The sequence below is a fragment of the Notolepis coatsorum genome (assembly GCF_963971535.1).
Source record: "Notolepis coatsorum genome assembly, chromosome: 8".
NCBI classification, from domain to species: domain Eukaryota; kingdom Metazoa; phylum Chordata; class Actinopteri; order Aulopiformes; family Paralepididae; genus Notolepis; species Notolepis coatsorum.
In genome coordinates, this window is record NC_140172.1 from 63,695,424 (window position 1) to 63,823,952 (window position 128,529).

Below are 128,529 nucleotides of genomic sequence, written 5' to 3' on the forward strand. Positions count from 1 at the left end.
GACCAACAGAGGTCGCCATCACCCAGCACACGCTCTCAGCCCAGCACTGCCTCTCTACTCCAGCCCCGCCTGCTAGCGCCCACGCCGAGAGCGTTCAACGCCATCTTGCTATCCGGACGACGGTGGCGCGGCGAGGCCGCCATTTTGGTAGAGTACATTACGGCTTCGGTGCCCAGGATTCTATTGCACGTTACACAGTGTGGTGCTGCCTGCGGGCGAAGCTAACGTTGCTAACTACAGTTCCTAGGGGTACCCCATCAACAATATATGCCGGCATTAGCATAGGACTTTTGTTAGGTATTTGTGGGCCCACATTTTTGATTTCCTTTGAGTGTGATAACGTGTTTGGTTCTTTAATAATATTTTCCCATCTAATTAACCCTTTCCCTGTGGGGAGGTTACAGACCTGGGGCATCATAAGTAAAGCCCAGAGAGGTATTATTCTCACCATATAATTAAAGCCTGTTAGAGGTATTATACATGGTACTGACCCAGATGTGGGCGATGAGTCCAATGCATTTAAGTATATTATTCCTGGCACTAACACAGAGGTGTGTGTGTAGAATATAGTGAGACATAAGGTATTGAGTTACAAATTGGGTAATAGTAAGATTCCATTCTAGTCGACCCAGTGCTTTTAACTCTTTGTAACTGACCAGTATAATTAGTATTAAAGAATTAGATGGGAGTTCTGTGTGCGTGTCCATTCATGAGCCGTTTAACAACTCTTTTGGTGTGGGTAACGTTAATACAATTAACCCCTTCCTATTCCACCTTTCCCTTGTTATTGTAAGGTTTCTAGTGTCACTGAGGGAGGGTACTGTTTGCGGGGGGAACCAGGGTATTTATTTACAATTCAGTCACTAGGTGTGGGAGGGTTTGAAGGAGTAATTGGGGGAAGTGGGAGCGTGTTGGGGAGTACTGCGACCGCCCTGCTGCAGGGGAGGAAGACCAGAGTACCAGACCAGGTTGGTACCAGGTAGTTCTCCAACTACGGCTTGCAACCCAAAGTGGGGTCGTGGGTAGGTGGTTTACTTGGCATTGGCAAGTAAAAACAATTATAAAAACTCCCCCCCCCCCCTTCCTTACCTCGTCCCTCTCACTTGATACCATCCCCCCTCCCCATCTCCTAGTTATTTGATTATATCAATGTTTATTATTAACTTGTTGATAATCTGTATATGTCAACAACATTGGAAATGAGCGTGAGCTCAATTGTCCTTTCGAGAATAAATAAAGGTTTGAATTGAATTGATTATTGTCACATGGCTCGGCGTATTTAACCCAATATGCAGACAAGAGAAAGGCAGACAGGTCTCGTTAAAACCCAGCACGGGTATATTTAATAAGAAAAGAAGTAGTCAGGTATCCGGGCAGGAATCGAGTGACATGGGGGAGAATCTCGTACAGTCCAGGGAGCGTGTGTGGGGCAGGGTAGTCAGACGGGCAGGGGTCGATAATATAACGGGTACTCAGGTAATAAGAGGGAGTAGGCAGGGGCAAGGCAGTCCAACAGGCAAGGGGTCATACACAGGTTTCAGGTCCTCATACATTCCGGGAATAGGCAAGGAGAATAGTCAGGCAGGCGGAGGTCAGACCACGTTATCCAAGCACGAGATCAGGGTGAAGAGCCAGGTATCGAACTGCGGGGAAAGGAGGACAGCAAAGGGTTAGACACGGTCAGAGAACAACGGACTAGATTAATTCACGCAAGCACAATAAACACGACTGACTGGGAAAACACGAAGTTACGATCTGGCAGCATCATGACATCTAAGGTGGGGTTATATAGATGACGTAATCGGCCCACAGACGTCAATCAGCTGCTCCGCTGACAGCAGAACACCTGAACTCCATACCTGGTTAATGAGAGAGAGAGAGAGAGAGAGAGAGAGAGAGAGAGAGAGAGAGAGAGAGAGAGAGAGAGAGAGAGAGAGAGAGAGAGAGAGAGAGAGAGAGAGAGAGAGAAGAGAGTAGCCAGGCAGCGACTGTGACAATTATTTTATTAGTTAAGGCAGTACAGTGAGAGATCGTAGGTGTCACTCTCTCCACTGTTATCTCTCCACGTACAGTACAGACAGTTATGGAATTCTGGAGTAAATCACATGTCAGAACAAGTATCTTCTCAGATTGTGGGTCCCTGAGAGACAAGATCTTAACGAATGGGGGTTCCTGACCTGTTTCGTATTGATTTGGGGGTCCTTGACAGGACCACTGCTTTTTTTTTTTTTATATATCTTTCTTCCTCTCCTTTTTTCCCGAATTTTCTCCCATCCCACCCTTCCTGGTTGTTTCGTACTTTCCCCTACTGTTGGTCCGGGAGACCGGAGACTGTCGCATGCTTTCCTCCGACGCATGTGCAGCCTGGGGCAGGCCAACCTGGCCGCGCAGGTTCTCACCGGGGAGAGTGTAGCGTGTGGGAGGCCACACTATCTCTCCTCAGTTCCAACCCTCGCTGAGCAGGCGCCCCGACCGAACTGTAGGGGTCGCTGTCCACAACGCCCAGGACCCACCCTTCAGCTTTCCCACCCCCTGATACAGCCAATTGTATCAGTGTGAGAGGCCAGCCAAGCTGATAGCAACGCCGGGAGCTGGATTCGAACAGGCGAATCCTAGTGTCTCCCGGTGTTGGTGACGAACGTAATCTCCGTGCGCCACCTGCCCCCCCTAGGACCACTGCTTTAAAGGCCCACTTGCAGGTTAAACCCTACTCTTCAATTATGGGTAGTTTACATCATTGGTATCTAATTTCATTATTTATTTTTTTCCATTTGACGCCGGAAATTCCACTCAGAAAGGGTTAAAAATTGCCACGCACGAATGTATGGAGCCAATCAAAAAGCTTATCAGACACTATCAGTGCCGTAACGTCACTGCAGGTAACTTTCCCCTACTTCTGATCCACTACAATGGAGTTTGACGAGTGCAGAAAGCTATTTCCTTGATCCAAATGGACGCCTTACAAGACGAAAATGGGTTTAATCGTCGGAGAGACTTTGATGGACCAGCTACAACTGCATTTTTGGTTGAAACAAGGTAGTTATAAGGTTTTTAATGTCGTAAAAAAGAACTACATGTACCACTAGGCAGCCTGTTGTTCAGTACAGCAGCGCTATTGGTCTGTTAGGCTGTCGCCTGATCCCCGTCCGGGTCATAGTACCAAGCTGGCTATATGGCTCTGGCTAACGTTAACGTTACCCCGCTAACGTTAGCATTATGTCTACTGTTGTGAACCATTTTAAATCGGGGCATGTAAAAGAGTTTGGGGAACGAGTAAAATGTGCAGGTCCTCTTCTCAGACCTGTGGGGCAAAGCACTGCACGCATCATGCCGGCTAGCAAGCTACACGTCACGGCATGTTGATACGATAGTAGCCCCTCGGATAGCACTCGGTGCATCACAGTCACGAAAGGGGCTATCCCGATAGGGGATCATCCCTGTGTTCCCCGGGTCCTATGTTCCCCGGGTTCTATGTTCCCCGCTTTGATTGATTAATAGATTGAACATTTTATAAATGTTTATTATTTTATTAATTATTAATGTCCGCCTTGTTTCGAACGGTTAAGGTTAGAGTTTGGAATCAGGGCTGGTGGTCTAACATTTTCAATCAATCAAAGCGGGGAACATAGAACCCGGGGAACATAGGACCCGGGGAACATAGACATGCTCCCCACTATAGCTAACTAACGTTAACGTTACAAGCTCAAACACCTTATAACTACTACTACTGTCGTATCCATAAGTTCCCTGGCAGAATACTTAGTTTGTGAGGACAAAGGTATACAAAGAGGAGAGAACCATTTTAAATCGGGGCATGTTAGGAGTTTCGAGAATGCTGGCTAGCAAGCTAGCTAACTTAGCTACTAACGTTATATATACAATATGTACAACGACACAATGATTTACATGAGTATTTACAAATATGGTAACGTGGTTGTGGCTTTTACAAATAGTGGTTCGCTTTAGAGATAAATGGCTATGATCACGGAGCAATAGTGTTAGGTGAAACAGATACTAGATCCTCGGCTAGTAGTAACAAGAAGGCTCTGCTTCCTGCCACTACCTGCCTGTGATTCTCAGGCCCCCTGCTGCCCTGTACCTTGTGTGACGTCATCATTAAGATGACACGCGCACATTATGAACCATGGATTAAAATATGTGGTTGGGCGGACAAAATGTTTGATAAAAACGCTAAAACTGGGTCAATTTAGATTTTTTCCCCCCTGTCACTGTTGGCCTAGTCACATTGTTTATTGAACAAAAATACAACATGCAAGTGGGCCTTTAAGCAACTCATATGTAGTCTGTTGTCTCCACTTAAGTCATGCTTTTGTTTTGACCATAATTTAGACATTGAGGGCTCAACACTGCAAAGTCAAAGTTGAAAAGTTGAGTAAGGAGAGAGAGAGAGAGAGAGAGAGAGAGAGAGAGAGAGAGAGAGAGAGAGAGAGAGAGAGAGAGAGAGAGAGAGAGAGAGAAAGAAAGAAAGAAAGATAGAGAGAGAGAGGGAGAGAGAGAGAAGGGCTGATTATGTGAGGGCTGGCCCAGCACTGCATGCTTCTCAGCGTCAATTAGCATCACGCACCTGAGATGAATTCCAATCAGCTCGTCAGGAGGACTCATATACACTGTCTGCAGATCACTAGTTGTCGGGTCGTCTTTAGCCCCTTACGTGACTGCGATGTGCAAGCCAGGGGCTTTTGTAACCGCAGTCACTCTCAGCTATATAGCTACCAGGCTCGTTTGGACCACCAAGCACTGCTTCTGAGCTCGGGGTGGGTCAAAAATATATCAGATATGAATTTCAAAGGTACCCAGCGTACAATTAGGGTTTCACACAGCGACGCGCTGGGGTCTGAAAGCTCAGAGTTGCTAATAAACATTTTAAATCATTGTTATAAAACGAGTGGTACTCAGAGAGCTCGCCTGGTAGCATATAGCTGAGAGTGACTGCGGTTACAAAAGCCCCTGGCTTGCACATCGCAGTCACGTAAGGGGCAGTGGCGGCTCGTGGATTTTTCTCTTAGGGGGTCGATCATACCAAAAATGTACATGTACCAAGGCACAATGCCACACTGCACACAAACACGCGCGTGCGCACGCATCGCGAAACCACACACTACTGTGTGCGTCAGAGAGCGTCGGTGAAACCAAAAGCATACGGATATTTAAGTAGGTACAGTTACAGTACAACTATCACCATTGCCATCAGCGAGCTCTCTAAGCCAACCCGAGAAATGCGGCTACGGAAAAAGTACTGGCATCGCGTCGGCCATGATTAGATTCGATTTTTATATCTGTATATTGAGTATGTCAAAAATGTCATTATGAATTGAAAATGGGGGACCCTGATGTAAACAAGACGAAAGTCTTTCTCTGGTCTGCATCCCCTTAACAATTGTGTGTATTGAGCTGTACTGTACTGTACCCATTCTGCAATCTGTTAATTAAAGTTTAAATAAACGCATTCATTCAGATATCTGGCCTCGCGTGGATCTCACAGCTGTGCCCGCACAGTGCAATACTCCAATTCAGCCATTGGCAATTCAGCCATTGGGTGGGTGGCGCTGCTGAGCGGGGCCCCAGACCGCCGGGCCTGAGAGCACGGGGGCCTGAGAGCGCCGTGCTCTGCGGCTCTGCAGTTGCATGCTTCTCTTCGGTGCTGCTCCTGGTGAGTCTTTATTAAGACCACTCTCTCTGAACATTTATCCACGTTAGTCCTGGACCCTGTGCTTTTCGTCCGCCTTCGGGTGTTCCCCTAATTCCTTGAAGAGTTGTTGATTGCTACGGTACTGCGTACTGGACTCTGCCTTGGGCTATTGACATTCTACGTTCCTATTTTTCCCCTCAAGTGGAGTAGCATAATTCTGCAGAGCTCAACTATGCTAGCATAATTCTGTAGAGCTGCAGAGCCCAACTATGCTATTGCTCAAGTTACTGGATGCTGTTTCTTCTCCTCTTCTGTTTTGTCCTTAAAGGAACATTGTCGCACATTTATGTTGTACAAATAAATACGCCCTTTGTTTTTGGCTAACTCTGAATTACCTGTCTGTGTCGTGCTGTTGGGGTCGCATACAAGCCATAACAGATTAAAAGCATTGAGTTATTGACATTTGCCAGTGCATTTTGAGCAGGCGTGACAATGTTGAATAAAGCATCCTTTCTGTAGTCGAGCGGTGTCCGGGGCACAGTAAGGTTTTTAAATTGCTTTGATAAAATCATGTTGTTTGACACAAGAATATCTGCCTCATTCTTATTGCCTGGGAACCCAGCGTGCCACAATATCAAGGCCTTTGCATTTGCCTTAGGAACTGTTAATGACTCACTGAGGCCTTGATATCTTACATTTTTATCAATTCACTGAGATTCATACCATGGCCTGGGTGAATACTCGATTCTGATTGGCTGGAGGGGGTATTTATTAATTACAGATAACTGCGCAGCTTGAGCCTTATCGTAGTTAAGTATTACATCACGCGCAGGAGTGGTTTGTGAACAATAAACCATGCCTAGGGGTGGTCGTTAGGCCCGAGGTGCAGCCGAGGGTAGTTAGACCCCCCTAGGCATGGTTTATTGTTCACAAATCACGACTGCAAGTGGTGTAATGCTTTTATACAACTGCCCCATTCATCCAACCTTATTGCTATACAATAAACACACATTAATCGAAGATTTATTGAAAAAACCATCCGCCAGAAAAAGTTGTTCCCACAACAACAAAAAAGACAAGTTGCCTCCATGTGGAAGCAGCTCGGAAGTGCATCCAACCAACTAACACATCCAACTGTGTGTTATTGGAATGATTAAGAGAAGTTGCCTCCATGTGGAAGCAGCTCGGAAGTGCATCCAACCAACTAACACATCCAACTGTGTGTTATTGGAATGATTGAGAGAAGTTGCCTCCATGTGGAAGCAGCTCGGAAGTGCATCCAACGGATCCAACAAACTAACACATCCAACTGTGTGTTATTGGAATGATTGATTGAACATTTTATTACCAGATGCAGAATGGGTACAATACAGTACGGCTCAATACACACAATTGTTAAGGGGATGCAGACCTACTTTCTATATAACTTCATTCTTAGATGCTTCTATAGAAAGTAGGTAAAACAAATTAAAATGTTTTCTTTGCCCTATTTTTTATTAATTTTTTTAAACCTACTTTAGAGGGCCTAAACTTAACCAGTTGGAAACCAGGCGTACAGTAATAAAATTAGCAATCAACCAATGAATCAATTCAACAGGCCATGCTCACTTAAAACATCGCAACACCCAGCTCTCTCTCAGTCTGACTGTAGGAAAGCCCGTTAAAAGACTACTTTGTTCTGTAATAGCCCTTTAATATGTTGTTGTTGACAGGAAAGGGTAATTGATTTATGCCAGTGTAATCGTTCAGCGTGACGTGCTAATGTTGCACTCTAGTCTTCTGATAACGTTACTGGCCCTTTAAGAGTTTCCCTTTGAGGAACGTGTGCACAAGCTTTTCTCTGTGTTGCTGCCTGATGGTGCGGCTGTCGCAGCAGTAACATCTTTCCCTTTGAGGAACGTGTGCGTAAATGACCAACGTGAGTACGGTACCTATGTTTAATCCTGCCTAATTCACCCTTCAGCTTACTCTACCTTTATAGTGTGTCTCCGCTGTTCTATTCCTGTCGACGTTGTTCCCTCTGTTATTGAAACACCGCGCCGCTAGCTTAGCTACACGTTAGCCAACCTAGGTTCTGCCTGCTTGTGATGCTGCGTGGTAGCTTAGCCGCACGTGAGCTAGCTTAGGCTATATAACTCACTCACTACCTCTAGTGAATAGAATGTATCTTAAACACCTGGTTTACAGTCCGCCTACATATATATTGTCTACATGCACTGCATGAGTAATCCCCCTGCATAGGCTATGTAGGTTATCTATAATAACTCCGGTTAAGTGAATGTCTTGGTGGCTAATAGTTGCACCGTATTGCTAATGAATATTATTGCAGCTATAGACCACATGTTTATGACATTATGTTTATATGCGCCACTACTGTGTTTACTAATGTATACTGTATTGTATCCCTTTGTGTTTACTAATGTATACTGTATTGTATTCCCTTGTAGACACACACACACCTTTAGTTCCCAAATAAAAGACAATACCTGCAGCACGCCTCTGTGTGACTCTCTAATAGGAGTTACAACACCATAGTGTCCGCCAGCTCTATTAAACGCAACCCGTGGAGGCCCTAGCCCTCCGTTTCATGGTCCTTCGAAGCCGGATAGAGCTCCTCCAAGACGCTATGGCAGACCAGGACACCACAGAGACCACCGCTCACCCGCAGAGAGAGCGCCACCTACCAAGCCACCTACGTGACCTCGAAGTGGGACATGAACCTGAACTCAGTACTCGGATCAGTCAGTACTCGGATCAGTCAGTACTCGGATCAGTCAGTACTCGGATCAGCCAGTACTCGGATCAGTCAGTACTCGGATCAGTCAGTACTCGGATCAGTCAGTACTCAGATCATACCCGGCGAGTACCACAAGGGCCCCGTATGAAGGTAGTAGGTCCTAACGTCTGTCAATTCCTAGACCCACCATAAGGTCAGGTGTTGGCTCCCATCGTTCATCTGGGAGTGTACACCGACAACATGCTCTCTCACCAGCCCAGGAAGCTATCCTCCAGGAGTACATCCACTCCCTGGAGCTTGAGGAGCTACAGCGCCAGGTACAAGAAGACTACGACGCCAACCTGGAGTGTAAACGTTTACAACGCATAGAGCAGGAAGCACAAGATGCATGGGAACGCCTAGAGCAGGAAGCACAAGATGCACGGGAAGCTATCGTTAAACGCCTGGACAGGCAGAGGCGGCTTAAGAAGAAGGAGAAGGAACTTCAAGTAGCCAAACTGGTCACCTCACTTCAAGAGTCAAAGATGAGGGCTCTTGTACGTGCAGCAGCATCTGAGCCGACCTATCCACCACCTGGACAACAGCACCACGTAGTGGCACCTGTGCCTCTAGCCCTTCCTACCATACCACAGTACATGCATCCCCTGCCGGCTAATCCAGCCGCCATCACTCCAGTGATACACCATCCAGCACAGGCGACGCCTCGCCCTGCTGCTCCCCCTGTGTCGCCAACCCAGCTCCCAACATGCCTGGTTCACTTGAGCAACCTACAATCTCACACAGGGCCCCCTGTAGCTACTCACAGTACCCAGAGTCCTACCTATGGTGCGACCATCCCTAGTACTCAACTCAGTACCCAACCTAGTACTCAACTCAGTACCAAACCTAGTACTCAACTCAGTACCCAACCTAGTACTCAACCCAGTACTCAACTCAGTACTCAACTCAGTACTCAACCTAGTACTCAACTCAGTACCCAACCTAGTACTCAACTCAGTACCCAACCTAGTACTCAACCCAGTACTCAACTCAGTACTCAACTCAGTACCCAACCTAGTACTCAACTCAGTACCCAACCTAGTATTCAACTCAGTACCCAACCTAGTACTCAACTCAGTACCCAACCTAGTACTCAACCCAGTACTCAACTCAGTACTCAACTCAGTACCCAACCTAGTACTCAACTCAGTACCCAACCTAGTACTCAACTCAGTACCCAACCTAGTACTCAACTCAGTACCCAACCTAGTACTCAACTCAGTACCCAACTCAGTACTCAACCTAGTACTCAACCTAGTACTCAACCTAGTACTCAACCCAGTACTCAGCCTAGTACTCAGCCTAGTACTCAACCTAGTACTCAACCTAGTACTCAACCTAGTACTCAACCTAGTACTCAGCCTAGTACTCAACCTAGCACCCAGCCTAGTACTCAACCTAGTACTCAGCCTAGTACTCAATCTAGCACCCAACCTAGTACTCAACCCAGTACTCAACCCAGTACTCAGCCTAGAACTCAGCCTAGTACTCAACCTAGTACTCAACCTAGTACTCAACCTAGTACTCAACCTAGTACTCAACCCAGCACTCAGCCTAGTACTCAGCCCAGTACTCAACCTAGTACTCAACCTAGTACTCAACCTAGTACTCAACCTAGTACTCAACCTAGTACTCAGCCTAGTACTCAACCTAGCACCCAGCCTAGTACTCAACCTAGTACTCAGCCTAGCACCCAGCCTAGTACTCAACCTAGTACTCAACCTAGTACTCAACCTAGTACTCAACCTAGTACTCAGCCTAGTACTCAACCTAGTACTCAACCTAGCACCCAGCCCAGTACTCAACCCAGTACTCGACTAACTCAACCTAGGAACTCTCCCAGTCCTCCGCTCCCTGCCGTTGAAGACGATCTCGTCCAACCAACAGTCAGGTCCCTTCACGGTGCGGCTGATGCCCAGACCACTGGTCAGCCTTATGAAGCAGCCGACTTCCTCAACGCTGAGAAGGTCCTCCTTAAACGAACCCAGCTGGACTCATTCCCAGAGGAGATCAAGGCCCTCAATCAAGCCTGACCGACCTCTTCCCCCAGACAGTCGTTTGGGCTCTCTATCTCCAGAGTATGACAAGGCTACCTGTCTCCTCAGAGTAGGCGGTAGGCCGCACAGGGCCGAGAACTTGGAGATGGATGACATTCACCCAATCGTCTCGGATCCACATCACCCCCTGACAAAGCTGATCATTCAAGATTATGATCAAACTCTTCTCCACCCCGGGCCTGAGAGGGTATTCGCTGATCTTCAATCCCGATTCTGGGTTCTACGTGGAAGAGAAGCAATCCGCAAGCATCAGCACACCTGCCGAGAACGACATCTGCGGCGAGCAAAGCCCGACATGCCTAAAATGGCCGCCCTTCCGCCCTGTCGCCTGCGTCTCTACAAGCCCCCATTCTATTCCACCAGAGTAGACTGTTTTGGGCCATTTCACACCAAGATAGGGCTCCGGAGAGGCAGAAGTGGAGGAAGGACGGCAAGAAAGTCGCTCGGCCAGGTGGCCCTCATCGTTGACCCGCGGCTTCCTCGGGCACTCTGGCAGCCAGGGAAGGTCACTCAGACGTACCCTGGAACTGACGGGCGCATCCGCACCGCAGCTGTCCAGGTGAAGGACAGAATATACTTGCGCCCTGTGTCCCGGCCGGTGCAGCTCCCGAGTCTCCCGGATACAGAGGACCACTGAGACTTTCCTGTTTAGTTCAAAAGGTCTAAGTAGACTTTTGGGTGCGGCTGTGTAGGAAAGCCCGTTAAAAGACTACTTTGTTCTGTAATAGCCCTTTAATATGTTGTTGTTGACAGGAAAGGGTAATTGATTTATGCCAGTGTAATCGTTCAGCGTGACGTGCTAGTGTTGCACTCTAGTCTTCTGATAACGTTACTGGCCCTTTAAGAGTTTCCCTTTGAGGAACGTGTGCACAAGCTTTTCTCTGTGTTGCTGCCTGATGGTGCGGCTGTCGCAGCAGTAACATCTTTCCCTTTGAGGAACGTGTGCGTAAATGACCAACGTGAGTACGGTACCTATGTTTAATCCTGCCTAATTCACCCTTCAGTTTACTCTACCTTTATAGTGTGTCTCCGCTGTTCTATTCCTGTCGACGTTGTTCCCTCTGTTATTGAAACACTGCACCGCTAGCTTAGCTACACGTTAGCCAACCTAGGTTCTGCCTGCTTGTGATGCTGCGTGGTAGCTTAGCCGCACGTGAGCTAGCTTAGGCTATATAACTCATTCACTACCTCTAGTGAATAGAATGTATCTTAAACACCTGGTTTACAGTCCGCCTACATATATATTGTCTACATGCACTGCATGAGTAATCCCCCTGCATAGGCTATGTAGGTTATCTATAATAACTCCGGTTAAGTGAATGTCTTGGTGGCTAATAGTTGCACCGTATTGCTAATGAATATTATTGCAGCTATAGACCACATGTTTATGACATTATGTTTATATGCGCCACTTCTGTGTTTACTAATGTATACTGTATTGTATCCCTCTGTGTTTACTAATGTATACTGTATTGTATTCCCTTGTAGACAACCACACACACCTTTAGTTCCCAAATAAAAGACAATACCTGCAGCACGCCTCTGTGTGACTCTCTAATAGGAGTTACAACGCCATAGTGTCCGCCAGCTCTATTAAACGCAACCCATGGAGGCCCTAGCCCTCCGTTTCACTGACTCTCCTCCGCCGTTGCAGACAGGAGTGTGTGTGTGTGTGTGTGTGTGTGTGTATGTGAGTGTGTATGTGTGTGTGTGTGTGTGTGTGTGTGTGTGTGTGTGTGTGTGTGTGTGTGGGGGGGGGTGCCAGACAGTGTGAGAGTGAGCTCTGCAGTCAGGGGGAAGGAAGAAGACATTTAAAATAAAATTGCAAATAATCAATCAATCAATCCGCGATTTTTCTTTTGTTCTACAATGACTCATGACCAGTGATGCCACAGATTACTTGTAAAAGTAATCTGATTACTGATTACTGATTACTCCTTTAAAAAGTTATCTAAGTTACTTTACTGATTACTTGATTATCAGAGTAACTTAGTTACTTTGAAAGTAACTAGGTTACGAAGTCGTCGTCGTTCCCCCAACAGTTTTTTTTTAAACGCTTTATTGAAAGTGCATAAATTGTTTTTAACTTGTTTCTCTGCACATAACGTAAATTGTTAAACTAGTGCTTCAGCTTCTGTACCATCAAGTATGGTAAAGCAACAGTCTATGATGCTCACAGCATTAGAGCAGCCAGCCAGTGGTTTTACAAAACCAGTGTATCACATCTAACAAATGCAGGCTGAACTATTCAATTATATCAACTGTAACTATTAAATTGTTTTTATAAATGTCTCTCTATAAACATACAATCAGTCTCTCTTTAACATGTAAAAGTAGTGATTGAGGCTACGTTTAGACGAGCGTTTTGGGATGGAAGTCTGAACAGAAACCGCAATCACTTTTAATTTTGCGTTTAGACAAGCGTTTTGGGGTGGAATTCTAACGACGGAGGTGCTGTGAAGACCCGCCCTACTCTGCCTCTGATTCGCAGACTGTGGATGGGGAATGTGATTGGATCAAAGCAGAGTCACTCACAGACAGAGGCTCCAGTCACGCCGCAAGACACATTCTTGTGTAACCCTTTCACTGCCACACGGCGTCACTCCCAAATAAGAAAAACAGCTCAAAATGTATTTTTGACTGTCGAAAACGAAATAAAATACTGCATTCCGCCTGCATTATGAATTTATGATAAGATAGTAACGAAATAGTAACGCACAGCCACATGGACAAGTAACTGCAATCAGATTACTGGCTTTTAAAGATTAACGCATTAGATTACTATTTTCGGGGAAAAGTAATCAGATTACAATAACGCGTTACTTAGTAACGCGTTACTGGCATCACTGCTCATGACCCATCAATTACATCATCCAACATTGTTTAAAGGACTAAGACATTCGCCATGATAGAATCGCTTTATATTTAGTCGTTATGACGCTATCAACATATCCATTTGTTAACACTTTGATCGCCATGGGTTAAATTCATAATTTACCATCCCTCGCCAGCTCTATTTGTCTATGCAGAAGTTCCCCTTCTTTGCAGGGCTATAACTTTTTAAATTCTATTGCTACATTGCCATTATTATGGCCCATTCAATGTCCTATATGTATTGTTCAGGGTGTAGCAACGTTAAACTTTTTCATTCACATATTCATACTAAAATATGGTCTAAAGTATAAGTATGTTTTTATCGTTTTCTGCAGCTTTCTTCAGAACGTGATTTATAGCCCTAAATGCATTATATTGATGATGAAATACAGTTTGGTAGCGATCGGCGCGAGATGAAAAATTTCAACTGGACGTACTTCTAGAATGATCTACGTATGATCTGATGATGACCGGATGGGCGGGGGATCGTTTATAATTCCGTGGGCAACGTTAGATGATTCATCCAGAGTGGGTCATATGTTCATCATAGCAGTTTATATTGAACACGTTAGAATATAACGCTGAATCTTACCGTATGTTCCTCGCGCCACGATCAGCGTGGAGTAGACCGTTTTCGATTATGGGATGTAGAAATGCCCGATCCATTTCCAGGTTGTATAATAGTATATATAGACTGTTGATTGCAGGAGGAGTTAAGTGGCTTCTTTTGTCAGGAAGGGACGGATCCTGATGAATCTGCAGGTTCTGGTTGTTGCGGAGATGTGAGCAGAGAAGTTTAGCCGGCCATCAAGGACTACAGCAAGGTTCTTGGTGGTCAGGGATGAAGCCACAGCTACATTCTCCACTGTGATCGAAAGGTCGTCAGCAGGGAGGATTTGGCTGGGAGATGAAGTATACTGTTTTGCTTAGGTTCAGTTTGAGGTGGTTGGTCGTCATTCAGGCGAAAAATTATGGACAAGCAGGCCGAGATCTGCTCAGAGACTTGGATACATGTATGTAGAGGCCTCTATGATTTTGGTTACTACCAAACCTTGGTCTAATGTGATATTCAAAATAACATCAAACATGATAATGTAAGAAAACACATGATCTTTATAATCTCTTAGATTTGACAGCAGCACTACGATGCAGTGAATGAAATAGGAATGTAGAATCAGTGGTTAAACCAGCCATCCTCACAGCGTCTATTCGAAGCCCAAACAACTCCTGCTTCCGCGTTCGAGTTTTGCGCTCTGATTGGCCACTGACCTACGGTATTACGCCACCCTTATCTACGCCAGTTCTGCACGTCCAACTCTGCAGCCTGCTCGCTAGTCCTGCCTCTACTAACAGCCTGCATTATCCAATTCATATCAATCGAAATAACGTATTGTTTTCATCTCTCTATATTAACGGCTCGCTAGTTCTGCCTCTACTAACAGCCTGCATTATCCAATACATATCAATCGATATAACGTATCTCTCTATATTAACGGCTCGCTAGTTCTGCTTCTACTAACCGCCTGCATTATCCAATTCATATCAATCCTCTCTATATTAACGTGATTCCATCAACACAACATAAATGTTCAAAACACGACAAGACCGTTTGCATCACTTCCCATGGTTCTCTGCACTTATTCTACCGGTAGTGCGGTAGTTGTTGCCACGGTCGGTATTGGGTCTTTGGGTGAATACTTCATTGGTGGGGAAGAAGAACACTGATAGCGGGGTGTGGACCGTCCCGCGAGCCCCAGACCACCGTCCCGCGAGCCCCAGACCACCGCCCGTGAGCCCCAGACTCTGGGTCGCGAGCCCCAGACCACCGCCCGCGAGCCCCAGACTCTGGCTCGCGGGGCGGTGGTCTGGGGCTTGCGGGACGGTGGTCTTGGGCTGGCGGGACGGTGGTCTGCGGCTCGCGGGACGGTCCACACCCCGCTATCAGTGTTCTTCTTCCCCGCCAATGAAGTATTCACCCAAAGACCCAATACCGTGGCAACAACTACCGCACTACCGGTAGAATAAGTGCCGAGAACCGTGGGAAGTGATGCAAACTCTCTTGTCGTGTTTTGAACATTTATGTTGTGTTGATGGAATCACGTTAATATAGAGAGATGAAAACAATACGTGTTGGATAATGCAGGCTGTTAGTAGAGGCAGGACTAGCAAGCAGGCTGCAGAGTTGGGCGTGCAGAACTGGCGTAGATAAGGGGGGCGTAATACCGTAGGTCAGTGGCCAATCAGAGCGCAAAACTCGAACGCGGAAGCAGGAGTTGTTTGGGCTTCGAATAGACGCATCCTCACACACATCTTGACAATCTCAGAGAGCCCTGTAAAGATCCACTTAGTGGCAGGGTCTATTGCTACAAGGAATACAAATTAATTAAGAAAATCCTACGTGAAATCCAACATTGTAAACAAAAGGAATAGAGATGAATAAAAATGCTAAATGTCCTGACAATTCTATTTGTATCAATCATACCAAACCATTAAATAATCTACACAAGAAATTGGCCACTTTCTAATAGCAAAGACCAGTGATATGCAAGTCTCATGTTTCACGACAGAAATTAATCAAACAACTGCTTATTTTGCTAATGAGACAACAGTCCTAGTGTGGTGTGAATTGACCTGATAATCTGAAGTAAGAGGAACGTAAATTCTCGTTTCCTATAAAGCTGACGAGAGGCTTTCTGCTGCCAGACAGACTCTCTTAACTAAAGACTGGACCTCAAGGGATTGATGAGTTAATTATCTTTGACTGTCAGACCTTTGGCATATCCTGCTTCCATAGATGTTGTGATTCCCATTGTGATACCATGGAGAGGAGCAAAGCTGTTAGGTTGGGGTTTGATGTTATGTCATATTCACAAGTTCAACTGCAAATATACATATGAAATACTATATGTTATTACTTGACTACGTTCAGACTGCAGACTCAGATCAGAATTCTGATTTGGGCCACTTTCATATGTGGTCAGATTTTTTGCAATGCAACCTTAGTCTGAACAAACAGTCATGTGACTCTCATGCGACTTGTCACTCGAGCTTGACATTTGTCACAATTCTTATATCCATCTTTTTTATCGTTCATCTGCGTATGCGGGTTAGTTCAGGAGTGTGACCAGTTCACACTGGAATCTGATATTGGCCACATTTTAAAAATACAAACAAACAAACAAAATTATTCTGATCTCAGCAATAAATCTGAATTGAGCACTGAGGCTTGCAGTGTGAACATAGCCTAAAATGAACACTGCAGGTGAATGTAAATAGGCCTATATTGTATTTCTGCAATTATTTCCTTTGCGAAAGAGATTATGTTTTCACCCATTCATCTGTCTGTCTGTGAGCAAGACATCTCAAACGTTACAACCAGAATATCGTTACATAATATGGTGTCATGGATCCCAGGGAATTTTCTATTGGCAGCTACATCCATGTTAAAAACCCATATTAAAGAAGACAATAAAAGGAGAGAAATACAATATTCACAACAATCCATAGAACCAATCATAATCAAGGGCACACAACACAAAATTAGTTTATATGCGGACGACGTAATACTGTTCATGCAAAACCCCAACACCGCATTGCCTCCTCTTCTCAAGTTGATTGAGGACTTTGGAGATTTATCGGGATTTAGGATAAATTGGCCGAAGTCGGCCTTCCTCCCACTTAACGCCCCTGCAAAAAGAAATATAACCCTCCCAAAAGAGATACCGATGGTAAAACACTTTAGATGTTTGGGAGTTGAAATATTCCCTACCATAAGCCAAACGGTGAAGCACAATTACATAAAAATCCAAAACAAAATCAAATAGGACCTTGTCAGGTGGTCAAAACTTAAAAACTCAGTACAGGCACGGATATCAATAGTTAAGATGGACGTCCTACCTAGAATCAACTTCTTCAGCTCAATGCTACCGTTACCCCCTCCAAAGGGTTACTGGAAAGAATTACACTCCTCCACATACAAATGTATTTGGAATAACAAACCACCACGTATAAAAAGATCCACCGCACAGAGAAACAAAGCAGACGGAGGTATGGCATTTCCAGATTTCTACCACTACTTTAAGGCGTACACTTTAAGACCACTAACAACATGGTTTGATCCCCAAGCATTAGTATCCTGGAGAAATTTAGAAGAAAATATAGTAGCTCCACATGGGCTGAAGGGCATAGTATACACCAAATTATCAATTAAGCAATGCGAACGGAAATTTGGCCCCATAATCACTCATGCGATCCGGATATGGCGTGAAACACAAAAGAAATATTCTACCCCACATAAATGGCATAATCATACTCCCTTAATCAATAACAATGCACTCTTGATTGGAAAACAACCTATAAGATTCCCTAGATGGGAAAAGCAAGGCATACACTCATTAGGAGACGTTTTCAACAAACAGGGTTTTTGTAGTTTCAATGAAATACGAAAAAAATTTAATCTCACCAAGTCCACATATTATTTTTACGCACAGTTATTGGCATGTTTGAAGGCTCACGGTGTTCCATTAAGGATACCAATTGTACACCACAGATACCACAAATTTTTCTATGAAAGAGAGACATCGAGAGGTTTCGTTTCAGATTTTTATCATCAATTACTAACGGCCTTGTATGAAACCCTCCATCTAGACTCAGTCTGGAGGAGGGATATACCAGACCTGGAGACAGACTTTGACTGGCAAGAGGCCTGGGCAAATGTACGACTTGCATCAAGGAACCCGGACCACCAACAAATCAATCTTAACTATATTCACAGGACATACTTAACTCCTATAAGACTGAACAAAATGGGTCTTAAACAAGACTCCAAATGCTCCCTATGTACAAATGGGGACGAAGGGACATTTATGCACATGTACTGGGACTGCCCACCAGTTAAGATATTTTGGAAAGAAGTGACCCAGCATTTATCAAATCTCTTAACTCTGGATATACCTGTACACCCCTCTGTATTACTGCTGAATGATGTCTTTGAACATGCAGTACCTCCACAGCTAAAGAGATTGGTTTTATCCGGTATCACAGTGGCTAAAAAGCTGATAGCATCACGATGGTTTCAACCGGAAAAAATGTGCCGGAAGGTCTGGACTCTTACATATCTCGATGTGATTTATCAAGAAATATCTACAGCAAGAATTTTGGGTCTCAATGAATCCAAAATGACAATGTGGTTAGAAGTGGTGGAGAGAATAAAAGCTAGCATATAATGGTAGTGTCTGGTTAGGAACAAGTTATAATGGTTGGATTATCCAATGGGGGGTCCGGGAGGGGGGGGGGGGGGGGTACGAGCTGGAGCATATGTGTGTAGGTTTTTAGATAACAGGTATTAGGGGTATATCCTGTATAAGACATTTGACTAAATGGTAATTTCATTGGATATGCACTGTAATTAATGCTTGTATATCTTATTGTGTGTTGTCATGTTTGTTTATATGTTTGTTTAAAAAATCATAAAAAAAAAAAAAAAATTCACAACATCACAACGTGTTAAATGCAGCAGCTAACGATTAGCTTTAATTAGCTTGTTGTGTTGAATTTATGTATAGAACATGCTGAAGGACAAGACGTAAAACATAATTCTGGTCAGAATCAGACAGGAGGGTGTAGGTGACTGACAGGTAGACAGGAGGGTGTATTATAACAGGTGACTGACAGGTAGACAGGAGGGTGTATTATAACAGGTAGACAGAAGGGTGTATTATAACAGGTGACTGACAGGTAGACAGGAGGGTGTATTATAACAGGTGACTGACAGGTGGACAGGAGGGTGTATTATAACAGGTGACTGACAGGTAGACAGGAGGGTGTATTATAACAGGTGACTGACAGGTAGACAGGAGGGTGTATTATAACAGGTGACTGACAGGTGGACAGGAGGGTGTATTATAACTGGTGACTGACAGGTGGACAGGAGGGTGTATTATAACAGGTGACTGACAGGTGGACAGGAGGGTGTATTATAACAGGTGACTGACAGGTAGACAGGAGGGTGTATTATAACTGGTGACTGACAGGTGGACAGGAGGGTGTATTATAACTGGTGACTGACAGGTGGACAGGAGGGTGTATTATAACTGGTGACTGACAGGTGGACAGGAGGGTGTATTATAACTGGTGACTGACAGGTGGACAGGAGGGTGTATTATAACTGGTGACTGACAGGTGGACAGGAGGGTGTATTATAACAGGTGACTGACAGGTGGACAGGAGGGTGTATTATAACTGGTGACTGACAGGTGGACAGGAGGGTGTATTATAACAGGTGACTGACAGGTGGACAGGAGGGGGTAGGTGACTGACAGGTGGACAGGAGGGTGTATTATAACAGGTGACTGACAGGTAGACAGGAGGGTGTATTATAACAGGTAGACAGAAGGGTGTATTATAACAGGTGACTGACAGGTAGACAGGAGGGTGTATTATAACAGGTGACTGACAGGTAGACAGGAGGGTGTATTATAACAGGTGACTGACAGGTGGACAGGAGGGTGTATTATAACTGGTGACTGACAGGTGGACAGGAGGGTGTATTATAACAGGTGACTGACAGGTAGACAGGAGGGTGTATTATAACAGGTGACTGACAGGTGGACAGGAGGGTGTATTATAACAGGTGACTGACAGGTGGACAGGAGGGTGTATTATAACTGGTGACTGACAGGTGGACAGGAGGGTGTATTATAACAGGTGACTGACAGGTGGACAGGAGGGTGTATTATAACTGGTGACTGACAGGTGGACAGGAGGGGGTATTATAACAGGTGACTGACAGGTGGACAGGAGGGGGTATTATAACTGGTGACTGACAGGTGGACAGGAGGTGGTAGGTGACTGTAGGGTAGACAAGAGGTTGTATTCTAGCTGTAGGGTGGCTGGTATATCTACAGTGCCCACCATCCACTCAAATTGGATGCGCATCACAAAAATAAATGGAAAGGAGCTGTCAAGAGTGGTGTCCACAAAATTCCTGGGGGTCATCATCGATGAGTCACTCAACTTCAAATGCCACATAAAATATCTACAAACAAAACTGTCCAAATATGTTGGCTTATTCTGCAAAATACGTCATTTTCTTCCCTTGCCTGCCCTTCTCACTTTATACAAAACCCTGTTTGAACCCCTCATTAATTACTGTAATGTCATATGGTGCAACACATACCCCAGCCATCTCAAGAAACTAGAAAGATTACAAAAGAGGGTACTACGAGTGCTGTCATGGTCCGGGTATAGAGCGCCCTCAAAGCCTCTGTTCCATCGCTTTGGTCTCCTGAGGCTCGCTGAATTTAACATTCATCAAAACGCATCAATTATGTATCAAGTTGTCAACAACATGAATCACAGACTGTCTGAGCTTGTCCCAGTCTGCCAACCACTGCACATCCACAACACAAGAAATAATCATCTTATATCTGGCAAGAGGAGAAGGCTCAATTGTGCTAGCCTAAGCATAGCATGCAGGGGTCCACAGATCTGGAACAAGCTTGACGAAAATCTAAAAATGACTAATACCTTTAAAACCTTTAAAAAATCACTGAAAGAGGAACTGCTAAAATCATATCTCTAATTAAAATTATAACTTAGGAATACAATTGTCTGTATTATGTATCTCTGTTATATGGCAGTTAGTAGGTAGGTGTGTAAACCTACCCACGTTGTATTGTTTTGTTTTGTTTTGTTTTTTGTTATTGTTTTTGTTGTTTATATTCTGTTTGTATCTGTGTTCAGGCTCCCTCCAAAAGCTTTAAATAGCTTCTTGGGAGACCTGGCACATGCACACAATTTGCGACATTGTCATCACATGAGGATACTCACATGTAAATGTATCGTGTGTGTGTGTGAATAAATTCATTCATTCATTCATTAATTCATTCGTTCATTCATTCATCACTGCCTAAGTGCCTTTGAGCAAGGCACGGAACCTCCGAAGTGCTCCAGGGGCGCTGCACTGCGGATGACCTCTCTGACGACATGCACATGTGTGTCATGAAATGGTGTGTCAGATCATTAATCATCTTCAACTTTTCATTCTGATTGGATGGGAAGTGGGGATTATTTCCCCCATGCAGTGCCCTGGGTAATCACTTCTCTTGATTAAAGGGACTCATTTATAGGCATTTAAAAGGGAGGAATATCCCCATGAAGATCATTTGGAATAGCAAGCCTTATCAGAACCTCCAGGCTGAGCAGAGTGTTTTCTCATTAACACTATCGTTCTCGCAATGTTTGGATTTTCTGGGTGGATTATGTCATTATGATGCAATCTGCCCAATCTAGAACAGGAAAAGGGAAGGCAGTCTGAATTCCATGCTGCCTATCGGGTCTCTATTGACCTCCATGGTAAAGGGTGATAATTTATATGTTCTTTGGGCCCTTGGGGACTGGACAAAGTAACGTTATGGTGTGGGGATGGCTGGTTTGAGTAGCCACACCTGCCTGGGTCTCGTTAATCAGACATGGGAGCAGATGTGGCTGCACACCTGTTGCACATTGAGGTAATCAATGTGCACATGTTCAATTAGCCATCCTCACACACAGTATTGAGCAGTAATGTGTTACTGTAATTATATTACTTTCCCAGTAACGAGTAAAGTAAGGCTTTACAATTTACAAAATAGTAATTATATTACAGAAGAATACGACATCTCATTTGATTAAGCATCTGACACGGCAGCACAACAATGTGAGGCGCCTATACAGCCTGAAAATACAAATAATTATTACCCTTGTGTGTTGTGTCATCATCACATACCGCAATATACTGAGCACACATTAGGAACAAACACATAATTCGAATGTAACGTTAGCGCCCACCACATCAAGTACGTCTACACAACATATAAGAGTTGTAGGTCGGAAATGATGGAATAGATTTACCAACAAAAAAGGTGTTTAGCCTGCTCATACCTTAATAAAAGCGTGGGGCAACACAAATAACTTGGCTCTGCTAGTATCGTGCTTCCATTCAAACAGACAGCAACACACGTCGAAGTCAAGTCTCACTTGCGTGATACTTCCGTCTACATACTCTGTCAATACCTGGCCAGGGTACTCCTGGGTCCCAGTGCCCCCCACGTTACACTATATGTCATGCACATGTATTTTATATGTTAATAAAATTGCATTTATCTATAGTCCTAATTCGGTCACTGTTTGATGTCACAAAGAAGGGTGTATCCGAAAGCTGTCTACAACATGTTTAACAGGTGATGAAAAAGTAAACAAACAATTAACTGTATTAGACTTTGTTAATGATGAATAGGCTTTACTTCAGATTAGGGCACACAATAGCATCTGCAAATGATTTATAGATGTTTTATGAATGTCTTAACAAATCATTTGTTGAACATGAACAAATAAATGGAGGTACAGTATAGTTATTTTTTCATATCCATTTTTCAAAGCATCTACAAATGTGTTGCTACACATTAAACAACATTATTTAATGAGGAACAAATCAAGTACAAACAATGTTGATAATGAGTTATAAATAATGTAGAACTAATTTGTAAATGTTATACAAATATAGTTATAAATGATTATTTTTTTGGTCCACTTTTTCTCCTTGTTTTTAAATTTTTCTCCCATCCCAATTTCGCCTCGCCAATTCTCCCTTCAATTCTCCCCTCCCCTGTCTCGAATGTTGCTAGACTATGCCTCCCACTGGTCGGCTGCAGTGAGGACCAAGCCTTGCATCACGTGTCCCCTCCGGTACACGAGGAGGCAGCTGTCGCATCTTTTCACCTGAACAGCGCGATCTCTCAGTGGCGAGGAGTAACACGTGGGAGGCTCACACTGCCCCCAATACTTCCTGATTCTGCTGTACAGGCGCACCAACCGACCTGTAAGATCGCTGTCCACAACGTCCAATCCCCACCCACCCCTAACACAGCCAAGCCGGTAGCAACGCCGAGAGCTGGGCTCAATACCAGCATCTCCTGCGTTAGTGGCGAGTGCCTTGCCCACTGCGCCACTTAGCCGCCCCAAGTTATAAATGATTTAATAATAATTTACGAATGTATATAAATGATTTGTTCATGATTAGTTCATTATCTACAAATACCTTATAAAGGTCTTATAACTCAGTGTTATTATAAAGTGTTACCGGAAATACTAAAGGATTTCATGAATGACCACTTAATTTAAGGGTCCCGTATTTCACTGTCATTGATTGCCTATCCAAAAAGAGCCTCAGTTAATATCAGACCAGCATCACGTCATCCACTCTGATTTGTGATCACCATGCCTCTTTTTGGGGGGGGGGGGGGGGGGGGCAAGCAAAAACTTGGGGAGTAAACCACGGTTATATGTTATAGCCTCGCAAGCCAGAACAAATCTTGCATGATTTCACAACGAAATAATCTTAGGACAAATTGAGGTTGCCCTTGTTTTCATTTGTGTCAAGATTACAATCAACATGAATAATTAAACCACAGTTGCAGCTGGTGATGAAAAATTTACCATTTCCTGTGGGCTGGATTATTTTCCTGGGAATGTCCTGCCAGACACCAGTGTTTAGAGCAGCACATGTAAAAGCATTCGTGAACTGGGTATACTGTAGGTGGAATCACTATTGTGTCATATCAATTAGGGATAGAGTGGCAGAATAATAGACTTTACATTATTCATTTAATGCGAATCCTCATTTCATTCATATGTAAAAGTCATGAGTCATTCTTTTGTTCCAAAAATCTTTAATAGTGAGTTTAGATCAAATAACATTAGAGCATCAAATAAATGCAGAGTCATCCGTTTGAACCCAAAGAACACTAGTAATGTTCAGAGCCACTGGCCAAATGGAAGAACACTGTTAATGCTCAGAGCCACTGGCCAAATGGAAGAACACTGTTAATGCTCAGAGCCACTGGCCAAATGGAAGAATACTGGTAATGCTTAAAACCACTGGCCAAATGGAAGAACACTGGTAATGCTTAAAACCACTGGCCAAACGTCCGAACACTGGTAATACTCAGAGCCACTGGCCAAATGGAAGAACACTGGTAATACTCAGAGCCACTGGCCAAATGGAAGAACACTGGTAATGTTCAGAGCCACTGGCCAAACGGCAGAATATTTTGTGTGCGGCCTGGTGATTCTTTTAATTCCACTAGACACTTTGGTAGGCAGCCAGCTTGCCCTTTCTATAAAGTACTTCAGGAGCAAAGCAATTAAATTTGCTGGTGACATTCTGAATCCACTAGCCCCTGTGGCTGCCTGGTTGACTAAAATCTTAAGATTCATGTTTTGTACATAGTAGCAGTTATATGACATTGTTCAAAACCAGCTGGATAAGGAACAAGCATTGATCTGAATGCTTTATGTAGCTTTATGTAATTCCTTCATAAATGAGACTGGTTCAGGTGTATATTTACATACAACTATATGATGTTTCCTCTCTGAGGACCTCACTGTATTCATAAACAACAAACAAAAGCTGGTCTAATTTTATTCTGTACAAATAAGCCAAGCCAGTGGGTCATGAGTCAACTGGAGTAAATGGAGACATTTTTAACAATTCTCTTTTTATGATAAAGCAAAGTTATATTCTTACAATGTGTACGAAGGTACCATTCGTAAGATCTTCGATAGTTTGATGACCATGTAGACTCAACCACATACCAATTACATGGAATAAGCACATAATTTAACTTAGCCGGCCCGTCAAAGTGAGGGCCATTTAGACTATTTAAATTACATGCTTATTACATGTAATGTTTATGTGGGTCTTTCCTGTTGAGTCTACATAGTCCTCATCCCAAACGGTTGACTATCTTACAATTGGCACCTTTAAGCAAAAGTACACACATGAAACAAAAATAGACACGTAAAGCAAAAATATAACAAAGGTCAAATAGACTTCCATAGATTGTTACAGTACAACACTAAATACGGTATGCAAAACCAAACTATTAACTATCTCCACCAGGTGGTAGCTGGTGTGTCTGTCTGCGTGTCCACAGAGAATCTCGCAAACTACAAGGCAGATTTGGATGAAACGTCGCATAGAGGCTGACAGCAGGCCAGTGATCTGAATCCTCTAAAATCCTCAAGTGTTTTATTCTAATGGAATTCCATTATTGTCTATTGAAATATTATATTCAGTATTCAGTATGCCTCCGGTAAGCAGCTCTCTGGCCCGTTTACAACTTGGACATGCCATAGTGAACTTTTGTCATTGATATACCTATGCATTAAAAACATTTTTGAATTAATTAATCTCCATCATTGTCCATTGAAATAAGCCCCGTCCCCTTTCATATCTCATGAACTATTTATCGTAGAGACTTATGGGAGCTGTCAATGAACTCAGTACAGACTACTACTTTCATTGGTCTAGGTTAACTATGCCCCTATGTAATAATCATGCCCCTAAGTGTGTAATCATGTGATAGTGTGTAATAATGTAACAGTGTGTTAGTGTAATACTGTGTAATAGTGTGCTAGACTAATAGTGTGTAATAGTGTCATAATGTGCTAGTGTATTAGTGTGATAGTTATGTTTGCCCCGCCCCCTACACTTAAGCCCTGCCTAACGTGTAGGCTACTGTCTGTCAGCTGTCCTTGATAGGCTAATGACTTGTCAACACAGTCTGGCTTTTCTTCTTTCCCACAGACAGTGGATGATCTCTGTGTATGTTGTGCAAGTGTGTTTGGATAGCTGTAATTATAATGAATGTTGAATGAATGGTCTCTGCATTTGTTAAATATTGTAGACATGTTTGTTTTCTCTGCGAGAGAGAGAGAGAGAGAGAGAGAGAGAGAGAGAGAGAGAGAGAGAGAGAGAGAGAGAGAGAGAGAGAGAGAGAGAGAGAGAGAGAGAGAGAGAGAGAGAGAGAGAGAGAGAGGAAACATATGGCTGCTGCCTGGTGGAGATCTTTTCATATAAAACGTTTATCAATTTACATTTTTATAGCACACTTTTTAGTGCACAAACATCAGATGCATGTGCGCAAGCACGCGCACAAACACACGTACAAGCACACACAGGAGTTATATATTTTGCATATTCAAATAGAAATATTTTTGGATAAATTCTTCATTTTACCAGATCATTTTATTCCTGTAAAAGCTCAATCCATCCCAGGCACAGTAATATGGTAGTTCCTTTTGCAAGTATGTTACAGTAACAAGCCATTCTTAAGTCAGTAAGTACAGTAAAAAATACCCTTTCAACAAGTAATGTACCATGAGAAATATGTATAAAATTGTTTAATAATACTGCTTTTTAAGTTTTACCCAGATAGCTTTCCAGCTGTAAGTTCTAATGTCACTTGTCTTTCCTTCATGCAGGGAATCAAAATATATAGTGTAAGAAAAACCATACATTTTCTTATAGAAATCCAACTGTATAAACATTATATTAAGCTCTTCCTACTGTAGAAGAGAAAAGAGGGAAAATGAAATGAAATCTTTTCTTTTTGCTTGCTGCTTTTTTTGAAAATGATTGCTATAAAATGGCTCCGTGCGAGACTTCCTGTTTTGAGAAAGCAAAGGCAGAATACTTGCGGCTCTAAACCCCCTCTCAAAAGACAGATTCAACATTCCATGTTCCACCCTTATTCGACCCACATATCCTAAATACAAGCTTTACATTTCGGTGTATCCAGTCTCACACAGTCCCCCCCCCCCCCCCCCCCGTCCCAGGACAGGCTATACGCGTGTGGTGGAGTGGGAGTTGGGTAACAGGCCTGTGGAGCTGTAGCTAGCGGGCAGGGTGCTGTAGGGGTGCATGCTGGGAAGGTCCAAAAGGGAGTTGGGGATCATGGTGATGTTGTTGGGGGTCATCAGAGGGATGTCCTCGGGTGTGCGGCGCACAGAGATTGTGTAGTCCAGGCCGGGGGACAGGTGCAGGGGGTCGTGGAGGACATCGCACTGAGACAGACTCTGGTCAATGGTGGCGTGGCCGACGTTGTTGCCTTTAGCCTCGCACTGGGGACTGGAGCGCCGGGGCGCATCCTGCCGGCTGCGTTTGCCCTTGCGGTAGTAGAGGGCGGTGAAGGCCAGCACGTTGAGGAAGAGCAGGGACGCGCCCACGGCAATGGTGACGCTCAGCTCGGTGGAGTAATCCCTCGGGTTGGCCATTATTAGAGGACCCATCTCCTTCCCGTTGCTGCTGTGGGCGGTGGATATGGGGGTTCGCTTGGCGCCGGAAGTCTTGCCGTTGGACTGGGTGCTGTCCAGGGGCGTGACCTTGGTGGTGGTGAGGGTGAAGTGGCACACGTCGTGCATGCTGTAGATATGGGGCACCAGGTGCTTCCAGAAGGCCACCTTGGTGGCGCGGTAGTGGTCCCGGATACGAGGCTTCAGGCCAATGTGCAGGTACAGCTGATCGTAGGGGTTGTACTTGGACCAGGCCACCTCCTCAAAACGGTTGGCCTTGGTGTGGATGAACTTGGTGTCCTGGGGCACTGGCTTGTTGGGGTCCCTAAAGACATAATACATAATTATATTAGATGCAATTTTAGCATTCTAAATAGAAATGGATGGCCTGCTAACTGCTGTGCTAAACAGTGTCAGTTGCCTGCTGATTGGCATGTAATGGCACCATATCTCCTCAAGACCTCAGCATTTTCTTATTCATACAAGCTACTCAGCAACCCACAACCCACTCTGTGTTTTCCCCTACTGCTAGAGTCACCTTTCACAAAGGACTCATGTGAGGTCATCGTCGGTGGTCATCGTGTGATGTCATCGTGTGTGGTTATCATGTGAGGTCATCATAGGTGGTCATCGTGTGTGGTCATCGTGTGAGGTCATCGTGTGAGGTCATCATGTGAGGTAATCATGTGAGGTCATCGTGTGAGGTCATCATGCCAGGTAATTGTGTGTGGTCATCGTGTGAGGTATCACGTGAGGTATTCACATGAGGTCATCGCGTGAGGTAATCACGTGGAGTAATTGTGTGAGGTCATCGTGTGAGGTATTCACATGAGGTCATCGCGTGAGGTAATCATGTGGAGTAATTGTGTGAGGTCATCGTGTGAGGTCATTATGTGAGGTATCGTGTGAGGTCATCACGTGAGGTATTCACATGAGGTCATTGTGTGAGGTAATCACGTAGAGTAATTGTGTGAGGTCATCATATCAGTGTTCTAGGTGACTTTAACAAGGCTGTAGTGCAACCGAGCTGTTATTGGTGGACAGTCTCTACATTCAATTACAATGTCGCAGCATCAGTACTACTGATCAGTTCTGCATCAGATCATGGTGTGCATGAATATGCCAAAAACTCTTTCAATGGTCTTCTTTTTAAAAGGGAGTAGGAAGGTTGAGAGAGGGGACGGCAGGAAATACAGATTTAAACCATAGCAGCGTTACATTTGGTTCTAGAGGATGGTTATCTCTATACCATACCACTGCTTTTCTTAACTTTTTTTTGCTTTATTGTAAAATGTTGTGTTTTAATTTTTTTGCTCTGTTAAGCACTTTGAGCTGCATTCTATGTATGAAAGGTGCTATAAAAATAAAGTTAAATAAAAAAAGTATTATTATTATTACTCTTTCTGTCTTCATCTATATCTGTATCTATATTCCTATCTCTATAACTTCTGACAGAGCTCAATTGATAATTGAATGATATCATCGTTTAATGTAATTTGATGAAAGCGATGAGGTTGAACTGCGCTATTAAAGCAGCATCACGCTCCAGCGTGTTGTTCATACGGCAGCAGCACAGCGGTGATACGGTCACAAGCACAAGGCCTCTGGCTGCACTGATAGAAAGTATGACACACTCCCTGTCATGTGAAGTTACTTGTATCTACCGGGACTATTTTTAGAAGACTGTGAAGCAGAGCAGGTGCAGAAGTACAGTAAATGCCTCTCGCTGCTAGTCCACGCGTGGTGGGCTGGGGCAAGAACACAATGACTGTACAGAGGGCAAAACTAATTGTACATGAGGCGAAACAAACTGTTCAGAGGGCAAAACGAATTGTACAGAGGGCAAAACTAATTGTACAGAGGGCAAAACAAACGGTTCAGAGGGTAAAACTAATTGTACGGAGGGCAAAATAATATACATTTCTTACCCCATCTTTGACAGTGAATAACACCATGCTAACATTGACCAAAAGCAAAAAGATGATATTGAACTCATCCAGCACCTTCTTGAGATCAATTGTACTAAAAATCTAAGCAAATTACAGTTTTTCTCAATTGCTTTGGTGCATTTCTCTGATCAGAATTAAAGTTCTCATAACTGTTAGTGCATTTCTCAAAACAATTAGTACAAACTGCAAAACCTAGTTGATAACCTGCAGAAGCGTGTCACTTGCTCAAAATGGATAGTTCATTCCTCAAAAGCAAGTATCCATGTCAATGAAAGTGTCACTGTCATCAAAATGAAAAGTCCTGACACCATTGTTTATGAACAAGATAGTCAAATGGCTTTGTCATGTTTTCATTATGACAGATCACTCTATAAGTGTTTTCCAATGCAAAAAAGTCAGATATTGGTGACACTACCTGAAAATGCTCAAGACAGCACTATACACTATTTGCACAGCCATTTGAAATCTACAGTTACACATTACTGTACACACTGTACACATTGTAATATTCCCTCCTTGTTGGTCTGGGACATCAATGGTTGCTCTCTGTCCAATGGGATTTCTTCCACACGGTCTACCTTTTGCCAGATTGAAACCCGCCTCATCAACGTATAATGTGTGCAGTGGTTCCCTGGTACACGCTTTATCCCAGAAGAGAGAGAGAGATAAAAACTATAAACTTTTCCTGTGTAACATAATGCATTTTGGACAACATATTCTACAGTATGAACTGTCATGTAAGTGTACTGCATGGCACTACACAAAGTAACCAGTTTACAGCACTGAACATTAGAGTATGCATAGAACACATAAATGTTTTACTTGTGCATACTGGTGGCGGATCTCCTTCACTCTGTTCCAGTCAAATGGCTACTCATTTGTCAATTGTACTACAATTGTTTCATGCACATTTAATTTCCACTGAGCACTCTGTCAATTGTAGCGATTGAAACGGATTCAATATTCCCAAAGATATTGTCATCCTCTATAACAGCGCTTTGTATCTCTGTCAACCTTATGGCATTATTTGCAATCACCATTGCACAAATGGCTTCCTCTTGTTGCGGAGTAAAAAGGGGCCCTCTTCCACCTCTGCAAGGTTGTCTTGCGATCCTATGTGGTGCAGAGTAAAATTACAGTAATGTACAGCAAACATGAGATATACTGCTTTACAGTAACCCATATTACTGTAGTGTACAATAACAGTGCTTCCCACTTGTAAAATAATGCAGTACAGTACCATACTGTAAATATGGCAAATATTTACTGTAACACTACTGTACACTACAATACAGTAAATCCGTGCTGCAGTAAAGCTGTCTAAATGTAAAATGTAAAAAGTGACAAGTTCTTGTCCCACTGCAAGCTTCATGTATGACTCAATGGCAGTAGTGCAGTGCAGATTGTTTAGTGCTGAATTACTGTCCAGTATACACCTGCTCTCCCGACGAAATGTTTGAATACAGTAATTTAATTTACAGTGGTTCTCTCAACATTTGGCTGCACCCTTTGACCAGCCTCAGCCATTGTGAGGCCGTGATTGATAGATTTTGACAACTAGTTCAACATTTTTGTATGTAATGACTCAATCAATGAAATGAGGACTATTAGTTTTATAGGGAATGACTATTCAGCAGTCATAAGTATAGTTAATTTTGACTGGCATGACATAAGCAAATGATAATGTTATAAAACAGCAGATAATTGTATGAAAGCAATTGATGCATGTCCAAAAGCATTTGCAATTTGTTCGGAGGAATGAGAAACTGCTACTATGATGACAAATGACAAAATGTTGTGGAGGTTGAACTAACAGTTATGAGAACTGTAATTCTGATCAAAGAAATGCACCAAAGCAATTGAGAAAAACTGTAACAAAGGGCAGATCATTTACAGGGTTTTTTGTAGATACAGTGTTGAAGTCAGAGGTTCTATGTAGGATTGTTAGTAACTGTCTAACTGCATATATAACTGTTTCCACTAGAGGGCGCTCTAGCCACTCAAGAACACCACCAGGTGGCGAGTATAAATAGAGATGTCTCCTCCTACTCTACCTCTTTCCCCCCAGCCTCTCAGTGAGAGGAGAACTCTAGAACTGCTGCTCATACCATGTGAATGAATAAACCACACCAGTTAAAGACTAAAGATAGAAACCATGCCTCTTGACCACATTATTGTCGCCCTATAGCCGGATTCTGTCAACAGGTTATGGGCCCAGATAACGCCGGGGCGAAATAATAAGGGTAGCAAGCTTAGCTAAAGTATAGGCTAGGTTAGCGCCGGGAGCACCGCGTGGCTAGACGCTAGGCCAACAAGAGCTAAAGTTACGCCTACCATCAACGAAGAGGATGGAAACCAAGGGAAGGAGCAAATGGCCCTCATTCAATGGAAAAGCAGAGGACTACGAGCTCTGGGAAGAGCGCATGCTATGCTGCATGCACGGTGCAGGACTGAAGGAGACGATCCTGGCAGCCCCCACGGGAGACCTGACGGCGGAAGAGCAAGCCCTGGACGACCAGCGTAACGCAGCGCCACTGCTCGACGACACCAGCTTGGGGCTGATATTCCGCGACACTAAAGACAAAGGCAGACAAAGCCTGGAGGTGTTGAGAGAGCATTACATCGGGCGAGGAAGACCCCGAGTCGTGGCCCTCTACATAGCACTAACGGCCCTGAGGAAGGGGCACACCGAGACTGTCAACCAAATACGTCAACAGAGCGGAGCAGATCACAACGCCATTGAGGAGTGCAGGAGAAGCACCAAGCGATGGGCTAATGATGGCGATGATGATGAGGACTACCGGAGCTGTACAAACCGTTCACACTCCTGGTAACACACGGTTCAACGGACATGACGCTGGGACAGTTCAAGGCCAAGTTAAGAAACTTTGAGGCCTCAGAAGATACCCACCCAGCCGCCGCGGAGGCGGGAGAGAGGGTGCTAAAGGGAGACGCCAAGGGAGAGGACCAGGACCACGGCGGAACTGGCGTGTTGGCAATGCGGAGAGAAAGGCCAACGGAGAGGCGACTGCACAAAGACTGTCTGGTGTAGCTTCTGCAAATCCACGGGGCACACAGACAGAGCGTGCATGAAGAAACACGACCAGAGCGCACGATACGCGCATGGACAAGATGGCGGCCATGGACGAGACGGCGGCCATGGACGAGACGGCGGCCATGGACAAAATGGCGGCTACGGACAAGATGGTGGCTGTGGACAAGATGGCGGCTACGGACAAGATGACTGCTGTGGACAAGATGATGACAGCGGACACGATGGCAGCGACGGTTGACGTGAGACGGATCGAGACGACGCCCGGAGAATAACGGGACAAGAAGACTTTGCTTTCGGGGCGCGGACAGCGTGCATCGCCAGGCCGGCACAGCTGCAGCAGGCCCAGAGGAAGGGACTGATCGTGGACACAGGTGCGTCGTCCCATGTCATCAACGACAGGAGTCGGTTCAAGAACTTTGAAAACACTTTCCACCCGGAGAGGCACAGCATGAAGCGGGCAGACGGGAAGCGCATCTACGGGTTGGCGCAAAAGAGAGGAGAGGCACAGGTATGCCTCACGGACAGTGGGGGGCGCCGGCGTACAGTAACGTTAAAGAACGCTCTCTATGTACCATTGTTCCCACAAGGACTATTCTCTGTAATAGCTGCTACTGCAAGCGGTGCCAAGGTATTCTTCGATAAAGGTAAAAATGTTCTTGTAGAGCCTGACGGTACACCGTTTGACATAAAAATTTACCAGATAATGTATTATCTGCAAACAGAGTGTAATGACAACGACAAGTGTAATGATAATAATGATATGTGTAGCGTGACGGCCAGTCATGATATTCAGACATGGGATGAGATTATGGGTCATTGTAATTACGAGGATTTACTGAAACTGCAAGCAGTGACAGAAGGCATGCACATTGAAGGTGAAAAGCGTAGACCTGACAAAAATTGTGCAGTGTGCAAAACGGGGAAGTTTACGCAACCGAGAAACAGAAATCCCACAGAAAAAGTAAGGGTACCACTTGCATTAGTTGACACGGACCTAGCCGGCCCAGTAAGCAACGAGTCCATAGGAGGCTTTAGATATCTACAGTCTTTTACAGATGTGTGCACAGGGGCAGTGTTTGTTTACTTTCTCAAAGCAAAGAGTGACACACTCCAGGCCACGGAGAAATTCCTGGCAGACATAGCCCCTTATGGTAACGTAGGATGCTTGAAGTCCGACAACAAAACCGAGTTCACAAACAGAGAGTTCCAATCACTGTTGAGAAGGTACAAGATAAGACACGAGACATCACGGCCATATCCCCCACACCAGAACGGAGTGGCAGAGAGGGAATGGCGCACCCTTTTCGAAATGGCTAGGTGTAAGCTAGTAGATAGTAACTTACCTAAGAGCCTATGGCATCATTCGGTGCAAGAAACCGCTTACACCAGAAACAGGTGCTTTAATAAGCACTCGGGCACCACCCCGTATACAGCACTGACAGGAAAGAAGTGTAATCTAGCCAGAATGCACCGATTTGGATCAGTGTGCTATGCGTACCTGCAAGACAGGGGAAAGCCAGAGTCCAGATGTGTAAAAGGACTTTTTGTAGGGCACGACAAGGGAATGCCCCGCTTTCCTAGTTTATCATCCCGGTAAAAGGAGAGTGCAGAAACACATGCTAGTCAAGTTTGTCACAAAGACAACATGTGAGAGCGAGACACAGACAGAGGAGCCAGAGCTGGACTCCAGAGTAAGGTGTGTAGAAACAAAGACAACATGTGAGAGCGAGACACAGACAGAGGAGCCAGAGCTGGACTCCAGAGTAAGGTGTGTAGAAACAGAGACACATCAGCCCAGTGTACTTAGTACGGCCGTGCAGGCAGACAGTCAGCTACCCCCAGAGGGCGATGACGAGGAGCACCCGAGGGTGACGTCAAGTGCCCCAAGCAGTGGGAGGTATCCCTCAAGGGAACACAAACCCCCAAAGTATCTGACAGACTATGCCCGGAGAGGGAGTGACGAGGATGACAGTACACTTACCACCGTTGATTACTGCTACAGGGTAGTCAGTGGGGTACCCCCGACCTTTAAAGAGGTCACATTGTCCCCCGAATCAAGTAAATGGGAGAGAGTAAGGGATGAGGAGATGAGGTCCCTAGAGGACAACCACACCTTTGCTCCAGCCAAGTTACCAGAGGGCAGACAGACAGTGGGAGGGAAATGGGCAGTAGGAGTTAGATCATTTTGTGTACTGTACTGTGTAGGGACTGTCCTGCTCCACTAGGGGCAGGCTTTTCTCATTCACTAGGCTGGGGGCGGGGCTGGCTTTTCTAATTCACAGGAGCGATCTTTTCTACTCTACGTTGGCTTTGAGAGTTGTGAATGAATGAATGAATGAAAACTTTATTTAACAGATTGCAGAATGGGTACAATACAGTACGGCTCAATACATACAATTGTTAAGGGGATGCAGACCTGAGAAAGACGTTTGTCTTGTTTCCATCAGGGTCCCCCATTTTCAATTCATATAGACATTTATGACATACACAACATACATGACATTTATGGCATAGGGACATATAGGTATTTAGTACTGATACATTTGTAAATTGTGACATAACCGGTATTCAAATATACAGTACTGTTACCCCTAGATCCTGACAGAGTATATACATATGATGGGGATGGGACTGTACATTAGGAGGGGGTGGGTGGGTGGGAGAGAAATATACATACGGCGGGGAGGGAATATATACATGTTTGATTGATTGAATTGATTGAAAACTTTATTAACAGATTGCAGAATGGGTACAGTACAGTACATAGATGTAGCAGTAGGCCTACTGTCTATCTGTATGTCATGTATGGGGACCCTGATGTAAACAAGACGAAAGTCTTTCTCTGGTCTGCATCCCCTTAACAATTGTGTGTATTGAGCTGTACTGTATTGTACCCATTCTGCAATCTGTTAATAAAGTTTTCAATCAATCAATCAAAACAGCTCAATACATACAATTGTTAAGGGGATGCAGACCAGAGAAAGACGTTTGTCTTGTTTACATCAGGGTCCCCCATTTTCAATTCATCATACTGTGCAGGACAGTGATGCAACAGTAGCAGGACAGTGGATCACAGTGATGTACTGTAGCAGGACAGTGATGTAGCAGGAGTCAGGACATTGGATCACAGTCATGTACTGTAGCAGGACAGTGATGTAGCAGGAGTCAGGACATTGGATCACAGTGATGTACTGTAGCAGGACAGTGATGTAGCAGGAGTCAGGACATTGGATCACAGTGATGTGATCATTTTGTGTAGTGTACTGTGTAGGGACTGTCCTGCTCCACTAGGGGCAGGCTTTTCTCATTCACTAGGCTGGGGGCGGGGCTTGCTTTTCAATTCACACAGGAGCGATCTTTTCTACCACATTGTACAACAGAACTGCCGAGTCCCGAGGCTGGTAAGTGCTAGTTAAAATGTACAGTAGTGCACAAACTCTACGTTGGCTTTGAGAGTTGTATTATACTGATATAAAAGTTATGCTGCAGTGTAGGTTGTATGTAGGAGGGGGGCGGGGGGCTGCGTCGCCCACAGTATTTGGTTAACGTTACTGTGGGAAGTTATGCTGTAGGTTGTGTGCGGGGGGGGGAGGGGGGGTACGTCGTCCACGGTCTATTTAACGTTATGTACAGTAGTTGTGTTTGATTGATTGAAAACTTTATTAACAGATTGCAGAATGGGTACAGTACAGTACATAGATGTAGCAGTACTGTCTATCTGTATGTCATGTATGTCTGTCCTGATGAATTGAAAATGGGGGACCCTGATGTAAACAAGACGAAAGTCTTTCTCTGGTCTGCATGATGCATCCCATTAACAATTGTGTGTATTGAGCTGTACTATATTGTACCCATTCTGCAATCTGTTAATAAAGTTTTCAACCAATCAATCAAAACAGCTCAATACATACAATACAAGAGAAAGACGTTTGTCTTGTTTACATCAGGGTCCCCCATTTTCAATTCATCATAAACAGGGGTGTAAAAAGTACCCAGAAATTATACTTTACTACTACTATTATACTAAGTACACTGTACAACTGTACAAGCAAAACTGTACATTGGAATATTGACGAAACCATACTTGGTCATTTACTGTACATTGGAGGGGGTTGGGTTAGGACATTTACAGGGTCCAGTTTCGAATTGCAGTCTCCCGTAGTTGCTCTTTGAGAGTGGTTTTGAAAGTGGGTAGTGATTCACATTCCTTTACAGCAGGGATCAGCAACCTTTTTGATACAAAGTGCCATTTTAAAATGTTCTTGTTAACCAGTGTGCCATATCAATGTTAAGGTTAATTATGACACCACATCACAATGTAAATCTCCAACAGATCTGTAATTCTATTCCATCCATATAGGCAACGTGCATAGCAATAGTTTTAATAACCATTTTCCTCTCATAAATATATAAGAGAATGCTGCCGTCTTTATGAGATGCTTGCTTGCCATACCTGGACACATTCAGCCTTGTCTGCCTCATCCTTTAAAGTTCTCATGTTTGGTCTCAAAATGGCGTTTAACACTCAATGTTCGGCAAACAACAACAGACTGACCCTTCTCATTGGCTCTGACCATGAAATATCCCTGGTATATCAGTCAACCTACACTACCATAAATAACAGGCTGTGCAACTGCCAATGGCTGTGAAAGAGGTAACTGCATGGGGAGGTAACTCAACATTTCCAAAAAGGTTCCTCTTACACATTTGCTAGTGTGCCATGTTGGTTTAGATAATGTGTACCAATGGTGGCACTCGTGCCTAAGGTTGCTGACCCCTGCTTTACAGCTTTGGGTAGGGCGTTCCACATCGATGTGGCATAATTGCGAACCGTGTTTAGTCCCTTGTTTGAGCCGAATCTGGGTTTAACATGATTTGTGGAGCTCCCTCTGGTGTTGTGATCGTGGTATTCACTGACCTTTGGGAAGTATTTTGACATGTACATGGGTACCTTAGTCGTATAGTGTATCTTGTTGACCAGGCCCATTGCAAGTTGCTGTACTCTGTCGTCTACTCTAAGCCATCCTAGGTTGTCAAAGTGGGCAGGGGTGAGGTGGGTTCTAGGAGTAAGGTCAAGCAGTAGTCTGACCAGTTTGTTTTGAGATCTGCCAGGTTATGACATTTATGCTTCTACCTAAAACTAGGTTATGTGAGTAGCTGGGATTGGTTCAGGTTCTGATATTGCTGTACAGGCCAAGATTTCACTGATCGCTTTAGTACTTAGACACATAGCACTATGTTGTATCCTCTCACCAGGCTCCAATGCAATGGGGCACATTTTCACATGATGTTGCTGTCAATGACGCATTATACAAAATGGTCATCAGTAGTGGCCACAGAAATAAACCCATATTCCATAATGGGACTTGAGTATACTGAATATTTGACCATACCAAATACCAAATATATTGCCAAAAGGAAAGGCCAATTTAAATTAGTATTAGCAACAGTAACAGTGTATTGCACTACTATTACTACTACTGTTAACTGTTAACTGTTACCCGTTATTGCACAAATGTATTGTTACCTGCTACCTGTTATTGCACAATTTTATTGCACAATTTTTTTTGTATTGGATTCTATTATATGTTGTACCAATTGCACATCGTTGCGGGCAAGACCACCCGCATTTCATTGTATATCCGTATGCCGTGACAAATAAAACTCTTGACTTGACTTGACTTGATCTCATATAAAAGGCCTTCTAGTAGGCCAGTTGACTAACTCACATAATTAGCATCATATAGCCACAATACTAACTAACAATGCTTTACTTTTTCTCTTTCCTTGGCATGTCTCCCAGGGGGCCCGGAATCACTACTTACTGGTCTGTTTAGTCCTATCTCATTCCTCATCTCTCCTGCTCCATCCCTCATCTGCTGACTGTGGTCATCCTGTCCTGGGTGTGTTTGGTCTCCTGCTCCACTCTTCTTCAGGCTCTGTGATCCTGCACCTTTTTAGGGTGGAGGATATCGGCAGCCATTGGACGTGGTTGGCTGCCTGAATTTAGCTTAAGTCTATTGCTCTTTTTGCCCAACAAAGTAACTGCAATTTTTTTGAGGACCAGCACCATGAAAGGACAAGACAATCTGAATGTGTGCACATAACCTCACCATGCTCACTGAGAACACCTGCACAATGAGGATTACAGTTGATCACAAATGATGTGCTTGTTTATGTGTTGTGCTTGTAGTAGTAGTGTTAGCTTGTGTGCTATTTGATTGTTATTATTTACACTGTTTCTAAACAACTCCTAACTGATCAGAAAAAGTTACTGGAATATGTTGTTTCTTTACACATATGTTGGATTATGTAATTGGTTTGTCTTTTTTATTGGTTTGTCATGACAAACCAATTACATAATCCAACATATGTGTAAAGAAACAACATATTCCAGTTAACGGTATATTTTTTTAATGATTCGTTACGGCGAAATCAATACTTCCATTTGTATAAATTGCATTAAGCGGACCTTAGTATTGCTGCCTGGCTGAGGGGCTTGTTGCGGCTCATGTGCATGCGCACGCTCGGCCAATCAGAGCAACGCGGAAGGGCTTGTTGCTTACCGAAAGTATTCACGCGGTTGGGGCTCCTTTTGCACAAATTACTGCATCAATACAGCTAAATATATACTTTTCCACGATATTCTAATTTATTGAGCTGCACCTGTACATCACTGTGCTCAGGAGGCAAAACGATGTCTAACATGCCTGCCATGTATCACAAACAGTACTGTATTTGCAAATCTGGTATGTCATAAATGTATAGATGTAGCAGTACTGTCTATCTGTATGTCATGTATCAAGTTTCAAGTTCAAGTTTCTTTAATAGTTGTCATACAGAAGTACAGAATACTTTTATACAAAATGCTTCTTTCTGTTACGCTCCAGAGACTGCTAGACTGCTATATGTCGGTAGCTTCTCCGATATATATATATATATTTTGTAATTGTGTTTAGTTTAAGGCACAATTAGGCGCCGGTGTGTAGAATATTAGAATTCATTTTGTCTAGAATAGTGTCTTATTTATGTTTGAACACTAGAGGGCTCACCGCCTCCATTATAGCCAGCTGGAAGTCATGAGATTACTTGAATGTAATTCAAGCATATATACCTTTAGGAGTTGAACATGAAGTAGTATTTTAACTTTGGGTGGAATAAAGTTTTAGAAACATTTGGGATGAATACACCTTTAAAGCTATTTGTGGGAATACACATACAAAAATAAAAACGAAAGAATGGAAAAACATGCAGAACTGATCGCTAATGCTGTCACGTCCCTGATGAAGATGAACAGGAGCACTTGGATTGGCAAGGTATTGTATTGGAGCGGACCCACGACAGGATGAAGGATGACAGGATGGGTCAAGCGCAGATGACATTTCAATGGCAACCCCCCCAAAGGAATGCGTGTGTGCTGCCCATCTCACATGTGTTACAAATAAAGACTTCATAGTCCCATTTCATTCATTTATTCATTCAAACTATTTGGGGTTATAAGCTTTAAAAGGATTTGGGGAAGACACCATAACACAATTAAGTATTAGAACCTTTAAAACCATTTGGGTGGAATACACCTTTAACTGTCCTGCTACTGTTGCATCACTGTGATGTACTGTCCTGCTAACCATTTGGGTGGAATACACCTTTAACTGTCCTGCGACTGTACACCTACTGTACTGATACTGTACACATACTGTACTGCTACTGTACTGCTACTGTACACACCTGCACATTGTGATGGGGCTGTCCTGCTAACCATTTGGGTGGAATACACCTTTAACTGTCCTGCGACTGTACACCTACTGTACTGCTACTGTACACCTACTGTACTGCTACTGTACACCTACTGATACTGTACACATACTGTACTGCTACTGTACACCTACTGTACTGCTACTGTACACACCTCCTGCACATTGTGATGGGGCTGTCCTGCTAACCATTTGGGTGGAATACACCTTTAACTGTCCTGCGACTGTACACCTACTGTACTGCTACTGTACACCTACTGCACTGCTACTGTACTGCTACTGTACACCTACTGATACTGTACACATACTGTACTGCTACTGTACACCTACTGTACTGCTACTGTACACACCTCCTGCACATTGTGATGGGGCTGTCCTGCTAACCATTTGGGTGGAATACACCTTTAACTGTCCTGCGACTGTACACCTACTGTACTGATACTGTACTGCTACTGTACACCTACTGTACTGCTACTGTACACATACTGTACTGCTACTGTACACCTACTGTACTGCTACTGTACACCTACTGTACTGCTACTGTACTGCTACTGTACACACCTCCTGCACATTGTGATGGGGCTGTCCTGCTAACCATGAATGAATGAATGAATGAAAACTTTATTTAACAGATTGCAGAATGGGTACAATACAGTACGGCTCAATACATACAATTGTTAAGGGGATGCAGACCTGAGAAAGACGTTTGTCTTGTTTCCATCAGGGTCCCCCATTTTCAATTCATATAGAATTTGGGTGGAATACACCTTTTTAACTGTCCTGCTACTGTTGCATCACTGATCCACTGTACTGCTACTGTATTAAAACCTTTAAAACAATTTGGGTGGAATACACCTTTAAAATCATTCGATTTGGGTTATAACCTTTAACACTATTTGGGTGGAATACACCTTTAACTGTCCTGCAGCCATTTTACCACTGTCCACTGTACTGTACAGTCCTGCTACATCACGGTCCTGCTAACCATTTGGGTGGAATACACCTTTAACTGTCCTGCTACTGTTGCATCACTGTGATCCACTGTACTGCTATTGTATTATAACCTTTAAAACAATTTGGGTGGAATACACCTTTAAATCATTCGATTTGGGTTATAACCTTTAACACTATTTGGGTGGAATACACCTTTAACTGTCCTGCAGCCATTTTACCACTGTCCACTGTACTGTACTGTACAGTCCTGCTACATCACTGTCCTGCTAACCATTTGGGTGGAATACACCTTTAACTGTCCTGCTACTGTTGCATCACTGTGATCCACTGTACTGCTATTGTATTATAACCTTTAAAACAATTTGGGTGGAATACACCTTTAAATCATTCGATTTGGGTTATAACCTTTAACACTATTTGGGTGGAATACACCTTTAACTGTCCTGCAGCCATTTTACCACTGTCCACTGTACTGTACAGTCCTGCTACATCACTGTCCTGCTAACCATTTCGGTGGAATACACCTTTAACTGTCCTGCTACTGTTGCATCACTGTGATCCACTGTACTGCTACTGTATTATAACCTTTAAAACAATTTGGGTGGAATACACCTTTAAATCATTCGATTTGGGTTATAACCTTTAACACTATTTGGGTGGAATACACCTTTAACTGTCCTGCAGCCATTTTACCACTGTCCACTGTACTGTACTGTACAGTCCTGCTACATCACTGTCCTGCTAACCATTTGGGTGGAATACACCTTTAACTGTCCTGCTACATCACTGTGATGTACTGTCCTGCTACATCACTGTAATGTACTGTCCTGCTACATCACTGTCCTGCTACATCACTGTGATGTACTGTCCTGCTACATCACTGTCCTGCTACATCACTGTGATGTACTGTCCTGCTACATCACTGTCCTGCTACATCACTGTCCTGCTACATCACTGTGATGTACTGTCCTGCTACATCACTGTCCTGCTACATCACTGTCCTGCTACATCAGCTACATCACTGTCCTGCTACATCACTGTGATGCTACATCACTGTCCTGCTACATCACTGTCCTGCTACATCACTGTGATGTACTGTCCTGCTACATCACTGTGATGTACTGTCCTGCTACATCACTGTCCTGCTACATCACTGTGATGTACTGTCCTGCTACATCACTGTGATGCTACATCACTGTCCTGCTACATCACTGTCCTGCTACATCACTGTCCTGCTACATCACTGTGATGTACTGTCCTGCTACATCACTGTGATGCTACATCACTGTCCTGCTACATCACTGTCCTGCTACATCACTGTCCTGCTACATCACTGTGATGTACTGTCCTGCTACATCACTGTCCTGCTACATCACTGTGATGTATTGTCCTGCTACATCACTGTCCTGCTACATCACTGTGATGTACTGTCCTGCTACATCACTGTCCTGCTACATCACTGTGATGTACTGTCCTGCTACATCACTGTCCTGCTACATCACTGTCCTGCTACATCACTGTGATGTACTGTCCTGCTACATCACTGTGATGCTACATCACTGTCCTGCTACATCACTGTCCTGCTACATCACTGTGATGTACTGTCCTGCTACATCACTGTCCTGCTACATCACTGTCCTGCTACATCACTGTCCTGCTACATCACTGTGATGTACTGTCCTGCTACATCACTGTGATGTACTGTCCTGCTACATCACTGTGATGTACTGTCCTGCTACATCACTGTCCTGCTACATCACTGTGATGTACTGTCCTGCTACATCACTGTGATGCTACATCACTGTCCTGCTACATCACTGTGATGTACTGTCCTGCTACATCACTGTGATGTACTGTCCTGCTACATCACTGTCCTGCTACATCACTGTGATGCTACATCACTGTCCTGCTACATCACTGTCCTGCTACATCACTGTGATCCACTGTCCTGCTACTGTTGCATCACTGTCCTGCACAGTACAGGACACAAAATGATTTAACTGCCTCTCGAAATGGGTGTATTCAACCAAGTTACCAGAGGGCAGACAGACATGTGGGAGGGAAATGGGTGTATTAAACCCAGGAGGGTATTGAAGACCACGACATATACAAATGTATGGTTCGTAGCTAATTGCTTAAATGCTGAAGGAGGGTACTCCATGTTTAAATACTGAAGGAGGGTGACTAATTGCTTAAATGCTGAAGGAGGGTACTCCATGTTTAAATACTGAAGGAGGGTGGCTACACTGCTTAAATGCAGGAGGAGGAATTGAAGGCCACGACATATACAAAGTATGGTTCGTAGCTAATTGCTTAAATGCTGAAGGAGGGTACTCCATGTTTAAATACTGAAGGAGGGTGACTAATTGCTTAAATGCTGAAGGAGGGTACTCCATGTTTAAATACTGAAGGAGGGTGGCTACACTGCTTAAATGCAGGAGGATGATACTCTAGGTTTAAATACGGGAGGAATAGAATCCAGGTTTAAATACCTGATTGGAGTTCATGTCTAAATACTGAAATGGATCCTATGTTTAATTCCATGTTTAAGTACAGAGGTGGATGACTTACCATGTTTAAATGGATCCTATGTTTAATTCCATGTTTAAGTACAGAGGTGGATGATTTACCATGTTTAAATACAGAAATGCATCCCATGTTTAAATACAAAGGTGGATGACTTATCATGTTCTCAATGATTTAACTATGTGGAAAAGATCCTGAAACGTTTTGACATGCAAGAATGTAGATCAAGGGAAACACCATGTGATCAAAAACTAGACTATCAGGAGGATGCTCAGAAACTGACAGATGTAAAAATTTACAGAGAAGCTGTGGGTAGCCTCATTTATTTAACAACATGTACCTGCCCTGACCTATGTTTTGTAGTGAGTAAACTGTCACAGCATTTTGCTGACCCCACAGAGGAGCATTGGATTATAGCAAAACATGTCTTTCGTTATCTTAAAGGTACAGTAGATAAACAACTGTGTTTCAGAAAGAGCAGCGAGGGTCTAGGACTTAAAGCCCACAGTGATGCAGACTGGGCAGCTGACACCACAGATAGAAGGAGTACCACCGGATATTGTGTGAGTTTGAACACAGTCAGCTCACTGATTTCGTGGAAAACAAAGAAGCAGCCCACAGTAGCACTATCAACTTGTGAAGCCGAATATATGGCTCTAGCTATGACCATACAGGAGTATATTTATCCAGAACAACTGCTTGAAGTGATGGAGATAAGATTATGAGTATATTGCTTAATATGTAGTAGGTAATTGGAATGTATCCTCTATACCGAATATGGTGTTTTTGAAGATGAGGGGCGTTTTGTCAACATCATTTAAAAATGATGGACACTGTGTATATATGAAGACTGTTGTTTATGAGGGCAACCAGGGAACCATTGTGATTGCTAGGAACCCAGTGTGTCCACATAGATGTAAACATGTCGATATAGAAAATATCATCTCATCAGATCTGTCATCAGAGAAGAAAGAATGACACTGGTTTATTGTCCAACGGACGACAGGGTAGCAGACACTATGAGGAAACCTGTTCCAAATTGAAATTGAAGGGATTTGCAAAGGTCATGTTGTGTAAATATTGACTGCCATACTCTGTTGATGTTTTGGATTATATTATTTCCTTTGTAAAATGTTTTTCGGAGAAGTTATCCAGTATGCTAATACAACCCTAAGTGGGAGTGTTGAAGTCAGAGGTTCTTGTTAGTAACTGTCTAACTGCATATATAACTGTTTCCACAAGAGGGCGCTCTAGGCGGAGCCACTCAAGAACACCACCAGGTGGCGAGTATAAATAGAGATGTCTCCTCCTACTCTACCTCTTTCCCCCCAGCCTCTCAGTGAGAGGAGAACTCTAGAACTGCTGCTCATACCATGTGAATAAATAAACCACGCCAGTTAAAGGCTAAAGATAGAAACCATGCCTCTTGACCACATTATTGTCGCCCTATAGCCGGATTCTGTCAACATACAGTACAACATTTTGCCATCCGGACACATGAAATATGAAATATGGAATATAGAATATATATAATATCAGGCCTATGACCTTATTATGGCCAAGTCATACGTCTATGGATCGGCACAGATTCCCTCTTTCCAATGGCATAGTTAAATCTGGATTTAGTACCACCAGGAGCCGGATAGAGGGCATCAAAGACCGTGAATGAAATCTACTGTAAGTACAGTTACTTTTGTATAATGGCGATAGCTGCGTCAAAAATCACCGGATTGAGACATATTCCAGTCAATGCTTGTAAGAAGAATTATTTTGTCGTCGGCTGGTGTGAGCTGGGTAGTGTAGTTTTATCAAATTTAGACGTACATCGAAAGCCCTGGGTCTCCTCTTTCTCTGGACTACAACAATTTCACGAGTGCTTTCTGTTCTGCTTTCTATCGTCTAAATCAGTGGTTCCCAAAGTCGGGGTCGCGACCCAAAGGTGGGCCGCGAGCAGCCACGGGTGGGCCGCGAGATGATTAAAAAAAAAAAAAAAAAAAAATATATATATATATATATTTTTTTATTTTTTATTTTTTTATTTTTATTTTTTTTGTCAGGCCACTGAACTTAGAAGCAGGCCAGGACAGTGTTTCTAGTTGTATTCTAAAATGTGACTATATGGTTTTATATTAACTTAATAAATAAACAAAAACTAAAAATCTACTTATTTCAACGAACATTTCAAACTAAATAACAGATTATGCACATAAAACGCTGAAAACAACCGAAGCAACAATAGTATTTTAATGAGGCTATTATTATTATCATTATTATTTTGCAACAAGTTAGCCCTCTCATAAATAGCACATATAAATGAATAACTAACTTGAACTAACTTAATAGGATTGAAGTGATATTTGGCTTAAAAAATCGGTCGCCTGGCAAAAAAAAAGAAAAAAAAAAGCCCGACGATGTGCATTGGGCCGCGGCTCTCTGACGCCTTATTTTCTGGGCCCTGGCCTGAAAAGTTTGGGAACCCCTGGTCTAAATCAGTGGTTCTCAACTGGTCTAGCCTCGGGACCCAACATTTCCTTAGTCATTAAGTCGCGACCCAAATTTATTATTTAAAAATATATATATATATTTGCAGTAATACACTTTCAAAATCTTTCATGCACTGTTAAAAACATGAAATAAACACAAAAAAGTGCAACAAAAGTGGAACTACGGCTAAAACCCCAATGAAATAAAATAATAATAAATAATATATGCTTCTTAGCAGATTTCTTAGCTTAACATAACAGACCTAAGTTTGGGGGAACTAATGGGATAACGGGGGTTGCAACAAAAGTGCAACTAGGGCTAAAACCCCAATGAAATAAAATAATAATAATAATAATAAATAATTATGCTTCTTAGCAGACTTCTTAGCTTAACATAACAGACCTACAGTAAGTTTGGGGGAACTAATGGGATAACTGGGTTTGCAACAAAAGTGCAACTAGGGCAATAAAATAATAATAAGTAAGGGATAATGTATAGCTTACGAGGTCATTGTCGCAAAATAATTGACCGACACAGAGTTTAGAACACAGAGGCGCCTCGCCGAGGTGTTTTAAACGTCAGTGAAGGTCAATTATTTTGCGACAATGACCGAGTATAGCTATACATTATCCTGCTTATTACATGGCTAACTTACTAACAATATACCTAATTCATTTTACACCATCGACAAGACGCGATCAAATGCAGACGCAGTTGTTCTGTGGCTCTGTCAGCCCAAATAAAGTGATTATTATTATCGCCGGCAGCCGGCAGGTGTGTCTGATTGCACTGATCCAGTGTGTGTCAGTGGGCTTGATTGCTCCAGCTGCGAAAAACAATAATCACCGGTGGTTATCGAAAAATAATTCACCGCTGTCAGGGGCTATTGACCAATCACAATCAAGCATTTCGGCGAATGTTAAAACGCCATCTGTAATAATAATAAATAATATATCCTTCTTAGCAGACTTCTTAGCTTAACATTCCAGGGAACTATTGGGATAACTGGGGATGTTGTTTGCTCCTGACAAGAGTCTCAAAGTCTGGGGTGATGGTAGACAAAGCAACTCTGAGGTCATGCTCAATGTCCAATATGTTCCTCTGCTTTGTCTTCAGCTGGACCAGAGCTGAGAAGCCACTTTCACGAAGATAGGTAGTGCAAAAAATAAATGATAAAAAAATAAATAATAGAATATATATTTTTTTTACACACTCAAAATGGCCCTGCGACCGATTTCCGACAAAGCCAATTGCTGCTCATGTGTAGACTATTCAAACATGTACTGTGGTTGTTTTTTGAGAGATTGTCTCTGCCAATGGCTGCCCAGTAGCTTCACACCTACTCAAACTGAAAGCTAGTGGTATACCGGTGCACCATCCAACATTACTGTCTGTCAAGACTCTGGCAGGCTCCATTTTTAAGCTAGCAATATCATATAAAACTGTGAAGCTATGTCATGCTAGCGGGGAAAGGGGCTAAATATTGCTCCAAATTTAAAGGTGCTATAGATAACATTCAGCCATTAGAGCACCAGCATGTCATTTATCCAACCAGGTGCATTCCACGTGGGGAAATGGGAAGTAGGGAGGGGTCAACAACAATATAAATTTTGGACAAACATTTTTGTAAATGATAAATTAAGTAATCAATATTTTTGGGGGGGGGGGGGGGTCAATACTTTTATTCCGCACCTTTCTAAAAGCTCTGTGGATGTATTATTTAAAAAAATAAATATGAGTCTACATAAAATGTTATCTATACTATAGCACCTTTAAACTAGCTATTGACTGGAGAAATTGGCATGGCCATTTTCAAAGGGGTCTCTTGACCTTTCACCTCAAGGTATGGCAATGGGCTCAATGGAACCACAAGTCATTCACCTCTACAGCTGTGGCCATGTGTCAAATTTCAGGAAATTATTTAAATTGTTCCTGGGCTTTACTTTTTACTCACCCGCTCTTGGCGAAGTTGGTCCAGTACGTCATGACCACGGCACTGAGCATGATGTCGTTCCTGGAGAAGTTACAGGGGAACAGGTCGGTGGGGCCCACCATGGGGACCCCGAACACGTAGGGCATCTCGTCTCCGTGGGCCGAGTCCGACCACACAGGCTTCATCAGGCTCTGGCAGTGGTGGTAGAAGGCGTAGAAGAAGGTGGGCGAGCCGTAGCGGGCGTGGAGGTCGGCCGTCACCACCGATGGCCCAACCCACTGGTGGTCGGTGAACAGTGCCACCAGGGTCTTCCTCCTGGTCTCCGGGTTGTCCTTGTCGGCCCAGTCCGTGTACATGAACTTGATGGTCTCCCTCAGCGTGTCCTTGCCCTCCGGATAGCCGTACAATCGGTCCACAAAATCCGATACAGCGAAGTCAAAGTCGCTGCCGGACACGCCGTCCTCCAGGTCCACCATGTTCTCCACGAAGCGCAGCCCCTCCCCCTGATTGACGCCCAGCATGATGTCATAATTGAGGAACTCGCCCTGCTCCATCAGGATTTCCGGGTCGTCCGGGATGACGTCTCCATCGATGACGGGTCCGAAGGCCACGTGGTAGCGGGCGGGCTGGATGTCCTGCTCCACCAGCTCCTTGGCGCTCTTCTTCTGCAGGCAGGAGACCATGTCCATGGTGTCCAGGACGTTGCAGCCCACCTTCTCGGCCAGCATGCGGGTGTATTTGACGGGCTGGTAGTTGACGGCCCAGCTGGACAGGGCCGAGCCACTCTGGATGATGGCTCTGTGGAACAGGCCTGGAGGAGGAACAGAGAGGAGAGCTTGAATCCTGGTTCAAGGGGATGAGAGCTATGACATACACTATGTCTCAACACACATACACTATGTCTCAACACACATACACTATGTCTCAACACACATACACTATGTCTCAACACACATACACTATGTCTCAACACACATACAAAATGTCTCAACACATACACACTATGTCTCAACACATATACACTATGTCTCAACACACATACACAATGTCTCAACACATACACTATGTCTCAACACACATACACAATGTCTCAACACATAATACACAATGTCTCAACACACATACACTATGTCTCAACACACATACACAATGTCTCAACACATAATACACAATGTCTCAACACACATACACAATGTCTCAACACATATACACAATGTCTCAACACACATACACTATGTCTCAACACATATACACTATGTCTCAACACACATACACAATGTCTCAACACATAATACACAATGTCTCAACACACATACACAATGTCTCAACACATATACACTATGTCTCAACACATATACACAATGTCTCAACACACATACACAATGTCTCAACACACATACACAATGTCTCAACACATATACACTATGTCTCAACACACATACACAATGTCTCAACACATACTATGTCTCAACACACATACACTATGTCTCAACACACACTATGTCTCAACACACACTATGTCACTCTCAACACACATACACAATGTCTCAACACACACTATGTCTCAACACACATACACTATGTCTCAACACACATACTATGTCTCAACACACACTATGTCTCAACACACATACACTATGTCTCAACACACATACTATGTCTCAACACACATACACAATGTCTCAACACACATACACAATGTCTCAACACATACTATGTCTCAACACACATACACAATGTCTCAACACACACTATGTCTCAACACACATACACAATGTCTCAACACACATACACTATGTCTCAACACACATACACTATGTCTCAACACACATACACTATGTCTCAACACACATACACTATGTCTCAACACACATACACAATGTCTCAACACACACTATGTCTCAACACACACACTATGTCTCAACACACATACTATGTCTCAACACACATACACAATGTCTCAACACACATACACTATGTCTCAACACACACACTATGTCTCAACACACATACACTATGTCTCAACACACATACACTATGTCTCAACACACATACACTATGTCTCAACACACATACACTATGTCTCAACACACATACACTATGTCTCAACACACATACACTATGTCTCAACACACATACATTATGTCTCAACACACATACTATGTCTCAACACATACTATGTCTCAACACACACTATGTCTCAACACACACACAATGTCTCAACACACATACACTATGTCTCAACACACATACACTATGTCTCAACACACATACACTATGTCTCAACACACATACTATGTCTCAACACATACTATGTCTCAACACACACTATGTCTCAACACACACACAATGTCTCAACACACATACACTATGTCTCAACACACATACACTATGTCTCAACACACATACACTATGTCTCAACACACATACACTATGTCTCAACACACACACTATGTCTCAACACATACTATGACTTCTGGTTCCGCTCTCATTCGCTCATGTTGGCCCGCCCCCCCCAAGTCGCTCACCGCTCACCTTCATTTACGAATAAAGCGCTCCCCGCTCCACAGCTCGCTCAGCAGATTTTTTTTTTTGGAGCATGATGTAAATTAGCTTGATTTGACCAAACTACAACAGTCTACACCCCCTGGGCCCCTTAACAATTGTTTGTATTGAGCCGTATTGTAATTGTACCCATTCTGCAATGTTAAATAATGTTTATCCATTCAACTAGCTCTACTAAGCCATGGTAGCTAGCCTAGCCGCAATGCTATGGTCGATCCCATACACGTTAGCATGTAAGCTAACAACAACAGCGTTAACCTTAAAGATGGTGGATTATACTTTGGTCTTAGCAGGATGTGAGTGACGGTTCACCCTTCTCATTGGTTGAAAATGGCCTTCAAGTTTGTACATCGCCACCTGTTGCTTTGGCATTGTACTACATGTATATTACATCAGTTTCTGTGTGATCGTGTGCACTGAGCGGCCCGGAGCGGATTGGAGTGGAGGAGAGCTCTCGCTCCGGAAGTCGCGCCGATCCATTTTAAAACCCACTCCGTCGCTCACTTCAAAACCACCCGCTCCACTCCCCGCGCCGCACTGCTCACATGCTCTGACACACATACACTATGTCTCAACACACATTCACTATGTCTCAACACATACACAATGTCTCAACACACATACACTATGTCTCAACACATATACTATGTCTCAACACACATACACTATGTCTCAACACATATACTATGTCTCAACACACATACACTATGTCTCAACACACATACACTATGTCTCAACACATACTGTATACTATGTCTCAACACACATTCACTATGTCTTGATATACTATGTATATACGTTTGAGACGACTGTCGGGCGACCAAGTCAGTGTTTGTTTGTATTATTATTTACTTTTGAACTCTGTTTTATTCTTTCTTGTTTTTTATTTTTTTATTTTCTTTTCTTCTGTTTAATGTTGTTATCTGTTCTATGTGGACAATGACAATACAATAATGTATATATGCAGACATATACTTATAATTTCTATGTCCTCAAAAAAGTATAATAAATAAAAAAGTGAAAAAAAAAAACATACACAATGTCTCAACACACATACACTATGTCTCAACACATATACTATGTCTCAACACACATACACTATGTCTCAACACATATACTATGTCTCAACACACATACACTATGCCTCAACACACACTATGTCTCAACACATACACTATGTCTCAACACATATACTATGTCTCAACACACATACACTATGTCTCAACACATACACTATGCCTCAACACACATACACTATGCCTCAACACACATACACTATGCCTCAACACACATACACTATGCCTCAACACACATACACTATGTCTCAACACATTCACTATGTCTCAACACATACTATGTCTCAACACACATACACTATGTCTCAACACACATACACTATGTCTCAACACACATTTACTATGTCTCAACACACATACACTATGTCTCAACACACATACACTATGTCTCAACACACATACACAATGTCTCAACACATTCACTATGTCTCAACACATACTATGTCTCAACACACATACACTATGTCTCAACACACATACACTATGTCTCAACACACATACACTATGTCTCAACACACATTTACTATGTCTCAACACACATACACTATGTCTCAACACACATACACAATGTCTCAACACATTCACTATGTCTCAACACATACTATGTCTCAACACACATACACTATGTCTCAACACACATACACTATGTCTCAACACACATTTACTATGTCTCAACACACATACACAATGTCTCAACACATACTATGTCTCAACACACATACACTATGTCTCAACACACACTATGTCTCAACACATATACACTATGTCTCAACACACATACACTATGCCTCAACACACATACACTATGCCTCAACACACACTATGTCTCAACACACATACACTATGCCTCAACACACATATACTATGTCTCAAGTAACACTATGTCTCAACACATACTATGTCTCAACACACATACATTATGTCTCAACACATACTATGGCTCAACACACATACATTATGCCTCAACACACATACATTATGTCTCAACACACATACATTATGTCTCAACACATACTATGTCTCAACATGCATGAGGTGAGGCGGACCTTTAAAAAAGTGAATATCAGGAAGGCAGCAGGTCCAGACGGCATCCCCGGCCGCGTCCTAAAAGTCTGTGCCGACCAACTGGCCCCAGTATTCACTGACATATTTAACCTGTCCTTAGAACAGGCTGTCATCCCCACCTGCCTGAAGAAGTCCACTATTATCCCTGGACCCAAAAAATCCAAGCCTGCTTGCCTCAACGACTACCGCCCTGTAGCTCTCACCTCCATAGCCATGAAGTGCTTTGAGAAGCTAGTAAAGGGCTACATCTGCTCCTCCCTCCCCATCAACATGGACCCCCTGCAATTTGCATACCGCCCCAACAGGTCCACGGAGGACGCCATATCCCATGTGCTGCACACAGCAGCATCACACCTGGACAAGAGGCAGGGGAACTATGTGAGAATGCTATTCATCGACTACAGCTCGGCATTCAATACCATAGTCCCCTCCATACTCATAGCCAAGCTCAGGGACCTGGGCTTGGGCTATGACCTCTGCCAGTGGGTCTTGGACTTCCTGACTGGCAGACCCCAGGTGGTGAGAGCAGGCAACTGCACCTCCTCATCCATCACCCTCAACATAGGGGCCCCCCAGGGCTGTGTTCTGAGTCCCCTCCTCTACTCCCTGTACACACACGACTGTGTGGCTCAGCGGAGTAGCAATACAATCGTCAAATTTGCTGACGACACAGTGGTGGTGGGCCTGATCTCTGCCAACGACGAGAGGGCCTACCTGGAAGAGGTCAAGGTCCTGGCGGGATGGTGCCAGGAAAACAGCCTCTCCCTGAACGTCAGCAAAACAAAGGAGATGATTGTGGACTTCAGGAGGTCGGGGGTCAAGGACTACAGCCCCCTCAGCATCGACGGGGCACCGGTTGAGAGAGTCAACAGCTTTAAGTACCTCGGAGCCTACATATCCGAGGACTTGACATGGACCACACACATTAACAGTGTTGTGAAGAAGGCACGACAACGCCTCTACTTCCTCAGGCGCCTAAGGAAGTTCCAAGTCAGCCAGAAGATCCTTAAGAACTTCTACTCATGTACAATAGAGAGCATCTTGACCGGCAACATCACCTCCTGGTTTGGGAATAGCACTGCACAAGACCAAAGCAGACTACAAAGAGTGACACGTTCAGCCGAACGCACAATTGGAGGGGGGCTCCCCACCCTCCAGAACATTTACTACAAGCGTTGCAAGGGCAAGGCTAAGAGAATCATTAAAGACTCCAGTCACCCGAACAACTGCCTCTTTGAACTGCTGCGGTCAGGCAAGCGATACAGGAGTCTCAAGGCGAGCACAGAAAGACTCAGAAGAAGCTTCTATCCCCAGGCCATCAGGCTGCTAAACGAACAATGAATGAACACTACACAACAACAACCACCAAACGCACATAGCACACACATCCACACGCACACACTCACTTTAAACAAACACACTGTAGCACCCACCCCACACACTTATAGCACACACCCACTTTAAACAAACACACTGTAGCACCCACTCCCCACACTTTATATTTATGGATGAAGGATGGCACTACAACTCGTACACCTTACTGTAAATTGTACCTAAAATTGTACCTCATCCCATTTCTGCTTTGCACTAAATAGTACTGTACATTAGTACACTGCATAGTATTGTGTATTGTATATTATATGGTAACTCAGAACATTGTACATATGTCTATACCGAACACTGTGACCTCATTTTCTTCTTCTAAATTCATGCTATATTATGTTATTATGTTATTTGATACTATCTTGTCTAGCACAGTCTCTGGAGCGTAACAGTAAGAAGCATTTTGTATGAAAGTATTCTGTACTTCTGTATGACAACTATTAAAGAACTTGAACTTGAACTCAACACACATACATTATGCCTCAACACACATACACTATGTCTCAACACACATACATTATGCCTCAACACACATACACTATGTCTCAACACATACACTATGTGTCAACACATACATTATGTCTCAACACATACACTATGTCTCAACACATATACTATGTCTCAACACATCAGCACTCAGACTGGGGTACCACAAGGTTGTGTCCTCACGCCTCTGCTGTTCATATTGTACATTAATTACTTAATTAGTCAGCAGGACTATTGCAAAAAGATAAAATTTGAGGATGATGTGGCCCTGACCGGCCTTCTTACCGACGATGAGACCAGTTATAGAGCTGTGATTGACCACTTTTTTAACTGGTGCTCTAAAAACTCCTTTAAATACACAAAAGACCAAAGAAATGTTTCTCTGCCCCCCGTGACCATGAACAACGTGCCCATTGAAATAGTACAGAAGTACAAATACCTGGGCACTATTATTGACAGTAATCTCACATGAAACACTAACACCAATGCCATATCTGCAAAGGCTCAACAACGTCTGTACTTCTTGAGGAAACTTACAAGTGGATAGAACTCTGCAGATCTCTTCTATAAGACCTGCATCCAGAGTGTGCTGACTTTATGTATTCAGTGCTGGGGGGGGGGGAGCAATAAGTGTACAGAATAATAATAGATTAGATAGGATGGTCAAATTAGGAGGTAAGACAACTGGTGAAGCAATGTGCAGTATTACAAACATGTCAGACCAGTACACCATGAATTGGCAGAAAAGATCATAGCCGATCAACTGCACCCACTATGGTCTGAGTATGCACTCTTACCCTCAGGGAGGAGGTACTGCATGCCTATAGGACTAGAACCAAACGGTGCATTACGTCCTTTGTCCCACGCAACATTCAGCTGCTTTACAAGTTTTAATTATTTGGTATTTTTTAGCACTTGCACCATGGTGCCGTTGAGGGTCATGCAGTGTCATGCTTTTTATGATGTTCGTATTTATTATGCTCATGTCTTGTTTGTCTGTGCTGTATTGTTCATATTTGTGCCTATTAGGCTTTTTGTTGCTCTCTTTGTGCAAAGCAAATTCCATTGAAGGGCAATAAAGGTTTCATTCATTCATTCATTCACACTGTACAACTGTACAAGCAAAACTGTACATTGGAATATTGACAAAACCATACTTGGTTGAACAAACAGACAGACAGACAGGCAACCAGATATATAGACAGATAGCCAAACAGACAGACAGGCAACCAGATATATAGACAGATAGCCAAACAAACAGACAGACAGACAGACAGGCAACCATATATATATAGACAGATAGACAAACAAACAAACAAACAGACAGACAGACAGACAGACAGACAGACAGACAGACAGACAGACAGACAGACAGGCAACCAGATATATAGACAGATAGACAAACAAACAGACAGACAACCAGAGATATAGACAGATAGCCAAACAAACAAACAAACAAACAGGCAACCAGATATATAGACAGATAGACAAACAAACAGACAGACAGACAGACAGACAGACAGACAGGCAACCAGATATATAGACAGAAAGATAGACAAACAAACAAACAGACAGACAGACAGACAGACAGACAGACAGACAGACAGACAGACAGACAGAGAGACAGACAGACAGACAGACAGACAGACAGACAGACAGACAGACAGACAGACAGACAGACAGACAGACAGACAGGCAACCAGATATGACAGATAGACAAACAAACAGACAGACAGGGGGGGTTGGGCGGGGTACTAAGTATAGTAATATGGTTTATTTGCATTAGGAAAGATACAGACACATTAGCTGGTTGAACAACATCATATTATGTTGAAAGATAGAGAGAAAAAGAGAAAGAAAGAAAGAGAGGGGGAGAAAGAGACTGGAGAAAGAGAAAGAGAGAAAGAAAGAAAGGCAGGGAGAATAAAGAGAGAGAGAAAAAGAGAAAAAGAGAGAAAGAAAGAGAGGGGGAGAAAGAGAGAGAAAGAGAGAAAGAAAGAAAGAAAGAAAGAAAGAAAGAAAGAAAGAAAGAAAGAAAGAAAAAAGAAAGAAAGAAAGAAAGAAAGAAATTGAGTGTATTTTTGTGAGAATGCGCGTGGCGCACGCCTCCCGCGCCGCCTCGAATCCAACCAAAGCGGAAAAGATAGCTTGCCGCCTGCGAGGCGCGCGCCCGCTTGCGGCCAGTGTGCACAGCTCCGCCCGTTAACATGGGAGCGGAAGTGAGGCGGCAGTCGCCCGTCCGTCCGTCCGTGTTGAATCGCGTCTGGTGTGCCGGGGGCGTTAGACTTCAATGCCAGTCCATCGCGGCTCCCTTTCTCTGTGACAGCTGACCCATCATACCTCTGTGCCCAACGCGCCTGTTATATTTTAGCTGTGTGTAGGCCACGCCGTTAGGCTCCTTGGCCCTGGCCGCTACCCTTGGCGGGCACCACTTTGACGCCTGAGCATAAATGTAGCTTTGTACAAGTAGACACATTCACACCTAGGAGCTGCCCTGTAAATCACAGTATTGTTTTCAGTCTTCTACCGTCAGCCAGTAAGCAGCTCAGTTGGAGGATTACTTCAACGGCTGTGTACAGCAGAGCATACTACGGGTATTGCACTACCACCCCTGCAGGACTTATACAATAGGAGGTGCAAATCCAGAGCCTGCAGAATAATGAAGGACCCTCACCACCCCAACAATAGCCTGTTCAAGCTGCTGCGGTCAGGCAAACGCCTCCACATACACACAGCAAGAACAGAGAGACTCAGGCTCAGCTTCTTCCCCCAGGCCATCAGAGCATTGAACACTGATCTCTCCACACACAAGCACACATGAACACACACACACACACACACACACACACACACAAACACACGCACACACACACACACACACACACACACACACACACACACACACACACACACACACACACACACACACACACACATACATATCCTGCACTCTCTCACACACAAACACACCACAGGTCACTTTAAAAACACAAGAAAAGGTCACTTGAAAGGAAGGAAAAAAGGTCACTTTAAAGAAAGAAAAACATAACTGGATGTTTTTGTATAGTATAGTTAGGATAGCATAGTACCTGACAGAGTATAACTGTATATTGTATAATAGTGTACATTGGACTCATTACCTTTTGTATTTTATCTAAGTACTTTTATCATGTCTATTTTATTTCTATTCTATTTTATTCTATTATTATTTGTATTTTTTGCACAATCGAAGCGGGCATGGCCACCTTCATTTCACTATTAGTCCAGGCATTCTGTGAGAAAAAATGGGTGAACCTCCCACAAATTGCAAAAGAAAATCTGACAAATGTTTATTACTCAGAAAAGTCTCCCCTATAATATATAAAAAGTCTTAAGAGATCCAAGTGGTGGAAAGTATTTTTCAAAGGTGTTTCTTAACCATACCCTGGTACTACTTTTTTGCTTCCGAAAATAACATTTTAAAGCAACATCATTATATTATTATACTTGTATACAAGGTAACATGAATTGACACTAATCCATATAAATGTTGGGATTGATTAACAAAAAGCAAAGACCACCATTTAAAAAGTGAAGAATAGCCATGCTTTTCCATTGCAATGCAATGTTTTATTTCAAGCCAGTGTTTCCATTGATCAACATAACTTTAAAACAAGATTATTTAAATAAATTAAATAGCACATTTAGAACATTAACAAACATTAAGTCAACTCTTAAACATTGCTGGTCATCATTACTGTATGTTCCCTGGCTCATTTTCATCTTCCTCACCATCACATGCAGCCTGACATGAAAGTTACTACATGCAACAGAGCACTCAATGTCATGCTTATTGCATGTGCACCTTAGGCTCAACATGGGGTACAATACAGTACGGCTCAATACATACAATTGTTGAGGGGATGCAGACCAGAGAAAGACGTTTGTCTTGTTTACATCAGGGTCCCCCAAATCAATTCATAGTGACATTTATGACATACACAACATATGACATCATGACATTTATGGCATAGGGACATACATGACATACAGGTATATAGTACTGTTACATTTGTGACATATATACGATATGCAAATATACAGTACTGTTACCCATAGATCCTGACAGAGTATATACATATGATGGGGAGGAAACTGTACATTAGGAGGGGGTGGGTGGGAGAGAAATATACATACGGTGGGGAGAGAATATATAAATACGGTGGGGAGGAGACTGTACATTAGGAGGGGGTGGGTGGGTGGAAGAGAAATTAACATACGGTGGGGAGAGAATATATACATACGGTGGGGAGGAGACTGTACATTAGGAGGGGGTGGGTGGGTGGGAGAGAAATATACATACGGTGGGGAGAGAATATATACATACGGTGGGGCATGGTACGTGGGGCACTTGCATCATCTGGGGTATGGTACGTGGGGCACTTGCATCATCTGGGGCATGGTACGTCTGACAGTTCTTCTTTTGTAGGTGACCACTGAGCATGTTGAACTGATGAACTGCTGCTTGTTTGTGTTGTTTGCAAGGAACTCGTCTTTATTCATTGTAACAGTATGTACTAGGGATGCTCGATATTGGCTTTTTTACCGATACCGATATACCGATATTGTCCAACTCTTAATTTCCAATACCGATATCAACCGATACCGTTATATGCAGGGTTCCCCTCCCCACATTTTTTTTATAATTTCAGGTAATTAACATTACATATCTCTTGTTGTGGAATTAACACAACATTATGCATACTTTTGACAATAAATAAAATCAGAATTCGTTCTTACTTGCTTGCCTGGGTAAATAAACGTTATAGAAAAAAAATTGAAAAAAAAAAAAGAAAAAAAAATTGAAAATCGATACCGATATTTTCCGATATCACATTTTAATGCCGATATCGGCCGATAATATCGGTAGGCCGATAATATCGGACATCCCTAGTATGTACTCATCCATGGTTATGGTTGCTCCAGTAATCCTACCTGCTCGTCTGCGGTGTGTCATGTCTTTGGTGGATGTGCCCTTATAACTGTCGAACATGACAACTGCCTCTCCATACTTCCTTGTGACATACTCTCTGTACAGTTGGCAGATGTCCTTGTATGTGGATCCACGTGTCCACGGGATACGCTGAACAAGTGCTCCACCATCCAGCACATACATGGCCAGTGACTCCTTGAAGGTCAGGTGTGTGGAGTGCCCAGATGCCATCAGCTAGCACTGGCTTCTGTGGCTGTCGAAGCAGCAGGGAGGTGTCAAACAGTGCTGGAGGATGACTACACAGCTCATACTTGAACACTGACGCCAGGGCCCTATTCCCCGTACCTGGTTCAACTAAGTCGATCAAGAGTCCCATTATCCAGATTCAGTTAACCCGATGTTTGAAGCGGGATTTTCCTGTTCCTCGAAGGTGGATTCAGTCTCGTTAACTCGAACCAGACTTGAGACCCAGGATAAGTGCGCGCGGCCGCTTCAGTTGAAAAGCCAGCACTTATCGATAGCAGAGATCCTGATTTTCTAATGGCATTGATTGATTAATTGTTTTAAAACTTTATTAACAGATTGCAGTACGGCTCAATCGCCTCGCAGACAAGTTAAATGCGTTATCTATAGGCTAATTTTAAGTCCCTCATTACCTCAATCAATCAGATTATATTTCTTTAAACTTGCCTGCTGGCAGTAGGTTTATGGATTGAATAATCAAATGAGATCTTGCTAGCGAAAATAATGAGTTAAACTGTTATACAGAATAAGGATACGGCTCTCTTACCCATTGATTGATGTATGGTGGATCTTTTACTTATCTGCACTGTGGTGTAACGGTTTCTGCTTTTGACTTTCACGCAGACGGCCCGGGTTCGAATCCTAGTCTTTTCCTTCTTTTTGCAATGTAGGAATAATTCAATTTGGTGCACGTTGAGAGCTATATAAAGAATGACATCCTCAATGCATGTAGATTTATAATATTTTAACTTAAAACTAGGCTACTTTTGCGTATAATCATTAATATTATATTCCAAAAAATTATATTGGAAACGCGGGGTTTTGAACACCGGTCGCCCGGTTGCCAGGATTGAGCACTACCGCTGCGCCACTGTGCCAGATGGAATAGATTCATTGTTTATCCATTAATGTACGAGAGACCCGTGTTTAGAATATTTTTTCTTTTGAATGAAGTTTTATCTCTTTATTCTCAAATGCATTAATGTGACGTCAACGACACATTCAATTTCTCAAATCCGTCAAACAGCGCATCTCATCAGACATTTTAATCCCAGTTACAATATCACACAAAATCCACAATCCACGCATAGACACTTCAATTTTATGCTTGAATGAAACACAATCCGGGCGCTCCGTTAAGCAAATCTACAGCGGAGGATATATGAAACTAATCAAAGCCAAACGGCCGATAGGTTTCATTCATTAAAATTATCCCCGCGGGATTCACATTTGCAATGCGCCGTTATTAAAATAACCACATGCAGCGTGTATCGCGACTCCAAGCGCCGTATATGACGTGCATTATTTTATTTAGGACAAAGTAAATCTATAGGCTCAATATGATTTATTATCAGCATTTAGTTCTATTATTATACATTTCAGAAGCCCCCTCTAGGAAAACGAAGCACAGAAACATAATTCAGAATGGTATAATGGGATCTAGACTGTGAGAATAATTTCAGGAAGCGAGCTGTCATTTATTTGCGGGGGCGTGGCCATGGTTCATCCGGCTAACTGAAGTTAACCCTGCTCCAGACCAGGCTCAAACTTTTTGATCTGTTGTCATGGTGATTTGGACAATCGCGCGTCGGGGAATGGGAATGTCCGGCTTAAGTCAGGCTTGACTGGAAATTATCCGGCTAACTCAGTTATCCAGGTACAGGGAACGGGGCCCAGGTCTTGTGAAGATTTTGCTACAGTTGTGAGTTGCTGGAAAAGTAGTTAAGGATCCATCTGCACTGCTTCGCCATCAATCTTCACTGAGGATTTTATACTCACGGTGATTGCCTGATCCCTCTTCTTGAATGTGTACTCAGCAGTAGTCTTTCCATCTATGCTGGCCAAGATGGTGTTTCCAATGGCCTTTGCCTTATCAACATTCACAGAAGGGTGTGCATGGACCCCAGTTGAGATACTGCACAAGCTTGGATCTGAGCAGAAGGGCTGTCTTTCTTGGAGATAGTTCAGAACTATTAGTGTGTCCTTCATGTCACGTGCTTGTCTTGCATCTGTCATGTCCTTGTTCTGCTCACCAGTGTTGTGGTTCACCCCTGTCAGCTCTTGCATGGCACTGTTGACTTCAGCACAAGCTGGCATGGAGAGCAGCCATGTCAAATGTTGCATGGCTGTCATCCCTCGCCCTCTTGTGAGGTCACCGCTGGTTTTCATACTCCTCATAAGCACCTGCTCGATGATGAGATCTACTGACAGGCCAGCCCACAATCGATCACTTCGTCTGACCACATGGAATCCCTCTTCAAATCTCTGGTAGACATCTGGATGATCCACCTGGAGCTTGCACATTCACTGTACATAGATCTGAGCAGATTTTGTGTAGAGATTGTGGCCAGATGCTGCCATGAATGGAAGCATTTCTGATATTGCAATGCAGAAATTACATGCACTCTGCTTCACATGAAAATAGACATAAAATGTACATAAAAACAGGGATAGAGCCAGTGCATACAAATACTTATACAATGGCATGCAAATTTCTTGATTCTGATTGGCTGAAACAGTCAAGTTAGACGTTGTTATTTATCATAACACACGCTTGTGATCCCAGAACACGCCCACAACCGAATTACAATCACTCCGCCAGTTCGAGTTTTTAGCAATGAAACCAAGATGGCGGACAATAATCTTTACGAATGGATGTGTTGATAGTGTCATAACGACTCATTCAAAAACGATTCTGTCACGTGGAATGTGTTAGTTTCTTACACAATGTTGGATTATGTAATTGGTTGGTCATGACTCATTGTGGAACAAAATATAAATCGCGGGAAGTCTGTTGTTAGATGCCATTCGTCAAAAGGACACTCATTTCACTGTTAATAACATTTTCAAGCAATCAATCAATAAATCCAATAACACACGCTCACTTCACTGTTAAACGGCATGCTTTGAAGCAGCTCGGAGGTGCATGCCATCTAAGAATGAAGTGAGCGTGTGTTATTGGAATGATTGATTGAAAAAAAATTTATGTCCATCTTGTTTCGAACTGGTTATGCTTAGGGGGCTTTCTCACTGCCATTCGGGGTCGAATCAGCTCCGCTCCGTCCTCGTTCCGTCCTTGGGTGCGAACTTCCCCCCTCCCTCTCCCCCCTCTGGTTTGTGTACACACTGCAGTCTTGGTGCGCTCCGGGTTTTTGTTTACGGTTTGCGTTTTGAGCGTGTAAGCTTGCCGTAGCGATGTCAACACAGGAAGAGTTTAACATACCAATAAATATGAAGTTATATTTGAACCTCTGTTGTCAAGCCTTGTCAATATAACCCACCCACCTTTTCTCACGAATGGAACTGGTGTTGTGGAGTCCGCTTTGAGCGTTTTCCAGGGTTAACGCTAAGCTAACACTAGTTCGCTTAGCCTATTACTAGTTAGCAGCTAACATTAGCCCATTGCTTGCGGCAATTATATTGCATGTCATTGATCTACCGGTCGATCACGGCCGACTGGTTGGGCACCACTGGTCTAATAGAAATAAATGCATTCGAACAAGAAACCAATGTATAGCAATGGCAAAAAAATTGCCAGGCCTAATGCGATAGTGCTTTGTAACGTGGCTTCATGTTTTCATCCACTGAGCTGTGAGGCTCCACATGCTTGTTTGGTTGAGGTCTGAACTCGCAAATTGCCCATAAATATTGTTTTTGTGGGTATTGTCCAGTTGTTGCTGTATGTTTTTATCTGCCCAAAATTCAAGCAAGCATGAAAGCATTACAGTAACGACGTTGTGTGTGTCAGCAAGTTGATACAGAAGCCTCTCCCGTGTTTTGGTACAAGCTTGCACCACGCCCCCCGCTCCCACTGGCGCGCACCCGGAACCACCTATTTCAGCGGTCCAGGTTTGGAGCGAATCAGCGACCCCGGGGACGGGGGGAGCGTTCTCAGTAGGACGGACACAACCTTTTTGGGTGCGATCGGGCTTTGATTCGACCCCGAATGGTGAGTGAGAAAGCCCCTTTAGGCCCTCTTTCGAAGTCGGTTATGCGTAGAGTTTATCTTTAGAGCAGGGCGATAGACCACCAGCCCTGATTCCAAACTCTAAGCATAACCGACTTCGAAAGAGGGCCTAAGCATAACCAGTTCGAAACAAGGCGGACATTAATACAATTTTCAATCAATCAATCAATCAATCAATTCAATAACACACGCTCACTTAAAACAGCGCACCTCCCAGCTGCTTCTATAGAAAGTAGGTTGAAAAAAATCAATTTTTTTAAACTACTTTCTACAGAAGCATCAAGTGAGCGTGTGTTATTGGAATGATTGATTGATTGATTGAAAATTTGATTAATGTCCGCCTTGTTTCGAAATGGTTATGCGTTGGCCCTCTTTCGAAGTCGGTTATGCTTAGAGTTTGGAATCAGGGCTGGTGGTCTATCACTCTGCTCTAAAGATAAACTCTAAGCATAACCGACTTCGAAAGAGGGCCTAAGCATAACCAGTTCGAAACAAGGCGGACATTAATAAAATGTTCAATCAATCAATCAATCAATCAATCAATCAACCAATCAATCAATCAATCAATCAATCAATTCAATAACACACACTCACTTCATTCTTGCCTTGAAACAGCACACCTCCGAGCTGCTTCCACACGGAGGCAACTTCTCTTTATCTCATGTAAAACACTTTGTGGACAGTACTGAACACTTTGTGTGGACATCAGACAGGAAGACATAATTAGGTAAAAAAAATTAACATGGCCACAATGAAATGAATGAAAAATTGTGGCATCACCAATTTCTGTATTTTTCAATACTTTCCACCACTTGGATTTCTTAAGACTTTTGACATGTTATAAGTAACATGTTATAAGTAACATATTTATGAGACTAAAACAGTTGAAAGCATTTCTTTTGCAATTTGTGGGAGGTCATGTCCTACAATGCGGCCCTCATTTATCAACAATTCTTAGAAAGTGTTCTATTTTCGTTCTTAAACTCAGAATTTAGAATGTGTGTACGTACAGACAAATCGGGATCTATCACACGTGCGCAGACGTGTCCCACGCACACCTGCAAGTACTCTGTGTTGATATCACTTGATCTATGCTCCACGCTCGTGCACGGTTTTACGTATTTGCATATAGAACCGCCCGTAATTAACCATATATGGTAATGAAACACCCCCATGAAATGTGGAAAAGTGGACTAAGCCGAGCAAACGCCTGGGAGAAATACGCGACAGGCTGACAGACGTGTACACAGTGATGTCAGAAACAGTCGGATATGATATCTATTAACTTCCTAAAGACCATTGCTGCCTGGGCAGCGCAAACACTAATAAAGACCGCTAACCACTGTTTGCCATTGGTGTCATTAATAACCATGCTGGAATATGACTGCTTTTTCTTCGTTTCGTTCTATTAATACCCAGGGATTAAAGTTCTCCGTCAATTTCATTCCAAATCGCGACAGATTTTTTACCTGCATATGATTTGTAGAGGCATACAATCTATTTTGATGTCGGTATTAGGTAGCCTATATAAACAATAATACGAGAGCATATACAAGAACCTTTCTATTCACATAACTGCATTTGTGATGGAGCTTTGACAGCTACATGGGTGGTACAGTAACAGTCTATTGCTTGATCCATCTCCAGTATCTGTTAGGATCGAGGGTAACGATAAGGTGAGGAGAGCACAATTGCAGAGAAGGATGAGACAGGATGAGACAGAGACAAAGGGTGATACTTAAATGAAGGGAGCTTTACTGAGACAAAACCAAAATACAAAACAAACAAAAGGCACTGACACAGATACTAACAAACAGCGAGTGAAAACAAGAAAACGACAGGGGTAGACAGGCATGAACTCACTTGACATCAAAGGAACAAGGGAACGAGAGACAATGACGCCACAATAACTCTACCAACCAACAAACAATATTGAAACCAATTAACAATCACCACAGCTGGGGAGAGACAGGCACAGAACAAAACAAACAATCAACCACTAGACAATAAGCAATACACCAAACAACACTAACCAGGGAAACCAATTCACACCAGGGTGGGGAAGTTCAACAATAACACACACAGTGACATCCCATTAATTATCCCATTAATTAAAGTAAGCATGTGAGTTATCAAGAGTAGAATCAGTGTCTGAACCAACTGGCTCGTCTGGCCACAAGAGGGAGGTAGAGGACCACTGTCAGGAGGTAGGGGACCAGTGTCAGGAGGTAGGGGACCAGGTAGGCGACCATTGTCAGGAGGGAGGAAATGTTCACTTTTATTCTCATAACCAGCCCAGCAAGGGCCGGCCCTGGGGACGTTACAGTATCACGATGGACCGTGCCGGTGGCCAAAGACCAGAGGGTGGAGACTGACTTGAATGTGCATGGGGATGGCATTTGTGCGTTTTGTTCCACGCTCCAATTTCGGTCTTAAATTGCGGTACAAATGAAGGAGGTGTCTTGGGTATAGTGGACTCTAGTTAATATGTTCTCTCGGCAATTAGACTGCCCCTCATTCATTCATTCATGCCTATCTGCTATCTCTGAAAACAGTTCCCCGTGGAGCCCAGTCAGTGCACCCCATAGTATTCCGATATTCGATAACCCTATATATAAACCATGCTGCATTCATTCGGAAAGAAAGACTTATTCCAAATGCTATATTTATAGGGTTTGACAATAATTACACTACTGTCGCTATTTTACAATGAACTATAATGAATTACGGGTCATACTACAGAACACGCCAGTGTTGAAACTAATGCACGGAAGCTTATTTCCGCGTTGCAATAATAATATTCTACCGCTGGGCGCCAGGTACGCATGCTCCGAGCTGTGCGTAAATATACGCACAAAGTCAAGCACACGTTCAAATTGATAAGTCACACACTTTGCTTAGAAATGATCGTACACACGGGTTACGCACATATCTGTGCGTACGCACCATTGATAAATGAGGGCCCACTATATGTCTTGTATATGTATGTAATGAATAAACCTCTTGAATCTTGAATCTTGGTGGTAAAAGCGGTATTTGTAATCCAGGGAAGAAGCTATTTCTCGGTGTAAGGATGGCAGAGACAGTGGGCCTCATTCATGAAGTGATATAAGAACAGATTTCGTTCTTAACTAGCATTTCCTCTTATTTTGTTCTTACAGATACAGCTGGGAAAAGTCCAGGAGCAGCTGTTTGCCTGCTGTTATCACGTCGCTTGGCATGGTTAATGTTAACAATGACCAGCGGGGGCGCTCTCATACAGCTGGTGACAACTGCCGACGCGCCGGCTTTTTGTTCATTCATTGGAGGAGCTCCGCACAGCTGGTGACTTCATTCATAGGATGCTACAACGTCCTACAGTATGTCTACAGACTGCATGAATGAATGTTGCTGAATTAAAGAATGAATAAGTTAAACGTGTGCATAATACAATAGTAATAATATATAATAAGAATCCAACCAATAGAGCGACATTGTGCAATAAACAAGTAAACAACGTGTCAAATCTAACTTCATTAGATGGCCGACGTACAGTACGGCTCTCTTTTCCATTCATTTCATCAAAAGAAAGCGTTAGTGTAATGCTTCTTGGTAACAATAGGTTTGTGTACGCAATGTTGCTGAAATGTTTTCTTATTGTTGCTTTTCTCTCAGGCAAGACCAAATTCTAAGAGTGGTCGAGAGCACTCTTACCCAGATAAGAAACTTGTACCCAGATGAGAAACATAAAAAAAAGCCTAATAATAATAATAATATATCAGATTTATATAGCGCTTTTCCTAATGCTCAAAGACACTTTACAAAACAAACAATACAATACAATACAATACAGTTTTAGTAGATACAATAAAGAAATATATATAAAAAGGTGAGAGAGGAAGGAGTTCATGGGTTGAAAGCAAACCATTGGTCAATTGCCCCCAAATACCCCCAAATACGACTTTATAAACCCAGAACCTTTCAATAATAATAATTATTATTATTATAACTTATTGCGTGCATTCTTCTTCTGAAATGGATTATATATTGCTGTTAGAACAGTTAGATGCTGGCTGCCCAGGCATACGCATAGAACACATATTTACAACATCTCCTCTCCTCTCTTCTCTTCTCTGCTCGTACAAGTTCTGAGCGCATTCAGGGTTTTAGCCACAGGGACCTTTCAGAGAGAGTTGACAGGTGACAGATCCAGTATTTCCCAACCTACTGCGCGATTGGTTCTTGACAAGCGTCGTCAAGTCGTTCAGTATTGACAAAGCCTACTTGGCCAGAACGATTTATTTCGCACTATACAGTATGCGGTATATGTATAAGTACAAGTATAAGTCTTTATTTGTCATCAGATTAACACACACACACATGCGATGAGCGACCCATAGGAACACACACACATGCACTGAGTCGCGAGTCGTGATATGTGTGTGTGTGTCATTTTGAGATCAGTCGCAAATCGCTTCCTGTTGAATGGATCAGACAGCGATCAGATGCCAAAACTCGGCTGTTTTACACACGCCTCATTCGCCTTATAAGGAGATGGCGGGCGTGTCTGTATGCAAATGATTTTAGCGCGAACACGCATTTGAATTGAAGAATGAGTGGGATTCATCATGCAACCAACCTGGGTAAGAACCGACGGCGATTTCAACGTTAAGAATGGCTTGATGAATGTGGCGGTGGCTTTTCTTATTGTTCTCTTAACAGACAGGTAAGCAAGAATATAAGACAAATAATAAGAGAGTATTGTTGAATGAGGCCCAGTGTGTTCCAGGTGGGCATTGAACTAGCTGCCTTTTATATGGTAAGCCCATGTCACACTATCAAGTTAAATGGTATGCCTTCACTGAAGAGGGTGACCAAGGCATCATCATTTCAACAATTAATTTTAAAGGTGAGCATCCAACAATCCAATGATGTTGCCACTCAATACAGTCCTCTCTCAGCACAGTCTGGATACCCACCACTCTGGCTAGTTAGCCATACAACTAATTTAAAGTAATAATAATAACAATACATTTTATCTATAGAGCACACTTTAAAATACAACGTAGTCTCAAGGTGCTTTAACCTAGAATAGAATAGAATAGAATAGAATAGAATAGAATAGAATAGAAATACTTGTATTATCCAGAGGGAAATTTGACACTGCAAATCGCTCAAATTTTTTTTTTTGGATCACATTTTGTATTATTACTTAACATGAAAACAAGACAACACAATACAATAACCATAATAACAATACACAGGACTTCACATGGAGATAACAGAACAATAATAATAAAAGAAATAACAATTTATAAAAACAGAGTACAACATTTAAAATTTTAAAGGGGTACTATCTTACAATTGGCCTTTCCCAGTATTCAGTACCGTTTCCCGGCCGTGTGGCTCTATATCAATAAGACTTATGTCTCTAATTCTCATATTGGCGCACTCTTCCAATTCCCTTCACAACCTTCACCCTCACCAAACTGAGTCATCTCAAAACGTGCATATCAGTGATGTCAGAGATTTCCAGCTGCATAACAATGTGGCAATTGTCACCAGGCCACACAGTAGTTGGAGCCCAGCCTCAAAACGGCTTAAGATCCTGAGGTAGAAAAACGCTGCCCCTGAGTACCCGACCAGAAATACAAAACAATGAACCTTTTCGAAAAACAAACCTACAGAGTGTTCCATAGACTCACAGGAACCGTGCAAAAGTGCCCAAACAGTGAAGAAATAGCAAAATAGCTCCCCCCCAATAAAATCCCCCCAGTTAAAGTTAAGAAGGACAAGACAAAAGACAAGACAGACAAGACATTTCCTCCTCCCCCTCCCACGAGACCGCCGGACTCCCCCGAACAAGCACCTCAACCCCGCTCAGCCGCACACGGCGGTCCTGACCTTCTCAGCTGTTGCAAACCACAGGTCAATACCAGCCTGCCCCACCCCAATCACCCGCGCCGTGGATATCTCAAGATAAATCACATCCAACAGTGTTAGGGACCAGTTAATCACTGTGAGCTTCTCAGGCTCCTTCCATCTCAATGCTATTAGCTTCTTCGCTGCTGTGACGCCCGCTAGGACAACCCTTTTTAGTTGTACGGACGCGGGTAGTGTCGTTATATCGTTCAGGAGTAGCGTAACAGCTGTGAATGGGATAGTTAAGCCACACAAATCTGAAAGTTTGTCCGTTATTGACCTCCAGAAGCGGGCCACTAGTGGGCAATCCCAATACATATGCATATAAGTGCCAGCGGCCCTTTGAGAGCACAAAGTGCACAGAGAGTCGGTTACCAGTCCCATAGCAAATAGCTTCCTAGGTGTAAGATAGGTCCTATGAATATAATTAAAATTAATTTGCTGGTGATTGTGGTTGCGGGAAGACAATGCCACATTTGCCCAAACATCATCCCAGTCAAACTCGGGGTCCAACTCCGGGATATCCACACGCCAGATTGTATCCAATGACAAATTTTTATACGTGGATTGAATTAAGAGCGTATAAAAGTCTGAGACAAACCCTCTGGAGGTCGTCCTGTCCACTATGAGCCTGAGGAAGGGGTGTGGTTGCAAAGCTTGAGCCCACGGCACGCCATGCGCCCTCAGCGCTGACCTTAGTTGAAGGTAAAGAAAGAAGGACTCGCCGGGAAGATCATAAAATTCTCTTAAGTCCTGAAACGCCCGAAGGCCGTTCTTATCATAAATATCCTCCAGAGTATGAACTCCCCTCCTTTGCCATTGAGGAATACTAACCGGCTTGTGCCCAACAAGTAGTTGCTGATTATTAAAAATTGGAGAGTCCAGGTGCCATGGGCATTTAACCCCACACCACTTCTGTACATTACGCCACGTTTGGATCACGTGAGTTATGATTGGTCCATACCTCAGTCGGCATTTCGAAATAGGGACAGTGGAGTACACTACATCCTGCAATCTTAGCGGTGAAACCGCCGCCGCTTCTAAGGAGCGCCAAGATACAGCATCTACAGGGTCTAGCCAGCACATCAGAGGTCTCAGTGAAAAGGACCATAAATAAAGCTTAAAATCAGGGATTGCGAGGCCCCCATCTTGTTTCCTACGTTGAGTAGTAGCTCTTTTGATTCTCGGGCGTTTGTTATTCCAGATAAACTTAGATACCATCGATTGTACCTTGCGCCAGTGGTCTATTGGAGGGGGCAGGGGGAGCATTGAGCTAACAAAATTTATCCTAGGCAGGACGTTCATTTTGATTATGGAAGCCCGGGCTTGTAAGGAGTTAGGAAGGGACGACCACCTGTCTAGATCCTGGCGTATTTTATCATAAGTACCCGTGAAGTTGTACTTAGTAGTTTGACTCAGCGTGGGGAATATCTCTATGCCCAAGTATTTAAAATGTTCCACTATGGGGATATCAGCTGGTAGTCGCACCGCCTTGGCCAGCTCATTAAGAGGTAGGCAGGCTGATTTGTTCCAGTTAATCTTAAAGCCTGACAATTTACCAAAGTCGTCGATTATTCCGACCGGGAGGGGTCGTCCATAAAAATCAGTAGGTCATCCGCATAGAGAGCAATTTTGTGTGGAGTATTATTGACCATTATGGGGACGATGTCCTCCGATTGCCTAATAAATTGGGCCAATGGTTCGAGGGAAAGCGCGAATAGTCCTGGGCTCAGAGGACAACCCTGTCTAGAAGATCTGGAGACTGGAAAAAGTGTGGAACAGTTTTTGCCTGTCAGTATCATTGCCGACGGCGAGGCATACAGGACTTTAATCATATCAATAAAACTCTTTCCAAGACCCATAACCTCAAGTACCTTCCACAGGTATGACCACTCTAGTCTGTCAAACGCCTTCATGGCATCCAAAGACAGAACTGTGGACGGAGCTGTATTGTCTTTACTGTTATAGACTACATGCAACAGCCTCCTAAGATTATCTGCAGCCAGGCGCCCCGGGATAAAACCAGTCTGATCGCAGTGTACCAATACCGTCATAAATCTCTGCAGGCGGCGGGCCAGCACCTTGGCAAACACTTTTAGATCGGCCCCGAGAAGACTCAAGGGCCTATAGCTACCACAATCATTGGGATCTTTATACTTTTTGAGAAGTAAAGAAATCAACGCCATGTTGACATCTCTTGAGAACTCCCCTTGTTCGATAGCGTAATTGATCATATCGAGCATCAATGGACCCAGTTGGTCCCAGAAAGCTAAATATACCTCGGGTGGAATACCATCCCAGCCTGGTGCCTTACCCCTCTGCATTTCAGCAATCGTCTCCCTTAGTTCCATAAGAGTGATCGGTTTCCCCAGTTCCTTGGCCTCTTCCTCAGAAATGTGGGGTATCTCAAGCCCGCCAATGAACGATTCAAATTTAGAGATATCGAAATTAACCTATGAGCTATATAACTGTGAGTAAAACTCTTTAAAAGTGTCGTTGATCTTTTTCGAATCAGTAGTGACTGTTCCCTGTCGCGTCTTGATCGAAGGGATATCCGATAAATGATCATTCGAGCGCGTATTTTCATTGCCAATAGATGGCTAGGCCTGGAACCGTGAAAGTAGTAATTTTGCCTTGTCCTATATATCAAGAACTCAGACTGTTGTTTAAGTATGGAGTTTATTTCTTTGTTGACTATCTTACGTTGTGTGTTTAGTCGTTCACTATAGTTAGTTTGCAAAGATGCGTATAGGTCCGCATATAATGTTTCCAGTCCTTCTAGCTTTTTTGACCGGGATTTACGCAAATTGGAGGCGAAAAGTGTGACATGACCCCTGATAAATCCTTTCAATGCGTTCCACAGGACCCTAGGGTCTTCGACCGTGCCAACGTTGATCTGCAAGAATTCAGCTAGTTTACTCCTGAACTCAGAACAGAAATCATCGTTCTTTAATAAGGTTGAGTTAAAACGCCACCTGGGAGCTCTCGTGGAGAGCCTGCCAAAGGTTGCCTTAAGGAAAATCCCCTTGTGGTCCGAGAGAGCCAGGGGAACCAATGAGACGTCGAAACTATCAAACATATTAGGGGACGCGAATGCATAGTCTATTCGAGAGAAGGTTTTGTGTCTGGCTGACAGGTGAGAGTAATCCTTGAGGGTGGGATTGGATATGCGCCATTGGTCTGCGAGCCCCGTGTCCTGGGCCCACATCCTGAGGGCCTTAGAGGACCGTTTTTGGTCGCTTGTTTCAGAGGACCCGGACCTATCCATCTCCGCATCCCAGCACGCATTAAAATCGCCACCCACAATGAGAGCGTATCCAGTAAGTTCCAACATATTCTTCGTGATTGTATTATAGCAGGGGTTCCCAAACTTTTCAGGCCGGGACCCAGAAAATAAGGCGTCAGAGAGCCGCGGCCCAATGCACATCGTCAGGTTTTTTTTTCTTTTTTTTTTGCCAGGCGACCGATTTTTTAAGCCAAATATCACTTCAATCCTATTAAGTTAGTTCAAGTTAGTTATTCATTTATATGTGCTATTTATGAGAGGGCTAACTTGTTGCAAAATAATAATGATAATAATAATAGCCTCATTAAAATACTATTGTTGCTTCGGTTGTTTTCAGCGTTTTATGTGCATAATCTGTTATTTAGTTTGAAATGTTCGTTGAAATAAGTAGATTTTTCGTTTTTGTTTATTTATTAAGTTAATATAAAACCATATAGTCACATTTTAGAATACAATAGAATAGAATTTTAGAATACAACTAGAAACACTGTCCTGGCCTGCTTCTAAGTTCAGTGGCCTGACACTTTTTTTTGGAAAATCATCCCACGGCCCACCCGTGGCTGCTCGCGGCCCACCTTTGGGTCGCGCCCCCGACTTTGGGAACCACTGTATTATAGAACGCTGAATCAAATGTGTTAGGGGCATACAATGCTATTATTGCCATCTTCCTATGAGAGAACTCAACCTTTGCTATAGTAATCCTTCCCTCCGTGTCCGACCACACATCCAGGACTTTGATATCAAGGTTACGTCTTGTAACTATGACGACTCCTTTTGTCTTATCATCGGCTGAGAATGAGGAGATAACGTGATATTGTTGATTTGCTAGCCTTGACACATCACCCACCAATAAATGCGTCTCACTAAGGAGAGCAATGTCAATATTCCTTCTCTTCAATAACCAAAGGACACTGGCACGCTTGTGTGGGGCGTTAAGACCCCCTGCGTTCCAAATTAAAATATTCAATTTAGCCATGGTCGAATTTGTCTAAATGCGTGGAGAACATACCAGTGCAGCCAGGCTGAGGACAGAGGCGCTGATCCAGGCGGGCCCAGACGGTCGATCCCAAGAGTTCAGAGGAGGAACAATTACACACATATAGGACAACAGTACAGAAAACACAGAAAAATACCACCCCATTAAGTAGGTTGCTCTAACCCCGATTGGGCATACCATCTAACAAAAACACTAAGTACCCAACTCGCTCCGTATAAGAGCTGTGCACGAAATAGAACAATTAAGGCATAATAACAAATACAACAGTCTTCTAGACTTTTAATTCCTGGTATAACCACTCAACAGTAGTCATATGTTTGCATTCAGGCTGTGCTTGTTAGGTCTCAAAAAATTAAATAATATAGAGATAATAAATGCACATATACATATATATATATACACACACACCCACACACTCACCCACGCTGGAAATGTAGTACCAAAATAGGGTAGCTCCACACAACGTATGTATCCACCGACAACTATATCCTGAGTGGTAGGAAATGATATAGTGAATGAGCACTAGGCCTGCCGCGATAAGCAATAAATCGATTAATTGCAGCGATAATTAAAATTAATGCAATGATTTTGACGGGCGCGATTAATTGCTATTTGCGCGTTTGTTTTAATGAGGCGGAACCAGTGCCCCTTGTCAGTCACTGTCCGTGTTGGGAGGCGGGCCGCTGGCTTTACTACAGAGCAGAGAGCACACCACATAGCTTAACTACATTTCTCAATAGTGTTGCTCCTTTTAACCAAGTAGCGTTATTTGTAGTGTAACGTTAGCGTTTTAACGTTAGTAGCTAACGTTAAAACTAACTTAAAGTTAGTTGTTCACCAACAATCTCAACATTTGTTTTATCATTAGCTCATGTCGATCTACTAGTAGCATCAGCAAGCTAACGTTAGCTGGCCCCAGTCCACTAGCAGCATGTCGATCTACCAGCAGCATCAGCAAGCTAACGTTAGCTGGCTCCAGTCCACTAGCAGCATGTCGAAGTAGTAGTAGCATCAGCAAGCTAACGTTAGCTGGCCCCAGTCCACTAGCAGCATGTCGAAGTAGTAGTAGCATCAGCAAGCTAACGTTAGCTGGCCCCAGTCCACCAGCAGCATCAGCAAGCTAGGATAATAACAACAATACTTCCGGTCCGGTCGGTGGGCTTCAAAATAAAAGTCTAAACACCGGAAAAGACGGAGCGGTGGGCTTCAAAATAAAAGTTTTGGGAAATAAATTTCTCAAAAAAAAATTCTCTAACCGGTCGCAATAATATCGCTTATCGCGATATTTTCGGGGGCAATTAATCGCCCAGCAAAATTTGTTATCGTGGCAGGCCTAATGAGCACTTACACATACATACTCCCACCTATACAACCATACATACATATACACACACATACCTATAAGAGTATTAATATGGCAAGTGAAATTATATTGGCCCCTTCAGCCCATATTTGACTAAACAATGTGTGCCCTCTCCCTCCTATTAAAATAATAATATTAATAATAAAGAAAAAATAATTGCACGCATATATGCGCAACCACCACCCCCTATAATATATATATATGAATGTGTGCGTGCACCCGTAAACACACACACATACCGCAGCAGTGTAGTAAAGAAAAAAGGTAGATTCACACAATGCATGCATCCCCCAACATTTATCTATGTAAGGCAAGGTTAAATGGAATATTGAGCACACACACACCCACACACATCCATGCACTCATATATATATATATATTATATACATATACACACACACACATATGAAAGAGGGTATTAATATGGTAGGTGAAATTATATTTGGACATTCAGCGCCCTCTACCTCCTTTTAGCCTCCATCACCACTGAATAGTCGAGATGCGTCTCTACAATTCGTAGCCGCATTTCTGCAGACCCCTCTCTGATTGGTTGAACTCCATTTTTGCAGACCCCTCCCATTTCTGCAGACCCCTCTCTGATTGGTTGAGCGAAGCCCCTCTCTGATTGGCCCCCCGCATGAGCCGAGACATGCTCCTCTAGCCAGGAGTCGAAACTCCGTTAACTCCAGAGAGAGAGGCTGAACGCAATTTATACGCATGGGCATGGAAGTATTGATTACGCCATAACGAATCATTAAAAAATATATACCGTTAACTGGAATATGTTGTGTGTGCCTTTACACATGTTGGATAGGATTATGTAATTGGTTTGTATAGCGTCGCGTATAACGTTATTTCGCATGACTTCACGGTTTATTCACATTTCACAACACAGCCAGCGTTCAACTTGTTTACACTCCCCACTTACTGTACAATGTAACATTTAGATTAACCCAGTTGTCTATCTGTATGTCATATGTTACGATGAATTGAAAATGGGGGACCCTGATGTAAACAAGACGAAAGTCTTTCTCTGGGGTCTGCATTCCCTTAACAATTGTATGTATTGAGCTGTACTGTGTACTGTACCCATTCTGCAATCTGTTAATAAAGTTTTCAATCAATCAATAACTAGACAGTTACAATATAACATTTAGATTAATTAACCCAGTTAATGCCTTAAGAGAGAGAGGCTGGTGGTCAAGTCAAGAGTTATTTGTCACAAGTTGTTTATTAGCCTAGACATTTTCAATTCATCATCTTGTTTACATCAGGGTCCCCCATGTTCAATTGAATGAATGAATGAAAACTTTATTTAACAGATTGCAGAATGGGTACAATACAGTACGGCTCAATACATACAATTGTTAAGGGGATGCAGACCTGAGAAAGACGTTTGTCTTGTTTCCATCAGGGTCCCCCATTTTCAATTCATGATAACATATATGACATACAGGTAGACAGATAGACAGTACTGCTACAAGTTCAAAATCTGGTATGTCATAAATGTCTAGATGTAGCAGTACTGTCTATCTGTCTACCTGTATGTCATATATGTTATCATGAATTGAACATGGGGGACCCTGATGTAAACAAGACGATGAATTGAAAATGTCTAGGCCTACCACAAGTTCAAAATCTGGTATGTCATAAATGTCTAAATGTAGCAGTACTGTCCATCTGTCTACCTGTATGTCATATATGTTATCATGAATTGAACATGGGGGACCCTGATGTAAACAAGATGATGAATTGAAAATGTCTAGGCTAATAAACAACTTGTGACAAATAACTCTTGACTTGACCACCAGCCTCTCTCTCTTAAGGCATTAACTGGGTTAATTAATCTAAATGTTATATTGTAACTGTCTAGTTATTGATTGATTGAATTGATTGAAAACTTTATTAACAGATTGCAGAATGGGTACAGTACACAGTACAGCTCAATACATACAATTGTTAAGGGAATGCAGACCCCAGAGAAAGACTTTCGTCTTGTTTACATCAGGGTCCCCCATTTTCAATTCATCGTAACATATGACATACAGATAGACAACTGGGTTAATCTAAATGTTACATTGTACAGTAAGTGGGGAGTGTAAACAAGTTGAACGCTGGCTATGTTGTGAAATGTGAATAAACCGTGAAGTCACGCGAAATAACGTTATACGCGACGCTATACAAACCAATTACATAATCCTATCCAACATGTGTAAAGGCACACACAACATATTCCAGTTAACGGTATATTTTTTTAATGATTCGTTATGGCGTAATCAATACTTCCATGCGTATAAATTGCGTTCAGCCTCTCTCTTTGGAGTTAACGGAGTTTCGACTCCTGGCTAGAGGAGCATGTCTCGGCTCATGCGGGGGGCCAATCAGAGAGGGGCTTCGCTCAACCAATCAGAGAGGGGTCTGCAGAAATGGGAGGGGTCTGCAAAAATGGAGTTCAACCAATCAGAGAGGGGTCTGCAGAAATGCGGCTACGAATTGTAGAGACGCAGTCGAGATGCCAAGAGCATTGGTCGCACAGATACGCCGTCATCAGTCTGACGTCATCAGTCTGTCCCAGAGATATCATATACACACAGTTCGCTCCGGTCCCGAGTTAGCAGCTAGCAGTGGCTACTGCAAATTAATGTCTATATCAAGTCCATAGCACAATCCCAATATACACAAACACATTCATTGTAACATCCTCTGTTAACTGTTGTCACAATAATAACGTTTAGCTTGACTGGCTTCGGCCGGCAGTGGGGATAGCTGCGAAATTGCTATAGCTGGCTAACAAGGCTAGCCGATACCTTCACCTTGTTCGTTCGAGTCCCTCGTTTTCAGATGTCTGGTTATATAATCCTCCGCCTCGGATGGGTCGTCGAACGATTTCTGCTCCCCTTTAGGAGATGTGATTTTCAACGTCGCTGGGAACAACAGACCAAACCTGATATTCGGGCAGCTGTGTAGCATCTCTCTAGCCACCTTGAAGGCCGCGCGTTGTTTCCTTACTGCCATCGTGTAATCTGGGAAGATGTAGATCTGTTTCTTGTTGTGGTGGATGGGTCGTTGAGTCGATGCCTTCCTCAGGATGTCCACCTTCTCCTGGAAGTAGTGGAACTTGATCACAATCTGTCGCGGGGGATCCCCATCCTTTGGCTTGGGTTGCAGACTCCTGTGTGCCCGGTCAATCGTCGGAGTGTAGTCTAGGTTGAGTGAATCCTGGAGCAGCTTCGCCACCGTTTCTTCCATACGTGCACCTCCAAAACGCTCATCTACTCCAATTATCCGACAATTGTCTCTGCGTTGTCTGGACTCAAGATCATTTGCTTTGGCCGTTAGTTAGATTAGTTAGTTAGATTTCATCGATTTCACCTCAGTTTCTAGCTCGACGACTCTATCGGAGTAGTGATTAGTTCCCTCTTCCAACGCTTGTACGGCTGTAGCCTGTAGCTTGATATCTTGGTTAGCCTGCTCTATAGCCTCATGTTGCTCCGAACGCACGGTAGCTATTTCTCTTCGTAGCTCATCGGAGAGGTCTCCCAGCTTAGCGTACAGTTCCGTGGTTATTATAGCCACTGTGCTTTCTATCTTTGACATCACCCGTTGTTCCGAGTCTTTGATGGCTTGCATGATGGAGGTGAAATGCATATCTGGCGCAGCCATTTTGGGTGTTCCGGTTCCAACAGTGCCCGAGGCTTTCGGGGTTGATTTAGACCTGCTCTTGCCAGCCTGCTCTTGCCAGCCTGCTCTTGCTTGCTAGCCATCTGAGGGTCGATTGTCGTTCAAGTGCAACAGAATATTTGCGAAAATACTGTTTTTCTTATGTTGTTGAGTGGTTATACTCCATTTGAACAAGTTATAGTATTAGTCTAAAGGCTGAAATTTAACGAAATAATTGTTTTTGTGCAGAGCTCAAAACGGACGCGTGTTACATGTTGCTGCTCACCACGCCCCTAGCTTATTAACATCTTTAAAGCTCCCCAAGTCATGGAGTCGCAAATCGCTCAACATTTAAACATTTAGACAGAACAGGTCACAAATAAGAATAACAAAACAAATCAAATCAAATTGCCTAAGATAAGAGTAGAATAAAATTGAATAAAAATGGAATAAAATATACAGTAAATAAATACCGTACAAATATACTGAGGTCTACAGTAGGTGTAATATTGCACAGTGCTGTTTCAAAACTAAGGGCTAGATCCACAAAGAATGGATTGCACGGAGCAAGTTGCACCCTTACTTAAAATTCATTATGAATTGAAAATGGGGGACCCTGATGTAAACAAGACGAAAGTCTTTCTCTTGTCTGCATCCCCTTAACAATTGTGTGTATTGAGCCCTACTGTATTGTACCCATTCTGCAATCTGTTAATAAAATGTTCATTCAATCAATCAATCTGCACGGTGATTGATTGAATGAAAATTGTATTAACAGATTGCAGAATGGGTACAATACAGTACGGCTCAATACACACTCATTGGCTACAACCCTGTGCAACGATTTTCGAGATCGCCAAATGATTGACGGAGCTAGAGCCCCGGTAATGTGTACTTTTGCGTACTTTGGGGCACGCCTCACATATCGGCATGTAACTCGAGAACCACTGAACGGATTTTGTCACCTGAAAGGGCAATCGACAGGCAACAAATACGGCTTTAATTCTATATCTTTATTAATATCTATATATTGTATTAAAGGAAATGCACACCCGAGCCACTAGAGGTCGGCAAAGAATCGTCCACATGTGGGCCCTTGGATGTTAAGAGATTAATGTTTTTAAATATTTTTTTTGTAGCCAAGAGTAAAGATCATAACCCTATCAAAAACAGTATTCAAAGTGTATATTTTCATTTTTACCGATGTTTTATACGATTTATCGGAAATACGAATTTATCGGAAAATGCTAATTATCGTAAAAAACGCAAGGAAATGACTAAATCCAGATTCAACCATGCCATTGGAAAGAGGAGCATTTTCCCTATCCATAGATGTATGATTTGGCCATAATAAGGTCAAGGTCAAGTTCAAGGTCAAATATGAATTTATAATTAAAATCGATTATCATTAATTACTGTATCTACAAATCCTTCTGTTTAATCATCTTCCCTTTATTCATTTGCTTAGATTTTGATCTCAATAAGGTGGTGAATGAGCTCAGTGAGCATTTTCTCCGCAGATTTAACATGGTATTATTCACCATCAAAGATGCAAAAATAAATCATAATTTATATTCTCCTTTTCTTCATTACAATTTACTCAGCCTAGTAACAGACACAATATTTCTGACACTGGAAATACATACCCCCAGGTCCCTAGATGTTCCTAGATACCAAGAACATGCCAATTGACCTTGCAGAAGTGGAGCAATCTTCCATTTACTTAGGCGTGTACCTTTAGGCGAAATATTCCTACAGCTTAACAGGCTAAGGTCAATTTGCATGTTCTTGGTATCTAGGAACATCTAGGGACCTGGGGGTATGTATTCCCAGTGTCAGAAATATTGTGTCTGTTACTAAGCTTGAGTAAATTGTAATAAAAAAAACTCTGACAAAAGACAAACCTATACTGCATCAAGGGGCCATGAGGAGGAGTGAGGAGAACCATGAGGGGGACCATGAGGAGGAGTGAGGAGAACCATGAGGGGGAGTGAGGAGGAGTGAGGAGGAGTGAGGAGGAGTGAGGATAACCATGAGGAGGAGTGAGGAGGAGTGAGGAGGAGTGAGGATAACCATGAGGAGTGAGGAGAACCATGAGGAGGAGTGAGGAGGAGTGAGGAGGAGTGAGGAGAACCATGAGGAGGAGTGAGGTGAACCATGAGGAGGAGTGAGGAGGAGTGAGGAGGAGTGAGGAGAACCATGAGGAGGAGTGAGGTGAACCATGAGGAGGAGTGAGGAGGAGTGAGGAGAACCATGAGGAGGAGTGAGGTGAACCATGAGGAGGAGTGAGGAGGAGTGAGGAGGAGTGAGGAGAACCAGGAGGAGGAGTGAGGAGGAGTGAGGAGAACCATGAGGAGGAGTGAGGAGGAGTGAGGAGGAGTGAGGAGAACCATGAGGAGGAGTGAGGTGAACCATGAGGAGGAGTGAGGAGGAGTGAGGAGAACCATGAGGAGGAGTGAGGAGGAGTGAGGAGGAGTGAGGAGGACCATGAGGAGGAGTGAGGAGGAGTGAGGAGAACCATGAGGAGGAGTGAGGAGGACCATGCAGAGGAGTGAGGAGGAGTGAGGAGGAGTGAGGAGGAGTGAGGACCATGAGGAGGAGTGAGGAGGAGTGAGGAGGAGTGAGTAGGAGTGAGGAGAACCATGAGGAGGAGTGAGGAGGAGTGAGGAGAACCATGAGGAGGAGTGAGGACCATGAGGAGGAGTGAGGAGGAGTGAGGAGGAGTGAGGAGGAGTGATGAGAACCATGAGGAGGAGTGAGGAGGAGTGAGGAGAACCATGAGGAGGAGTGAGGAGGAGTGAGGAGGACCATGAAGAGGAGTGAGGAGGAGTGAGGAGGAGTGAGGACCATGAGGAGGAGTGAGGAGGAGTGAGGAGGAGTGAGGAGGAGTGAGGAGGAGTGAGGACCATGAGGAGGAGTGAGGAGAATTGAGGAGGAGTGAGGAGGACCATGAAGAGGAGTGAGGAGGACCATGAAGAGGAGTGAGGAGGAGTGAGGACCATGAGGAGGAGTGAGGAGGACCATGAGGAGGAGTGAGGAGGAGTGAGGACCATGAGGAGGAGTGAGGAGGACCATGAGGAGGAGTGAGGAGGACCATGAGGAGGAGTGAGGAGGAGTGAGGAGGAGTGAGGAGGACCATGCGGAGGAGTGAGGAGGAGTGAGGAGGAGCATGAGGAGGAGTGAGGAGGAGTGAGGAGGAGTGAGGAGAACCATGAGGAGGAGTGAGGTGAACCATGAGGAGGAGTGAGGAGGAGTGAGGAGGAGTGAGGAGAACCATGAGGAGGAGTGAGGTGAACCATGAGGAGGAGTGAGGAGGAGTGAGGAGGAGTGAGGAGAACCATGAGGAGGAGTGAGGTGAACCATGAGGAGGAGTGAGGAGGAGTGATGAGGAGTGAGGAGAACCATGAGGAGGAGTGAGGAGGAGTGAGGAGGACCATGAGGAGGAGTGAGGAGGAGTGAGGAGAACCATGAGGAGGAGTGAGGAGGACCATGCAGAGGAGTGAGGAGGAGTGAGGAGGAGTGAGGAGGAGGAGTGAGGACCATGAGGAGGAGTGAGGAGGAGTGAGGAGGAGTGAGGAGAACCATGAGGAGGAGTGAGGAGAACCATGAGGAGGAGTGAGGACCATGAGGAGGAGTGAGGAGGAGTGAGGAGGAGTGATGAGAACCATGAGGAGGAGTGAGGAGGAGTGAGGAGAACCATGAGGAGGAGTGAGGAGGAGTGCGGAGGAGTGAGGAGGAGTGAGGACCATGAGGAGGAGTGAGGAGGAGTGAGGAGGAGTGAGGAGGAGGAGTGAGGACCATGAGGAGGAGTGAGGAGAATTGAGGAGGAGTGAGGAGGACCATGAAGAGGAGTGAGGAGGACCATGAAGAGGAGTGAGGAGGACCATGAAGAGGAGTGAGGAGGAGTGAGGACCATGAGGAGGAGTGAGGAGGACCATGAGGAGGAGTGAGGAGGAGTGAGGACCATGAGGAGGAGTGAGGAGGACCATGAGGAGGAGTGAGGAGGACCATGAGGAGGAGTGAGGAGGAGTGAGGAGGAGTGAGGAGGACCATGAGGAGGAGTGAGGAGGAGTGAGGAGGACCATGAGGAGGAGTGAGGAGGAGTGAGGAGGACCATGAAGAGGAGTGAGGAGGAGTGAGGAGGACCATGGGGAGGAGTGAGGAGGACCATGAGGAGGAGTGAGGAGGAGTGAGGAGGACCATGAGGAGGAGTGAGGAGGAGTGGGGAGGAGTGAGGAGGACCATGAAGAGGAGTGAGGAGGACCATGAGGAGGAGTGAGGAGGACCATGCGGAGGAGTGAGGAGGAGTGAGGAGGAGTAAGGCTGGATTAGTCCCCCCCCCCCCCCCCCCCCCCCACACATCCCCCGGTTGCCCATATGGTAGATCCGGGCTTGAGTAGGAATGTGGGATAACGGTCACTTCCTGGGAGAAATCAGACGTCACAGCATTGTACAAAGCCATTCCTTACATGTTTTACTCAATATATGTATGGTATGTATCCTCAGGGATCTGGTTAGGATGCACAGTACGGTATCAAACATGGAGCAGCCATTTCTCCTGGTGGGCCTTGGCAAGTAGTACACTGAAAACAAGACTAGGCTTTGCAAAAGAAAATCTCCATCTTAATAAATAATTCTTGTTAATCTTGAAACAAGTGAGAGAAGCTGCCAGTGGGTGACATCATCTCAGCTGTTTTGATGCAACTCAGCTTGTTTCATGGATTTTCTCAACAAGCACAATTGATAATGAGCGTGTTCTTCAACCCAAGCGCTGTAGCCGCTATCTTTATACAATTATGGGCAACGTTGTAAACCGAGGTGTACTATATGAACTCAAGTCTTGTGTCATCACAGTTACAGTACATTTTTACCTTTTATTATAGCGCCACCATCTGGCCAATAGGTGTGATACTATGTCACTTCATGTTTCCATCATGTGATTTTTTTTGCAGCACCATGTGGCCAAATTACAGATCCTTATAATGCACCTTTGTCTCATATCTTTATATTCAGATTAAATTGTATTGCCTATATTAATATATTTCTACTATTACCCTGCCCATATACCTGTACCTCCCCTCCCCCATGCTGCTACAGTATGATGCCTGGATGATTTCCAAAGGGGATCAATAACATAATATTTGATTATAGCGCCACCATCTGCCCATTCGGTGTGATATTTGCTGTGAAGCATTGGCACACCAATATCTACATTTACATTTACATTCACGTTTACATTTAGTAATTTAGCTGACGCTTTCATCCAAAGCGATTTACAAGTTCTGTAAAACAAGTCAGCAGGAAGGGTACAATGAATGAATGTCCACCAGAGCTGTTGCCTGTGAATTGAATGTTCATTTCTCTACAATAAGCCTTCTCCAAATTAGTTTCAGAGAATTTGGCAGTACATCCAACCGGCCTCACAACGAATTTGGAGACGGCTTATTGTAGAGAAATTTACATTCAATTCACGGGCACCCGCTCCGGTGGACATTCATGCCAATTGCACCCCTTAAAACTTGCAACATCTGTGGCATTGTGCTGTGTGATAAAACTGCACGTTTTAGAGTGGCCTGTTATTGTGACCAGCCTCCGGCACACCTGTGCAATAATCATGTTGTCTAATCAGCATCTTGTATGGTATGCCACACCTGTCAGGTGGATGGATTATATCGGCAAAGGAGAAGTGCAAATTCTGAGATAAATAGGCCTTTTGTGTACATGGAAGAAGTCTTAGATCCTTGATTTCAACGATTGGAGCAAAAACAAAAGTGTTGCGTTTATATTTTTGTTCAGTGTATATATATATTTATTAGGGCTGGGACTTTATCGCATTAATTTAGATTAATTAACTACAGAAAGAATTAAAAGTAAAAAAAAATTATGCATTTAATCGCATGATGATTTTTCTTTATTGTGTAAGAATGTTACCTCTCAAAGGAGACCAGACTCATGCATGTGCTATAAGTATAAAGTATAATAAATCGCAAATTACTTTTTTTCTTAGTCTGGTTTGTTCATAAAAAATATATAAAATAAGATCAATCAAGAGTTTTTTTTTCAATGGTCAACTGTTCTGGAATGTACTTGAAAGTACTGCGTTTTACTTTTACCTCGAAAGTGCTTGAGTTTACAAAAGGTCCTTTGCGCTATATATATATTATTCCTAAAATTGCTGCACTTTGTTAAAAATTGCATTGATCTGTTGGTCTGTGTAGTAGCTAATACAGGATTTTGCTGCTAATGTATATTCATTGATTCACTCGTATACCAAAATTCATTTGAATTGAACAATTCAAATATTGATATGCGATTAAAATTTGATTAATTTCGATTAATTAACTATAAAGTCTTGAATGAATTCGATAAAAAAAATGTATCGAGTCACACCACTAATATTTATACATTTATATATTTTTTTTTTCTTTTTTTAAAGATTCAGTACATGATGAAATTACTTGATAATATGGAGTTTTTTTTTGATGGAGTGTATTGAGCCATTGAGCCTGAATCCTAATGCATTTTGCGATTTGATCTGCAGATTCAAATAAATAATTTATGTGTGACTACCTGTGTCTACATGTGTGTGTGTGTGCGTGTGTGTGTGTGTGTGTATGTGTGTGTGTGTGTGTGTGTGTGTGTGTGTGTGTGTGTGTGTGTGTGTGTGTGTGTGTGTGTGTGTGTGTGTGTGTGTGTGTATAAGTGTATAAGTGTATGAATGTGTGTATGTGCGTGGGCATGGGCACACTCTATGTCTTGAAAGGACCAATGCCATTGTGTCTTTTATTTGGAATTGAACAGCTTTGAGAGAATCCATAGCAACCCCATCCACCCTCTTCATCTGTACCAGGTAGCCAGGCAATGGTTAGTATCCATATACATACCCCTAAAAGTTTGAATCCTATGTACATGTGGGTTTTAATCTGTGGATTCAATGAAAGCTAGCTCAAATTATAATATAATTATCCTATAATTCATAGCAACCCCCCCCCTCTCTCTCTCTCTCTCTCTCTCTCTCTCTCTCTCTCTCTCTCTCTCTCTCTCTCTCTCTCTCTCTCTCTCTCTCTCTCTCTCTCTCTCTCTCTCTCTCTCCATTTAGAGTAGTCTAGGTAAGGCAGCATTAAAGAGGTCTAATATTTCTGCACAAAGGAGTTCAGGCAACAACAGCAACACAGAGGAACAGACATCATGTATACAGCTCATACAGACACGGATCGATAGATGTACTGGCAAGCGGTTTAATTGAAAGATGGATAGATAGTTAAATGCCACACTCTTTTAATTTGATTGACAATTCCTGGTTAAGAGGTTGAGTGTTTTAAGAGGCAAAGCTTTTAGGCTGATTGGACTGACGAGGGGGGAACAATAGCAATCACTTCCTTTGACCAATATGTCAATGACCTATGCGGCTCTCACAGCCTACCTCCATCTGGCTGACCACAGCTGCACTCCACAGAGAAACCAGAGGTCGTATTGAGATTCATACCGTGTCCTGAGAACTGTTTGTCTTATTGGAATCTGTGCAGCAGCCAGTGTGTTCATGCTTCAGAGGTATGAGATAAATTTTACACTACAGGTCCGAGGAATGAATAGAAGTTAAGCAGGTGGCAGTGGTCGCTACTAGCTTACTATTAGATGCACTTAGATGAATGTACAGTCTACTAGTGAAATATTACTTTAAAGTTGCTATAGATAATGTTTTTATGTAAAGTAATCATAAAACATTTAAATATATATATTCTGTTACAGTTCTCTCCCCTGTCTGTCAGCAGGTCCCCATGCCCATACAATCCATACATGGTCCCCTTCCTGTTCCCGTCTCACCATCATCCTACTCACCTGTGCCAGACTACACACCTGCCGGCTATCACCCAATCACCGAACCTGGATAAGAGGCCTGCAACCCTGCCACTCCTCGTCCGCATGTTGTTTATGCCTCCCATGGTATAGGACTCTCTTAGACCTTAACGTTCCTAAATTATGTTTTGTGTGCTCAGTGACCTTGTTCAATACTAATCCTTGTTCTCCGATGCCCAGGACCTCACCCCTCCGGCCTACACCTCGACCACGGATCCCCACCAGCCTGAACCCCCATGGACCTCACCTACTCACACCATCGGCCTGTCACTCCTCCACTCCTTGTTCCCCATCTCTAGCTCCTCTCACGACCCTTGGACCCTTCTCCCCCTTCTTCATCTTCAATGAAACATTCTAAACCGCTCTATTCTCCTGTGCCTGTGTTCTGCTCCTGGGTTCAAACACCCCACCCTAACATATACACCCATAGAGCTTTTAGAAAGGTGCATAATAAAAGTATTGCTTTCTCCCCCCCAAAAATAATTGATTAATGAATCTATAATTTTAAAGATTTTGGCGTTTCCAAAAATAATGTTGTTTACATGTTGCGTGCATGTATCACCTCACCTCCCTACTTCCCATTTCCCCACGTGGAAAGCACCTGATTGGATAAATGACATGCTGGTGCTCTAGTGTGAAATCTAGTGGCTGAATGTTATCTATAGCGGCACCTTTAACTAACATTCAGTGCTCATTATATTAAACAAAATAATTATAATAATTAAATAATTAAATAATTATATATTTTTTTATAAACAAAATAAAAAAAGAAAGAAAGTGGATATACTGTATCAATTTGGAACTAAATGTTTGACTAGCAGCAGCAACAATACAATACAAATATCAAGGTAATTAGTCTTATGCATGTTGCCGCCATTCCATAACAACTAGAAAGGCCATAACAGTCATTCTGACTACTCCCATATTACTGGTATAGCATTTCCATAATAATATATTTGTTATATTAGGTTAGGACAACTGTACAATTCTAATGAATTTCATAGTTTAGTAATTAAGTAAGGGATAATGTTCTAAACGCAGTGAAGGTCAATTATTTTGCGACAATGACCGAGTATAGCTACAGTATACATTATCCCGCTTATTACAGGGCTAACTTACTAACAATATACGTAATTCATTTTACACCATCGACAAGACGAGATCAAATGCAGACGCGGTTGTTCTGTTGCTCCTCTGGCGTTGGAGGAAATATCACAATGGGCTTGATTACACCTGATGCAGTGCAGCTGTGCATATGGTAAAGCTGAGTCTATTTAGGTTTGAATCTCGCAGTGTCAACGTATATATTATCCCGCTTATTACAGGGCTAACTTACCAACAATATAATTAATTTTATACCATCGACAAGACAAGATCAAATGCATGGTGTACTGTCGAGACCTGCCTCGGACAGGCGCTGTGCTCCGCAGGCTGTGCATGGTATAACGCTGCGAGAGTCCGGCTGCGAGGCTATCTTTTCCCTAACAGCGGTCATTATTGCGCGTTGCCCATAGCAGCGGTAAATTATCAAGAAATAATTGACCGCTGCTAGGGGCAACGGAGCGCTATTGACCAATCACAATCAAGCATTTTGGCAAATGTTAAAACGCCATGTAATAATTCAGAATAACACAACCTAAAAAGGATATATATTATATTAGCAAGAAATACCTACGGGCCCCGGGGTGAGAGCACACTCCTACGCAGAGCTGCCACTACACCTGTACATCACACAGTTTTGACAGTGGAAACGTCATTCAACTCTCTGTGTCAGAGTGACTTTATCTCCTCTCCAATCAAATATATTGCTGGTGATATAGGCAAATAACATACTATCTTTAGTACCAGCAATATTTTTGGTAATATCAATATCAGGACTTTGAAGAAATCTTTTCTCAACATTTCACAATGTGTGCAGTTATTGCTGTCTTTGTAAAGCAGTGCAACCTACTAGTGAGATCGTTCAGTTGGTCAATATGTAGCTATTTGATGTTTTAGGCTAGAAAGCTTCCCCCTTGGTTTTATCAAGGCTAGGTTTTAAACCTTTACTAAATGTTAGTCTAAAAAACAAGAAATGATTGTTAGTCAATGCACACCTGCCAAAGTGTGAAAAAAGAGCCAACACAGGGATGAGACACCATCTAAAACCACAGGGTCAAAATGGCCTTTCTAGGTAGAAATACTATTATGAGTTTTGTAAATGTAATCTAAAAATGATGTTAGACTAAAATATACACATATTTAGGAAAAGCCTGTACACGCATGGCTTTTATTTTAACAAACAGTTAAAACTATCTTGAGAGAGAGAGAGAGGGGGGGGGGGGGGGCTCAGTCGTTCTGACAAACACAATTGGCAGTGTTTGAGGTGGGAAGCCAGTGATTTACAAGTCCTGGTTGTTGCAATAGCGACTCCTACTGGTCAGTCAAGGTGCCTGTTCAGCAGGGAGGGGATCTGGGGGAGATAGCGTGAACCTCTGCATGTGTTAGGCTCTCGCAGGGACACTCCTAGCTGTCAAAGAAGCGGCTGGTGACTCCACATGTATCAGAGGAGGCATGTGGTAGTCTATAGCCTCCCCAGACCGACAGAGGAGGCATGTGGTAGTCTACACCCTCCCCAGACCGACAGAGGAGGCATGTGGTAGTCTACACCCTCCCCAGACTGACAGAGGAGGCATGTGGTAGTCTTCTACACCCTCACCAGACTGACAGAAGAGGCATGTGGTAGTCTACACCCTCCCCAGACCAACAGAGGAGGCATGTGGTAGTCTATACCCTCACCAGACTGACAGAAGAGGCATGTGGTAGTCTACACCCTCTCCAGACCGACAGAGGAGGCATGTGGTAGTCTACACCCTCCCCAGACCAACAGAGGAGGCATATAGTAGACTACACCCTCCCCAGGCCGACAGAGGAGGCATGTGGTAGTCTCTACACCCTCACCAGATAGAGAGTAGGGCAGCGCAATAAGCAGGTAATGAAGAGTCTACAGTAGTGTATTCTGACTGTTGTTTTGACTCTTTTGGTTCTTGAAGTGGGACTTTTATAGTAAGGTATTCACCTCTGCATCTTCCCACCCCATGCCCGGCCGTGTGAATAAGGCTAACGGGTCTCTATCAGACATTTGTAATTTTCACTGGTCTCCGTCCAAGTAAGCTCACATATTCTTACCCTCAGAGTGGTGGGACAACGTTAGTAGACTGACACAAGAGGCCCCAATTCCTGATCCAAAGACTGTGATACGACCCGGGTCTCCTCCAAAGAAACCGATGTTCTTACTGATCCAACGGAGACCTTGGATTTGATCCAAGAGTCCATAGTTCCCTTTGGCTGCCTGGTCGCCGGTACTGAGGAACCCTGACATGCAGAGAGAGAGAGAGAACAGAGAAAGTAATGAATGAATGAATAAATAGTTTATTTTGAACAATAATCAAGAAATAACAATGTAAAAAAATATTATGATAATAAAGTAAGATAAAATGATAAACAAAACAGTCTCTTGTCCAAAAAGGAATAGAAAGAAGCAATAAGCTTATTAGGTCCTACCCCTTATTACAATAAACCCTTAACAATCTCTTTCGATCTATCAATCACTTCATCATTAGTCCTACATAACAAAGTACACCTTCAGACAGTGTTCAAATGTCTTCCAACTAAATAATCTGCAAACTAAATCACTTCACAATCAGTCCATCAATCAAGTTAATATACAATCATTACTGTTAATAAATAATAACTAATGAAATAGAATGTTTTTCTAACATAGTAACGTTACCCAGTTGACAGATCAGTATGGTATTTTGAGGCCAAATACACATGCATACTTGCAACTCTGCAAATCACACAAAAATCTGTATGGCTAGATAGCACTCCGGGTAAGTGGGAAAGAAAATATATATTTATTTTATTTAAACTGTAAACTGTCCTTTTACCAAATGCATCCACTATAGTAATTTATTCATAGTTCATTTTCTATATTCAGATTCAAATGTAATATATTTGTATTGCCTATTATTTGTATTTATTGTCTTCCTATTACGCTGCCCATACCTGTACCTCCCCTCTGCCCAGATTGCTATCACCAAGGGTATCAATAAAGGAATATCTTATCTTAATTCTCTGTGAGAATCCTTCTTCCGTATGATGTTTATTTGTAATTGTGAAAATACATGCTTTTATTTTAACTGTGAAAAGGATGGCAACATCCTATGTAATGTGGCGATTAAAGTGATCCTGATAAGCCCTGTTCCAAACTCCATTCAGAAGGTAGCATACTAAAGCAGTGTGCACCACCTAGAATGCCAAGTCTGTAGTTGATGGTGACGACCACAACGTTCCCGTAGCTGGCCAGCACGCTGCCATCCATTATGTTCCCTGTGCCCTCCATGTAGGACCCGCCGTGGATGTACACCATCACTGGCTTGGTCTCAGAGTCCCGGATATCTGCAACATCAGTCAAGACAATAACCCACACACACACACGCACACGCACACGCACACGCACACACACACACATGTAGAACAAAACAGCTGTAGAGGCAATACCATTGCAATGGAAGCAACAAGGACGCTGTGCTTCAGGCAATTGTATGTGTGTTTATATGAAGAGGGAAACAACACACTCCAATTACCTTGTGATACATAGTCAATAAAAATGTTAAGGTTATGATGATGGTATAGTACATTAAAACATACATAAAAACATTCCTCACAGCATATAAACCATTTACAGTGTTCATACTGTAGGTGACTATGTGTTTGTTTATACTGTCAGTGACTTTGTTTTAGTTTGTTCATACTTTAGGTGATTGTGTTTGTTCATACTGTAGGTGATTGTGTTTGTTCATACTGTAGGTGATTGTGTTTGTTCATACTGTCAGTGACTTTGTTTTTGTTTGTTCATACTGTAGGTGATTGTGTTTGTTCATACTGTACGTGACTGTTTGTTTGTTCATATTGTAGGTAGGTGACTGTTTGTTTGTTCATACTGTAGGTGACTGTGTTTGTTTGTTCATGCTAAGGCTGTCAATCGATTAAAATATTTAATCTGATTAATCGCATGATTGTCCATAGTTAACTCGCGATTAATCGCAAATTAATCGCATATTCTTTTGTTGTTTTTTGTTTTTTGTTCTGTTCTAAATCTACTTTAAACTGATCTTTTTCAAGTTTTAATACTCTCATCAACATGAGAGTCAACAAATGCTTGCTTTATGCAGACATTTAACACAAAAGGATGACCCTCATGCATTGAAAATGTGCATCAAATTCAAAACAGAGTGATGCACAAAATAACTTAAAAGAAAATCATAATTTAAAACAATGAATAAAGTGTGCATGAAATAATAGGGGAAAGAAAACGTTAGGAACTTGTTACATTCACCCACACAAGGGCTGATGACTCACACCCTGCCCCCCCTCTCTCTCTCACACACACACACACACACACACTCTCCCAGCTCTCTTTTGCTCTTGCCCATTCCTCATCTCTCTCACCCCCCCCCCCCCTCTCTCTCTCTCTCTCTCTCTCTCTCTCTCTCTCTCTCTCTCTCTCTCTCACACACACACACACACACACACACACACACACACACACACACACACACACACACACACACACACACACACACACACACACACACACACACACACACACACACACACACACACACACACACACACACTTTGAGTCAGAAACAAACATAGTATCAATGAGAGTATCAATAATACACCTGAGTGAAGTCTAGTAAAAAATTATAATAATAATACATTTAAACTTTAATCGTGCGTTAAAAAAAGAGTGGCGTTAAAAGAATCGTCCGTTAACTTTAACAGCCTAACGTGTAGGTGACTGTGTGTTTGTTTGTTCATACTGTAGGTGACTGTGTTTGTTCATACTGTAGGTGACTATGTGTGTTTGTTCATACAGTAGGTGACTGTGTTCGTGTTGAGCCAAGTATGTTTCAAAGTCCATAGTGGACCAGCTGTACACGTGAAAGAAATAAACGTTTGGATATGACATGGTACTTGATATGGACTTGGTATGACCTCAATGGATATGAAATGTCAGTATTATGGCCTTTACCATGTAAAGTAATGAAGACAATTTGCAATTTTAACATATTATACTGTAGGCTCTTAAATAATGCAATGCATACACAGAATAAGACAAACAATTGTACACATGCATAGGCATTACAAACACCATATTGTATGTAGGCATTCATGACAGTATTTGGTCCTTGTACCAAATATGTACCGTACAGAGCTGTCATTTTCCAAAGGTAGCCACGTGAATGTGAAAAATAGATAATGCAATCCTAAAATTAAAATCCATTCCACTAAAAAAGGCACTTTTGATTGCTATTCTGCTCTAATCAACAGAGGTGGGGGTCAAGTCACTCTCGAGTCTCAGCAAGACCCAAGTCAAGTCCCAGTAAAACAAGCCAGATCATGTCATCTCAAGTCACAACTGGATCCAAATTTAGCTCTTAGCTGTTTTAATGCCAGTGGTATCACATATGGTGGTCAATAATTTTATTGTTTCATTATTAATGCCAGTTATAAAAGTTGTATTCTTTTTATTTTTCTATTATTTTTTATTATCTTTTTTCCCCCTCCTTTTTTTCCGATTTTTCTCCCATCCCACTGTTAGTCGTTATGCCAATTCCCAACCCCCTTCCTGGTTGTTGTGCACTCCCCCCTACTGTTGGTCCGAGAGGCCGGAGACTGTCACATGCTTTCCTCCGACGCATGTGCAGCCAGCCTGGCAGTGCAGATTCTCACCGGGAGAGTGTAACGTGTGGAAGGTCACACTACCTCCCTCCAGATCCTACCCTCGCTGTGCAGGCGCCCCGACCGAACTGTAGGGGTCGCTGTCCACAATGCCCAGGACCTACCCATCAGCTTTCCCACCCCTAACACTGCCAATTGTGTTAGTATGAACGACCAGCCAAGCTGATAGCAACGCCGAGAGCTGGATTCGAACCCAGCGTCTCCAGCGTTGATGGCGAGCGCCTTGCCCACTACACCACCTAGCCGCCCTAAAAGTTGTATTGTTATACAGTTCGTGTTCATGATCTACCTCAGATTTGTGGACAGACTTGTCTTTCTTGCCCGTAACTTAAAGTAATGGCTTTGCTTGTCCAAATGACAATACTGACCAAATGTATATCGAGATAATTATTGATATCGAGTGATATGAACATTTTTATCGTGATAAAATGTTTGGTCATATCGCCCAACCCTAGGAAGAAGGTGAATGTCTCTCCTGTCATAATTAAGGGGCAGGAGGTAGAAATAGTCAAGGAAGCTTAGATCTTTTGACATCAGCAGGTCACTTCTTCAGGTTTTCTACCAAGGTATCCTTGCTAGTGTCCTTTTTTATTCTGTGCTCTGCTGGGGGGGGCAGCATCACGGTCATTGACAAAAATCGTATAAACTCAATTACTAAAAAGGCTGGCTTAGTGATTGGCCTTCCCCCTGATTCCTTGGATATCACTATAGCCAAGCGAACAAGGACTAAACTGAACTCTTTTCAGTTTTCTTTTGAAGGCCATCCTCCTGTATAATGTATTTGATGCTCTGCGAAGCTCGTTTAGTGACAGGCTTTTGATGCCTCGATGCTCTACTGAGCGATTAAGAAGGTCCTTTGTTCCTGGTGCTGTTAAATTATTTAATGAACACCGCTAGCTCTGTATTTATTTCTACTGTGTTATGTAACTTGTACTGTATGTTATTGTTTCTTGTTGTTTGTGTATTTGTACTCGCTCTGGTGGCAAACCATGTTTCCCCTCTGGGATTAAGAACAAGGGCGTCGTTTTGGTATGGCAAGGTATGGCACTCGCCATACCTTGGCAAATTAAAATGTAAAAAAAAGAAAAACAAATTTTTTTTTCTTTTTTTTTTATAATTACAATTTTTTATGTTGATTTAGAATTCGAATGTCAACATTATGAACGAAGCTTCAAACTATTCTGTAACGCCCTAGCATGTTTTGATATAGTCAATTATCTCACTTTTACTAGGTGACTTTTACTGTGACTAACTGAAATATGCCACAAAAAAAAGGAAAATGGACATACAGACGTTTTTTAATCAAAGGGCAGCAGAGACAAGGGACACAGGTAAGGTCTTACAATGGCTTAGTGATTATAACAGTGCAGTTCAGCATTCAGTAACACATACTTTTTGTGAATGTGTTTTTGATACTACATTCTGTTGAACACACACCTCAAAACCGTACCTAAGAAAATTGGCTCAATTGCAAGAAAAATAATAGACAGTTATGATATTACATTCTGCATAATTCGTATGCAAAATATTGTGGTTCCCTGCTTTAGTCTGTTGACACATTTCTATACTAAAAATGCTTGTGTAGTCCACACAAGGTGAGATCAAGGGCCGCAGTGGCGTCCTGACGCTGAGCGTCACCAGAATTCACATAACTTGGTTATATACATAACCTTACTGTGAGGTTTGGTTCGTTCCCCGCCACATTTGCCTGCTTTTTCCCCGTTGCTGTTCCTTGGTCTACTTTCTCTCCAGGACCTTTCTGTGGAGAACCGCTGTTGAGAACCTTGTTCCCCGTTTGGAGCTGCGCCTCGTTTTCCCGCTTTACGCGTTGCGCTTGGGTGAGTGGAACCAAACCCCTCTGGATTATTCTGATTGTGTGTTTTAGAAGAGACACTGAAGATTTCGTTACCCCTCTGGATTATTCTGATTGTGTGTTTTAGAAGAGACACTGAAGATTTCGTTACCCCTCTGGATTATTCTGATTGTGTGTTTTAGAAGAGACACTGAAGATTTCGTTTTGTTTGCACTGACTCAGCTAATTGTGTGTTGTGGGGAACACTGAAGACTGTCACTGTCAATTGGTTCTGGACACAGCTAAGGGAGGAGGGAACCACACTGCCTCTGTGTTTCGTTGGACTGTTTCTGATACCTCTCTCTCTCTCCGTTTTCCACCTTGAGTAAAAGCTGGGAGTATCTGCAGAGCCGCTACAATGTCACATGCCATTTCCCCACCGCTATCACCAGGAGGATTCTGCAGAGCCGCAGATGACTCTGCCGAAGGCAGTCTCCCTGTTTGTTTGATAATTGTACTTTACCCTTTTTTTGACTCTGTAAATAAATACGCCCTAGTATTTGGCTAACTCTGAACTACCTGTCTGTGCCGTTGCGTTTGAGGTCGGTTACAAACCATAACATTACGACCCGACCATGACGACCTCAGCCGACACAGACAGGGTCAGAACAGCGTTGGCGGTCCAGATTGAATTAACCAATGACCACAGCCTACAGCTAGGTGCGGCTGCGGCTGCTGTACAGGAGCTCCGAGACCAGGTCCTGCCTATTCAGGAGTCCCTTGGCTCTCTGGCTAGCCTGCAGGGTAATCAGCAGACTAATATTCTCCATCAATTACAAGCGCTGAGTGAAGCCGTTAACACCTTGCTTGTAACCCCACTTACTACAGGAGCCTCGGACGGAGCATCACCCGCAGCCGTGGCAGGCCCCGCGCCTCCCGATCCCGCACCTCGGGAGCCCCGTCTCTCCGAACCACGGTTGTTCAATGGTAACTTCGAGGATTGTGCCACATTCATCATGCAATGTGAGTTGGTTTTTCGTCATCAACCCAGCCGATTCACTTCAAGGGGAGCCCGAGTGGCTTACATGACTAACCTGCTCTCAGGCCGGGCAGCCCAGTGGGTTACTGCCTCCTGGGCAATGGGGGCTGATTTCTGTTTTTCCTACCCAGACTTCGTGGCTAAGCTCCGCAGGGTTTTCCACCACCCAGCCCGTGGCCAGGACCCTGGAGCTCGGTTGGGCACCTTCCGGCAGGGCAGTGGCGGGGTCACTGACTACGTGCTGGAGTTCAGACTGGCGGCAACGGAGAGCGGTTGGAACGATCAAGCGCTTCGTCTCACCTTCATGAGGGGGCTCAACGACGCTGTCAGGGACCAGCTCGCGACCCGTGAGGAACCTGAGTCCCTCGAGGACCTATTCAGCCTCACCATTCGCATCGACGGACGCTTCCAGGAGAGAAGACGTGAGAGAACCCGACCGGGACCTCCAGAGGTTCCCCAGACCCCCCGTACTTGTGACGGTATTGCGGTCCGCCCTGCTCCCAACACAACTGGTGGTTCCTTCCCCTCCCGTTCGGTGCCCGGGGAGGAACCCATGCAGCTGGGATGTTCACATCTTAGCCTAGCTGAACGGGAGGCAAGGTTCAGGTCCGGCCTTTGCCTCTACTGCGGTCGGGATGGACACCGTATCTCCAACTGCCCCACCCGGCCAAAAGGACCAGGCTTGCCGGGACCCCGGGAGATCCTGGTGAGCCGTTTTTCTCGTTCCCAGAGCCGTGCACCACCTAGCCGTCTGATGAGCGTCACCCTGGCCTGGGCGGACCAACGGGCCACGGTGGAGGCACTCATTGACTCAGGTGCTGACGAGAGTTTCCTAGACTTCGAGTTTGCTACCCGGGCCAACATTCCACTAGAGGACCTCGTGAGGCCATTGGAGGTGTTCGCATTGGACCAACACCGCCTGGCTGACATCACTCAACGCACCTGTCCTGTCCTGCTCACCATTGCTGGTAACCACGTTGAGAGACTCCAGTTTTTTATCACCAGATCCCCTCTTGTCCCAGTAGTCCTGGGCCGGCCCTGGCTCGCGCTGCACGAGCCCCACATCGCCTGGTCCTCCGGTACCATCAGGGGTGGAGCTCCTCCTGTCATGCCCAGTGTCTTCAGGCGGCGTCCTGTCTCTCGCCCCGGAGATCCGTTTGTGAGCCGCCTCCGGACCTCTCGACCATACCCCCCGAGTACCACGACCTCGAGGAGGTTTTCAGTAAGTCCAGGGCTCAGGCCCTTCCGCCTCACCGGCCTTACGACTGTGCCATCGACCTCCGCTCAGGGGCTCCCCTTCCCGGCAGCCGCCTCTACAGTCTGACCGTCCCTGAGAAGGCAGCGATGGATCAATATATCTCTGAGTCCTTGGAAGCAGGACTCATTCGGCCTTCCTCCTCCCCTGTGGCGGCCGGTTTCTTCTTTGTTGGGAAGAAAGACGGAGACCTTCGACCCTGCATCGACTATCGCCAGCTCAACGAGATCACCATTAAGAACAAGTACCCTCTTCCTCTCATGAACTTCACCTTTGAGCCTCTCACCCAGGCTACCGTCTTTACCAAGCTGGACCTCCGGAGTGCCTACCATCTGGTCCGTATCCGAGAGGGCGATGAGTGGAAGATCGCCTTCAAGACTCCCAGGGGCCACTACGAGTACCTGGTAATGCCGTTCGGCCTCACCAACGCTCCGGCGGTATTCCAGGCGCTCATGAACGACGTCCTTCGTGACATGCTGGAGGAGTTTGTGGTAGTATACCTAGACGACATCCTCATTTTCTCCAAGACCCTCGAGGAACACATCCAGCATGTCCGCCGTGTGCTGGAGCGCCTCCTCCACAATCGACTCTTCGTCAAGGCAGAGAAGTGCCGATTCCACTCCGACTCCGTCGATTACCTGGGCTTCATCGTGGAGAGAGGCTTGACCCGAGCTGACCCTCGCAAGATCCGGGCCGTGGAGGAGTGGCCGGAACCCACCTCTCGGAAGGAGTTACAGAGCTTCCTCGGGTTCGCCAACTTCTACCGAAGATTCATCCGGAACTACAGTCAGGTGGCGGAACCGCTTACCAGGCTGACCTCTCCCGTCCTGCCGTTCGACTGGTCCTCAGCGGCGTGTGCTGCGTTCCGCTCCCTCAAGAAGAGGTTCACTTCCGCCCCGGTCTTGCTCCATCCAGACCCCAAGAGACAGTTCATCGTAGAGGTGGACGCCTCGGATACTGGACTAGGAGCTATCTTATCCCAGCGGTCGGCAACGGACCAGAAGGTACATCCGTGCGCCTTCTACTCGCGTCGTTTCCTCCCTGCCGAGAAGAACTACGACATCGGCAATCGGGAGCTGCTGGCGGTTGTGGCTGCCTTGGAGGAGTGGCGTCATTGGCTAGAGGGGGCAGAGGAGCCATTTACCATTTGGACGGACCACAAGAACCTGACGTACATCCGTGCTTCCAAGCGCCTCAATGGCCGGCAGGCAAGATGGGCCAGCTTCCTCAGTCGGTTCGACTTCTCGCTGACGTTTCACCCTGGTTCCCGCAACACGAAGGCCGACTCCCTGTCCCGGTTACACTCCAAGGGGGCTCCAACCACTGAGGACCCGACTCCCATCCTCCCAGAGGCCAGGGTGGTAGGAGTAGTCACCTTGGGCATCGAGGGGGTGGTAAGGCGTGCCCTACGCTTCCATCGCGCTCCAGGCAATGTACCGGTTCATCGTCTCTTCGTCCCCGACTCAGTCCGGTCCCGGGTCCTCCAGTGGGGCCATACCAGCCAGTTCGCCTGCCACCCAGGCGTTCATCGCACGTTCTCCTTCCTGGCTCGTCGATTCTGGTGGCCCACCATGAGGAACGACGTCAAGGAGTTCGTACTGGCCTGCGCAGTCTGCGCCCGCAGCAAGGCCTCCCACCAGGCACCCTCCGGGTTATTGCAGCCGCTTCCCATTCCGAGCCGCCCTTGGTCCCATGTGGCGTTGGACTTCGTCACGGGTCTTCCTTCTTCCCAGGGGAACACGTGCCTACTGACCGTGGTGGATCGGTTCAGCAAGGGGGTTCACCTCGTGGCCCTTCCCAAGCTTCCCTCGGCGGCCGAGACGGCGGACCTCCTGACACGCCACGTGTTTCGCCTCCATGGGTTTCCCCAGGACGTCGTCTCGGACCGGGGGCCCCAGTTCACTTCCCAGGTATGGCGGGCTTTTTGCAAGGGATTGGGGGCAACGGTCAGTCTTTCCTCTGGTTATCATCCCCAGACTAACGGACAAACGGAGAGGATGAACCAGAGTGTGGAGTCTGCTCTTCGGTGTGTGGCTGCCGAGAAACCCGCTTCTTGGAGCCGTTTCCTTCCCTGGGTCGAGTACTCCATCAACTCCATGGTCAGTTCCACCACCGGCCTCTCACCTTTTGAGGTATCCCTGGGCTACCAACCCCCTCTTTTCCCTGCACAGGAGTCGGAGGTGGCAGTTCCCTCTGTACAGGACCACCTCGACCGGTGCCGTCGGGTCTGGGAGATCACCAGGACTGCGCTGCTCCGGTCATCGGAGCGCGCCAGTCGTGGGGCTGACCGGCGCCGGATCCCTGCGCCGACGTACCACCCTGGGCAGAGGGTGTGGCTTTCCGCAAGGGACCTTCCGCTTCGGTCCTCGGCCAAGAAGCTTAACCCCCGGTTCGTCGGTCCTTTTGAGGTTCTGAAGGTACTCAGTCCGGCGGCGGTGATTCTTAAGCTTCCTGCGTCCATGCACATTCACCCCGTTTTCCATGTGTCCCGGGTTAAGCCTGTCTCTCTCAGTCCCCTGATGCCTCCTGCTCCGGAACCACCTCCTCCCGTGATGGTGGACGGTCACCCCCAGTGGCAGGTCCGCCGGTTGATGGGCGTTCGACGGCGGGGTCGGGGGTTCCAGTACCTGGTGGACTGGGAGGGGTACGGCCCGGAGGAACGGAGCTGGGTCTCCCGCCAGCTCATCGTGGATCCCGGCCTAATCACCGACTTCCATCGTGCCGGCGAGCCGGGTCGGGCTGGTCGCCGGGTGGCTCCCGTGGAGGGGGGGGTACTGTGAGGTTTGGTTCGTTCCCCGCCACACGCTCTCCTGAGGTACGGTGCTGATTGGTGCATTCCTTGCCACACGCTTTTTGAGCGATTGCCACTTTCATCACGCAGCTGTCATAGTTTGTGATTAGCGCCCCAGAGGGCTTTATATACCTGGACCTTCCTTCTATCGTTGTCGGGTCGTTCTGGAATACAACTGCATTTGCCTGCTTTTTCCCCGTTGCTGTTCCTGGTCTACTTTCTCTCCAGGATTTTTCTGTGGAGAACCGCTGTTGAGAACCTTGTTCCCCGTTTGGAGCTGCGCCTCGTTTTCCCGCTTTACGCGTTGCGCTTGGGTGAGTGGAACCAAACCCCTCTGGATTATTCTGATTGTGTGTTTTAGAAGAGACACTGAAGATTTCGTTACCCCTCTGGATTATTCTGATTGTGTGTTTTAGAAGAGACACTGAAGATTTCGTTACCCCTCTGGATTATTCTGATTGTGTGTTTTAGAAGAGACACTGAAGATTTCGTTTTGTTTGCACTGACTCAGCTAATTGTGTGTTGTGGGGAACACTGAAGACTGTCACTGTCAATTGGTTCTGGACACAGCTAAGGGAGGAGGGAACCACACTGCCTCTGTGTTTCGTTGGACTGTTTCTGATACCTCTCTCTCTCTCCGTTTTCCACCTTGAGTAAAAGCTGGGAGTATCTGCAGAGCCGCTACAACGTCACATGCCATTTCCCCACCGCTATCACCAGGAGGATTCTGCAGAGCCGCAGATGACTCTGCCGAAAGCAGTCTCCCTGTTTGTTTGATAATTGTACTTTACCCTTTTTTTGACTCTGTAAATAAATACGCCCTAGTATTTGGCTAACTCTGAACTACCTGTCTGTGCCGTTGCGTTTGAGGTCGGTTACAAACCATAACACTTACGTTCTATTTCATTCTGGCCTCCGCTCAGCGTCAGTCTGCACAAGAGGAGCTGAGCGGAAGCCAGAAGCTCGACAAATATACCCCGCTGAGGCCCCCCACAACCATCAGACCGGGGAGGACCGAGCCCCCCGACCCTCCCTAATGGAGGGATACCCTCCCTATTGGAGGACGGGAGGGAGACGGATCCGACCGTGCGAAGAGGAACTCAAGCAACTCAACGCACAGGGTGAGCAGACTGTGGCTTGACCCCACGACTACGCACACGCACAACCCGCATGCCACCAGGGAACGAACAAAAGGAACAACCCTTGTTACTGCCCCCAAAATCACGGGGTCAAGAGCAAACTCAACCCCGTGGCAAGGCCGTAGCAGCAGAGCGCGAAGGAAGACCCAGACCCACTGAAGGGACTGGATCCCCTGGAAAAAGGGGGCCCGGAGAGGTCAATGACGCCAGGCATCAAGACCCCACCAGGCGGTCACTTAGTGACACCGCCCCCACATCGCCAGCGTATTCTGACAGGGCCCCTCCAAGAGCGGGCCCTTTCCCCCCATTAGTATGCCGCCTGGCACACTGACCCTGCAACACAGGCAGTCAGCATGGCCGTAAAGCACTCAAACGGTTAACCAACGGAAGCAGGCAGCGTACCGGGTAATACCAGGCAGCAGGCTGTAGACCCGAGCCTGGAGCACTGCGGACGAGACAGGCGCCAAAGGGGTCAACTGAAAACAGCACCCCGGCGGAAGGGGCGTATGCTGGCATTGTTGCGCACCATGACAAAGCCTCCATCAAAAAAAACCCACCCAGAAGGGTCGAGGCAGAGAAGGCTGACACGATTGGCAGACGTCATGAACGTGCAGGGGCACACTCAACCGGGTAACCCGGGAGTCGACTATGCTCCAACACACCAGGGAATCAACCACCCTCTTGGTACCACATACGGTGGTTGTTCCTATAACCCCTCAAGAAAAACTCCAAAACACACCTGCGGGTATACACCAGCTATACCACAGTACAAGTGTATCAGTTTCCAAAAAAGGGTTATCCCAGGCCTACGGTTTCAACGAAACATTACTTCGGACCGGGCTTGGCGGCTCGGGAAGCACACAGGGTTACCAGAGGAGGTCCAGAAGACCACCCCAACAGCCCCCTCTTCGCCATGCGTGAGAGAGGAGCGAAAGAAAGGAGCACCAGCCCCTTATGATAATGTCAGGAACAAAGGGTCTCCATAACGCCTAACCCTGTGACACCCGGGCCGACCCGGCATTTTTCCCCCCGAAAAAAGCACAAGTCCCTCAGGGTACCAGAACAGCAGATCTGAGTCCCCGGCGGACAACGGGTTAACTGACCTGGACCAGCGCGACCAGAACCAGCCCCGTGCCCTAACCACGCCGACATGCCCACTCCAGAAGAGGGGGTAGGTATGCGTGTCGATCTAAAACATGAAAAGAGGGCGCCACCCAGACGTTCCCATTTGTACCGCGCTCAGTGGCCCACCCCAAGGGCGTGAGACCCCTCTACCTATGTTCTGATCTATTCCGTTAACATCCCCCAGATATGAACGAGAATTCATCAAGACAACCTAGTAAACTGGCGCTCGGAAGAGATAAAACTCCATCCCAGTTGCCCTATAAAAATGCTGTTTTAATAACGAGCAACCAAGGCGTACTTAGCTCCCTGCGTGATTCTTAACAGAAACACCCCGAGCCAGCACTATGTACGCGTCGAGACCCAAACACATCAATGGATAGTCTAGCAAGACACCAGACATTGTTCCTCCAAGTCGCCTGGGAGAACGACACGGAGCCGTCGTGCTTCATGTTCTTTCCTCTTTTTATTTAAAAAAGAAAGAAACACAGACTGACATGAATCCCACGTGACGCAGCTGAGGGTAATTTCTTTTTACATTTTTACATCCCGCCACCCTCGCCACAGGGAGGAGACGGAAATCCCCAGAGAGACTTCCCACGCGAGCTGTATAGATTGAAAAGAATATATTGCAACATTGAGCTATGTAACACTTGGGTTAGAGCTCTCCGAGGAGGAGGCACTGAACCAATAACACTCAATAATCGAATTGAATCAAATACACACACAATAGAGCAGAACTCCTTTTTTGAAGTTCTACTCACCTTGACAATCTGAGGAGGAGGCTCTGAACTCTGAGGAGGCTCCCTCACTGGGAAGGAGAGTCCGAACTCACAGAAGGCACTTCTCCCTGAGGAGGAGCTTCGTGAGGAGGAGCTCTGACAACTCTCTGAAACAGATCCATAACATGGACCTGAACAACCCACGGAAGTCTTACCAATAGAGACGCGCTCAGTGACGTACTCTATGGCGGGGGAATTTCCGCGGTGCACACGCCCAATCTTCCAGGGCGTGGGACCAGGAAACTCCCCCCCCCCCCTTACCCTGTAACGTGCCGAACAGCAATGTGACAGGAACCTTGAAGGACAGGTGGTTTTAACCCCTGACCAATCAGAAAAGGGGAGGAAAGGATTACCAGTTCACCCCTTTACGACCCCTCACCCATGATACGATGTAATGACAAGTAGAGCATGACACAGTCATAGCATGCTACATGAAGCATCTAACAGCCTCATATAGCTCATGCGCTAACCTGCTACCTGAGTTTTACTAAGGAAAAACACAGAACAGAGAGGGCCCCTTTAAGAGCTCCGGTCCAGACTTACACATGTGCTTCTGTGGGCCAAACCTAACCCAGTTGTAGATCACAAGACACACACAACCCTTCATCACAACAAAAAATGGCAAAAGTACACTCTTACTACAGAGGAACGCCGTTTTTCATAACGAGAGAAGACAGAAGTCCTCGATTATGTAATGGCCACAGACCTTGCTAAGCACACATGATAAGTGACCAAACAACCTTTTCTTTAGGAAAAAATAGTTTCTCAAGCGGAAAGCACAACCCCAGTAATTAAGCTGAGGGTTACATCATATCCCCACAACACAGTGACACAATATATTGTAACCAAACATGTCTGAGAGGAGGGGGGGGAAGCCCCAGGGAACCGGGGGGTCACCCCTCCTATCTTACCCTTGATACGACCAAGGCGAACAGGCACCTCTGTTAATGTGTGAACATGCTGTTCATTGTCATCACAGGCTGAGAAAAAAGATTCATTCCTCAATCACATGTCACTAAGCATAGCTTTACAGGTTAATTAACCCTCTTAGTTGTGAGTTCACCCACGGTACAATGTTACATGAACACACATGTTCTCATCACAACCAAACCAGTTAATTTTTACACATGTAAAAAACAACGCCGATTTACTACAGAGAGAAAGCTATACCAGTGACAAGACAATTCACACACAACACGCGTCGTATCCTCAATGTATTGCAGCAACACATGTTTTGGAAACATCGTTATTACAAAACATTTAGAAGGGAAGAAAAGAAGAAGTGTTTAAAGTCCGGTCAGGACTCCTACCTTCACCCTGAGCGCAGGCCGAGAGAACAGCAACACTGGTTAACGGGACACCGAGTTGAACCCAGCATCTCCTGCGTTGGTGACGAGGGTATGTCCGCTACGCCACCCAGCCGCCGTTCTCCATGTTGACGAAGTCCTCGCTGGCACTGGCACCCGGGTGTAGGGTCGACTAACATCCTCTGTCAAAGATGACGTCGTAGTCAGAGTGTTAAAGGCATGTTATAGTCACAGTAACGTTTCAACAGTGTAGCATTAAGCTAACAGCCGTCCGACTGATAGCAACAAGCTAACGTTTACTAGCCTAGTGAACACAACAAGCTAGCGCCGCAGCTAACAGCTGACTGGCTAACAACAGTAGGCCACAAACTAGCACACCAGCTAAGCAGCTATCACCTGAACTGTACACAACGACATAACAAGCCACACTTCAGACAGGCCGCTGTCCAAGTCCCACCCCATCCTAAGAGGGAAGAGAAAAAGAAATGTCAAACACAGTTTTCAACGGTGATTTACCAGACATATAGCGGAGCCGGCACAATTCCCATCCGGGCTGCAGCCGACTTGAGCATGGAACTCCCGATAATGAAGATCCTATGCCCACATTTCCTCGTTAGGGTGTACTTCCACATTTATGTGAAAGATGGGGCCTGCACGGGACAGAGAAGCATCCACTCGTCCAGAGAATCCCGGGTTTTAACCAGGTCTTGGTCGCGGCCCACTAGGTTGACCATCATGGGCGTCAGACCAAGATCCTCCGTCCGCCGCTTAAGAAGCCGAGCAGAGGACCCCAGTCCGGGGTCGGTGTTCGTAAAATTGTCAGCTAACCCCCATAGCATAAACAGACAACCAGTGCTCGCAAGGAAAACAATACTCACCCCACCCGGAAGCAACCGATTTCTCACAACAGCCGGTGCTTCCCACAGTCCAGCTGTATGACCGGAGGGCCAATACCCATCCAGCCGCAGCAAGGAGGACTGCAGTCGGGGAGTATATCAGCGGCGCGAGCCCCTAATACGAAAAAGCCGGTGGAGGTCAGAATTATCATCATCTTCCAGACACTCCAGTGACGAAGACAATATCGCCGTATTTTCTCGAAAATAGTGAGAGAGAAAATAAAGATATGATGTCAACGTATCTTCCCGTTCTTTTGTTTTCCAACTTTCTTCAACTAAACAACCTCGTCAAGTGTGGGTATCTACCGAGGCACTTCCTTGTGGTGAAAGTGAAGAAGGAGGCGAGTAGGTGACAACACACCTGCTTATGAAGGTAAGCGGATAGGGGTGTGGCCAGACGGATGTCGGTATGTACAGGTACATTGTGGAGTTTTTTTATTCAGTGCTAGGCACGTGCTAGGTTAGTGCAGACTGACGCTGAGCGGAGGCCAGAATGAAATAGAACTGAATTGTATAGAAACAACTCACCAAAAGTGACTATTGCACAACTGATTTGACAAAAAAAATCACCAAGGGGGAAACCCCCCCTACCCCCCCTCCCTCCCTCCTCGCCATACCTTGGCTTTTACTGAAACAACACCACAACACAGACTTTTAGGACGCGGGGTTGCCGTCCGGTCCTGCTGCTTTCCTGGTATTCACTTTCTTAACTAATTGACTGCCAAAAACGAGTATATTAGTTTTTGGCGCCCATGCGTTGAACGCCAAAACGAGTATATTCGTTTTATGTTTTATTTTTTTTATGATACTAGACAGTCCCCCGGACCTTGTGTATGGATTTGGTAACACTGTGATAATGATCGAATTCCGATAGGTGGCAGTCTCACCTACCTTTTGAGTAATTTTTTTAGCTAGGATGGCGGCGCTTGATCAAGCATCAGCTTTTTGTCTCACCAGGAACGGCAAATCAACTATTATTTGCATACTAATGTTCAGTCTATTCGCCAAGTATATTCACGCTGACCCTTTGTACACAAGACAAGAGCTATTGGACATTGGTTCACATGTCGGATTACTGGATATTTCCATATTTTTAGATGGACCGAACGACATCGTCAGACCTCCGGGCACACAGGGTCTGTTTACATCACCTCCCCGGACAAGGAGGCCTCGTAGGTGGCGGAGGGATCGAAAGCAGAAGCGGCGCCGCAGAGCTGGCGCGCGACTGAGGCTAGCTCTGGCTCCTCATAGCGCCGCTCTTCCCAGCCTCGTTACATTTACATTTAGTCATTTAGCTCACGCTTTTATCCAAAGCGACTTACAAGTTCTGTACGACAAGTCATCAGGAAGGGTACAACTTTGTCAGCTGAGTAACAATGTTCATCAAAGTGTTGCATGTTACAGTGTAGGTTAGTTTATGACATGCATGACAGTAAGGTTAGTTAGGGTTAGGTCTTTTATTTTATTTTTATTATTATAATTTTTTTTCAGATAATGGTTGAAGAAGTGCGTCTTTAGTCGACGGCGAAAGATTGGACGGGTTTCGGCTGTCCTAACTGGGGTGGATAGTTCATTCCACCATTGTGGGGCAATGACTGAGAATAGGCGACTTCTCTTTGATGACCCTCCCAGAGCTTGGATAGGAATAGGTCTAAGGCGGCCAGAAGATGCAGAGCGTAGGGGTCTTGAGGGTGTGTAGTTAGAGACCATTGACCGGAGGTAGGTGGGAGCGGTTCCCTTTGCCGCACGGTATGCTAGGTCAAGGTCCTTGAAGCGGATTCGTGCAGCAATGGGGAGCCAGTGCAGATCCCTAAGAAGTGGGGTGACATGGGCCGACTTCGGTAGGTTTGAGATCAGGCGGGCCGCTGCGTTCTGAATGAGTTGAAGAGGCTTGGTAGCAGTGGCCGGGAGGCCAGCGAGCAGTGCGTTGCAGTAGTCGAGGCGGGAGATGGCTGTTGATTGGACGAGGAGTTGGGTGGCTTGTTTTGTCAGGAAGGGGCGTATCCTTTTGACGTTACTCAGGAGGAATCGGCAGGTTCTGGTTGTCGCTGCGATGTGAACAGAGAAGTTCAACTGGTCGTCGAGGACAACACCAAGGTTCTTGGCGGTCGGGGACGCGGTCACAGCTGCATTCTCGATTGTGATGGAAAGGTCTGTCAGGGGGGAGGATTTCGCCGGCAGGTGGAGCAGTTCTGTTTAGCTTAGGTTCAGTTTGAGGTGGTTGGTCGTCATCCAGGCGGAGATGTCGGACAGACAGGCCGAGATCCGCTCAGAGACGTGGATATCTGAGGGAGGGAAGGAGAGGAAGAGTTGAGTATCATCGGCATAACAATGATACGAGAAGCCATGAGACGTGATAATGTTACCCAGTGATTTAGTGTAGAGGGAGAAGAGAAGGGGTCCTAGGACCGAGCCCTGGGGGACACCCGTCCGCAGGGGGGCGGGTGGCCGACAGGGTCCCTCTCCATGACACTTGGTAGGAGCGGTCATTGAGGTATGATGTCAGCCATGTCAGCGCAGAGCCAACCACTCCCATTCCTGCGAGGGCCGCGAGGAGGATCTGATGGTTGACTGTGTCGAAGGCTGCAGATAGATCTAGGAGAATCAGGACAGAGGAGAGGCCCTTCGCTTTTGCTAAGTGAAGTGCCTCTGTGACATCAAGGAGGGCCGTTTCTGTGGAGTGGCCAGTCCGGAAGCCAGACTGATTAGGGTCTAGGAGGTCATTCTGTAAGAGATAAGCAGTAAGTTGGTTGGATACAGCACGTTCAAGTGTTTTAGAAAGGAAGGAGAGAAGAGAGACAGGACGATAGTTGCCAATGACGGTGGGGTTCAGGTTTTTTTTTTTTATGAGAGGCGTGACTCGTTTTAGGGAGGTGGGGACCACCCCCGAGTTGAGTGAGGAGTTGATGGTTGCAGTTAGGAATGGGAGGATGTCCGGTGCTATGGTCTGGAGGAGTGGGGAGGGTAGCTGGTCCAGCTGGCATGTAGTCGGACGGTTCGACGTTACCAGTGTCAGGGTCTTGGCTTCTGTAATGGGAGAGAAGTAGGGATGTCCGATATTATCGGCCGATATCGGCATTAAAATGTGATATCGGAAAATATCGGTATCGGTTTAAAAAAATAATAATAATAATAATAGTTTTTTACATTTCTATAACCTTTATTTACCCAGGCAAGCAAGTAAGAACAAATTCTGATTTTATTTATTGTCAAAAGTATGCATAATGTTGTGTTAATTCCACAACAAGAGATATGTAATGTTAATTACCTGAAATTATAAAACATTTTGGGGGGGCGGGGGGCCTGCATATATCGGTATCGGTTGATATCGGTTGATATCGGTATCGGAAATTAAGAGTTGGACAATATCGGTATATCGGTATCGGTAAAAAAGCCAGTATCGAGCATCCCTAGAGAGAAGGAATGTACTTCTTACAAATGTACGGTCGCTGGCACACAGAATGGACGAGTTACGTGTATGGATTACAAATACATGGGGGGGTCTTGTCCAACACCAAATCTCACTGCCGGGCCAAACCAGGCGCATGATTCACAAAAGACGCAATATCTTCCTTCCTAGAAAATTTGCAGGGATTTTTGGGAAATGGCCACTCTTTAGCCTGGGATTGCGCAGGAACAGATGTATGTAGAAATAAATGGTTTGTTCCCTGTTGGAGTATAAATATTGCCTTTCAAATGAGCCATAGTATGTCTCCATAGCTATAATATAGAATATGATGGGTCTACAAACATCGTTAAAACGGTCTGAAACGCTGGCGCCAGGGATTAGAGATGGGAAAACAGTGTGGCAGTCAATGAGTTAAAGGTCCTCCTCACCTCATGCTCTGTTAGCCTGAACACTGAGTCTCCATCAGCAGTGGCTCTACTTTCTATTGTAGTCGCCTATTGTTAAAGCCTCAAAGCGTGCATAGAAAGTATTGAGCTAATTTTGCCAAGGAGACATGGGGGGTGCCTTTGTAGTCTGTCATCGTTCTGAGGCCCTGCCACATACCTCTGGAATCAGCCTGTTTAAACTGAAGTTCCATTTTACCTACCTGGGTTCCATCCTAGAGGCAAATCTTTCCTGTGACAAAATGGCATCCAATGTAATAAAAAAAAGTCAACCAACGAACTAGATTCTTGTACCGGATCTCCTCTCTGGTAAACAAGAATACCCTGAAGACTCTGGCAGGAGCACTCATTCAAGGGTACTACGACTATGCGTGCACCTCATGGTACCAAAGCACCTCAAAGGCGCTTAAAACAAAATTACAAACATCACAAAACAAACTGGTCAGACTACTACTTGACCTGAACCCCAGAACCCACCTCACCCCTGCCCACTTTGACAACCTAGGATGGCTTAGAGTAGACGACAGAGTACAGCAACTTGCAATGGGCCTGGTCTACAAGATACACTATACGACCGGGGTACCCATGTACATGTCAAAATACTTCCCAAAGGTCAGTGAATACCACAACCACTACACCAGAGGAAGCTCAACAGATCATGTAAAACCCAGATTCGGCTCAAACAAGGGACTAAACACGTTTCGCAATTATGCCACAACAATGTGGAACACCCTACCCAAAGCTGTAAAGGAATGTGAATCACTACCCACATTCAAAACCGCTCTTAAAGAGCACCTACGGGAGGCTGCAATTCGAAACTGGCCACCGTAAATGCCCAAAACCCCCACCACCTCCTAATAGACAGTCTCCTCCCCACCGCATGTATATATTCCCTCCCCGCCGTATGTATATTTCTCTCCCACCCACCCACCCCCTCCTAATGTACAGTCCCCTCCCCATCATATATACTCTGTCAGGATCTAGGGGTAACAGTACTGTATATTTGAATACCGTTTATGTCACAAATGTATCAGTACTAAATACCTATATGTCCCTATGCCATAAATGTCATGTATGTTGTGTATGTCATAAATGTCTATATGAATTGAAAATGGGGGACCCTGATGGAAACAAGACAAACGTCTTTCTCAGGTCTGCATCCCCTTAACAATTGTATGTATTGAGCCGTACTGTATTGTACCCATTCTGCAATCTGTTAAATAAAGTTTTCATTCATTCATTCATCCACCTTATCCCTGTACCGCCCCATTGCCTCTATCACTGTTCTCCATAGGTTGTAGCATGCCGCCTTGTGCTTGTCCATGTTGCCTGTCACAATCCCGACGTTGTAGGCTGCGGTGCATGCATTCAGAGCTTTGCATACTGATTTGTCTACCCAAGGCTTTTGGTTTGGGAAAAATCTAATTGTGGTGGAGGGGACTATTTCTTCTACCAGAGTGCCAACTAAGTCCAGCACTGTTTCTGTATAATCATCGATGTTGTCTGTGCTCTTACAAAACATGCCCCAGTCTGTGCAATCGAGTGCAGCTTGGAGCGTGTTTTCTGAGTTCACAGACCATCGCTTCACTTCTCGTGTTTCCACGGGAGCACGCTTAAGACTATATTTTGGTATGAGGAATATCCATCGTGGTCTAATTTACTGAATGGACTAAGCGCCTGTGACTTGTACCCATCCTTGAATTGCGAGTAGCAGTGATCCAATGTACTCTCGCCTCTGGTGGGACAAGTCACATGCTGGTAGAAATTCGGTAAAACTTTTTAAAGATTCGCCCTGTTAAAATCCCCAGACACCACAATTGCAGCATCTACGTTAGCTGTTTGGAATTTATTTACCTCGTTGTGAAGCTCTGAAAGTGCTGCCCCAGTGTTGACTTGAGGGGGGATGTAAACTCTGATTAGGATGACCGATTCCCGTATTCTCTTGGGATGAAAAATGGACAACACTTGATGGATATATACTCCAGGTTGGCCGAGCAGTGGTTGGGTCACTGGGTCACACCAGTTGTTGTTAACCAGGAAACACACGCCACCTCCCTTCGATTTTCCTAACTCTTCTGTTCTGTCCTTGCGGTGAATGGAGAAGGAGTGGTGGGCAGGACAGTGTGGTCTGGTACCGCTGGGGTCAACCAAATCCATGATGTCCCTCTGGAACTTGATCCTGGCCCTGATGTCGTCCAGTTTGTTCTCTATGGACTGGACATTGGCCAGCAGGATGCTGGGGAGCGGTGGTCGGTGAGCCCGGGAACAGAGTGTGTTTCAAACGCCTGCTCGTTTCCCCTGTTGTCTCTTACGCTGGTTGTCCTCCCCCACAGCGTTCTGCCTGAGAATCTCTGCCGGCCATTGTGTGGCAACAAATCAAGCACAATCTCGACGGAGCCCACAGAGAAACTGAAACTGAAAACTGAAATCCTACTAGCCGACCCTAAAACCAAAAGAAAAATGCTGCTGAGTAATATGGGGCAATTTACTCCTTGGATTAAACCCAAAGATACAGGTGTTATCATAGACTCATATCTAAGCTTTAAGTCACATCAACAAGGTGATACATCATTGTTCCACCTTAGAAACATAGCTAAGTACAATCATTAAAAATAAATCTAAAGCACGCTGGAAAATGTATCTTTATCTCAAGTTGACTTGACTACTGTAATGGGCCTCCCAAAAAATCACAGAAAGACTCCAACCCATTAAAAACTCTGCAGCTAGGCTATTAACTAGAACCAAGACCACGTCAGTCAAGTGTTAGTGTCGTAATGGGGAGTTTAGGAGAGGTGTAGGATTCAAGCGCAGGACAGTGTAGAGTGAGAGAGACGAGGCAACGAGTCGACGTTCCAAAATAATAGGCTTTACTGAGCAAGACACGAGGATACACGTTACAAGCACAGGACATAAAAGGCGCAGCCGGGCTGGCTCGGAGGAGAAAACATAAACAGGCTAGAAACGGACTGAGACTCGAAAAACAAGAACACTAGAATAAACAAGCGACAGGGAACATGGCAGGATAAAGGAGTAGACAGAACAAAGCACAGAAAGGTACTGGAACAGGACAGCACGGAATAGTACTGGGGTTAACAGAAAACAATGGCGCGACACTGGTAACAGGGAGCGGCACGTATATATACAGAACCAATTAGGAAGACAAGAAACAGCTGGGCCTGAGGCTAGGACACAAGAACACTAACACAATGAATACATGAGGAGTAGACTGGAGCAATATTACAGGGACAGAAATAATACAAGAAGACAAGGACACTAGACTAACAGGCAGGGATAATAGAGACACATAATAATAGGCAGCAAGGTCTCGAGCCAGGCAGGGATTAAACATTGTAAACATAACAACACAAGGACTGAGGCCACAGTAGACAGGAGGAGTTCATCCCCCGATAAACCACAAGGTGGTGCCAGAGGGTAATGTTCGGAATTGTTCAGAGAGTTCCTGAGTCCAAAGGGCAGATTATGACAGTACCCCCCCCCCCCCCCCCCCCCCCCCCAGAAGGGGAGGCTCCCAGACGACCCACAAGATCGACCAGGAACAGGCAGGGCAAAGGGCCAAGACCCCAGAAAAAACTGGGGACGAGGACATGGAAAACTGGAGCCGGGGGGCGGAGAAAATAACCCAGGAGGGGCACAGTAGCAGGGGGGCCGGGGAACAGGACCAGAGGGGAGTCCAGAGAAGGGCGCACGGGGCACGGGACCAGGGGCACTGGAAAGGGGGACAGAGGCCCGGAGAGGGGGGCTGGAGACAGGGACAGAGGCCCGGAGAGGGAGGCTGGAGATGGGGACAGAGGCCCGGAGAGGGAGGCTGGAGATGGGGACAGAGGCCCGGTGAGGGGGGCTGGAGACGGGGACAGAGGCCCGGTGAGGGGGGCTGGAGAAGGGGACAGAGGCCCGGTGAGGGGGGCTGGAGACGGGGACAGAGGCCCAGTGAGGGGGGCTGGAGACGGGGACAGAGGCCCGGTGAGGGGGGCTGGAGACGGGGACAGAGGCCCGGTGAGGGGGGCCGGAGACGGGGACAGAGGCCCGGTGAGGGGGTCCGGAACAAAAGGGCTCTAGCGGACAAGACAGAGGTGCTAGCAGCAGGGGCTCTAGCGGACATGACCAAAAGGTTAGCTGCAGGGGCACTAGCAGACGAGACAGAGGTGCTAGCTACAGAGGCTACATAGGCAATCTGGAGTAAGCTAGCAGGGGCTAAGCTAGGTGCAGGAGCAGTACTAGCTGCAGAGTCTGCTAGCAGTGGGGGATGTGCTAGCTGTAGAGGGTACACTAGCAGGAAGAGCTAAGGTGCTAGCTGTAGGTGCTACATTAGCAGGAAGGGCTAAGGTGCTAGCTGTAGATGCTACACTAGCAGGAAGGGCTAAGGTGCTAGCTGTATATGCTACACTAGCTGGAAGGGCTAAGGAGCTAGCTGTAGAGGCTACCCTGGTGGAGGAGACTGAGGTGCTAGCTGTAGGGGTTACACTAGCAGGAAGGACTAAGGTGCTAGCTGTAGGGACTACACTAGCGGGAGGGGCTAAGGTGCTAGCTGTAGAGGCTACACTAGCAGGAAGGACTATGCTAGTCTTCTTAGGTTGGCTAGCCTTCTGAGGCTTGCTAGCAGTGCGTGCTACGCTAGCAGGCGGGGCTCTAGCGCAGGGGTTCCCAAAGTTTTCAGGCCGGGACCCAGAAAATAAGGCGTCAGAGAGCCGCGGCCCAATGCACATCGTCAGGCTTTTTTTTTTTTTTTTTTTGTCAGGCGACCGATTTTTTAAGCCAAATATCCCTTCAATCCTATTAAGTTAGTTCAAGTTAGTTATTCATTTATATGTGCTATTTATGAGAGGGCTAACTTGTTGCAAAATAATAATGATAATAATAATAGCCTCATTAAAATACTATTGTTGCTTCGGTTGTTTTCAGCGTTTTATGTGCATAATCTGTTATTTAGTTAGAAATGTTCGTTGAAATAAGTAGATTTTTCGTTTTTGTTTATTTATTAAGTTAATATAAAACCATATAGTCACATTTTAGAATACAATAGAATCGAATTTTAGAATACAACTAGAAACACTGTCCTGGCCTGCTTCTAAGTTCAGTGGCCTGAAAAAAATTTATTAAAAAAAAATTGATATATATATATATTTTTTTTTAATCATCTCACAGCCCTCCTGTGGCTGCTCGCGGCCCACCTTTGGGTCGCGACCCCGACTTTGGGAACCACTGCTCTAGCGGACTGGACTGAGGCGGTAGCTACCGAGGCTACACTAGCGGCAGGGGCTGTGCTAACCACGGAGGCCATGCCGGCCGAAGGGGCGGTCCCAGCATCTGAGGCTACGTTAGCTATAGGGCCTGTGCACGCGAGGGCAGCTAGGTAGGTAGCTACTGCAGAGGCTGCTCTATCACCAAAGGTTCTGCCAGCTGCAGAAGCCTCGCTAGCAGTAGCAGGAGAGGCTAAGCTAGTGGTAACAAACGAGCCTACACTGAGTCTCCTAACAGAAGAAACCATTGACTTAGCTGTGGGGGCAGAGGTTCTGCTAGCTGCACTAGCTACGGGAGCTAGGCTAGCGGCAGTGCTAGTAGCCTGGGCTGTGTTAGCAGAGAACGGGCTAGCTGCACTAGCTACGGAGGCTAGCGGCTGTGCTAGTAGCCTGGGCTGTGTTAGCAGAGAGAGCTAAGGGGGTAGTTGTCGAAGCTACAATGGCTACAGGGGCTAAGCTAACCACAGGGGCCTTGCCGGCCGGCGGGGCGGTCCCAGCATTAGAGGCTTTGTTAGCTATGGGGCCTGTGTTAGTTGAGAGAGCTAAGGGGGTAGCTGCCGAAGCTACATTGGCTACAGGAACTAAGCTAACCACAGGGGCCTTGCCGGCCGACGGAGCAGTCCCAGCATTAGAGGCTTTGGTTGCTATAGGGCCTGAGCTGGCTACCTGAACAGCGAGGCCTGCGGAGCCTATGCTAACTGCTACAGGGGCAGTACTAGCTACTGGGCTAGTGCTAGCTGCCGGGGTAGTGAGGACCACGTGGCCTATGCTAACTGCTAAAGGGGCAGTGTTAGCTACTGGGCTTGTGCTAGCTGCCTGGGCAGTAAAGGCCGTGGGGCCTATGCTAACCGCTACAGGGGCAGTGTTAGCTACTGGGCTTGTGCTAGCTGCCTGGGCAATAAAGGCCGCGGGGCCTATGCTAACCGCTATAGGGGCAGTGTTAGCTACTGAGGTACTATTGGCGCTTGCTACAGGGGCAATACTAGTGGTGGCGGCTATGCTAGTAGGACTAGCTGAGGTGCTAACCACCGGTAGTCTAGCAGGTGAGGCTAAGCTAGCCTTTTTAGCACTACTAGCTCTCCGAGACCTATGCGCAGCGTGAGCTACGCTAGCAGACGGAGCTAACATGCTAGCAGACGGAGCTACTGAGGTCTTACTTGCGGGGGAGGGCGTGCTGGAAGCCGTGGCTTCGCTGGGGGCAGAGGACCAGAGCGCCCGAATCAACAGTCCCAGCTGCCGGTCGTGTTCCTCGAGCAGTGGCACCTGCTCCGCGCTGCACGTCTCACTTGCGCAGGTGAGCAGTGCGTGCAGCTGCATCATTTCCCACGAGGATGAAGAGCGGTAATCTCCCTTGAAGAAACTCTCCATGGTGAGCAGCACGGCGCATGCTCGGTCTCTCTCGTTGTCCGCTGAATCCTGGGGTGGTCGCGCCATTCTGTCGTAATGGGGAGTTTAGGAGAGGAGTAGGATTCAAGCGCAGGACAGTGTAGGGTGAGAGAGACGAGGCAACGAGTCGACGTTCCAAAATAATAGGCTTTACTGAGCAAGACACGAGGATACACGTTACAAGCACGGGACATAAAAGACGCAGCTGGGCTGACTAGGAGGAGAAAACATAAACAGGCTAGAAACGGACTGAGACTCGAAAAACAAGAACACTAGAATAAACAAGCGACAGGGAACATGACAGGATAAAGGGGTAGACAGAACACAGCACGGAAAGGTACTGGAACAGGACAGCACGGAAGAGTACTGGGGTTAACAGAAAACAATGGCGCGACACTGGTAACAGGGAGCGGCACGTATATACAGAACCAATTAGGAAGACAAGAAACAGCTGGGCCTGAGGCTAGGACACAAGAACACTAACACAATGAATACATGAGGAGTAGACTGGAGCAATATTACAGGGACAGAAATAATACAAGAAGACAAGGACACTAGACTAACAGGCAGGGATAATAGAGACACATAATAATAGGCAGCAAGGTCTCGAGCCAGGCAGGGATTAAACATTGTAAACATAACAACACAAGGACTGAGGCCACAGTAGACAGGAGTTCATCCCCAGATAAACCACAAGGTGGTGCCAGAGGGTAATGTTCGGAATTGTTCAGAGAGTTCCTGAGTCCAAAGGGCAGATTATGACAGTTAGCTACTCTGCAATGGCTTCCGGTAACATTTAGAATCGATTTTAAGGTCCTCCTCCTTATATACAAAGCACTAAATGGAACAGGGCCAAGCTACATTGCCATTTCTCTTGTCAACTATGTGCCCCAAAGAACATTACGGTCATCTACTACTGGTTTATTGAAGGTTCCCAACCACAGCCAAAAGAAAATCTAATTTATGCTAATTACGCACCAAAGCTATGGAACACCTTACTATGGACATTAGGGAGGCTAGCTCACTAAATATTTTCAAAAGTAAGCTAAAAACACATCTCTTCACCTTTGCCTTTTAATACAACTCTGCCACTAGACTCATTACATCCACACTGTGATTATTGTACTGTAAATGAGCTATTTTATTGCACTACTTTTACTATGCTCATTTTATGCCTGCACTTTATGCATTGTTTTGTTCTGTCAATTTTATGCCAATGTTTATTTCGCTGCTGTCTAATTGTATGTCTGCACTCTATGCATTGCTTTAATTCAGTCTATTTTATGTTAATTTATGTATTTTTGTTTGCTGCTGTGAAGCACTTTGGGCTGAAATTCTTGTATTTGATTTGATTTGATTTTATTAGGGATCCCCATTAGCTGGTGCGATAGCAATAGTCTTCCTGGGGTCCACACACAAAATATATGTATGAAAGGTACTATACAAAAAAAGCATATTATTATTAATACTTGATAAATAATAATAATAATAATAATAAACATGGATTAGGCTGTTTGTTTCACCTACCATCTCTAAACAGGGATTAGGCTGTTTGTCACATTTTACTAACTGATCTGAGTCGCAGGTTTAGATGGCTTCACAACTGAGGGACCAGCTCCATTACTCCTAGCCCTAGAGAAGGGAAAACTGAGGCCATTACTATCCTTATTCATACTTCAACGTATGATATGATGATATCAGTTCAACGTATGATATCACAATATCAGTTTGCGTATGATATCACAATATCAGTTTGCGTATGATATCACAATATCAGTTCACGTATGCAAAATCACATGATGGATAATCCCATAATGTTATTTTCAAATAATAGCCCACAAGATATTGGAGATCTAATTTTGAGATACATTTTTCAATCAATCAATCAATTATCAATCAATTAGATGATAAGTTGTGTGCAGCAATATCACAATATGACAATAAAATGTTTCGCTATGATCCTGATAATATTGAATTATTGCCCAACCCTAGATCCAACTTACATTTACGTTAACATTTAGTCATTTAGCTGACGCTTTTATCCAAAGCGACTTACAAGTTCTGTACGACAAGTCATCAGGAAGGGTACAACTCTATCAGCTGAGTAACAATGTTCATCGAAGTGTTGCGTGTTACAGTGTAGGTTAGTTTATTAGGACAAGTGCATGACGGTAAGGTTAGTTAGGGTTAGAGTTTTATTTTATTTTTATTTTTTTTATTATTATTTCAGATAATGGTTGAAGAAGTGCGTCTTAAGTCGACGGCGGAAGATTGGACGGGTTTCGGCTGTCCTAACTGGGGTGGGTAGTTCATTCCACCATTGTGGGGCAAGGACTGAGAATAGGCGGCATCTCTTTGATGACCCTCCTTCTTCCAAATGTCCCACTGTTCTGAAGAGAGTCCAAGCAAAGCGCTGTGAAACTGCCTTACTGAAGAATGTAAAAAGGAAGAGAATCCATCCATTAAACCTTTGAGCTCTAGATTTAGCACCATCACCATGTGAGAAATCCGCCCCCATTTCCCTGTGCTGGGTCCCTAGGATTTACATGAAAAAAAGGTCATACAGAAATAGCATGGTTGACTGTGCCTATAGTTTAGAAGTGACGTCCAATCCTTCTGGATAACATTTTATTTATAAAAAATCCAATAATATATTGAATATGTTGCACTCGTATTCATCTAAAAATAATTCACTGTTTTTACATTAATGACGCAATTACATGAATGTTCCCTCATTAGAAGACACATATAGATAGAACAAAGACTAAATGTAAATATCATAATGTTTTTTATAGAAATATATATAAGAACAAAAAACCTGCTTGTCTATATGATGAGATACAATTCACAATCAACAGACACAGTTACTCCACCAGGCATGTGTCAATGGAAAGATGTACTGTAAAGATGCCAAGAACAAATGCAATGAAAAGGACTGTGATGTATAGAGCCATGACTGCATGGAATTCCTTACCACCTGCACTAACTAGGGTTGAAGACAAACAGACATTTAAAAAACACCTTACAAATCATATAAGAAAGAGTGGTACTGTCAGTTAAGTAAACATAGTGGGTGATTGAGAAGATGGGTATGTGTGATTGTTGAACTTAGATTTTTAATATATTTGTATATTGTATTGAGATGTATTGTTATGCTTTAAGTGAACATATATGCCTTGAAACATGATTGAGTAGATGGGTATGTGTGATTGGTGAACTTAGATATTTTATGTGTGATAGGTGAACTTAGATATTTTATTATATAATATTTTAGGTGTTATTGAGGTGTATTGTATTGTTTTATTGTATTGTATTGTATTAATTGTATTGTATTGATTTTATTGTATTGTATTGATTTGTGTGGACCCCAGTAATAGTAGCCTATGCCTGTGGCAATGGCTAATGGGGATCCGAATAAACTAAACTAAACTAATATAGTTAGGAAATAAATATGATCAAATAAACAATTCCAGCACAAGCACACTCCCACACACACACACAAACACCCAATACATCCATTATTGGATAATAATTAAAGCATAAAACAGTTTTAATTATTGTAGAAAACACACATTGATCTTTACAGACCCAGTGAAGTGGAAAAACAACCTTTTGGTCTTGTTACTTCATGTAGGCTACTGTACCTGGATGTGTTCTATAGCTATGTACCAATGCATGACACTGAGAAAAATATCAGTTTTCTTGTATTTTCAAATCCAAATTCCATTCTTCTCTATTCCTGGATAGTGGCACAACGATTTCAATAGTCGAATCATCTATAAATTATTGAAATGATTAATTGATACAAAAAAAGTTATGTTTTATGCAAAAAAACTAAACTTTATTCCTTTATTCCTACAACGCTCTTTCAAACAACTTGCAAATTGACGGTCATAAAACAAAAAGCAAATGTAAATGTATGTATATAGGCTATCTTTTTTTGTTTTGTTACAAAAACCTGTTTAAGTCTTCAGTTTGAAAGGAACTGAATGGTTTAAATAACAAAAGAAAAACACAAACTAAGTGTTAACAGGCTTTTCTTTACATACTTGCTTCAACAACAGGCCATGGAGGTGCAACATAACATAGACCCAACTAATCGATAGTTGGCAACTATTTTTATAATCGATTAGTTGTCGATTAGTTGTTGCAGAATATGATAATTGATGTTAAAATAATAATACTTTCCACCGGTGAGGACACGGTGTAAGAACACTCATACCATAACAGCCCATGAGTTATTCTCTTTCTCAAACTCATCCTCATAATTTACACACGTTGACAAAAACAGTAACTTATTTCTTGTCCATGTGTAAACTGGTGTCATTTTCTTTGCATCCCCTTCCTTTAAATGGATTATAAATTACAACACACGGTGAGAAAATCAAACCAACCTTTGGGCAGCGGTAATGAGATTTGACAATGATGACGGTCGGCGATCTACTACGATGATTAGCGAGGTGACATCGGGACCACAATGATGGAAATCAATGGACAATGGAGGATGGTCGACAGCGTTGGCCAAACGTCACCAAAACCAACTCACCGTCCGGCGTTGGAGCGTAGATGTTGAGATATAAACAGTCCTCGCTCTGATCCTGAATGTACGTCGCCACTGTGTCCAGGTTAGAGGTGAACCAAATGGGCATCATGATCTCCGGCCCAGTGCTGTGGATGTTCTGAGGGCACACAGGCATGAAGTGCGTGGCGTTCCTGATCCCGGACCAGGAGGTGGGCTGGTCGGCAGGCAAGAAGCGCTTCTCACCCACTGGAGGGGCGGCGTACGGAACCCCCAGGTACTGATCCACAGGCCTCAGGACGTCGCTGGGCACGGGGACCCTGAGGCCTCTCAGTCTCCCCAATTGGGTGTTCACCGTCGGATAGAATTTCTGGCTCGTCGCCTGCGTGAATGACCAGCAAGAACATAATATCCACCAAAAAATAGCCCAGCGGGGGTGTAGTGGTTGTGCAGGCAGCAACAGATCTGTAGCCGACAACATGGTCTGGGCAAGATGATCCTCTCTATAGTGTCTTCTCAGTCCCTTTGACCTATTCCTGCCACCTGGACAATCAATGTGACTTTAGCTCTAACTGTTACCAACACTAAACGGACCTCGGGCAGGTATCCATGCAGTCCAGTTATGATTTTCATCGTTGTGCGGCCAGATCTGAAAGCAAGAACATCAGAAAGTTAAGAAAATCGCGTGCATGTTAACATAAAGCCTCTGCTCTGGTTATAGAGTCGGGACGAGATGCAAAAGACTTTGAAAATGTATCCCATTACTTTTAAGGAATCTATCGCAGAGTTGTTTACACACACCTGTCACCCAGCCTTTTAACTGTAAATTGTCTGTTCTGCTTCATGTTGATCTGCCTGGATAAATAAAGGTTTAAAAAAATATATATATTGTTGATGTCAGCAAACATTGCAACAGGAAATCAGCTGTGGTATTCCACTAAAACCGTCTATAGCGCCACATTATAATATGAGACCTATATGGTATGTTCCCAGATTACAAAGCACAACACATTCACATTAACATCTAACGGATAGCCAGCTAAGTACTGGATAGCTCCCAAACCAGCTATTTTATTGTGTAAACAAACCGTGCCTCTTGTTAGCATGAGAGCAGCTGGCTATTATGGCACAGAGATCTCAATCTGTCACTCCTGTCACTGCTTAGAAGGAATTCAGTGACAGAATAGTATACTGTTTAGAGCATTAGCCTATATCATCTTCTGGTATTAAGCTACAACATGGTATTCTTCTATTGTTCATACCAATTTGGAGACTTAAGAAAATGTATATCCCCCAACTAAGTGTAGAATATTCATCTTGATGAAGTAGCCTAATTGATATATTATGGATCTATTACAGCATATGAAACTTATTTATCCTCTGTACCTGACAGAAGGAACCCTATACTATAAGTGACAAAGTAATATGGCTGATGCTTATTCCATGATGTGGTCTAGCATGTCCAGCAGGTGCATGGGCTTGGAGCATGTCCAGCAGGTGGTTGAGCTTGGTGCATGTCTGTTGTGTTGAGTGTTATGTTCATTTATAGTTAAAGACAGTAGAGGGTGAGTACTTTATTATCTAAAGATGGTAAGTTAGAGTGTTGTGTTCATTTATAGTTAAAGACAGTAGAGGTTGAGTACTTTATTAGCTAAATATGGTAAATTAGAGTGTTGTGTTCACTCATAGTTAGGCACACTGATGAAGGCCGGATGGCTGAAAACGTTTTGTGCGTTATACAACTTGTGCATATACAAATAAAAACAATGATTTTCCTCGAGTGCGGTCCCTACTCCATTTTTTGTAACTTAATTAATGTTGGACTACGCACCTGTCTGAGCGCAGTGGTTACCCTTTTTCTACTTAAAATCACAGTAGAGATTGAGTACTTTATTATCTAAAGATGATAAGTTAGAGTGTTATGTTCACTTTTAGTTAAAGACAGTTGAGGTTGAGTAGTTTCTTGTGATATCACATTCACACTCCAAGTGATTTAGATTAACTTCACAACTGCAAATACGTGGGCTGTTCATAGCATTTCAACTGATGGACATGGTTCTTCAGTGCATGGGTTCAATCAGGGAACAAACTTAACTTTTTGACTTACCAGCCATTTGGCTGGTAGATTTTAAAAACTACCAGCCGGGCAGATTTTTTACCAGCCAAGAATTATAAATAGCTTTTTAGTATATCGCCATGTGTTATTATTACTATATAATACTCTCATATGCTATTTTCAATTAATATCATAAACAACATAAGGAATATTAGCATAATTTTGAGTGGACTGAAGGAATGAGTCAGCGTTAATAGTTTTAAATGCAAATAATTTATTGAAACATAGAAGTGGGGTCGGGACACACACACACACACTGTTTCAACTCACCACCCCCGCATCATATTGTAGTCTGTCTTCAAACTTCCACTCCTCTCGAAACTTTTTTATATTTGAATATCAACATTATCTGTCCATCCTCAGTAATCCTCAGTTTACTATAATATACTCCTGTCCTGAGTCCTGACTAGTGACTTTGTCGTCTTTCCAAACGCACGCACGCACACACACAGGGAAGGGGAGAGTGCCCCCCCATTTCCCTTTCCCCAGTCCACACTGTGTCTGCTGTTCTCTATGGCTCTGCGCCTCTGCCTCTGATCAGGATTAGCTTGTTAGCTTACGCTAACGTTGTAGTGATTGTAATGGTACATAAACGTTAATTTCGGGTGATGTGGGCATAAAGGAATGGCGACGGTGCAAAGCATGTAGATGCATTTGACCCGTTGTGAGAAGAAAAAAAACACTGCAGACTTATTTCGAGTCTGTAGGCGCACTGCTGTGTTAACGCTGCTCTGATTTCAGAAGCACGGACTGGGCGGATATCATATGACTCGCGGAGTTGCTACAGGTTTTTCAAAATAAGAGTATCATATGAACCTGAACGTTGCTAGCTGCCGGAGCCCAGATATTATGACTGGAGCTGCGCTTGGGGCGGAAATGAGACCTGCACAGGATTTTCAAAATAAGAGTATCGATATGAACTACACGCCAGATGGCGGGCAGACCTATCATTTTTACACGCCAAACCTTAAATCTACAGGCCATTGGCGCTTGGCGGGTGGTTATTTTGTTCCCTGGGTTCAATTAATCAAAATCTTATCTAAATCAAAATATGGCTGAGTGCAATATCCAAATTGTGTTAACATACCATTCTAAATAAAGTATTGTGGTGCTGCAGAGATGTCCTGGCCTACAAATCCTATTCTATAGACTTAAGAAAACACCTTTGATTTGTACAGTTCCCTGCAAAAAAATATACCATGATCATTTGAATGTTTTTCAGTCAAAATAAGAATAAAGAGACGCAAAAATGATAATTTCCTCCAATATCATGAATCATATCGCAATTGCAATATCTGTACAAATAAACACAATTAGATATTTTTTCCAAACAGTTCAGCCCTATACTCTTGGCCCGTGCCTGTGTGACGCACAACTTGGCTCTGCTTGAAGGTTCCACCAGAGGGGCCTGGCCAGTAAGGTAACACCTAAACATGAGCATTATCCGTCAACCACGGCTCTCTCCTACTATACCTCGAGTCCAGTCAATGGTCTCTAACTACACACCTTCAAGACCCCTATGCTCTGCATCTTCTGGCCACCTGAGACCTACTCCTAATCAGGCTCCTGGGGGGTCATAAAAGCGAAGCAGGCTATTATCTTGTCCTCGCTCCACAATTCAATCAATATCTGACATACATTTTTTATTTTTTTTTTTAATTAACGTTCTTGCTGTCTTTTACTATTATAGGGAGGTGTAGTAAGTGGTTACGTTATTGTTGTTTCCAGCCGGTACACCTCACTTGAAATTGCAATGTATTTCCAATGGACACATTTCTAAATCGTCTCGTTTAAAACAAATAAAGCATGAACATTGGCATGGTGTACCTTTCTGTGTGTATTCATCCACAATCTATAGCTCAACATGAAACAATTAGCAATTAATCGTAAAATAATTACGTATTGTTATTTCAACCAAAAATGCTTAAACAATAATGTTAAGGGAACTAATTTTGTGCAAAAATGGAAAGCTTGCCAATGTTCATGAGGCAGAATTATTACAATAGCCGATAATACATTTTCCCAATAATAAATCCCTATATACGGGTGGACCGCGCAGGAAACTAAAGTGACGTCAGACTACACCTCCCTATATACCTTACCACTATGCACTATGTTACTATCCTTCTACTACCTATCATGCTAATATGTCTACTACTATGCACTTAATACCCAAGTTCGACACTATTTGACGAACAATGCCACTTACCGTTAGCAGCCAGAGATGTACACCTCCTGGAGACTTGTTTGGATAAAAGTGTCAGCTAAATGACTAAACGTAAATGTGCTCCTGTCAAACAGAAACACATTGGAAGCCCAGGGTGCCCCTCTAGTCAAGCACATTCTCTCAACCTGCTACTGAGGCGGTTCAGGATCTGGACGAGATCTCTCTCTTTGCTGGGCATGAGTTGAGAGGACAAAGCCTGCCAGGTGTTGGATCTGGATCTGATCTATCGGCTCATCAAACTCTCACAAACCCTGGGACCTGCATGTCCTCCCAAGAGAAACAATAGGCTTAACTACTTTCTCTGCTCACATCGTCTCAACAACCAGAACCTGCAGATTCTTCCTGAGAAACGTCAGAAGAATCCACCCTTTCCTGACAAAAGAAGCCACCCAACTCCTCCTGCAATCAACAGTCATATCTCGCCTCGACTACTGCAATGCACTGCTAGCTGGTTTACCGGCTTCCGCCACCAAGCCACTTCAACTCATACAGAACACAGTGGCGCCCTGATCTCCAACCTACCGAAGTCAGCCCACATCACTGCACTTCTCTGAGAGCTGCACTGGCTTCACATTGCCGCAATAATCTGCTTCAAGGCCCTGGACCTGGCGTACCGTGCAGCGAGAGGAACGGCTCCTTCCTACCTTAGGTCAATGGTCTCTACCTAGTACCTACAGTACACACCCTCAAGAAACCTACGCTCTGCATCTTCTGGCCGCCTGAGACCCACTCCTATCCGAGCTCTGGGGGGGTCATTAAAAGCGAAGCAGGCTATTCTTGGTCCTCGCTCCACAATGATGGAACAAACTTCCCACCACAGCCAGGACAGGCGAAACACGCCAGATTTTCCACTGTAGACTAAAAACACATATTCAATCAATATCTGAAATTTAAAAAGAATGTATTAATAAAGAAAGAAAACTACTAACCTTTGTATTGTCTTTAACTATTATGCACTTTGCTACTAAGTAATCTACCGTGGCGTGCCTATATTACTTATACCCTTAGCTGCCAGAGTTGTACCCTTCCTGCTGACTTGTTGTACAGATAAAAGCATCAACTAAATGTAAAACTAGATCAATAACTAGATCAATACCTCCTTTTGGACCCAATACTGGTGGCAACGGTCTTGCCTGAAAAGGTTGCCTGTCTGTCTGTTTAGTCTCTCACAGACCAAGATGCCTGTGACAGCACAGGGCCAGCATCTATCATGGCGACCCCTGTCACCGCCTGGACATATCTTGGGCCCCCGGGTGGACAAATACATGGACATATCTTGGGCCCCCGGGTGGACAAATACGGACATATCTTGGGCCCCCGGGTGGACAAATACATGGACATATCTTGGGCCCCCGGGTGGACAAATACATGGACATATCTTGGGCCCCCGGGTGGACAAATACATGGACATATCTTGGGCCCCCGGGTGGACAAATACATGGACATATCTTGGGCCCCCAGGTGGACAAATACACTGCAAATAGCTCAACTGAGCAAAGACCGTGATAAGTTGCAAAGGCTCATTAAAAACCCTGCTTAGCATTAAGATCAACTTGGTGTCATTCTGAGTCAATGGGCTGAGATGTTTTGAATGATAAGATGTCTTTGGGAAATGGTCGGCATAGCCTCAGCTCTCCTGCCTGGACGGGTTTCCTGACGCCTCCTCGTCAACAAATCCCTCCTGACCGATGATAAAGGGTCATTTGTATGTACGGGTCAGTCTCTACTGGAGCTTTTCTACAGTCCAGCAAGCATGTTACAGGGTGGGTAAGCTTGCCGCCCTGTGCCTTGCTGTGTTACCTGTACTGCTTTTCCAGTACACAGCACACCCGTGTAGGTAGGAGGAGCAGAGACAATAGAGGAGCCCTCTTTGGGAGGAGGTACTCCGCGTGCTGGCGTGCAGAGACACAACAACACATTGGTATTGGAATGAGGTCTGCTATGACATTTCCATTTAATGGCATGCTCCCCTTCTATTGGGCTCACACTCAAATCTGACCTCAGTCAGATCAAATAAACAAACAATGACCAGTCCACCATTCTGCCTGAATGCATCAACCCACACATAATAAATAAAATAAAATAAAAACAATACTATTATTATAATAAATAAATAAATAAAAAAGAGGTATGCAGCCAGCTCCAGAGGCGGCGCTCCGGACCACCCCACCACCTTTCATTTCTAATCCAGATGAATGCATTTACTCCAGCCTCTACCTCTGTTTGAATCTCTATCATGCTCCCTCGCCTGGTCTTATTCATGGTGTAACAGTTATAGTATAGTGTTGTTGTAAGCGGTTTACGACTCATGACAGTCGCAGTTTCTGGTCACTGTCAGTCTGTCACCCTATATAGATATGATAACAATTACTTGTGCCTACAAGAGGGTCGCGTCAAAACTCGGCCTTAGCACAGTACTCCCGCCCCGCCTCGTGGAACCCATTACAACTGTAACCTTCGTTTCTTACAAAGAATCAATGTCAATGCAACGACGAAGCCGAAGGATTAAACCTAATATAAGAGAGCACCTTGTTAAAAGCTTAATGATTAACAAGCCTGATGTAGGAACTACAACCATAGGCCAAGTGTTGTCTGTATGGGTAGGGCTGTGATGTGAAGCTGGTGAATTTAAGATCTAGGACATCAAGCATTTCAGACAATAACGAACGAAACGCAGCCTGTATGCATCCATTGAGAAATAATCAAGCACGCCTATTTACATTTAAGGAACAACTTTACATTTCATAATCAAGTGAACACAGGCTCAGCCAGGAATCTAATCAAGGCGGCATCTCACGGAGGAAAAAACGAAACCGTCTCACCTGCTTTTGTTGGTGCTGCTGTGTTCTCCATCCCAGCCAGTCAAAACGGCGTTCGAATATTCACATAATTCGATCGGGAATGTCAAGGTATTTTCTTCTCACACACACGCGGCTTTTATTTGACGTGTTGATTATAATTCATGTCTTGTTAGCAGCACGGACTGTTTGTTGCTACGGATTCACGTCGACAAGGTCAGGAGCGCCCAGCAGCACCCAGAGATCTGCGCTACACTGCCAGCGCGTTGCTAGGCGACCGTTGGGATATGCCAGAGCAGGACTGGGAAGGCTACTCTCAACATACATTTCTAGATCATTTTAATGCAGTCTCTGAAACATGTAAATAATAAGAAAAGTGTATCTACTGTACCATGCAGCATTATACAATTATTTGGTGATGTCCAAGTGTACAATCTTAAAATGCTGTCTTTTTAAATAGATTTGTATCGCTTTAATACTAGTTTTAGTCTGTTATTATTTTTTGTTCTG

The 128,529-nt window shown here is 44.4% G+C and overlaps 1 protein-coding gene across 1 annotated transcript; it reads right to left on the minus strand.

The window, feature by feature from the left end:
- Positions 1–27,022: 27,022 nt before the first annotated feature.
- On the minus strand, positions 27,023–121,071 carry LOC311233708 (neuroligin-3-like; the record flags this gene model as incomplete). The annotated part of the gene is made up of 5 exons (XM_084320704.1): positions 120,906–121,071; positions 91,239–91,388; positions 90,117–90,302; positions 48,149–48,938; positions 27,023–27,797 (listed from the first exon to the last, which is right to left on the minus strand). Exons 1-5 carry the CDS (start codon positions 121,054–121,056, stop codon positions 27,023–27,025), a joined length of 2,052 nt encoding a protein of 683 aa, XP_084176830.1. The 5' UTR covers positions 121,057–121,071.
- Positions 121,072–128,529: the final 7,458 nt, after the last annotated feature.